Source organism: Lepidochelys kempii, chromosome 17 (genome assembly GCF_965140265.1).
Source record: "Lepidochelys kempii isolate rLepKem1 chromosome 17, rLepKem1.hap2, whole genome shotgun sequence".
Taxonomy (NCBI): domain Eukaryota; kingdom Metazoa; phylum Chordata; order Testudines; family Cheloniidae; genus Lepidochelys; species Lepidochelys kempii.
This window is the reverse complement of record NC_133272.1, coordinates 22,520,595-22,633,476: the sequence shown is the minus strand read 5'-3', so window position 1 is coordinate 22,633,476 and position 112,882 is coordinate 22,520,595. Positions and strand designations below refer to the sequence as shown.

Sequence of the window (112,882 nt, the reverse complement as noted above, 5' to 3'; positions counted from 1 at the left end):
CCCCATGTGAAACTAGGCATGTCTAACATTTTCGTTGGATCCCTCTAGCTCACAAAAAGACTTGTTTGTTATCCTTCAAATTTTCATAGAGTTAAATTTCCTGGAAAACACTTGCCTTGGCTCTGTTGGGAGAAAATAGATGTAATTAAGCAAACTTTATTAATGTTTTTTGCTGGGACCCAGTTCTGTTCCCATTCCTAAGTATGTGATGCATTGGGGTTTGTTTTGTTTGTTTGTTTGTTTTTGGTTATTGACTGCCGTGGGAACAGGACCAGGTACTATAGGTGTGTATGTGAGTAAGTTGATCTCCATTGGTGGGTTACAGTTTAGAAAGGATATAAGGTTCCTTCTAGATCTGAGAGCTAAGCATGGCTTTCTTTTACTTCAAGTTTGGACTGAGTTTAGAGCTTCAAGATCAGGGTTCTGGATCCATCTTCTGCACCCTGTGTGGTTTGTAACTGTGAAGATATAGCCCAGGGGTGGGCAAACTCTTTTTGGGCCACATCTGGGTATGTATGGTAGGCCATGAATGCTCACAAAATTGGGGGTGGGGGTGAGGGCTCTGGCTGGGGGTGTGGGCTCTGGGGTGGGGCTGGGGATGAGGGGTTGGGGGTGCAGGAAGTTGCTCCGGGCTGGGACGGAGGGGTTCGGAGGGCAGGGGGGATCAGGGCTGGGGCAGGGGGTTAGGGTGCAGGAGGGGATGAGGGGTGCAGGCTCCGGGCAGCGCTTACCTCAAGCAGCTCCCAGAAGCAGTGGCATGTTCCTTCTCCGGCTCCTACATGGAGGCACACCCAGGCAGTTCTGTACGCTGCCCTGTCCACAGGCGCCACCCCTGCAGCTCCCATTGTCTGCGTGTCCCATGTGGAGCCCTCTGGCTGCCCCTGCGTGTAGGAGCTGGAGGAGGGACATGCCGCTGCTTCTGGGAGCTGAGCGGGGCAAGCCCTGGACCCCTCTCCCCGGCAGGAACTTGAGGGCTGGATTAAAACGTCTGGAGGGCTGGATACGATCCCTGGGCCGTAGTTTGCCCACCCCTGATACAGCCTCTTCATAGGTAAGGTTACAATGCATTAGAAAGCTGACTTTGATCCCCTTTGTTAGACAAGAAAGAAGGGGGTTAAAAAGACAAACCATCTTGTTTTCACATTTGTAGGGTGGAATGTCAGTGACAATAGAATATTTTCTAAAGTTTTTGAGTAAACTGAGTAAGGGCTTCTTGAGATTTACGTAATTGGAAGTGCCTCCTTTTTGTAATGTGTGGAGGTGTCTGTTGTGTCTGTGTAATCATGCTGGGCCAAGAGAGGGACAATGTACCGCGAGTGTGAAACATAAGTAGATCTTGACAGGGGCTGAAGCAAGAGGCAGTTTTCAACATTAGGAATAGTAAATGTTTACAAAATTGCCATTATTTGAAAACTAGACATTAGTGTCTGTGAGTGAAACCAAGGAGAAAAAACTTGGTGATCGAGAATTTTCACTGTCAACCTCTGAACTAGCCCAGGTTACTCCTCAAAAGCGAGAGGAAACATCAATGGGAAAATACTGGCCCTTTTGAGATCAATAGAGATTTTTCCCTTGATTAAGGTGGGGCCAGGACTGCACCCTAGGGCAACTCTTCCTGCCTTTCTGGCCAAAGTGCCCCCTTCACCTATGGGTAATACATACTGCGGTCCAGCTGGGGTAACTGGCGTAACTTTTTTGGGGGGAGGGATAGATAACTCAGTGGTTTGAGCATTGGCTTGGTAAACTCAGGGTTGTGAGTTCAATCCTTGAGGGGGCCATTTAGGGATCGGGGGCAAAAATTGGGGATTGGTCCTGCTTTGAGCAGGGGGTTGGATTAGATGACCTCCTGAGGTCCCTTCCAACCCTGATATTCTATGAAAATATAAATTCCTTGGAAAAGGTTACATAAGAAGTTTTGGATAAGGCTGGGGACAGAATCCCGCTACAGATTTAAGGCTAGAAAGGAACATTCTGATCATCAAACATAGCACAGGCCAGAGACTTTCACCCAATATTCCTACAGAAAGCTGAATAACTTGCTAGGAGACCCATGTTGTATCCAGTACACCACACTGCCTGTCATTGTTTCAAATCTGTGCACTTAGGTCAACGGTCAATTTCAGCTAATACATCCTCTCCACCCTTTTAAGATGATTTGGGAACTACATGTAATAAAGCAATATAAATGCAAAACATTAAAACACAGGTTCAGTAGCCTAACAGTAATGTGGCCTAGGGAGTTAGACATTAGCTGTGGAACCAGGAGAGCCAAGTTGTAGTCTTGGTCTGATGCTTAATCTGCTAAAACTAATGATTTGTGTTCGGAGTGGTGAAGGCCGGCTGTATGGTGTGTGCATGGCTCACGTAGCTACGTTTGTGTAGCTTGTCAGCTGTGTTTTGAATGTGGCAGGGCTCTGCAGGAACCAAAATTAGTTTAGTGGGCACCACCCACCTCTTTAATTCAATAATTTGTTGACACAACCCATTAATTTAACCCTTTAAAAGCTTTCTTCATTTACTTTACAAAATATAAGAACATTGTGTGTGCTTACATAGGCAGTGTAGGATTTGTTACCCAGACTTAAAAAGTATGATCAGTAAGAAGACTTTGCAATTACATTGGGCCAGAATTTGATGCCTTTCTCAGCCTTAGTGTCTTACACTATATGAAATGCTTTTGGTGTGAATGAGTCTCCTCTGGAGTGAGGTGCTACTCAGAGCAGGTAAGGCTTCAGGGTCTACCCCATAGTGGTTTTCTTCAGTGGTAGAGCTCAAGGTGGTTGTTCATGTTTTCCTGCTGGCCTGGCGACAGAGGTTTGAAATGGCATGCCTAAAATTCTGTGGGCTAGTGGATGAGATGGGGGTCGACCACCTTAAAGGTCCGGGCTGTCACAAGCTGTACCTCAAATCTCCTATGTCGCTTTCAGCAGGTCATTAAAATGTTGGTTTTCTTATTTCCCAACTGATAAATGCCCATTCCTTTGAGACTAGGGCTGTGCTGGCAGGGCATGGAGGAAGAAGAGTCATTTTGCCACATTTTAGCATTTAATTTCACTTTTGAGAAGTAACCCTGGCTGATCTTTGCAGATTAACAAAAAATATTCTCTCACCACTTGTGTCCCCTGCACATCAGTTCCACTGATAGAGACTCATATTTAGTATTCAAATAATAGCAATTTCTTAAACATGTTTATTCTTCTTGCCTTTAAAAATTGCCTTTGTCTTGAACCATATTCAGAATCTGCCTGTGTTTTCGATGTAATGGCACACTATGATTTTATTGGGCAGAGTGAGGGAGACAAATATTTGATACTTTGATACTACATGATTTAGAAGCACGTCTCATTGACTTTCTTTAGGATTTGTGCTCCTAAGTCACTTGGGCACTATGGAAAATTTCATCCAAAAATACTGTTGCACATTTTAGTTGTAAACTCTTCAGGGCAGGGACTTTCAGACTGTGGGTCTGTATAATGCACAGCACAGTGGGGCCCCAATCTCATTGGGCCTTTAGACTTTACTGTAACGACTAATAACACTTTTATCAGAATTTTTCAGAAATTTTTTGAGTGTCAGAGACTTAACTCCTCCTGCTTCCACATGGTGAGGGTTTTCTTTTTAGGGTTGCCAGGGTAGGTCAAAATTGGTCTGATAAAGGGATGGGGGTTGTAATGTAAATAATAACACACAACTGCAGAGTCTGAACCCTGTTCTAGCTCCAAAACACCCAGGCATCCACCACTTAAGAACATAAGAACAGCCATACTGAGTCAGACCAAAGGTCCATCTAACCCAGTATCCTGTCTTCTGACCGTGGCCAATGCCAGGTGCCCCAGAGGGAATGATCCATTCCCTGTTGCCCATTCCTAGCTTCTGGCAAACAGAGGCTAGGCCTAGGAACACCATCCCTGCCAATCCTGGCTAATAGCCATTGATGGACCTATCCTCCATGAATTTATCTAGTTCTTTTTTGAACCCTGTTACAGTCTTGACCTTCACAACATCTTCTGTCAAAGAGTTCCACAGGTTAACTGTGCTGTGTGTGAAGAAATACTTCTTTATGTTTGTTTTAAATCTGTTGCCTATTAATTTCATTTAGTGACCCCCTAGTTCTAGTGTTATGAGAAGGAGTAAATAACACTTCCTTATTTACTTTCTCCACATGAGTCATGATTTTATAGACCTCTATCATATCCCCCCTTAGATGTCTCTTTTCCAAACTAAAAAGGCCCAGTTTTATTAATCTCTTCTCATACGGAAGCTGTTTTGTACCTCTAATAATTTTTGTTGCCCTTTTCTTAATCTTTTCCAATTCCAGTTGAGCTAAAGGAAGATCTCTTTAGCTGTCGCCTATAGAAATATCCTTACATTCAATCTAATCTGAAACCAGCCAATAAAGGGCAACAAATATACAGTGCCCAATCTTGCAATCACATAAACCAATGGCAAAAAAAGCCTCAGCTGATACCAGCAAAAGCAAGATTGAGCTGAAAATTATCCACAACAAAAATCATTAATAACTTTGGTTAATTACAACCTATTTTAATCAAATTTAGCAGCTGAACAAGTTCAAAAGGTGATTTAACAATACATACAATTTAAAGTGCCAAAAAACAACCCATTTCTGAGCTAGAAGGAGACGAGCATTAATTCAGTGATATTTAAAACAATGGAATGGTTTATGTGACTAATTGTTTTCAAAACGTGCAGAAATATTTTCCTTTGCCTTCAGAGTAAGGTTATGTTTACATGAACACTTTTGTCCATCAGGAATGTGAAAAAAGCGCCCCCCAGAGTGACGTAGGTTTCAGTGACAAATGCAGCGGTGTGGACAGTGGTATGTTGGTGGGAGACGCTTTCCCGCCGACACAGCTACCATGGCACAGAGTGGCTACGTGGGGGATGGTTACAGGGGCGCAACTGTGCTGCTGTAAGATCTGTAGTGTAGACATAGCCTAAATGTGGCAATTTTCAAGCCAAATCAGATTTCCAAACAAAAGGAGCCTAGGATCACAACAAAGGGCACAGCAAAAATGACAAGATCATGGAAGAGAGGTGGATGGGGGGGAAGAAGCCCAGATGAAGCACCTGCTGCTCGTGGGGAATGCAGTTTGTCAATGGCGAAGAGATCTGCCTATTGTTTGGCTCAGTTTTTCCTACATCGGAATAGATTTTTTTAGAGTTCTATAGTCATGAGTCCGGCACCAAGAGATTGGTTTAAAAATCATGACTTTAAAAATAGATAAACACAAGTTGCTTTTTTGTTTTGTGTCTTTTTTTTTAATTTGCCTTTGGCTTCTGTACAGGGCGGGGTCACCGTCTCAGGCTTCTGGCTGCAAGCACAAGGGTTAGAAACTTCCTCTTTTCTACGTGAGAGGAGAGTCTCATGGAACCACCTGACTCCAGGCGCTGGGGCTTGGAGAAAATCAGCAGGAGCCTGGCAGTGTCACTCCAGGGCCGCGGGCGGCCAAGGCGTGCGGCGGGGGCACGATGGCTGGGTGGGGGGCGCCCAGGGAGGCAGGGCCGTGGGTACCCCCTCAGGGAGGGGCCAGCCTGGCTCAGCCCCCCAGGGCCAAGCTCCAATGAGCCACCGGGCTGGCCGGGCAGGGGCGGGGGGAGCCGGCTGGGCTGGCGGAGGAGAGGCTGTCCCAGGCCCGGGGGCGGGGCCCTCTACAGCCTCTGCACATCTCAGACCTCCGGGCCAGGCGCTACCCCTTTAAGGGGGGGGAAGGGGCGGGCTCCAATTGTGGAGACAAAGCCGGGCGCGCGGCCTCTGCGTGGTACCCGGATGGATATGAGGGGGATGCGCTCCCATTGGCCGGCGAGGGAAGGAGGCGGGGCTAGTAACGGGGCCACAAAATGGAGACTTGCTTCCCTCCGTTTACATAACGTGACCTTTCACCCTACGCGCTCTGCAGCCTAAATTGTCCACTAAGTGGGCGGGGCTGGCCGAGTAGACAGGCGCGCCACATGGCCACTAGAATGTGCAAGGCCCAGACTGCGACCAATCGGGCTGCGCCGTACGCGGGAAGGGCTGGCCTGGCGGTAATAGCAGGCTAGGGTGCGCGCGCAGCACTTCTGCCGGCCTCTCGCTCGGGAGGGGGGAGGGGAATCTCCCGCCATTTTTCAATCCTTCCGCCCGGGTCGCACCGCTGCCGGGGTCGCTGCGGGGAGCCGCCGGGGCATCTCCCCTTCCCGTCATGGCGCCACTGCTGGGCCGCAAGCCCTTCCCGCTGGTCAAGCCGCTGCCGCCAGGGGAGGCAGGCGAGAGGTTCATCGTCCCTCACACGCAGGAGGCCTTCCGCACCCGCGAGTATCCGCCCAGCCTGTGAGGCCTGAGGGAGGGGGCCGGTGCGGGGCGGGAGAGGCGGTTCCGAGTGGGCAGGGGCCGTGCCGGCTCCGTACGGCTGCTGGCCCCGGTGCCGGCAGGGGGGTGACTGAGCGGCCGCTGCCCGGGCTAGTGTAGGGCTGCTGGCGCTGTCCCGCGGCTGCGAGGGGCTCCCGGCTGGGCTGGGGCGAGGGGCTCCCGGCTGGGCTGGGGCGGGCGGCAAAGCGGCGCAGGCGGGTCGAAAGTGCCCCGAGCGCCGGCCGCTGCCCCCCGTGGCTCGGCGCCCCTCCGGGGGCAGGGGGGCGGCGCCCGCTCCCGCTGACCGGTGCCCGCGGGAGTTCCCGATGGGGGAGTGTCGGAGCCCCCTGGGCCCGCCGTGCTGTTGACAGCGCCCCGAGCCCCGGCGCTGTCAGTCCCCTCGGAGCCCCGGCGTCTCGCACGGCGGCTGGTCGCGAAACAGCGGCAGGTGGTCGGGGGCTCGGGAGGTGGGGTCCTGCCTGGACCTGCCGGCCGGAATTGGCTGCGTCTCCGGCGATTGCTGTCCAGCTTCTGCCCTGGGCGGTGCTTCGCCCGCCAGTCCAGCCTCGCACCGAAAGTCAGCTAGTCAGTTTCCGTTTTGTTTATGGTCCGTTTCTGTTACCCGATGCTGTGTGATGTGTGTGTGGCAGATGCTTTGCAGGAGGGTTTAGCGCCTAGCTTACGCTTCTGTTGAGAAATCCCAAACGTTTCTGTTAGTTGGTCACGACTTCAGAGTTCCACCAAAGTTGCTTTATAATTCTCTGTTTACTGGATTATTGAATGGTTTGTGGTACCGGGCAAGAAATAGGGCTTCAAGCTCCAAAAACTGATCAAGTAACTGAATTCTTAAGTTTATAGCGTTAGCCTGCTAGTAAATGCAGATGGTCTGAGGAAAAGTTGCCTGCGTCTCAGGATATTCTTGTAAAATTCAGTGTGTGTGTTATGATTTTTACTTTTGTAAAATAAAGGGAATGGGGGGAGGGGAGAAAGAACCCAAGTGTAAGGGTTAATTTGACAAAGGATAATATTTTAAGAATCTCTGACATACGTGCTTAGTGCTTAAACACTTGAAATGGTAAATATGTTAGGAAAACTAGTCTTGCTGAAGCTTAGGCCCTAGAACATTGCATATTTTGTTTGTTTTGTAGCCTGCATTGTAGGAGCTTGTGACTATAACTCTTTGAGGACAGATAACTATTAGATTTAACCCATTTTAATTCTTCTTTATTATTATTGGCCTTCCTTTGCATATAAGTGCAGGTCTACACTTAAAACACTGCAGCAGCACTTAAGTGAAGATACATTGAGGGGAGAGCTCCCATCAGCATAGTTAATCCATCTCTGTGAGAAGCAGTAATTATGTCATTGGAAGATGATCTCCCACTGACCTAGTATTGTGTACACCGAGAGTCAGATTGATATAACTACGTTGCTCAGGGGTGTAGATTTTCACAGCCCTGCGTGATGTAGACCTGGCCTAAGTGTTTGTAGGATCAGAGCCAGAGTAGACAGTTAGTGATTCCTGCTTGACAAATTTATACTCCAACTTAAGATGTGGCAAAATAGTTTGCGTAACAAGAGAATGAGGCGGACAACAAGAACACACAAGCTGGGACTGTGTGCAGGTATAAATGTTTGAATGTCTTAGTATGAATATTAATGAGATAAATATCAGAAGGCTCAACTGGCCATCTATGTAGTAGTTGTCAGTAGGCCTCAGTTTACTGTAGTCATTGGAGCAGAATTGGGAAGGGATTTAAAGGATTGATTTATTTAGCAAGTGTATTTCTTGCATAAGTGGTGGTGTGGAAAACATAAGTCTTATGGGAAAAATTTAAGAAATAGACAACAGAAGTTGCTTGCCTGCAGTGGATTCTTTTCTCTGTATATATATTCTTATTCTCCATATGAAAGGTAGGTTATAAATTCATGGTATTATAGCATAATAATCAGTGTTCATCACTTCTTGGAGGGATGAAGAGGGAGAAGTGGGTGTTAGGCAAATCAAACAACAATCATAGGAGATGCACCAGTAATTCTGTGCAGAGGACTTAATGTCTACATAGATAGGTGTGTGTGTGGTGGGGTGTTTTGTTTTTTTTTTTTTTAAATGGGCTGTAACTCTGCAGACTACTGCCCCTGGAGGCTGATCTCGCCTCTGTACAACAAGTGGGATGGAAATCACAAGGAGAACTTAGATTGTGGAGGAAAAGTATAAATGTCTATAATGTGTGAGAGATCTTGGCAGCGTGTGAGACAAAGCGTCTCCACAACTTGTAAAGGCTCTTACGTTAGAAAATGTTCTGTTATTTCACTATGAAGTGCAGCCAGGTAATGCCCATAGGAAGGATTATGTAGCCTTGGAGAAGGAAGTGTACGTCTGAGATTCAGACAGGTATTACTAATGCATTCAATACAATGAAATGGTGCTGGGGTGCCTTAACTCAATGTGAATGTTCATTTTAAATCATTTAAATCTGAATAAACCTACAGTTCATGTGACTGACATCTTAGGTGTGGTGGGATATGACATTGAAAGGAGCTTAGAAGAGCAACAAGAATGGGGCTTGGAGGCTTCAATGAAGATTACAGTTTCAATATATAGCAGGGTGGATTGACTTTAATCATTGGTTTTAATCATGTTTTAAATCAGTAAGCAGTAAACCTTGAGTTAAACCATTTGATTTTAATTGTTATACATTTGTACTTATTTATTTTCCTAAAGAAAAGTTGCTTTTTGTTAGTTGGTAACTATTAAAACATGTTAATTTGCAACTAAATATAGCATTTACACTAAATTTGGGCCTTCCTTTTTGCAAGGAGGATATACTAAATTGATACACATTTATTTAAGCAGTTCTATAACATAAGGTACATTTATTCAGATTCTTTATTCACCATTTTCTAAAAAAAATGTAAAAATGTATTTTACTAGATTAATTTTTTACTTGTGGTTTATATCAAACTCTTATTTGGTTGGGAATTCCAAAGCAATTAAAAATGCTGAAAAACAAAAAAACCATCCCCAACATTTAAAAGCCTTTTTACATTTTTTTAAATAAAACTACCTTAAATGTGCTGTAATACATAAGAAAAAAATTTCTGAAACCATGTTTTGCATTTGAAACTAACTGATTTATTAAGCAAAGAAAGTATTATCTGCAGTTAGTGAATTAAACTTACTGTTTTTTGTCAGCATGCCCTTCAGATTTTAGAACTAGTAGATCTCACTCTCTTACGCCTAGTTTTCATTCATGGTTTGGAAGTGTATATTTTCAGTTTACTATTGGTTTTTAAGAACTAATCATTTAATTGAACTAGCAGTGACAAATATATTCTCTGCTCCTGCAGAACCAGCTACTGCTGTCAAAAGCTGGTTTAGCACTTCAACAAACTTTGGTTACAGTGCTTCTTAGCCAGTGGCCTTCACCAGTTCAGGGGTTTGCTTCCAACAACTTAATGAAAGTCAAACGTACACTTCTTATTGTTTGTTTAAATTATTTTAATAGATTAGAACACATTTACATCCCAACACTAGTTGTCATAATTTCAAATTTAATTTTAAATAGGTTAAATTTTAAAAATAAACCTGTATTAAATTTAAATTAAAAAATCTGATTTAAATAAAATCATTTTAAATCATATTTTTATCTACCTTGATATGTATGTGTTGATTAACTAGTAAGGTGGTGTGAGGTATATGTCTGCAAATGGATGAAGGGTGTAATTGCCAAGGAAAAAGAGGAATTGTTTAGTGTCAAGAGAGGTGAGGGGAGTGGCAGGGTGAAGAGTCTACTAAAGCTGCTTTCAAGGCAATCAGACTCTAAGACATTTAGGCCTTATCTTCCCTAGGAAAAAAGGTGTGTAAGGGCATGTCTTCACTAGCAACCTTAAAGCGTTGCCGTGGCAGCACTTTAATGTGGCTGTGTAGTCGCGGCACCTCCACGAGGGGAAGTAGCTTCCAGGTCTGGGAGCAAGGGCTATATTGCTGCTTTACAGCGCTGACACTTAGTGCTCGGGGGGTGTTTTTTCACACCCCTGAGCGAGAAAGTTGCAGCACTGTAAAGTGGCAGTGTAGACAAGGCCTTAGTTAAGAACAAAGGTGTCAGTTAAGAACACACTGTTTTCCCTAGCTAAGACAGCCTTCAACACTTTCCTCTGTTGTGTAGGTTCTTATACTGAATCCATCAACATGATGGAAAGTGGAATCTGGTGGCACCTTAATTTGGGCATAAGCTTTTGTGGGTAAAAACCCACTTCTTCATGTAAGAAGTGTTGGTTTTTTTACCCACAAAAGCTTATGCTCAAATAAATCTGTTAGTCTTTAAGGTGCCGCCGGACTCCTTGTTGTTTTTGTGGATACAGATAATGACAAAACAGATAATGTTTTGTGGATAACATTGCTACCTCTCTGATGATGGAAAGTGAAATTCTTTGGATTTTGTCTACGGGTTAACTGTAGGTCATACTTACTAAAATATGGAAATTAAGGCTCTCTGCGGGAAAGTATGAAGGGTGGCAGACAGTGGTGAGCTCAACTTCCATCTGGGCAGGGACACAGGAAGTGTCTAGAGAACAGAGTGGGTGGAGGGATGGGCTGGTCAGTGGAGCTTGAATACTTATTTGGGCTTAGTGCTTATTTGCAGCTGTGCATGGCTGCCCTCCGCCAAATCCCCTTAAAGCCTTTTTAAAGGAAAAACACCCTGCAGAGTCTACTGCATGCTAGATGAAACCTTAAGCTTCTGGTCTGTGACTTGGAATGAGCCTTGTTAATTGTGTGGCTCTGGAGAGAGAGGTGGGATGAATCACTTGGCAAAGCCAGAAATACTCTTCTGCACAGGTTGGCTAATGAGTCTACCCAGAATCAGGTAACATTTACTTTACATCTGACTTGGCTTTATGCAGGATACACATGGGAATGGGAGCAGTCTGCGATATGTGTTTTCCTAATTCAGGAATCTGATATCCTGTCAAAAAGACCAACTTTGCCTTCTGTGTGGCCCAAGTGTCTCTTTTCCAGTGTGTAGTGTTGCTAGCTTGTGACTTCTTTAGAGATGTATTTCATTTACACTGATTGTGGTTTGGAAGACTGCAACTGGTATGCACTGTGCAAAATGCACAGTTTGAGACTCCACTTAATTGAGCTGAGAGTGAGGGAGGGAATGCTGAAATCAAAAGTGGCCTGCCCGTAAGCAGTATAATTTGTTTGAAAGCAGTGTTGCTTTTCCCAAAAATAAAGCTTGCTGCTCTCACTTATTTGTCTCCTTTTGTTTAGTAAGTGTTCTAAGGCAATGTGCTGGGTCTGAAAGAGTTCAAGATCTCCTACTTTGGAGTAGCACAGAAAATGATAGAGGGAGAAGTTTCACAAAAGGGAAATGCTTTGCAGATGGGCAAAGCACAAACTTTCAGATCTTTCCATGTGGGTGTCCAGAAAGTTAAAATATGGTTGGAAAATAGTATTATTGGCAGCACCAAAACAGTATCGCATCATACTGAAGTGACTCTTAGTCATAGGAACTTTGTTACCCTTGTGGCAATTATTTTTAAAGCCAAGACATAAAGTAAAAGCATGTTTAATATTAAACACTGTAGTTACTACAAATGTGACAGTGTCATCATCTGACTAAGAATCAGTTTGTTGTAAGTACATTAACCATGTTTATGGTAAGTGATTGCTTTCTCGGTGGTTAATGCAAATGGAAATAATTCATAGATGAATTCTCAAACTGTTGCCTGGTTGATACTACTTGTAGGGATATCAATGGCTTCCCAACAATGAATAAACTGCGTAGTTGCTTTAATCAGTCTTGTAGGCGTTAAATTGGGTTTTGGGTTTTTTTTTAGATTAAGCATTCTTTAAAAAGTTTTTGTTATAGCACAATTTAATCTTCCACTTTTTAACACCTGAATGCTCTTTAGTGTTTTACCTAAATGTGAGATATTGTCTATTGCCAAAGTGCTACTCATCTGTTAAATTGAAATTGCATGTTATCCATTGCTATTTTTGCAAGTCGATCAGTAGCTGATGTCTGGAATTTTTTTTTATTAATACATCCTCAAGGCCTATGGAAATTGCAACTACCAACTCAGTGCTGTTGGTGGAGAAACTAGTTGGTTATAACACAGTGACACAGTCCTGAATCTGACCTGTCAGGTGGCTTGGAATTAGAGAGATTGGATCTCTTTCCAATTTAAATGGAAAGAACTAAATAGAAATTGTACACCGGAATGGTTTACCATATCGTAATCTCTGTGCTAGCATCATCCTGTTTTTCTGGGTTCAGCCCCTGAATCACAAAATGCTATCTAGACTATATGCTTCCTGGCACTGTTTTGTAAGAACTGGGAGACGCAAAAAGCAGGGTAGCCTTTGTGAACGCTGGAATACTAGTTAAAGAATGTGGCCAGAGGTCAGTGTTGATGGGCGCTAACCAGCTGTAGTTGGAGTTGAGTTGCATTTGGGCAACAGAGCTGGACTGGAATGGGGAGGCACCCTCTGGACTGTAGACTAGTGAGTTTTTATACCTGCTGGCTTTAAAATTATACTCTAAAAGCATAGAATTTTTATACACTGGGATTATGCTGCTTTGTCCATGAACACAAAGACAAAATGTGTACAGAAAACCTGGAGGTGTGGGAAATACTGTTAGAAATTTGTTAGTCCCAGCTAAGACAAGGCATTTACTTGCTCTCTTTCAGACTGCCCACAGAAAGAGCTGTCTTTAGGGACAGAGAGAACAAAGGCCCAGCATGTTGTGTGGCAGCAAAGCAGACCCTTAACTATCTTCTCCAGCCACAGATGCAGCACGCAGTCTACCAATTTGGAAATATTTAATCACTTTTAGACATCAAAGATGTATGTTCTGTTAACATTTGTTAAACATTATGTTAAATATTTAACAAATAAGCGCACCCTCTCCCACTCTTTCCTCTGGCAATTATGTGTGCTAGTGTAACTGAACACTCGGTGTTCAAATATTGTCTGTATTTGGTGGGGGTGTGGGGAATGACTCCCAAAAGATGGTTGGGACAACTGCTGCTTGCATGTTTGGGATTCTGTCTACATGGAGAGCTGAGATTGTCCGTGCTTCTCAAGAGAAATGGATTTAGGCACTTTTTGTTCTTGCTAGAAAGTTCTAGGTAGGGATTTAGTTCAGTGGCTGCAGTTTCTCAGTTTATTGCTGAAATGGTTGGTAGTGGCTGTATATACAAGTAGCAATCTTAGTTTCACAATTAGCTCTCTCTGCCTAGCATCTCTAGAGAGCTGGTTGAAATAACATCTTAGCCAACCTGTGTACTTGATGCAGTATCAAGAAAAAACTTCTATCAGGGTTCACTGCAAAAAATAATTTGTAAAGGATATTTCCTATAAGTGAAGGCAAAGATCAATTTCTGGAGTTTGAAAAAAGAAAGAGTACTTGTGGCACCTTAGAGACTAACCAATTTATTTGAGCATAAGCTTTCTTGAGCTATAGCTCACTTCATCGGATTTGAAAGTTAGTGATTCCATCTAGCATACTAAACAGGTATTTAAAATGGAAACAGGGCACAGTGAATGCTTCTGTACACTTAATATTGGTGCAAAGATTGGGAATTCCAGAAGCTTTTTTTTAAACACCATTTTATCATCAAAGCACACTTCTGGGGGAGGGGAATTTTTAACGCTTTGGCTAGTGGCAACCTTCTCTAAAGATGAGCTATTCCCAGTTTAGTCTCTTGCATGACATTGGTTGCTGTGGATACAAATACAATAGCTACTTGCCACATGCATCATATCATTTGTGGCTCAGTTTTCTCCATCTGGAGTAGTGAAGGGGGACCCACAAACACTGGGATTAATAGTTGTATGTCTTTCCTTCTTAACCAGACTCTGTGGAAAAGTGTAATGCTAGTATCAGTAGCCCAAAGCTTAGTTTAACGGGGAGACACTAACTGTAGGCACCATAATATCTAGAAGTAATTTCCAAAACTAAATAGCACTGCCTTCCACAGGAGCATAAGAGTGAGACATCCTTCACAGGAAGGGTTGTAAACTACTCAGTTAGACAAACTGGATTTATTCCTCTGTCACTGCAGTGATACATAGTTATTGTAAGTGTGCTTTACCTTCTATGCTTGGTGTTCTATTGCAACTCTGTTTCCAAGGTAAAGACACTTTTCCTTGCCTCTCCTCTACTTTTTGCCCCCTTAATTCCCAGTGTTTAATGACCAAAAAAACGGCAGCTTGAGGCTGGTGTTGATATATGAAAAAGCTAATATTAACGTTCAGCTGAATGAAAAGGAACCAATTCTGCTAACTTAACAAGTTGCTTGTTTTGGGAATTCAAGGAGACTTGCCGTGCAGTAATTTAAAATCTCTAATAAACTGTCTTTAATTCTGGAATTTACGAGTACAGGATGGAGTTAGAACCTCGTCAATATTAATTTTCTTTTAATCATATTGTTGCGCATTAGTACAGGTGCTTTTTATACTATTTTTCAAACACAAGCTCTCCAATTTAACTTTAAAATTTAGAATAGTGTGTACATACAGAAGCTAAGATTTGGCTCTGCAGAACTGCAGCATAATATTGACTCCTAGCCTAGTCAAATGGAAAGGGCTACATAGTACTTTGGTTTTGCTGTCTGCTCCCTGAATCCTGTTTTCCTGAGCTGATGCTCCTACAGAGAATATGAAGCACGGCTAGAGAGATACAACGAACGAATATGGACGTGCAAAAGCACAGGAAGCAGCCAGCTGACGCACAAAGAAGCTTGGGAGGAGGAGCAGGAAGTTGCCGAGCTGTAAGTAACAGAGCAGAAGTTGGTATGCATCCATCTTTAGAATTTGGGGGCAGGAGAGCTGCCTTTAGAATGATAGGTGGCTGCTAGTTACACAGCAAGGAGTTTTTTTTAAGGTTATGACTAGTTCCTTAGGACTTTGTAAGATGAAAGAAATTTGGCTCCAAATTTGACATACTCACTAATGCAGCTTAATCTGTAATGATACTTGTACAGGACTCTACATCTTGATGTTCTTTTCACAAAATAACGTGGAGTACAACATTTGGTGTATATCTCAAAACTACCTACACAATGAGGGAATTTTTTGTAATTTCTTCTGTTCCACTCATTGTTGAAGGAGGGGAAAAAACAAAAGCACCTAGGTATTGTGACTTTTATTGATTTCCACATAATGATGGTGTGCATACCAGCTAACTTTGCAGCAATTATTTTTCCCCCCAGGTCTGTGCAGGTATCAACCAGTGAACTGGTGCCATTCAATTCAGTGGTATTTTGGAATAAGGTATAGGTGATCTGCTCCACTTGAAACAAACTGCAAAAAAGCAAAATTGCAAGGGTAGTTCTGCCAAGCTCTCTCTCTGTTTCCCTACCAGTTGGCCTACTCCCTTTTGTCAGTCTCACAGAGTGGCCAGACCTTTGGTTTATATCCAACATAAAACTTGCCATGATGAAGGAACCTTTCAAAAGGCAAGTCCTTGATTGAACTGTTTAGGTACCTTATTCCTTAGTTGCTGTACCCAATGAAAGTCAGGGAGCTGAACACCTAACAAAGGGCATATCTTTCTCAATTTTACATACTGGCAACTTTGGCTTTGTCTGTTTCATTCTATAAAGATGACCTGATCCCACCTATTTAGTGTGTGTGTTTGTAGATTAAATCTGTTTTAGATATTGCTTCTACTGTGTTTACTGGAGAGAGAATTCATCATTTTGATTGGAATAAGAGGTGGTAGTCCGTGACCTAGAGAGGAATTGCTGGCAACATTTTTCTTGTGCGATTAAATTACACCCTTTAAAAATCTACTCCCCAACTGTCCAAGGTGCCAGGAGCCTTAGACAGAGATATTGTTGTCTTTGATCTCTCCCCAGCTAATATTCTTCAGTATGAGGGAAATGTATGTTGCCGGTTCTGTAATTGCATAAACTTAAAGTAGCTGAGTCAGTGGATCACTTGCCTAGTTTTGCTGTCTTAATCTGATGCGGTGATACAGGATTAGCTAACTGCTCCTGTTTTTCTGAAAGTTTTCAGTTACATAAATGAGAGAATGTCTCAATTCAGGTTAGATAGAGATTTTATATTCTTAAACCAAATAGACATTCAGTAAAATGTCTCTTAGAGACCAGTCTCCATGTTGAATGAGAATTACAATAAAAATTTCATGAAGCTGTATATTTAACATTTAAAACATTGATCTGAATGTACAAGTTTAGTCAGCCTTTGTCATGAGGAATCCACTGGTGAGTAATCTTAGAATAACTACAAATGAGAACTCAGTCAGCAAGAGCTACCTTAAATCTAAGAAACAGAAAAACTCCACTTCACCCTATCAAAAGTTTTCTTATCACTAAACAAACTTGAATTTGGTGCTGTCATTCATTTTTTTTTAAAAGGGAATATATGGCGAGAATTCAAACTGACAAATTGCTCTCATTTAGAAATTGACCAGGCAAGATTTCCCCCATCCTTCTAATTCAGTGGTTTTCAAACTTTTTTTGTACTGGCGATCCCTTTTACACAGCAAGCCTGTGAATGCCCCCCCCCCCAACATTAAAAACACATTTTTTTATATATTTAACACTTTTTAAAACTGGTATTTTGTTTGTTAATATCACTTTTCACAGCAGACTTGCTGGCTAGCTGGGTGGCACCTACTCGTGACCCCCACATAATAACCTTGTGACCCCCTGAGAGGTTGTGACCCCCCCCCCCCCCAGTTTGAGAACCTCTGTTTTAGTTAATCATCCTTCATGCAACTAATTCAAAATCATCCAACAATATTAGATACATCAGTTAGTGGAACACACATTTGCACAGACTGAAATATTGCACAATAATTTATTTAAGTCCTACTTACTACATTATAAGAAATATAAAATATTTGAACAGTATAAACTTAATATGGGAGAAAATGTGAAACTTCAGTTGGGATTGCAATACTCCTAAAGGGAAAACGTGTCTTAAAATTAAAAGTTGAAAAGTAGGCCTCTCAATTAATCTCAATTAACTCATGCAATTAACTCAAAAAAAATTAATCGCACTGTTAAACAATAGAATACCAATTGAAATTTATTAACCCTTTTTGGATGTTTTTCTACATTTTCAAATATATTGATTTCAATTACAACACAGAATACAAAGTGTACAGTGCTCAGTTTATATTATTTTTTATTACAAGTACTTGTACTGTAAAAATGATAAAACAAAAGAAACAGTATTTTTCAATTAACCTCATACAAGTACTGTAGTGCAATCTCTCTAGCCTGAAAGTGTAACTTACAAATGCAGATTTTTTTTGTTACAGAACTGCTCTCAGAAACAAAACAATGTAAAACTTGTAGAGCCTACAAGTCCACTCAGTCCTATTTCTTGTTCACCAAATTGCTAAGACAAACAAGTTTGTTTACATTTACAGGAGATGCTGCTGCCTGCTTCTTATTTACAGCGTCATCTGAAAGTGAGAACAGGCATTCATGTGGCACTTTTGTAGCCAGCGTTGCAAGGTATTTACGTGCCAGATATGCTAAACATTCGTATGGCCCTTCATGCTTCGGCCACCATTCCAGAGGATGTGCTTCCATGCTGCTGATGCTCATTAAAAAATGAGTTAATAAAATTTGTGACTGAACTCTTTGGGGGAGAACCCTGTGCCTTTGGCTCTGTTTTACCCACATTCTGCCATATAGTTCATGTTCAATTAGTCTCGGATGATGACCCAGCACGTTTGTTTTAAGAACACTTTCACAGCAGATTTGACAAAATACAAAGATACCAATGTGAGATTTCTAAAAATAGCTACCGCACTCGACCCAAGGTTTAAGAATCGGAAGTGCCTTCCAAAATCTGAGAGGGACAAGGTAGGGAGCATGTTTTCCAAAGTCTTAAAAGAGCAACATTCAGATGTGGAAACTATAGAACCCGAACCACCAAAAGAGAAAATCAACCTGCTGGTGGCATCTGATCAGATGATGAAAATGAATACGCATCGGTCTGCTCTGATTTGGATCGTTATCGAGCAGAACACATCAGCATGAACGCATATCCTATGGAATGGTGGTTGACGATGAAGGGACACGTGATTCTTTAGTGCATCTGGCATATAAATATCTTGCAACACCAGCTACAACAGTGCCATGCGAATGTCTGTTCTCACTTTTAGGTGACATTGTAAACAAGAAGTGGGCGGCATTATCTCCTGTAAATTATAACCAAACTTGTTTGAGCAATTGGCTGGACAGGAAGTAGGACTGAGTGGACTTTTTTATTTTTCAGTGCAGTTACTTTTTGTACGTAATTCTACATTTGTAAGTTCAACTTTCTTGATAGAGATTGCACTACAGTACTTGTATGAGGTGATCTGAAAAATACTATTTGGTTTTTACAGTGCAAATATTTGTAATCAAAAATAAAGCAAGCACTATATACTTTGTATTCTGTGTTGTAATTGAAATCAATATATTTGAAAATGTAGAAAACCTCCAAAAATATTTAAATAAATGGTATTCCATTACTGTTTGTTAATGCGATTGAGATGAATTTTTTAATCGTTTGACAGCCCTAATGAAAAGATAGTGTTCATATGTCTCATAACTGAGTTACATAAACTAAATTATACACCTCTCCTGGACAGAATACAAAATAACCTGAAGAAAGATTGGTTCCTCTAGGCACTTCTGCAGTAGAAATGTTTAAGAATAAAAATATGAAACTATTTTTTTGGATAGGAATAATATTAAAAAAAACTCTACTGCCATGTTTTTGGGTCAGTAACACATGTTTGGTGTGCAGGCAACACTTCATAGGGAGATGGCAATCTCCATCAAGATAAGCACTGCCAGCATGGCCCTGTTGCACAGATGTGCTTTGTATTTCTTGTGGGTATGGAAGGGAATTTATATTGGTGACTGTATAAACATTTTTTTTTTCTTGTGCTAAATCCCACTCTGACCACTTGCATTATTATATATTCTAACGTGGTGCCACCTTGAAGTGTTTAATTCACTGTCAAAATGCTCTCAGTGGCATGAATTGGCAGATCATATTGCATTTCGTATTTTGTTCGCTGGATGATGTAAACTTTTCATATCCTTGTTCAGTTTGAAGGAAGAATTTCCCAGCTGGTATGAGAAACTGGTACTGGAAATGGTCCACCACAATACTATCTCCTTGGAGAAGCTTGTAGATGCAGCCTGGCTAGAGATCATGACCAAATATGCAGTGGACGAGGAGTGTGATTTTGAGGTGAGGCTCTAGTTTCAAATACTTGCCATGCTTCTGCTTAATTCTGCTATCCTCAGGAGAGAGGTAAGAGGAAGCCATAAACATTTTCCCCCCTCCAATCTTAATGACTCTCTAAATTTGGTGCAGAATGGTAGGAATCTCACCTCTTTGTGGAATTCCCTTGATAATGCCTATTTCCAAAGCAATAGTATGGAAACCAGTTTCTTAAGCAGAGGCTAACGTGGTGTTTTCAGAAGATAGGAGTGGCTTGGGCAACAGAAACTTATGTCATGCCTAACAGAAGAAGAGGTCCACATCTAACTGCTCCTTCTGCTACAGACACTCTGCTATTCCTCTTGGGAACATGCTGTGTAACTGACACAACTTGCACTAGTTCAGGGATGGGCAAACTTTTTGGCCCAAGGACCACATCTGGGTATGGAAATTGTATGGTGGGCCATGAATGCTCACAAAATTGGGGGTTGGGGTGTGGGAGGGGGTGAGGGCTCCAGCAGTGGGTGCAGGCTCTGGGGTGGGGCTGTGTATGAGGGGTTGGGGGTGCAGGAGGGTGCTCTGGGCTGGGACCAAGGGGTTTGGAGGTTGGGAGAAGGATCAGGGCTGGGGCAGGGGCGCAGGCTCCGGGCAGCGCTTATCTCAAGCAGCTCCCAGAAGCAGCGGCATGTCCCATCCCAGCCCCCTGGCTGCCCCAATGCTTAGAAGCCAGAGAGGGGACATGCTGCTGCTTCTGGGCATGCTCCCCGGCTGGAGCACTGAAGCAAGGCAAGCTTGAGGGCCGGATTAAAAAGTCTGAAGGGCTGTAGTTTGCCCATCCCTGCACTAGCTTCATTCTCCTTCTTCTTGGAAAGGTCTACAGCAGTGGCAGAAGCTCAGGTGTGATTAGAGGAAGCCTTCCCCGCCTCCAATTAAAAAAATTGTGGGTTGGGGGGACTGAGTGGAAAGTCAGGTTTGTCAAAAAGGAAGGGGAAGATGCAGTCCTGGTCCTGTGACTGTATATATTTTGGACTGAGTTGTGTCCTCTGTTTCCTGAGCTGGGACCATTGATATGGCGCACACAACCCCTTGCAACACATCTGGAAGACTGAGGAAGTAGCAATGGTGGACTTAGGAAAAACCGCACACAAGCTTTTCTGTTCATTGGAGTAATAAGCAGGACTTCTGAATAGGGCAGGTAATAGGGAGATCTTTTAAGTCTGACAGAGGAAACTATAGGAGTGTCACACTGAGGTCAAAGATTAAAAAGTGTGTATTTGTCTCATTTTGTTTCTCCTTCCTTCCTTCCTTCCTTCCTTCCCTTCAAGTGTTTAAAAAGCTGATCAGCTAGTATTACCTGCCTAGTTACTGTTTTTTTGATGCATTTTTCTGCTCAGGTTGGAAAAGAGAAAATGCTGCCGGTAAAAATTGTGAAAGTACATCCATTGGAGAAGGTGGATGAGGAGGCTGCTGAGAAGAAATCGGACGGAACATGTGATTCCCCATCCAGTGACAAAGAGAACTCCAGTCAGGTAGCCCAGGACAACCAGAAAGAGTCAGTCCTGAAGGAGGATGACAGCAGAAGAGAGATTATGAGTGAGTAACAAGACAGCCTACTTTTAAGGGGTTGTGGTTTCGGGGCAAAGGGGAAGCACAAACCCAAATGCCCTCAGGCCTGGGTTATGAAATACTGTACATGCTCTCTGAAGAGCACTGTGTCGATCTTCTCACTCAATGTAACCAGATACATCACTAGCTGTCACAGTTTTGGTGTAGTTGTAATGGAATTAAAAAGCACTGAGTCACAGAAATCAACATGTGCTTAGATTTGCCTTTGTCCAGTATAGTCATAGGAACCTTTCTTTAGTAGTCCTGTTAATTACAGCATGTGTGCAGTTTCTTTAGGACCTTTATTGAAGCTAAGAAAAATTGGGCATGTTTGTCACTGGTGGAGCTGCTCTAGTGGTGGTGATGATAGAAGCTGTAGTATAGCCAGGGCTTGTGTCTTTGTCAGTATGTTTAACTTCACTCAGCATAAGGTTAGATCAGATACGGGTAGATACAACTGAACCATGACTATGCTGTAGCTTCCAAAATTGCTGCCGCTGGTTGACAATTGTCAGTCTAGAGGCAGCGTTATTTATTAATCCCAGGCACATGGAGGCATACTCATCGCACTTGAATGACATACACCAAGAATGTCGACTACCCAATGTCCTGTGCACACTGCAGCTGAAATAGTGTCACTGAAACAAAGGCTAAGCTTCGCTCAGTTGATGCTGTGGACAGGACCTAGATGTTGCTGTCACTTTGTTGGTATTTAGAGGGAATCATTGAGAGACTTTTCCACTCTGTTGTGGGAACGCTTCAAGACTCTTCCTGTATTTCAACCCCTTGCTGGTACCAGACACTTCTCTTCTCCACTCGGTCATGAAGATGCATCTCATACTCTCTGAGTTTCCTGCTGGAGCATAACTGATTGCACTGGTACTTGCCACATTGCTGTATTTAGGGTCACTTTCTTCATAGTGACCAGCAGACAGCAAAATGCAGCTAAAACCGAGCATTGTCAACAAAAACATTGAATCAGCAGAACTAGGGAATGGTTTGCACTTCTGAAAGGTCAGTAGTATTTAACAAGGAAGAAAATACCCTCTGAGAACAACTGGGGTGATGCATGCTTCGTGATGGGGCTGGGAGTTAGGCACTAGCTAACATCTAAGTGTGGTAGAATTGCTGAGTTAGATTTAAATTTCTGTCAACCACATTGTGAATTTAGAAGGCGTAGCTTGACACATGAGGTCCAAAAGAATGGCTGATATGAGCAGGAGGCAAATCAAAAGCAAGGAAAATTACAGCTGAGCTTTATGCTCTAGAGCTAATTTTTGTTGTGATTTCCCATCCCCGCTTTCCTTCACAGCCCGAACATAAAATCGACCGACCCTTGACTCTAAAAGTTGTGGCTCTCTACTTTGAGTCAGTATTTAGTGTTTTCTCACCTCCTCAATAGGCCTTAGGAGCCATTTCTTTCTTTCTTTCAGGCTTAGAGCTGATTGGAAAACCAAAATCAACTTTGGAAAAATCTGGAGGTTACTATTTTAAGGTTGGACATAAAACAATTTGTTTAAAAATTGTTTTTCTTCCTCTTTCTCTCCCTCCACCCCTTTTTCCCATTGAACACAACAAAATGAATGTCCAAGGCTTTTTCCATGTTTTCATTTTTGTCTTTTGCTCTTTTATAACGCTTGAAAACTTCCTCAAGTTTGGAAAAGTTAGTGTCAAAAGGAAAAAATGGAACTTAACACTACCCTCTGTAACTCTTAAGAACTTGAACTTTGTTTGCAAAAGTTTGTGGTTAAGAAAAGGCCACTTGAATGAAAAATTTCAGCCATCTCTGACCAGGCTAAATATCAAAGCTTATGTTTAAAGACACTTTACTAATTCTGGTAAGGTGCTTGTTATTTAAACATATGTAACACCTGAGGCGGATGAGCATAGTCCCCATTTTACACATGAGGAAACTAGTAGCACAGGTGAAGTGGCTTATGTACAGTGACTCAGCAAATAACTGGCAGAACTGTAACTGGAACCAGATTTCCCAACTTCCAGTCCTTAGCTGGAAATGGCGCACCTGATGATCACTTTAGATAAGCTATTACCAGCAGGACAGTGGGGTGGGAGGAGGTATTGTTTCATATTCTCTGTGTATATATAAAGTCTGCTGCAGTTTCCACGGCATGCATCTGATGAAGTGAGCTGTAGCTCACGAAAGCTCATGCTCAAATAAATTGGTTAGTCTCTAAGGTGCCACAAGTCCTCCTTTTCTTTTTATGGATTCTCACTCACTGCAGATAAGGAGCTTTTGTCACTACTGCTGTTTATATTCACACTAGCTCCCTGAGATCTAGTGCAGGTATGTGCCCATAGGCAGGGGAATCACACCCCTAGCTCATAATACATACATAGCCAATCAATTTATTAAACAAATTGCTGCATTAGTAATGCTTGGAATGGGGCTAAAGCGCAGTAATTTGGTTACTGAGGAAGGAAGAAATAGCAATGCTTGTCATTGGGCAGTATTTGGCAAGAAATTGTGGAATATATTTGGTTTATTCATAGTATCATTAAACAAAATATTACAGGAGCACAGAAACCCCAAATCAGTTAACTTCTGTATGGGGCTGTTCGAGGAACACAGCCTAGCCCTCTGTGCTTCAATGTGGCTTTGTGGTTGTGTCAGAAGAGTTAAGACTCCTGAGTTTTATTGTGGTTCTGCCACTGATTCTGACTTTGGTAAAGTGACTGGTCTAATCTCTGTTTAAAATTACCCCCTTATAAAATAAGGATGATGCACACTGTAAATAGGAATCAAAGTAACAGCCGTGTTAGTCTGTATTGGCAAAAAGAAAAGGAGTACTTGTGGCGCCTTAGAGACTAACCAATTTATTTGAGCATGAGCTTTCGTGAGCTACAGCTCACTTCATCGGATGCATACCGTGGAAACTGCAGCAGACTTTATATACACACAGAGAATATGAAACAATACCTCCTCCCACCCCACTGTCCTGCTGGTAATAGCTTATCTAAAGTGATCATCAGGTTGGGCCATTTCCAGCATAAATCCAGGTTTTCTCACCCTCCACCCCCCCACACACAAATTCACTCTCCTGCTGGTAATAGCCCATCCAAAGTGACAACTCTCTACACAATGTGCATGATAATCAAGGTGGGCCATGTCCAGCACAAATCCAGGCTTTCTCACCCCCCCTCCTTTTTTTTTTCTCCCCAGGGGGACGGACACACACACAAACTCGCTCTCCTGCTGGCAATAGCTCATCCAAACTGACCACTCTCCAAGTTTAAATCCAGGTTAAACCAGAACGTCGGGGGGGGGGGGGAGGGAGGAAAAAACAAGGGGAAATAGGCTACCTTGCATAATGACTTAGCCACTCCCAGTCTCTATTTAAGCCTAAATTAATAGTATCCAATTTGCAAATGAATTCCAATTCAGCAGTTTCTCGCTGGAGTCTGGATTTGAAGTTTTTTTGTTTTAAGATAGCGACCTTCATGTCTGTGATTGCGTGACCAGAGAGATTGAAGTGTTCTCCGACTGGTTTATGAATGTTATAATTCTTGACATCTGATTTGTGTCCATTTATTCTTTTACGTAGAGACTGTCCAGTTTGACCAATGTACATGGCAGAGGGGCATTGCTGGCACATGATGGCATATATCACATTGGTGGATGTGCAGGTGAACGAGCCTCTGATAGTGTGGCTGATGTTATTAGGCCCTGTGATGGTGTCCCCTGAATAGATATGTGGACACAGTTGGCAACGGGCTTTGTTGCAAGGATAAGTTCCTGGGTTAGTGGTTCTGTTGTGTGGTATGTGGTTGTTGGTGAGTATTTGCTTCAGGTTGCGGGGCTGTCTGTAGGCAAGGACTGGCTTGTCTCCCAAGATTTGTGAGAGTGTTGAGTCATCCTTTAGGATAGATCGTAGATCCTTAATAATGCGTTGGAGGGGTTTTAGTTGGGGGCTGAAGGTGACGGCTAGTGGCGTTCTGTTATTTTCTTTGTTAGGCCTGTCCTGTAGTAGGTAACTTCTGGGAACTCTTCTGGCTCTATCAACCTGTTTCTTTACTTCCGCAGGTGGGTATTGTAGTTGTAAGAAAGCTTGACAGAGATCTTGTAGGTGTTTGTCTCTGTCTGAGGGGTTGGAGCAAATGCGGTTGTATCGCAGAGCTTGGCTGTAGACGATGGATCGTGTGGTGTGGTCAGGATGAAAGCTGGAGGCATGTAGGTAGGAATAGCGGTCAGTAGGTTTCCGGTATAGGGTGGTGTTTGTGACCATTGTTTATTAGCACTGTAGTGTCCAGGAAGTGGATCTCTTGTGTGGACTGGACCAGGCTGAGGTTGATGGTGGGATGGAAGTTGTTGAAATCATGGTGGAATTCCTCAAGGGCTTCTTTTCCATGGGTCCAGATGATGAAGATGTCATCAATATAGCGCACGTAGAGTAGGGGCTTTAGGGGACGAGAGCTGAGGAAGCGTTCTAAATCAGCCATAAAAATATTGGCATACTGTGGGGCCATGCGGGTACCCATAGCAGTGCCGCTGATCTGAAGGTATACATTGTCCCCAAATGTAAAATAGTCTACACCAACATTCCACACAAAGATGGACTACAAGCCGTCAAGAACACTATCCCCGATAATGTCACGGCTAACCTGGTGGCTGAACTTTGTGACTTTGTCCTTACCCATAACTATTTTACATTTGGGGACAATGTATACCTTCAGATCAGCGGCACTGCTATGGGTACCCGCATGGCCCCACAGTATGCCAATATTTTTATGGCTGATTTAGAACAACGCTTCCTCAGCTCTTGTCCCCTAAAGCCCCTACTCTACGTGCGCTATATTGATGACATCTTCATCAATGGGGGGGTGGAGGGTGAGAAAACCTGGATTTATGCTGGAAATGGCCCACCTGATGATGACTTTAGATAAGCTATTACCAGCAGGACAGTGGGGTGGGAGGAGGTATTGTTTCATATTCTCTGTGTGTATATAAAGTCTGCTGCAGTTTCCACGGTATGCATCCGATGAAGTGAGCTGTAGCTCACGAAAGCTCATGCTCAAATAAATTGGTTAGTCTCTAAGGTGCCACAAGTACTCCTTTTCTTTTTGTAAATAGGAAATTTAACATTGTTAAGTGCTTTCAAATTATCAAAAGTGTTGAGCATATAATTCCATACAAAATAATCTCTTAATAGAAACGGTAAGAGTACACCTTTAAATTCCAAATATTAAGCAACTTTAATTCTGCTCTCTTGTGTGAATGCACAATATTCTTTTAATTACATGGCTGATGCATTGTATGAGAAATAGTAACAATGCAATTTTTTTACAATTTTAGATACCCATGTGTATGTTATAATACTTAGCAGAGTTCCAGAGTCCTTGAAAATAAATATGAAATGCTTACTGTACTTATACAACACACTATAGATGTAGTAATGAAAATGTCTGGTATATATGCCAACTTCAGTTAATGGCATATACACAAGGGGTCAGAGTAAACCTTAGCACTTTCTTGGCACTCTTCATGCTTTTTTTCGTAAAAGGAATACATAAAGTAGCTTCCGCTCTTGGGTTTGAAGCCCTGCTGCCTTGCAGAGGTTCATGTATAGTGCATGTTGATTCTATAACCTGGATATATCTAATCTGCAGTAGGCATCCCCTGTCTTACAGACACTAGGACGGGGTGGGCAAACGTTTGGGTATGGAAATTGTATGGCGGGCTATGAATGCTCATGAAATTGGGAGCTGGGGTGTGGGCTCTGGGGTGGGGCCAAAAATGAGGAGTTGAGGGTGCAGGATGGGGCTTTGGGCTGGTGCAGGGGAAGAGGGGTGAGGGCTGGGGGTGCAGGCTATGGGGTGGGGCTTGGGATGAGGTATTGGGGGTTCAGGAGGTTTCTCCAGGCTGAGATAGAGGGATTTGGAGGGCAGGAGGGGAATCAGGGCTGGGGCAGGGGGTTGGGGCATGGGAGGGGGGCAGGATCCAGCAACACTTACCTCAAGCAGCTCCCAGAAGCAGTGGCATGTCTCCCTTCTGGCTCCTCCTGGTCAATGGGAGCTGCAGGGGCAGTGTGCTGAACCCCCTGGCCGCCCCTACATGTAGGAGCCAGAGGAGGGACATGCTGCTGCTTCCAGCAGCCGTGCGGAGCGGGGCAAGCCCCTGACCTCGCTGCCCGGCTGGAGTGCCACAGTGGGGCAAGCTGCGGATCCCGCTCCCTGGTGGGAGCTCGACAGCTGAATTAAAATGTCTGGAGGACAGGATGTGGCCCCTGAGCCATAGTTTGCCCACCCCTGCACTAGAACTTGGGAAGAAACCCCTCCTTTTATATATCATATGAGTAGTGCAGCTGGAAAGGGTTCCTAAGGTGTACAAACATTCCTGCATGCCTTTGGAGGTCCACCAGCATGGAATGGGAATAAGTGGGCTGGCCAGTTTAAATAGTCAGATTAGGAGACTTCAGGAATCTGGGAAGCCATAAATTTAAATCCACTAATGTTGGAAAAACTACTTTCATTAGCATTTAAGCTGTTTTATGATTTCTGTGTCCATGTGCACAAGTCCGTGGGGTACTCTTTGCAAGTTTAGTGAAAAAAAGTACTGTATAGTCATAATGCAGTTAAATCAAAAGCAACTTTCTCTGGAGCAAGGCTGAGTATTGCTCCTCAAAGACTATTTCAAATTGCTTAAAATGAGTGAAACTTCTTAGAAAGTGAGCCAAAAAATCTGAACAGAGGCAAAGTATTAACCTTCCACTTGAAAAGTATTTTCCTAAGACTCACTCTGAGCCACTGGAAACAGTTATATAACCTGAACTGTAGCAGTCACAAAACATTTTTGGAATATCCAAAATATTTAGTAAACAAAAGGAGACCGCTTCATTTGGATGATTTAGGATGTTAACACTGTTTGCAAAAAGAAAAGGAGTACTTGTGGCACCTTAGAGACTAACCAATTTATTAGAGCATAAGCTTTCGTGAGCTACAGCTCACTTCCTCAGATGCATATCGTGGAAACTGCAGCAGGCTTTATATATACACAGAGAATATGAAACAATACCTACTCCCACCCCACTGTCCTGCTGGTAATAGCTTATCTAAAGTGGTCATCAGGTGGGCCATTTCCAGCACAAATCCAGGTTTTCTCACCCTCCACCCCCCCCACACAAATTCACTCTCCTGCTGGTGATAGCCTATCCAAAGTGACAACTCTTTACACAATGTGCATGACAATCAAGTTGGGCTATTTCCTGCACAAATCCAGGCTTTCTCACATCCCCCCCACCCCCATACACACACAAACTCACTCTCCTGCTGGGGGTGTATGGGGGTGGGGGGGATGTGAGAGAACCTGGATTTGTGCAGGAAATAGCCCAACTTGATTGTCATGCACATTGTGTAAAGAGTTGTCACTTTGGATGGGCTATCACCAGCAGGAGAGTGAATTTGTGTGGGGGGGTGGAGGGTGAGAAAACCTGGATTTGTGCTGGAAATGGCCCACCTGATGATCACTTTAGATAAGCTATTACCAGCAGGACAGTGGGGTGGGAGGAGGTATTGTTTCATATTCTCTGTGTATATATAAAGTCTGCTGCAGTTTCCACGGTATGCATCTGAGGAAGTGAGCTGTAGCTCACGAAAGCTTATGCTCTAATAAATTGGTTAGTCTCTAAGGTGCCACAAGTACTCCTTTTCTTTTTGCGAATACAGACTAACACTGCTGTTACTCTGAACACTGTTTGGTTAATATAGGTCTTGCTGGAGAATAACTTGTACCTGTAGAAGACTTTTAAAATCAGATTGTAAATTTCTAAAAATGTGGTCACATTTTTAACTCTAACCTTTATTATATGTAGTCGATGTATGCACAGCCAAAAATGTGTCTTAGCATTCGGACACTGTTCTGCTCATTCAGTTCTTTGCTTTCTTTTTCTAAGACCCAGATCCTCCAAGCTATTTAGGCTCCTAATTTCCACTGAAATCAATGGGAGTTAGCTGCCTGAATAACTATTGAGGATCTGGGATGAAATGTTTTGCACACAACTTTCATTGTGCTCTTGAGCAGTAAAAACATAATATGGTAATGTCCCTTCTATGACTATAGTCAGTAATAGACTATTAATGTTAACAAATATTTGTAGAACAAATGCATAAGACCAACTTGTGACTTATACATCCTGAGCAGCCAAGAGTGCCTCTCTTCTTATCTGATCTTGACAAGAAGAGTGTAGCCTCTTCTTTCAGGCCTCTGCTACTGTGTTTTGGGCCTTTCACTTCAAGACCAAGCTAGTGTAGTGTGCTATGCATGGGGGCACCGCCTTTTAGACTCTGGAAACTAAAGCTAGTGCAGAATGTGGTTGCCCATTTATTAAATGGTACTTCATGCAGAGAACACATTATACCTATGCTCTGTAATCTAATCAACAATGCCTCCTTATTAATTCTGGAAGAAGTTTAGAGTGTTGGCTGTTTAACTTGTAAAGCCTTAATGCTTTAAGACCTGGCTGTTGGAGACTGATTCTCTCACCGTGCAATAGTGCTGTAGGTAGAATCAGCTGAAATATTTGAGCTTATGGTCCCCTGGTTTAAAAAGGAGAGATTTTCCCTCTTGTATAATGTTAGGGGGCTTATTCCTTCACCCACTCACTTCCCTGGTCCTTCTCGCATGAACAGAGAGCAACAATACCCGAAGTCCAAAGGTGCAAACAATTCAATGTGTATTGGGGTGAAGTTCCAGCAAGCATGATTCCAGTTTCCTTCCTTAGTGTCCCCCTTCCCAGCTCTGACACCATAGAGCCTTACACCTGTGTCCGTTCCCATTTCCCCCTTTAGCCAAACATGATTCCAATTTCCCCACCCCCATTCCCTTTTCCCATTCCCCCCACACCCACCCACTTCCTGATTGACTGCAGACTATAGAGTAAAACTTGAGTTCTGCTTAGCTATACCTTAACCAATCATTTTCCTGAAATTTAACTAACCAATCCTAACATATTGTAACATGATTATGTAACCGATTATATCCCAACACCTTAATTAGTTTACACCCAGCAAAATTAATTATACAGTAGACAGAAACAATCACAGAACCAGATAGAGATTGTACAGACAAACAATAGCAAAGTGGGAACTATAATGACAAAACAATACAGAAGTGAAGATTTCACATCCCAGCTATTGATAAGTGAGTTCTTGCCAGACAGGATGCTATCAAACTAAGTTTCCTTTTACATCTTCTAGGCACTTCCCTTTCTCTGGAGGTGACAGGCATTATCAGGACAGGAGTGTATTTTTAACAGCCCAATAGCGCCTTATTTCAATGGGACTAGTTTGGAATGTGAGGATGTGACCGGTCGCTTCCCAGCTTATGGCTGCCTCTGTTGCTTAGCCAAAGGCCTTAACCTAAGAACAGGGCCTCAGACTGTCACAGTAAGAGAAGGACCTTACACTGGCAGACAGTGATTTTGATTCTTTCTTTTATACCTCTAACTAGCCAAGTGATAAGAATACACCTAAATTCTTAAAGTACAGGCCTTTGCAGACAGACCTGAATATATATCCTAACACATAATATTTTTCTGTGAGGGTTTGATGCTTCCCAGGGTTGTGAGGCACCTTGCTACCGCTGGCGCTTAGCATGAGAGAGCCTTATCTATACCTGCCAGGGGTCAGGTCCCTGATAACGCTGGCCACAGGCAACACAAGTATTACCTTCTCTGGCTGTGCTGTCCCTCCGCAGGCAAGCACACACCAACCCACAAGCGCTTCGAGCGTCTCTCTGGAGTGCCCAGCCCCTGTTCTACTCGGTACTCACAAATTCACTACTCCCAAAGGAATAGTACACACCAGCTTACTAGTTTTAACTCAGGATCACCACTCCACTTAACAAACAGTACTAGATGATAAACTTTTTTTCACTATAAATATACATAAGAACTCAGATTCGAATAATAGAAAGTAACAATAGTGGAAACAAATGTTTCCATACACACTATAATGTATGCCATGTGTGTATACCATACACACTGTAATGAGTGATCACTTAAGGTGAGCTATTACCAGCAGGAGGGGGTGAAACCTTTTGTAGTGATGATCAAGGTGGGCCATTTCCAGCAGTTGACAAGAACGTCTGAGGAACAGTGGGGAGTGGGGAATAAACATGGGGAAATAGTTTTACTTTGTGTAATGACCCATCTACTCCCAGTCTTTATTTAAGCCTAAGTTAATTGTATCCAGTTTGCAAATTAATTCCAATTCAGCAGTCTCGTTGGAGTCTGTTTTTGAAGTTTTTTTGTTGAAGAATTGCCACTTTTAGGTCTGTAATCGAGTGACCAAAGAGATTGAAATGTTCTCCGACTGGTTTTTGAATGTTATAATTCTTGACGTCTGATTTGTGTCCATTTATTCTTTTATGTAGAGACTGTTCAGTTTGGCCAGTGTACATGGCAGAGGGGCATTGCTGGCACATGATGGCATATATCACATTGGTAGATGTGCAGGTGAACGAGCCTCTGATAGGGCCTAATCACATCAGCCACACTATGATGGTGTCCCCTGAATAGATATGTGGACACAGATAGTAATGGGCTTTGTTGCTGGGTTAGTGGTTCTGTTGTGTGGTGTGTGGTTGCTGGTGAGTATTTGCTTCAGGTTGGGGAGCTGTCTGTAAGCAAGGACTGGCCTGTCTCCCAAGATCTGTGAGAGTGATGGGGCGTCCTTCAGGATAGGTTGTAGGTCCTTGATGATGCATTGGAGAGGTTTTAGTTGGGGGCTGAAGGTGATGGCTAGTGGTGTTCTGTTATTTTCTTTGTTGGGCCTGTCCTGTAGTAGGTAACTTTTGGGTACTCTGGCTCTGTCAGTCTGTTTCTTCACTTCAGCAGGTGGGTATTGTAGTTGTAAGAATGCAAGTACAGTGGTCTCAACCAGTGGTATTTATACCCCTGGGAGTACGCAGAGTCTTCTGGGGGTACATCAACTCATCTAGATATTTACTTAGTTTTACAACAGTCTACATAAAAAGCACTAGTGAAGTCAGTACAAACTAAAATTTCATAGACAATGACTTTTTATGCTGTTCTCTATACTATACACTGAAATGCAACTACAATATTTATATTTCAATTGATAATTGAAGTATATGGTAAAAATGAGTAGGTAAGCCATTTTTTTAGTAATAATGTGCTGTGACATTTTTGTCTGATTTTTGTAAGCGAGTAGTTTTTAAGTGAGGTGAAACCTAGGGGTACACAAGACAAATCAGATTCCTACAAGGGGTAAAATAGCCTGGAAAGGTGGAGAGCAACTGTGCTAGTAGACTGTTGTTTTAAGATGCACGCAATATGCAATGGTCCAGCAAGGGGATAAGTGTCTCCTGTTTTCTGTCTGGAGAAGTTTGTCTCAAGGCACCTATGAGTGACCTGCCTTTAACTACAAGGCCTAGAGAACATAATTTTCAACATATCTGCATGACTCCTCACACATGTTCCGTACACATATCTCACAATGATTGATGACCAATGTGACACATGCTTTCATTAGAGACCTCACATGACGTTTATTTTGGTGAATCCAGGGATCTGTATACTCCTGTGCCTTCTGCCAGTTGGCATCAGGAGGTCCTTGGGTTACAAAGAAATCCTCAGTTTAGGTACTTGTTCCTCATTGATATTGTCTACCAGATCTCAGCTGCCTTCTGAGCAGACTGCAATGCCATCTTTTTTCCCCTTTACATCCAGATTGTAAGTGGAGTGAGGGATAAAGGTGATTAGATGTGGCAATGTTATGATTTTGTTGACATACTGATGTTTGGATAGTCTGTTGCTAGGGATTTATCTTTGATATTTGTATGACGTGCTTTAATTGTTCGTGTCGAAGTGTTAAGTTTGTTAAAACCATAATGTTTACAAATAGACACAATGGTGTATCGAAGTCTGTTTCTAGCCTAAGTCTAGAATTTGCCTAGGTACACAAACATGATCTCTTTTTTTTAATTCATAGCAATGAGTGTTAAAAATAAAACTTGGGGATGGTCTTCCACAGCAAGTTCTTTTTTAATAAGAGTTTTTTTTAGGAAAGACACACTTATGGCTATTTTCTGGTCAAGAAATACACATTCGAGTAGTTGTCATTGTTCCTTTGAACAACTTAATTGTAGTATGTGTGTTTCAAAAGACTGAACATCTTGTGTTGAAGAGAGCTGACCCACTCAAATTCTCCTGATTATATCTTTTCTCAGAATCTGAGTAACTTTAGAATTCTCACTCACATTTTCATAAGCCATTTAAGACCATTAAAAGGTTAGCTTGTTCTGTACCATTAGTTTGTAGCAAGTCTCCGTGGTGGAATTATTTCCAGAAATAAGTGGTCTGATCAAATTAAGCAGCTCTAGTTGGTTGTTAAAAATAAGCATGAATGTCACACCGAAAACACCACTAAGAAACGAATACTTCAGTCTTGTCCTGTTATGTTTAGTACTACAGCTCTTTTGGGATGTGATCATCTACTTTACGCAGGCCATTGTATTTGCTAGGCACTGCTGGGAGGGATAAAGTGAATGGTGCATCTAAGTACCAGTTTCACAACTAGAGCTTTTGGCAGCAACACTGACCAATTTTATCTGTTGGTGACCAGCTCAAAGGTTCTGAGCAGGTCTAGAGGACTAGATCAGTAGATGGTTATAGGCAAACCACTGTGAAGATGGGCTCAGTGGTGGTCCCTCATGCATGTTAAGTTGTCCTAGGTGCTTTACTGAGGGAACTTTAAAGACTGGGGGGGGCATTAAAGAAACATGTGACAAGTCTAAGCATGATCTTTTAATGGTCTGACTGTAGTCTTTTTAACTCTATAGCCCCTAGGTGGGTCTGTCTCAGCAGTGCATCAATAACTGTCTGTCTTCTGGTTGATCAGGTGACCGGGCACGCAGGTCCCCTCGGAAACTTCCTACTTCTCTGAAGAAGGAAGAGAAGAAGTGGGTGCCACCTAAGTTCCTGCCACACAAATATGATGTCAAGCTGCAAAACGAAGATAAGGTGAGTTGCCTATATGAATCTTCTTCTACGCAGCATGACAGAAAAGGATGAAATGAATAACCCCTATGTGCCATCAAGCAGCAGTGAAGATTCCTTTAACCACATTCGGTATTGTATAGAAAAGTTGTCTGAATGGTGTGACTTATGCCTTGGTGAGTAAGCTGGCTGTTAACTAGCTAGTACCTGATCTGTCTGCCAATTGGTTGATGAAACCTGGCCAGTGATATAAAATTTTTTATTAAAGCTAATGTAAAAAAATATAATACACAGGTTAGGGAAAGTGTGTCTGTACATGTGGGTATAGTGCTTAGGTTGTCCACAAACACAAAGTTTGTTTTAAGTCATAAGATACATATAGCACCTAATCAGCAATAACCTAAATTTAACAATACAGTTTAGATATTAGCATTCAAGTATTTGGATACATCACTGATAAAAAGTTGCACAGAGTTGTTTGTGGAAAGCAAAATATATCCAAGTAAAGATTGTCCCTCAGTAATTGAGAATTTAGGGTGGGTTGTCCATTTAGAATATACAATCCATTAGGAAAATATTTCAGTTACTTTCCCAACTGCGCTTCTCATCGGCAGTCTAGCTCAGCGTTTCCCAAACTTTTTTGGCCATGGAACATCTGGTATATATTTACGGAACACTTCTAATATTATTTTGTAGTCGTTTGGTTTTCAAATAAAAAATTGCTTTATTTATGCTCAAATATATTTTTTATAAAACAAAGCAAAAATGCAAATTTAAAATAACTTGAACTAACAATTTCTAACTGGAAAGCGGGTATAAACTAGTACAAAATTCAAGTGCAAGACCCTTTTTTTAATTACGATTCTTTCACAGAACACCTATTCACATTTAGCGGAACACCAGTGTTCCGCGGAACACAGTTTGGGAAACACTGCTCTAGCTCATCCCTCCTGGTATTGCTTGTAGAAGTGACCAAGAGTAACTGCTTATATGTAACTGCATCTGAAGAAGTGGGTTTTTGCCCATGAAAACTTATGCCCAAATAAATCTGTTAGGCTTTAAGGTGCCACCAGACTCCTCATTGTTTTTTGTGGATACAGACTAACACGGCTACCCCTCTGATGCTTATATTTAATTAACCAGTGATACTTTGAGAGTGACATCATAGCTAATTACACTTCAGGAAGCTCTCTGGTTTGCAGCACTGCTGTATTCTTTCTATCAGCTGTTCACTAGGCTGATCATAATCCTGATAGGAAGGCAGCAAGGACTTCAAACTAATGATTACAGCTTGCAGAGTAACTCTCCTGGTCTCAAAAAGGGTTTGATAAACTAGTCTCTTTAACCAAATATTAGTGATTGGGTGTTGTTGCCAAAGCAAAGTAGTAGACTTTGGCAAGGAATCTGCAACATAAGTTAACATTTCAAATATTTCAGTGACAGTTTTTAGCTAATTGAACATCCCACCAACTTCTTTCAACTCTCAGTGCTACAAGTGCTATTTGTTCTAATCTGAGGTTGCAATAGTCAGGGGTCACACAAAGAAAGGGATGGATGCCTCTTGGCTAAGAGGTGATGTAGTGTACCATACCTGTGCTCTTGTGCTGTGTGGTGTTTGAGAGAATACATAAAAATTGAATGTTACCAATCTGTCTTTGTGTGATGTTTCAAAGATCATCAGCAATGTGCCAGCAGATAGCTTAATCCGTACAGAGCGACCACCCAACAAAGAAATCCTGAGGTATTTCATCCGCCATAATGCACTACGGGCTGGTACAGGCGAGAATTCTCCATGGGTGGTAGAAGATGAATTAGTGAAGAAGTATTCTCTTCCCAGTAAATTTAGTGACTTTCTGCTAGACCCACATAAGGTAAGAACTCTCATTTAAAAATCTGCTTGCAAGGTAGGGCTGGGGGTGTGGAAGAGACACTAGCCAAGATTTTCAAGTGAATAATTTTTTGTGGGGGCTCCAAACTTGAGACATCTTGTTGGGGCTTAGTTTTCAGACTGAAAGCCCTGCAGTTTCTGAAAATCAGCTTCTTTAAGGCAACTTTAGATGAGCACCTAAAAATAGTCCTCTTTGAAAAGACTGGCTGGAATGGGTTTAGTTGGGCTATGGGAGGCCTCAAACCCTCTTAAGGAGTGGAACTAGGAGTGGAGACACTTCATTTGAAGTTAATTCTATTGTAAATTGTGTTTCTCCTTGCCAATCAGTGGCAATTATATAAAGAGCCCCCACTCTTGGACAAGAAGAAGAATAAGTTTAGATAGATACAATATTGTCAGCAACAGATCAATGAAATAAATGTTGCCTTTTTCTAGGTGGTCACTCTTGACCTTCCCCCCCCCCCCCCCCCCAATCCCCTAACCATCCAGAAAACATACGTGTTTGTGAAACACTAAAGTGTAGAAAATTTTGGTAAAGGAGATCTACAAATACTATTGTAAGGCAATGTGTTTATTCAATGAACTTATTTCATTTAGAGGTTTTTGTCCCTGACACAGGGCACTGAAAATCTCATGGCACAATTAGGGTGATTGCATTTTCTTTGCCTTAGACAAGCAATGTAAATCCCAACTGTTGAAGCTAACTTGAGATGTCAGGAGTTTACTATATAGGAGAAAACTATAACCTTTATCCAGTAGTGTGAATTACTGAATCTATCTGTTTATAGTAGTTTAGAGGTTGTAGTTGAGATATTAAATATTTTGGTTTTGTAACTGTTTCCGTGGTCCCTGCAGAATTAATACTTAACTTTCTTATAGTGTGCTGGATTCACAGATCTTAAAATACTTTACAAAGGAAGGTAAAGGTGGGAAATTGAGGTGTAGAGGTGAAGTGATTTGCCCAAGTGCATTAGCACGTCAGTGGCAGAGCTGAAAATAGGACTTGACTCTCCCAGTCATGTACCCTACTTTTGGACCATACTGCCTCTAGAATAGATAATCTATTCTATTATGTTATCCTAGATGCAGGTTTGCCATCCCCTAACTGAGGGAGCTACTTTTGGCAACCCCTTGGCGATTATCACATTTCATACTGAAAAAAGAACAGGAGTACTTGTGGCACCTTAGAGACTAACAAATTTATTAGAGCATAAGCTTTTGTGGGCTACAGCCCACTTCATCGGATGCATAGAATGGAACATATAGTAAGAAGATAGATATATACACACACACACACATTATATATAAGTTAAAGTTGCCATACAAACTGTGAAAGGCTAATTAGTTGAGCTATTCTCAGCAGGCGAAAAAAACTTTCGTAGTGATAATCAAGATGGCCCATTTAGACAGTTGACAAGAAGGTGTGAGGATACTTAACTTAGGGAAATAGATGGAATATGTGTAATGACCCAGCCACTCCCATACTGAATATTCCACTTAGCAGTGATAAAAGGGGCTTTCAGTATTGTGGTTAAACGAGACTCATCCCTCACCCCCAAAAAGGCTAAGTATTGCGCCGTTGCCTCAATATACACCATATTGAAACCCCGCTGGAGCATGGAATTTGCCCTTGAGAGGTGTGCATGTTGGGAAAGTCCTGTTTTTTTTCCTTTATGGAATAATTCTAGCATGGTTCAGACTTAGTAAAACTGCACCCTAGAACAAAAAAGGATTTCCTTACATCTTTCTACTTGCCCTAGTAGGATGGCTCCATGCTCTAGCAGGAATATTTAGGCTCACATAGAAGTCTGGTGTAGGTTCATTTAAAGGAAAGATTAATATAAAATCATTAATTTGCAGACTGCCTCTTAATTTGGTATAGTATTTGGGACATTCAGTTACTAAAAATACACAATTAAAAAGTATTTGACCACCCTTAAATGCTTTGAGTATTCAAAGCACCAAAGGAGGTATGCTATCAATGTAAATAATTTTATTCTATTTGCACTTGCAGTGACTTATCTACACTGCTGCAAGTCTTTGGTAAATAGTACATTTGCTGTCCCTAGAACAAGAGAACTGTTTATGAAACTCTTAGCCCTGGTCAGTTTGAGATGGTATTTGAGCCTGAGACACAAGTGTTGTGCCTATCCCCTGTCAATGGAGGGCCTACAGTACACTCTGTTTAACAAGTGTAGCAAAAAACTTGCAAATCTGTTGCAACCAGTTTTACTTTGGGGTGGGGGGGGGGAGAAGAGCTGCTGTTACTTTCATCCCATTCACTGCCACTTCTAGTTAGTTCCTATGAGGAAACAGTAAAACTGCATCTGTGGGAGAAGCTGAAAATTGTTTTATATTTCACTGTAAATATTTAGGGAGTCCTGTCCATCTGTTGAAATGTTAGAGAATTTTTGTCATAACAGCCAATGTCTGGTTTTTTAGAACTTTTACTGGCAAATTCTAAGGGTATGTCTTCACTACCTCCATAGTGTAGACAAGGGCTAAGAAGGGAAGTGGGGTAGCATACTGTCTGGAGAACTGGCAAGTGAAGACAGGACATAGGAACTAAAGTTAAATAATACCGAGAGCTTGACAGAAAAAAGAAATTGTCAACATTTGACTGTTCTTACTTCCCAGAAATTTCCCCAATATAGATTTGTTTTTTTCTTGTAAAGAAATGCCTAAACCATATGATGATTTGACAGACAACTTGTTGCTAAACGTAGCTACTTAAAAAAAAATCAGTTATCTATAGTTACGCAAGTACAAAAGATCCTGCAGGGACAATGATCTCCTCTGGCTTGACAGTTATATCGAAGTATGGAATAGAAACTTTTTTGATCTCTGGTCCTGGACCAATGCTTGGGGAAAGTTTTTGCTAATCCTAAGCGCATCTGCACTGATACTGCCAAAGTAGAGTTAACCCTGATAGGTTATGAAAGACTTAACTTTCTACTGTGGGTTGTTATAGTTGTTTGTAATCTCGTAAAACATCTTAATCATCACAGAGAATGTAAAGTCAAAATTTTCACCCATGCTGTTTCCCTCTCTGAAGTCTGCAGCTTAAACATACCTTCAGTAAAACACTTGCAGCTGGCCCACATCAGCTGACTCAAGCAGGATCTGTAGGGCTATAAAATTTCAGTGTAGGTGTTTGGACTCTGGCTGGAGCCTTGGTTCTGGGACCCTCCCCTCTGGCAGGGTCCTGAAGCCTGGGCTATAGCTAGAGCCCAAACATATACACTGCAATTTTATTGTCTTGCAGCCCAAGCCCTGCAAGCCTGAATCAGCTGACATAGGCTGGCCATGGGTGCTCTTTTCAGTGTAGATGTCCACATGGCTCTCAGGGTATACCTGAAGGATTTCCTATGTTCAAGAGGCAGAATGTAACCGACTTAAGGGAGAGTAAAAGCAAATGACTCTTCACCCCGTAGCTTGTCTTAAGTGGAAACAAGAGCTGCTTATGTCAGCTGAATGGCACTAAAGTGCCTTCATTGCCCTATGCGGGAGAAAGAATAACTCTGTAAGTGCCTGGGAATTAATGTAGTAGTTAAGATTATTTGAGGACTTTCATAACCACAACTCTGAGAATCTTTAGGGAGGAAGTTTTCCATGCTTGGCCTTAGCTCAGTGGTAAATTCAAACCATTTTAAAATCTGAAATTGTTGGAGGACAAAGCAATCTAGGATTAGTTCCTCAGTTCTGCCAAAATAACGTTGAGTGGTCAGCATGTTCAACTGGTGCACATGCAGTTGTAATATCTAACATAAATGGTTATGATGGTTATCACTAATATGCTGAAAATAACTTTCTCCACAGGTGGTCTCCTGCAGTGTTTATATGCTGTCTTCAGTGGAGCTTTCTGCAATAGGGACACCAAGGGCATTAAAAGAAAACTAAATTTTCATTAAATGGTTAATCTTAATGTAGTAGTAATCATTCAGAAGTAATGAAATAAAAATGCTAACAGTGCTATGAGAAATGTAACTTGATTACAGTGGGCATGTTTACTATATCTATTCTGAAATATCTACCTTATTATAGCAATTTTTAGAATGTTGCACATCCTGTATCTTTTGTTATGCTTGACATGACAGAATTTTTCACTAAAACCTTAACTTTTTCACTCTGACTTCTGATGGTTATAATCTTCATGTTATAAATATTATTGCAAGTATCGTGTGTTATTTTTGAGTTCTTGAAATTAACCCATCCAGTGCTCATAATGCACATATGTGACCTGAATCTCAGAAATGCTGAGCACCCAAATACCATTGAAATCAATAGGAGCTGGAGGTGATCACAGCACCTTAAAAATTAGGCTGCTAAACTACCACTGTGTAGTCCTTTATTGGACCAACTTCTGTTGGTGAAAGAGACAAAGGAACTTTCACCAACAGAAGTTGGTCCAAGAAAAAGGCTTTTTGTCACCCACCTAGTCTCTCTAATATCCTGGGATCAACACAGCTACAGCAATGCTACAAACAATTGTGTAGTCCTGTTCATTAGGTAACAACAGTCCTGAACAATAGAACTGCATTGACAAATGGATCACTCCAAGGGCTAAAAACCCTCCAAATCCACCCCGTATCCTCAGGAAAGCCCTTAGAGCAGGCCTCCGACACTAATCTGAGACTTCTTTTTACCATACAAACTTTCAAGCAAACAAATTCATAAATCTGTAAAAACTAGAAAGCTTTTTCATGTAATGCAGTTGGAAGTGACTTTAAAACATCATTGAGGCAAACCAACTTAAACAAATTTTAAAGCTGAATGTTAAATCCTCCCAAGATGGGCTATTAACTGTATAACCTGAGGAATTCTTTATAGCAAATTGAAAGCCATTGTAGTGGTCTGTGTCCCAACCCCGCCCCCCCCCCCCCTCCTTACCTGTTAAACTGAACAGGGAACTGAACTAAACTTGCATGTTAAAAATAATTATTAGAGAAAGATTCTTCAGACATTGCCCCTGCTTAGATTGGTTTTATTTTAATATCTCTTCTTAAATTCTAGTACATGACTCTCAACCCCTCAACCAAAAGGAAGAGCTCTGGATCACCTGACAGAAAGCCGTCCAAGAAGTCCAAAACTGATGGATCTTCACTGGGCCAGCCACTGAGCCCTACGCTGTGGTGTCATGTGCATTTGAAGAAATCTATTATTGGCTCCCCACTAAAAGTGAAGAACTCTAAGAACCCAAAATCCTCCAAAGAGGAGTTGGAGGAGGTGATGAAAATGGTGTCTCCAGGCAAACTTGGTGCTGACTTCCACATTCCTAAGAGGAGCCGACTAGGGAAGGGCAGCGACAAATCCTTAGACAAGAAACAGAAAGGCAAAAGGGTTCTGAATGGGCAGAAGTCCCCTGGGAAATCAAAATCACCTAGGAAAGGTCTGAAGAATCCCAAGATGAAACTGAAACAAATGACACTACTGGACATGGCAAAAGGCACCCCTAAGGTGTCTAGAACTCCTAAGAACTCAGCAGGGACTCCCAGGTCCTCCAGCAAACCCCAGAAACATCTTCCTCCTGCTGCACTCCACCTCATAGCCTATTACAAGGAAAACAAAGACCGGGAGGATAAAAAAAGTGCCCTTTCCTGCATTATCTCCAAAACAGCCCGGCTACTCTCAAATGAGGACCGTGCCCGCCTTCCTGAAGAGTTGCGAGGGATAGTACAGAAACGCTATGAACTCTTAGAGCACAAAAAGAAATGGGCCTCCATGACAGAGGAACAACGCAAGGAGTATCTGAAGAAGAAACGGGAGAAGCTGAAGGAGAAATTAAAGGAGAGAGCAAAAGAGCGGAAGGAAAAGGAGATGCAGGAAAAACTGGAAAAGCAGAAGAGGTATGAGGACCAAGATCTTAAAGGAAAGAATTTGCCTGCTTTTAAACTAGTGGATACTCCAGAAGGACTTCCCAATACTCTCTTTGGGGATGTGGCCATGGTGGTGGAGTTCCTGAGCTGTTATTCAGGCTTACTGATGCCAGATGCTCAGTATCCCATTACAGCAGTCTCCTTGATGGAGGCTCTGTGTGCAGAGAAAGGGGGCTTTCTCTACTTGAACCGGGTGCTGGTCATTCTTCTGCAGACCCTGCTGCAGGATGAAATTGCCGAAGACTATGCTGAGTTGGGAATGAAACTCTCGGAAATCCCCCTTACCTTGCATTCTGTTTCTGAGCTGGTCCGCCTGTGTCTCCGCAAGTCAGATGTACAGGAGGAAAGTGAGGTTTCTGATGATGTAGATGAGAGCAAGGATTCAGCTACCTTTGAGGATAATGAGGTACAAGATGAGTTTTTGGAGAAGCTGGAGACATCAGAGTTCTTTGAGCTGACATCTGAGGAGAAGCTACAGATAGTTGCAGCGCTCTGCCACCGAATCCTAATGACTTACTCCGTGCAGGACCACGTAGAAGCAAAGCAGCAGATGTCAGCTGAGCTGTGGAAGGAGCGGCTTGCTGTGCTGAAGGAAGAAAATGACAAGAAAAGAGCAGAAAAGCAGAAAAGGAAAGAAATGGAGGCTAAAAACAAAGAGAATGGGAAAGATGAGAATGGGGTGGGAAGGAATGACAAGAAAAAAATGGAGATGGTAAAAACAGAGCAACAGATGGAAATAGAGGCTGAAGATATGATCAGTGCTGTGAAAAGCAGGAGACTTCTTGCCATTCAAGCCAAGAAAGAGAAGGAGCAACAGGAGAGGCAAATGAGAGGTACAATACTGGAGTGTGTGTGAGAGCGGGGGAATGGGATACAAAAGTAATGTAGACAATTCAGTTCTCCATTTTCAATAGTGTTACCTGGCCATGAGGGATTTTATGGCTGGTGTTTAAGGTCTCTAGTTCTGTTGATGGGAGGCATTGTGCAGCCTGCAGGATTTTCAAAACCACAGCTATGTGGTCTTTTAATATTACTCCAGTGGCTCAAAATTTGATGTGCTATGTGTCAGATCCTCTTTCAGTTTTGCCTCTTCAGAAATCCCCCACAAGTACCTTCCAGCAAGTCTGTTTTTGGTGGAGGAAAGTTCTCTTGTGCTTACCGAAATCTGGCTCCTTCCAAGAGATGCAGAAGACCTCTGTCCATGAGCCAATTCCCAGGAATCTGGTCCACTAGCTCCCTGCTGTTGCTAAGTGTACTACTTTACATATTGCCACATTATCACCAGCAGCCCCTGCCTCACATGAGAAACCTGTAAACTTCCATTTTAAAATTGAAGAACTCATTAAAAAATGCTCACTGGGGTGGGATTTGTGTAGATCGGTAATACCAGCACTTTTCATATCTGCCATGTGATATCTTATGTTAACCATGCCATTATTATTTCAGACTTTCATAGAACCATACACTGCAGTTTTAAAGAAGTGTAGATACAGTGCTGTCAAAAGCTGCCAGGTTAACAGCCCTCTGAAAACACCAGCACACTTTTCTTGTTCATTGAGGATTTTTTCCTGAAAATAAAGGATAAAATCATGAGAAACATGCCTCCCTTTCTCCCCAACACTCAATTGTACCTACTTTACTGGAGACTGCTATATGTATACATCTACTGTCTCATCAGCATCCCCCACACACCTGGAATCTGAGAGAGACCATGACTTTGTCTCCAGTTAATGGTTACACAAAGCCTCTATGGTAACCCCTTAGTTCCCTGAATCAAATCACTTACCTTTCCATAGTTTTCCATATTTTATACTAGATCTCCTCTGCTCCTCCGCCATTCCCCCCTCCCCCCCCGAGAACAGTAATACTTCCCCTATAGGCTTCATTGTAGAAGGTGAAAAAGAGGAATGGAGTTTGAGGAATTCACAAGGCCAGGCAGAGAGGCCTGGAAGGGTGACCTTCCTTGGGGCCACTTAGCCCAGGCCACCCCTGTGCCTGGATCATAGAAGGAAATGAGAGAGCAGCGGTTAGTTTTTCTTCTAATGTTTATTTCCTTTTGTTTTATGGCTGAAGTAACAGCAGCTGAACACAGGTGAAAAGAATAAAATTAAGCTCCTGTTCCCTCAAGCACTAATTTCCAAAGGTGTCAGTGATTGTAGTAAAAAGAAAAGGAGTACTTGTGGTACCTTAGAGACTAACCAATTTATTTGAGCATGAGCTTTCGTGAGCTACAGCTCACTTCATCGGATGCATTCAGTGGGGAGATTTATATACACAGAGAACATGAAACAATGGGTATTACCATACACACTGTAATGAGTGATCACTTAAGGTGAGCTATTACCAGCAGGAGGGGGTGAAACCTTTTGTAGTGATGATCAAGGTGGGCCATTTCCAGCAGTTGACAAGAACGTCTGAGGAACAGTGGGGAGTGGGGAATAAACATGGGGAAATAGTTTTACTTTGTGTAATGACCCATCCACTCCCAGTCTTTATTTAAGCCTAAGTTAATTGTATCCAGTTTGCAAATTAATTCCAATTCAGCAGTCTCTCGTTGGAGTCTGTTTTTGAAGTCTTTTTGTTGAAGAATTGCCACTTTTAGGTCTGTAATCAAGTGACCAAAGAGAATGAAGTGTTCTCAGACTGGTTTTTGAATGTTATAATTCTTGACGTCTGATTTGTGTCCATTTATTTTTTTTTACGTAGAGACTGTCCGGTTTGACCAATGTACATGGCAGAGGGGCATTGCTGGCACATATCACATTGGTAGATGTGCAGGTGAACGAGCCTCTGATAATGTGGCTGATGTGATTAGGCCCTATGAAGGTGTCCCCTGAATAGATGTGTGGACATAGTTGGCAACAGGCTTTGTTGCAAGGATAGGTTCCTGGGTTAGTGGTTCTGTTGTGTGGTGTGTGGTTGCTGGTGAGTATTTGCTTCAGGTTGGGGGGCTGTCTGTAAGCAGGGACTGGCCTGTCTCCCAAGATCTGTGAGAGTGATAGGTCGTAGATCCTTGATGATGCGTTGGAGAGGTTTTAGTTGGGGGCTGAAGGTGATGGCTAGTGGCATTCTGTTATTTTCTTTGTTGGGCCTGTCCTGCAGTAGGTGACTTCTGGGTTCTCTTCTGGCTCTGTCAATCTGTTTCTTCACTTCAGCAGGAGGGTATTATAGTTGTAAGAACGCTTGATAGAGATCTTGTAGGCGTTTGTCTCTGTCTGAGGGGTTGGAGCAAATGCGGTTGTATCGTAGAGCTTGGCTGTAGACAATGGATCGTGTGGTGTGGTCTGGATGAAAGCTGGAGGCATGTAGGTAAGTATAGTGGTCAGTAGGTTTTCAGTATATGGTGGTGTTTATGTGACCATCGCTTATGACCACCGTAGTGTCCAGGAAGTGGATTTCTTGTGTGGACTGGTCCAGGCTGAGGTTGATGGTGGGCTGGAAATTGTTGAAATCATGGTGGAATTCCTCAAGGGCTTCTTTTCCATGGGTCTAGATGATGATATCATCAATGTAGCGCAAGTAGAGTAAGGACATTAAGGGATGAGAGCTGAGGAAGCATTGTTCTAAGTCAGCCATAAAAATGTTGGCATACTGTGGGGTCATGCAAGTACCCATAGCAGTGCCGCTGATTTGAAGGTCTACATTGTCCCCAAATGTGAAATAGTTACGGGTGAGGACAAAGTCACAAAGTTCAGCCACCAGGTTTGCCGTGACGTTATCGGGGATAGTATTCCTGACGGCTTGTAGTCCATCTTTGTGTGGAATGTTGGTGTAGAGGGCTTCTACATCCATAGTGGCCAGGATGGTGTTTTCAGGAAGATCACCGATGGATTATAGTTTCCTCAGGAAGTCAGTGGTGTCTCGAAGATAGCTGGGAGTGCTCGTAGCGTAGGGCCTGAGGAGGGAGTCTACATAACCAGACAATCCTGCTGTCAGGGTGCCAATGCCTGAGATGATGGGGCGCCCAGGATTTCCAGGTTTATGGATCTTGGGTAGTAGATAGAATACCCCAGGTCGGGGTTCCAGGGGTGTGTCTGTGTGGATTTGTTCTTGTGCTTTTTCAGGGAGTTTCTTGAGCAAATGCTGGAGTTTCTTTTGGTAACCCTCAGAGGATAATGGCTTGTAGAAAGTGGCGTTGGAGAGCTGCTGAGCAGCCTCTTGTTAATCTTCTGACCTATTCATGATGATGACAGCACCTCCTTTGTCAGCCTTTTTGATTATGATGATTAGACACTGTTTCTGCTCCAGGGAGCTGTGCTAGGGTGGCCGGCGGACCTGACAGGGTTTGGTCAGATCAAAATCTGATTTCTGCAGGCGGGGGAGATGCCAGGTCCTCACCTGTGCCAGCCACTACTTAGCTGCGGTCGCCTCCTATCTGTGACAGGTGGCTGCAGCTCCCAGCCCTGGTTCCATTGGCAAGTCTGATCGGGGAGAGGGGAAAGCAGTGAGCAGTGGGGTGTGGGAGGTTCCCGCGCTCTTCCTGGTGTGTCTGTTTTTTAAATATTACAAAGTTGGCAACCCTAAGCTGTGCAGAGCATTGTAGGATCGGTGCAGGGAGAGCACCCAAAATAGGATTGTCAATGTGGAAACTTGGCACTTTTGCAACTTTCTCTCATTCAGTCACAAATGTGTAATTGTTTAATAGAGATGTAGCTAGGGAAATGCAGCACTGTGTCTCGGGTGGAAATTTCCTTCACCACCATAAAGGCTAGAAACCTATGGAGAGTTTGTTTTAAATTAAGCTGAGATTCAGGAGCAAATCATACAGCCTGTTAAGGCCCTGTCCAGATCTGTTGCCATCCCTTGAGATTCTATGCTGTCCCCATAGGAGACCCCTTCTGGTCCTATGGCTTCTGCTGCTACCTCTGCTAATGCTAAGCCTGCTGCTCCGCTCCCCATTCTTCAACAACCACTTTGATGTCATCTTTTGGTTGTCTCACCACTCTCTGAAACTGTCGCTTGGTAACTGAACTCAACTTTCCTCAGAAGTAGCCTCCTTCTGCATCATCTTTGACAACTTCACTGTCCTTGCTGTCTACTTGCCTTGCAGCCTCTCACCTTTGTGAAGTGCTCTACTCTGCATCCAGCTTTTTGTCAGTCCTGTTGCTGCTGACTTATCACTAAAAATTTGTAAAACAAAAAACAGGGTGGTGGCTTCTGTCACCCCAGTTTTTGCCATGGTTGTCAGTTTTAGTGTCAACATCTATAATTAGAGGAGAGGGCATGAGGCTCCTATTCCTTGCTGACTGGTTCAAAACCTACTTTGTGAGGAAGCTGTCAACCAGGAGCCATCTTTATGCTATGTGGCTTCAAACAGGAAAGAAAACCTGTTTGTTTTGTGGATGTTGCATTTAAAGTGAAAGTTGTCTTCCAGTGTGACTGTTTTTGGTAAGAACAAGTGTTTCTGTTGCTTGGTATATCCATCTGTTTTTGAGTAGGAACATTTTCGCCCCCTATGTAAAATTTCGTGTTCATTATTAGCTCTTAATCTGAAAATCCAGTTATAAACTGAGCAGTGTGTGAGTTATTTGAGCATGAAAAGATATCTTGGATAATCATGCACTTCAGATGAGAAAACTCAGCTTAAAAGGAGGAGGAATGTGGCACATGAATGGAAGTCAATAGATCCAAGTTCTGTTCTTAGCTCTGCCACAAGTAGTAGTCTTTGTTTCTCAATCATTAAAATGGGAATAATATATTCCCTATCTCATAACTGTGTTAAGCTTTACTCTTTTTATCATTTGTAAAGTGCTGAGGTATTGTGAAGGATGCCATAGATGTTACCTACAAATGACTTTGCTGTTTGCATTCTAATTTAAATGGCCCAACTAGGCATTGGAGGTAACATTTTTCAGAGAATAGGGAAATTAAGTACTATTATACAACTTGCATTGCTGTGTTGTGATTGGAGGGAGTTACCAACAGGACAGAATCCTTGCAATCTGATCTGACTTCTTTAAAAATGAGTTTCTATGCTTTGAGGAAAGTGACAGAAATCTTCAAGACCTCAAAGTGCAGAAACTGCTCTTCCCATCATATAGGACATTCCCTGTCCTTTCTAATCAGTCAGACATAAGAAGTGACAGGACTCAAACTTCCCAGGCATGTACAGGCCAGAAGGCAGAACCTACCAGTCATACCTTGATATGGAGAATGAGTTGGATGCCCACCAATTAGCTTCCTGAGCAATACTTTAGTGAGAAGTCCAGCACCCACCAGAGCTGCTGGGATTCTTGGGGACAGCACCCCTGTATGGGCTCCATCTTTTTATTAACATCTGACTGATAGGCACCTCATAAACTTTGCTGCCTTTCCTGTCTTCATCTGACTACTAGAAGGGAGAGAGCTTCATCTCCCCACCAAATCTGTTTCTCCCCCTTACCCCACAGAGCATTCTGGCAGCAGCAATGAGAGATTCTTCCTTCAAAATATGCCTTTCTCAGCTTTCCCAAACAGCAAAAGATTAAATTGATGACTCATTTTGGTGTCACTAAGGCCCATGTGGTTCTGGGTAGCAGCAATGAAACTGATCAGAATGGTCAGTTGCACTGTGTTGGTTGGGAAAGCTCTGAGCAGGGACAGAGGCACTGGAGCTGTCTGCAGGCTCAGGAACAAATTGCATTCATTGTATGTTCAGGTGCCATTTGGAGGTTTTCTTTGGAATCTTAAGGGCTGGAAGTGTAATTTTTTGAGCTTAAATTCAGTAGAAATTGGTGGTGTGGGTTCTGACAAACTAGCCATGACAAACTTCTCGCTTGTCAATGGTGAATGGAGTTTTCAAACCATGGTAGGGGTCAAACCAAATCAGTGCTCCGAATCTGGTATCATATCAGCAGTTAGGAGCCAAAAGTAGTGCTTTAGAAGTATATGCTGACTCAGTACAAAGCTTGTTCAAGTAACTAGTGGGCTCTGGGCGGTATGATGGTAAATGGGATGTAGTGGGGAAGAGGATATGCTGTTAAGAAATTAGCAAGTGTCAAAGCTGACAACCTTTCTAGCCCAGGTGCAAGCCTCCCCAGTGAAGGCTCCCACATTTGAAACTGGAAACTTGCTGGTATGCAGTAGAAACCAGAACCAACAAATTGCTTAGTAGTGTTTTAATCACTCTCTTTAAAAGGCCTTCTTGAGAACTGTCCCTGTAAGAAGGTGCTCTGAGCATGCACTGTTCTTGTAGTCCTCAGCTAGCTGTTGGCTATTCTGTATTCTGTCTGCAGCCCAAATGTAGGTTGTTGATCTTTTAAGTCCTACTCTCCACTGCCTGTAAAAAGGCTGTTGTGAAGTTCTGGCAGCTATACAAGTGGTAAGTATACAGAGAATGAGGCTTCAGTCCTAGGCTTCAAAAGAAGGCATGGGGAACGAGGACTGTAGCCAACATAGTGATGCGAGGAGCACTTCTAGCTGTTAGCAATATATGGGGAAGGTGCCTCCTGTATGTTTTGGAGGAGGGTTGTTGTCCCACATTGTCTTGTTGCCTATCTCCCATTGTGATCAGAATTCCCCAGGTTGGCTTCAGTATTTTGTTGGTTCCATTTTCTCAAGGATTTGAGCTCTAGTATTTAAGTTCTGAATCTACTTACTTAGATTTTTGGTCAAGGATTATAATAAACTTTGTCTTTGGGGTCTGGATTTCAGCCTGACTTTAGACAGATTAATTTTTGTTCACTTCTTCTCAATGCATCTTTTACATAGTGAGGTAGACCTGTTCTTCAGAGGCAGGTAAAGATGCAGGAGACATCTGTAAAGTACCCTGAGCCCCTCAAAAAAGCTTAAAGCCCTCTGATCTCAGTTCTTTGCCTTCTTGGCAGAAGTTGGTTATTTATCCTGATCATGAGATGAAATGTCGAAGTAAAGCTCTTGGGTATGTTTACACTGCAATGGGAGATGTGACTGCAGCTAGGGTAAGCATACCCATGCTAGCCTTAGTGTAGCTAGTATTTCTTAAAAAGCTGTGAAGACACAGCAGCATGTGCCCTGGCATGGGCTAGCAATAGGAGTGTGTGCTCTTGGTTCTGGGTGGGCTTGTGCAGCAACACAGGCTTCAGTGTGGGCTGTATCTTCACTGCTCTTTTTGGCTGTACTAGCTAGATTAAAGATAACATAGGTATGTCTGCCTGAGCTGTAATTGCCCTTCCAGTTGTAGTGTAGACATACCATTCATCTGCAGGAATCCTGCCACCTTTCACTATTTCATTCTGTTTGTGGACATCCCAGGGGATGTGGGAGCTACTAGGATGCCAAGATTTTTGTCCTGACAGGTAACCTAGGCTTGCTCTTTTTGAGTTCTTCTGCTGACATGGCAGAATATGTGGGAATCTGAGTTATTAGAGCATGTGCTTGTCCCTCCTGTAGTCAGAGCAGAACAGCTGCGCTTGGAAACCCATGTGGCTAAGTGTGGCGTGGCTTCCAATCTACAATTGTCCATTTAGTAGGCAGGCTTTAGAAAGGGTCCTTTAAGGTGAGGACCTGAGTTGAAGCAACTAGTCAAAGTGAAGAAGATGCATAAGGCCATGCTGAGGAACAGGAGAACAGAAAATAAAATACCAGTAATATTAAAGTCCTTCTCTTTGCCTTGGGCCAGCTCATCCTCCTGCTTTGGCTTTGTTCTGCATTCTTGTGGGAATCTCTCAAACTGAAATTAGCAGCATTTGAGCTTGAGGTTTGGGATTCTTCAGATGCTGGACCCTTGGGCAGTTGTGTGGTCTGAATTGGGAGAAACTCTAGGGTTTTTTCACATGGGGGGGCGGTGGAGGGAGTCCGTAGTAATTGGTGCATACTAGTTAATGTTCACAAGCTACTCTGCAATAACTCCCCATGTGGACACTCCCATTGCACACTGAGTGCCTTTGTGTGCATTAGTTTAATTTACTTTGGAAATGCATTAACAGAAGTTACCAGTAAATTAATCTTCTTTCTTCACCTGACTAATCAGCAAAATAGAAAATAGCCTATTGCAATATGTGGTGAATCTGGTTACAGTAGTTTTCTTTTAATGTGTCTGGTAATCCCTGCAGTAAAACTGGAGAAAGAAGCAGAGGAGGAGAGAATCCGGAAGCATAAAGCTGCTGCTGAAAAGGCTTTCCAAGATGGGATTGCCAAAGCTAAGCTGGTGATGCGCAGAACGCCAATAGGAACTGACCGTAACCACAACAGGTAGAAGAGCTAACCGTAAAGCTTCCCTGTGCTATCTGTGTCGCTTGTACTGCTAACGGTCCTGTTAGGTGATCACCTCCTTTCTGTTGGAATAGAATGTTACAAATGAATATTTCATGTATTTGAGATCTTTTGTACCAGTATGCAGTGCATTACTGTGCATCGAGAACTTCAGGGGCGGCCTACTGTAAAGCTAAAATAGAGATGAGACCATCTCCAGACTGCTGTAGTCTGGGGGACCTACATCTCTGCAGGAGGGATGCATGACTCTCAGTCTAATCTAGTACTTTTCAGTCTACTCAGGCTGGTACCCTTTATTCTAAATCAAAAACTTTTCTGACGATATCTTGCCCCATGCTTACAATAAACTAAGAGTAAAAAATGTCAGTGATAACCCTATGTAATTGATTTGGGTTTTTGAGATGCTGACAGGAAGTGCTTCACCTTGAAAAGTAAGAGTATGCGGGGGAGTGAGGGAGCAAGAGTTTTCTTTGCTTTAGATTGTAATACAATTTCAATTGCTTCGTCTCCTGATTAGCTTTGTGGCCTGACCCAGTAGTTGAGAAACAGTTGGCTAACATTATCAAACTGCTGGCTATAGTAGTTACCATTATTATCCTTCTCTCATTCAGACTTGGTGTATGGTAGACTTCGAAAGAACTGTAGGATAGTTTCTTCTTCTTGCTCATGCTGCACTTCTGCTGAAGATATAGATGCATGCACATATTTTAAATGCCTGCATACTTGTGTTCTCTCTTCTCGTGTGTATGTATATGTATTTTTTCCATGCAACTCTTGTCCTCCTGTGGTTCCTGCAGTGAAGTCTATGCTCTTTACAGGTACTGGCTGTTTTCAGATGAGGTTCCTGGCTTGTTCATTGAGAAGGGCTGGGTACATGACAGTATAGACTACAGATTCATCCGTCACCGCCAGAAGAAGGAGGAAGTGGTAGATGATGATGATGATTACTACCCAATGGGTAAGATCAGCCAACTTCTCTTGCGTATCCTCTTTTGTCACTAATGTATCCTCTTTGTTACTAGCTGGGGTTGGGGATGGATCGGCAAATGGATGACCATGTAACAGATCAGCCTAGGTGCTGTTCTTCAAGAGGTGTCAGTGTGGATCCCACTGTAGATGTGCATGAGTCTCGTGTGTGAGATTGGAGTCTTTTGAATAGAATTGTCAAGGGTTGTGCTTGTACCTCGTGCTCCTTATTCTCCCATCTAAGGGGGAGCCATGATCTGTCTTCAGTTCCCTCTTAACTCTTGTGGCAGTCAGATGGAATCTGGCATGTGTCCAACCCACTAATTCTTGGCTTTGGTTAAATTTTCTCAAACTCTTCATAAAACCTTCATCACTTTTCTGATCCACTGACGACAGATGCTGAGAATGATAGTGACTAATCTTGACTGAATAGTCATGGTCAGACACTCCCCCGCCCAGGGCTTCTGAGCATGCTGGATTCAAAACCTTCATGCTTCAAGCCTTGCCTATCCTGGAGTGCACTGAATCTGTTGAAAAACAGATGTGGGGGAGTGAGGGAGCAAGAGTCCCAAATACTGAGCAGATGTTTGGTGTGCCTTTAATTTGCCACAAGAACACGTAAGTCGTGAGAAGCGTGGTTGAAGCTTCATTTTCTGGAGCAATTTATGAAGATCTCTTCGGATTCTGAGAAGAGCTCCAGGTTCTTAGTAGCAGACAAGGGACCCCAAAGACCAGTACAGAGAAAATGGCACAGAAAAAAGACTGGCCTCCTCACCAAAGTAGACTCAACCAGCGCCACAGACTTAACCAGCACCACAGACACTATCAGCATCTCTGGTACCAAAGTGCAGCTATGAGAGGGACTGCTGTGAACATACAAGCAGAGACACTAGGAAGAGCTCAGTGTCTTCTCACCAAAAGACATCTCATCTTCATCACCTGGTGAAGTGATATCCTCAACACCGATACTAGAACCTGATTACTTCAAGTTTCAGAGTAGCAGCCGTGTTAGCCTGTATCCGCAAAAAGAAAAGGAGTACTTGTGGCACCTTAGACTAACCAATTTATTTGAGCATAAGCTTTTGTGAGCTACAGCTCACTTCATCGGATGTATGCATCTGTGACCTGCAGCTCATGAAAGCTTATGCTCAAATAAATTTGTTAGTCTAAGGTGAAACAAGCATTCCTTTTCTGATTACTTGAAGTAATTCCAAGAGCTCCTATGAGAATTACTTAGATCCTGGAGAGACAGACGCTGATCATATTGAAAAAGTATAAGCTGATATTTTGACAACTCTCAGTCCAGCCAGTCGCCCTCCTTATTAATGACCAGGCTAAGGCCCTGTGGCAGGTGCCTGCCACAATAACACCCACTGTAAAATGGGTAGAGAAGCAGTACCCAATCCCTCAGACAGGGTTTGAATACTTCTTTGCCCGCCCTAACCAGGGCTCCTTATCTGTCTCAAAGGTAGAGGAAAAATCTATAGCAAAACAGAATGCCCCTAAACACACGGACCCCAAAAAGGCTCTATCTATTTACTACTCTGCTTTTCTGCAACTGCAAGAGGCAAATTACTTTTTGAGCTGTGATAGTGATGCCCTTTCTCTTGAAACTCCTGTGTGACAACAGGAAGGCACCCAGGGAAGTAAAAAAGGTAGGCCAGTTGGTGGCAATTGACACTTCCAACACTATTGTCAGATCTATGGCCATGGCAGTGACAATGCACAGAACATCCTGACTACAAGTATTGGGCATTCTTTGAGAGGTACAGGGTATGATTGGGGACTAGCCCTTTGAAAGCATGGAATTTAGGGAGCAAACAGACAGCTCTTCAGGCTCTTTTGAAGACTCAAAGGCTCCCTGGGGACTGTCACCCCAGCCTCATGCTGTACCATCCTCAGTCCCAGTCAAGACAACAAACACCTTGCTGTCATTCCAAGCAGCCTGAGTGCCATGCCAATAAAAAGCTAAAGTATGACAGGAATCGCCCGACTCCTCCTTCCTTGGCAATGTATCTTGCTCCTCTGTCATGTCAGCAAATTTGACAGGATTGTCAGGAGCCTCACCAGATCTATTTCAGAGAGCATGACTTACAGAAGCCATCTCACCCCATTCCACCACGGGTGATCTGCCATAACATTGTACAAATTGGTGCTAGAGGCAGAAGTGGTCTTGCTGCATCGTCTAGGAGGCTGAGGAGCTGCCACCAGATTTCAGGGGAAGGGGCTTCTGCTCCCAGTATTTCCTTATCCTGAAGAAGAAAAGGGGTCTTTGTTCTGTCCTAGACCTGAGAAGACTCAACGAATACATATGCCATTTCAGGATGACAACTCTTGCCTCTGTCATTCCATATGTTTATGCTCACGGCTGGTTCATGGCTCTCTACTTGCATGATGCATCTGCATACTTCTATACTGCTCTCTATCTGGGCCATGGGAAGTACCCAAGATTCCGAGTGGAACCCAACCATTACCAATCCAGGGTATTGCCCTTTGGACTCTCCACAACAGTGTTCACAAAATCCCTGGTGGAGGTGGCAGAACTCTTAGGGAGCAAGGGAATCCATGTCTACCTATACTGAGATGATTGGCTGATCAGGGATAGGTTGCAGCAGGAGATGTTAATAGCTCTGGAATACATATTTTCCCTGCTCTCCCAATTAGAACTCCTTGTGAACTACAAGAAATAGCCTGTAACAGCCATGCAGATGATTATTGATCAGAGTGCCTATGAACTCTCTCTCAGGGAGAGCTTACTTGTCAGGTGTCTGTCTACAGTGCAGTTAAACACCCGTAGCTGGCCCGTGTCAGCTGACTCAGACTGCAGGGCTGTGAAACTGTGGTGTATGTATTCAGGCTTGGGCTGGAGCTGGACTATGGGACCTTCTCCCTCAGTCTCACAGCCCAGGCTCCAGCCTAAGCCTGAACACCTCCACTGCAGTTTTTTGTAGCCCTGCATCCAGAGCCCTGAAAGCCTGAATCAGCTGACATGGGCCAGCTACAGGTGTTTAATTGCAGTGTCATCATCGGCAATGATCCCGCCATTCGAGGATGATCTCTACCACGGATTTATGTATGGGTCCTGAGATGACTCAGGAGTCCAATCCTGGAACCACAGATCTGCCTGCAGTAGGTACAGACATTTCCTGGCAGGCCCGCTGCCTGCTGGGAGAAAGTTCTCTTTTTCCTTCCTTCTCTCTTTTCAGCTTTTGAGAGCAAGGCGCTTCTCAAAGTGGGCCACTGCCCGATGGAGGATGTAGCCCAATTGGGGTCAGTTGGTGGCTTGCTGCTCCCAGCTTGTGATGTCCACATCAGTTTTCTTGAGAGATGCTTTCATTATGTCTTTGTAGCGTTTCCTCTGACCACCACAGGATCTCTGACCATGGGTGAGCTGAGAGTAGAGGACTTGTTTTGGGAGGCAAGATTTGGCATCTGTACACAATGTCCAGCCCAGCGGAGTTGGTGCATTAGGATCATTGCTTCAATGCTGGTGACATTGAATCATAGAATGTCAGAGTTGGAAGGAACCTCAAGAGGTTATCTAGTCCAACCCCTTGCTCAAAGCAGGACCAATCCCCAATTTTTGCCCCAGACCCTTAAATGGCCCCCTCAAGGATTGAACTGACAACCCTGGTTTTAGCAGGCCAATGCTCAAACCACTGAGCTTTTCCCCCACCCCCACCATTGGCTTCACTGAGGATGCTGGTGTTAGTGCAGCAATCTTTACACTGGACACAAAGGATCTTCCAGAGGCATTGTTGGTGGTACCTCTCCAGACTCTTGAGGTGCGGTCAATAAGGCATCCATAAAGGAGTATAGGAATAACCATTGTCTTATAGACCTGGATCTTAGTGTCCTGCGGTAGGTCACGGTCCATGAAAGCACTTTCGAGCAATTTCCCAACGGGAAACACTTGCACACTGGATCTCTCTGTTGATTTTTTGTGTTTTGAGAAAGTTGGTTACCAAGGTAGCAAAAGTGCTTGACTGTCTCCAAAGTCTGACCTTTGGTGTGCATGAGGATGGCACAGTCATCATCAGCATATGGAAAGTCAGTAATGGATGCCCTGAGGACACACTTCAGAGGCCAGGTCTGGGGCTGCTAGGCATCAAAGCATCACTTGATCAAGAGTCATAGTCCCTCCCAAGGTCCTACAAGAACTTGGCGGCTGGACCTGGAGAACATTTTGAAAGGTTTCTTTCTTGACCCCCTTCCCTACGATGACTCATAGCAGATGCTTCAGGGACAGATTGGGGTGCCCATCTGAACTATCCTTAGATGCAAGGAACCTGGTCCCAGTACGATTTGAAGCTGCACATTCTAGAAGCCCAGTTGTTGCTGGCTTCTTACACAGGCATGCAGGCACTTGAGTGGACACCGCAGATGTCTATCATAAAGCCAATATTTCACCAGTTGAGGGCTCTCAAAATAGACCCATTCGCCAGACAGGACAGCACCAAGTGCCCAAACTTCTGTTCCAGAGAATGCATGAGCCTGGGCTGTTCACCAGATGCCTTCCTGCTCCAGTGGAGTCCAGGCCTCCTATATAGCTTTTCCCCCAATTACCCTGGTCCCCAGGCTATCATCTGGTGGGACAAGACCATGCTGATCATAAATAGCTCTTTATTGGTAGAGGCTATTTTGGCATCAGACCTCATTCACACTTCCATTCTGCCTCCTCTCTGTCTCTGTCTGCCTGGATGTGAGATCCCAGCTCCACTGTCAGATATTCCAAGGACTACAGGTCTGAGTGCACCTGACTGTTTAGTTGTTGGCTGGCTTAGCATGACAGACTTCTCAACAGGTTCAAGAAATCCTCCTACAGAGCAGGAAGCCATCTACTAGGAAGACATACTTTGCCCATATGGACAATTGTTTCCATTTGGAAATCCAATATAATCTAGACCCCGTTGAGGCTCCAGTACCAAAGATCCTCCACGATATGCTGCACTTGAAATAGTCGATTGGCATTTAATTCTCTCCAAGTCCACCTTGCAGCAGTAATGATGTGTCATACCACAATACCTCACCCATCCTGTGTCTCTAATATCCTGGGACTGACACAGCTACAGCAACACTGCATGTAGACTCCGGTATGGTCAGACTTGCTCTTCGTACATCAGACCGTACCGAGACTCCTCACAGGCTTCCTGCGTACTTACCCACCTGTCAGAAACTCTACTCCTATGTGGCATTTCAACATTGTTCTCCTGAAACTTATGGAGCCTCTGTTTGAGTCATTACCAGACTGTTAGATACATCATCTTCCCATTAAGGTGGACTACTTGTTGCCATCACTTCAGCGTGGGTCAATGAGTTCCATGCCCTAATGGCTGGTCCTCCGTAAAATCCTTTCACAGGAACAAGGTGGTTTTAAGACTGCATCTTAAGCTCATCCTTAAGGTGGTATCAAGTGTTTAATCTAAATCAATTGATTAATCTACCAGTCTTCTTCCCAGAGCCCCATGCAACATGCAGAGAGAAGAAGCTATATACTTCGGGTGGTTTTCAGAGCCTTGCTCTATATTACTTTAGCAGGACCAAACCTTTTATGCTTTCTTTTTGTCTTTGTGGCTTTAATGACACATTGAAAGGTCCAATCATCTCCTCACAGAGACCGTGCATGATCCACTTAGATTATCTCCACTTGTAATCAGTGAACCTCTTCGCTCCAAATGTCAACAAATGCTGCCTGTGCTCTCATGGAGTACTTCAGTCTGCTTTAGAGACATACCAGTCTCTGAGATTTGCAAAAATAGCAGCTGAAGTACATAACCCACTGACTTGTTACACATTTCATTCTTGACGTTGCTGGTTGGTCTGATGCCACGGTTGACAGGGCAGTACTGCAATCTTCGTTTTTCTAATGCTGTAGGCATGCCTCATTCCCACCATTGTTCTTCTTGCCAGTCACCTACAGTGGGATTCTCATTAATGTATTATCAAAGAATGATTGGTTATCCTACAATACAACATTTCAAAAAAACAGTTAGTGTGGATCCCACAACCTGACCTCCAGCCACTCTTTTCAGAGTCCACAGGAGCATGGGCTTTGAATTGCAAGGGAACTGAAAAAGGGCCACAGTCACCCTTGCCTCGTACAGGAGTTTGAGGCAGCACAGGGCATATGCGGTGCATGTGCACATACAGTGAGATCCATGCTGACTACAACATATCTCTCAGAACCACATAGACTGTGTGGTAAGTAACCTGCTACATAAAAGCACTCTAACAGAAAAGAAACAAGATAGAAGTGGTCTGCAACTGCCAAGATTCTAAATGAAACCAAAAACAAGTGTTTTGGGCCCTGTAGTCATAGAGCCTTTCCTGCAATTGTCCTAACCGAAGAGAACCTGGGGCTACTGCTTCAGGTCTCCCTACACAATTGCCTGTACCGAGGGTGGCCAAACTTACTGACCCTCCGAGGCGCGTGTGGTAATCTTCAGAAGCTCGAGAGCCAGGCACGCCTGCCGGGGCTCAGGGCTTCAGCCTGGTAGGGCGTGCCTGCTGGGGCTCAGGGCTTCAGCAAGAGTGGGGCTGAAACCGCGAGCCCTGGCAGGTGTCCCACACAGGACTGAATCCCCAAGAACCCCCTCCCGATGGGCAGAAGTTCAAGATCGACCACCCTTCTACAAGGCAGAAGCCCAGAGCTCCCCCCCCCCACCACCACCACCACCAAGCCTGTTGCAGGGGAGACCTCTGCAAGCTGCACTCATGCTGTAAAAGAGCTGCATGTGGCTTTGCTTTGCCACCCCTGGCCTATACCCCTCTCGGCTCCTTTTGATAGCTTGAAGGTAAGTATTTGGGACTCCTTAAAATAGCCACAGTTGGACTGGCCATTGCGTAGTGGCAGCCACTGTACAGAGGTGGCTACTTCAGGGGGTCTGGTTCCCTGACGTGAAGGTGGAGAGAGTGCTGCCATTTGCCTTCAGGCTAATCAGAGATGGTATCATCTACACCAGTGATGGTGTAAAAGGAGATGGGAGGGCAACACTGAAATGAAGGTGCTTCCATTTCACTGGGAATCAAGTATCCTGCCAACTTCAACTGAATTTCAGTCATTCAGCACTTCCTTGTTTATGGGTTGGTAGATGCTGGGTTTGCTGTGGAAGTGGCTTATTCCTCTAACAGCAGTGCTTGGCTGGAGGGGCAGTTGTGCAGAACAATTCTGTCAGTTTCCTCTAGTCCTCCACAAATGAGGATAGCTATTCCATGGACTCTTCCCTCCCTTAAATGTTCACTAATTCATTTCCCTGGGAAACTACTAGAATGCATGTGTTATGTCTTCAAAGAGGTCCTCAATTAATTGGATGGTTTGCTCTTCTTAAAGATTACATGTAACACCTGAAGTCTGCTGTAGAGAATTTGTGCCTGACATTGCTCTCTACCACCTAACACTCTTTGTCTAACAAGTGACATGCAATCCATGCATTGAAGTGGATTTTCTTATAACAGAATAGCCCTGTGGTATATCTACACTGCAGTAAAAGACCTGCGGCATGGCTATGGCTGGCCAGGGTCAGCTGACTTGGGCTCTTGGGGCTTGAGGTGTGGGGCTAAAACACATGTTGTACATGCTTTGGCTGAAAGCCTGCGAGATGGGTGGGTTTCAGAGCCCGGGTTCCAACCTGAGCCTGGAAGTCTGCATGGCAATTTTTAGCCCTGCAGCCCATGCCCTGCAAACCCAAGTCAATAGACCTGGGCTCAGACTCAGTGCTGCAGATTTTTTATTACAGTGTAGATGTACCTTCAGGTATGTCTACATAGCAGCGTAAGCCTAATCTTCTCCTTGCATCCCTTCACCAAGTGTGTTAACCTAGGGCTCAAACCTAGGGTCCCAGGACACTGCAGGGCTGGAGGGTCCAAGCCAGTGTTAAACTGGGACATAAGATCCAAGCCCTATTGCTTTCCTGTGTGCACATGGCCTCAGCTTGTCTCGGGTCTCAGAAGTCTTCTACATGTATTCCAGAGTTCTTTGGGGTGACTTCCTGAGTCCTCTCTGTCTGAACAATCTGTGGAGCAGCCTATTGCAGTGGAAACCATACCTCCCTTTGCAAACTGTAGCAGCTCAGATGAGCATTAACCCATTGTCTGCTGAACACTGGTCTGCAAGCACACTACCAGGGAGCCTGCAGGGTTTTCAATGGAGACCTATCAGAAGAAGCTTTTTGCAAAGAGCTGCTTTCTGGTCATAAGAGCACAGCCAGATTTTGGAGCATGTTGCCCAGGCACCCCTGCACACACAGGCACAGGGAGTTCAGGGGAGGCCAGAGAGCAGAGCGGGGAGGAAGCGGCTGCCCTGCAGGAAGGGGGAGCAGCAGAGCTCAGCACAGCCAGGGGAGGGATGATCCCCAACACTCTGGTCACTCCCCCTCCCTACAGGGCAGCCGTTTGGTCTTTGCTCCATTCTCTTGTGACCCCGTCCTTCCTGGGGCTGCATGTGCATAGGAGCCCGGACAGCGTGCACTCTAAGGGCAGTGAGTGGGAGCCAGCCCCAAAACTTCCCCACAGCCTCCTGGGTTCCCTTATCCCTACCTCCCTGGGTGCGGTAGAGGCAGGGCTAAGGGAACCCCATGGGGTGCTGGAGCACACTGCACCCCTAGTCCTGGGGAAGCCCTTCTCTCTGTAGCTGGCAGCAGCCAGGCTGTGGGGGGAGGGGTGTTTTTCCTTTGAAACCTACATTTTATGTCAAACTTGAAAACAGACACAGATAAATAAAAAGCCAATCAAACAAAAAGAACTTCACTGAACATCCTATTTTAAAAATTAAGAATTGCAACATTTCATTTTAATAGTTTGACAGTCCTGGAGGTTGATGTACTAATTATTCTCAGACAGGTGCACACAGGCTTTTTCCTGCCAATGTGACTCAGCCTAGAGCTGAAGAGCCCAGTTCTCAGGTTAGATGGTAGTTCAGTATAAAGCCTTCTCCACTTGCAGTCATTCTACTGAGACAGCCACCAAAGAAACTAATTATGCCGTTATGTGCTCCTTATGCCACCTGAGTCCCATAAGTAGCGCCTCAGTTAGGAAACAGGGTGGGTAGTAGCATTTTCCCACAGTGAAGTGCATTCAAACACCCTGGGATAGGGGTACTTGGCATCTGTGCATTACAGCGTGGACGCCAGAGCCCTAGGTTTGAGCATGGATCTGAAAATCCTTAACATGGGGTTAAAATGCTGCGTAGACGCTCAAGCCCCGGGTTCCCTGGCACGGGTCAGCTGACTTGAGTCCAACTAACCCTAGGCTTATATTGCTGTGTAGACATACCCTTAGTTACCTCTTCTCACCAAAGTGTAACTCCTTTTTTGGCATATATCCCAATGTGAACAGCATAAATGCTGAATTCTATTGTGAATTCACAACGATAGGAAGAGAGCATTCCCTGAGACACTTGAGGGTTGGGAAGGGAGGGAAATGGCATTAATTGCTTGGCTTATATACTTCACCTATAAAGCATATATGCAAGGATTCTTTGTCTGACTGATGGAATTGGTGAATATATTTTTATAGCATGCACATCCATACATACATACTTGAGATTATTAGCTATTTGGTCATAAACATTCACTGACCTGTTATTTATTTCAAAGGAATTATACACTGGAGTTCAGTTGGAAAGGAAAGACTCAGAGATTTGTACATTGTAAGGAATGTATTTGCACTTCCAAGCACTAGATGGAGTATCTGATCAATATATACTGAGAAGAGCCTTTTGTAAAATTGTAAGAGGTGTTATTTCTCATGTCCATTTCTTGTACTGTGCCTTAATGCCATAGTGATACCTTTGTAAATACCAGGATAGTAACTGACAGAGGCATATTCACTGATTTGGTTTCTTTATGGAAAGCAAATTATGGGTCTCCCTGGCCAAATATGTGATGAGGCTTACTGAGCAATTTTGGCTCCTTTGCTGTCTTACTACCCCACCAGCAGTCTGATATAACCATTTTAACTAGTCAGTATAGCTTTGTGAAGTAAGAAGTTGACAGATGCGACCATGAACGAGATTGCATTTTAATTTTGTGTGAATCTTTTACAGATAAGCGAAAGAACATGGCTACAGGTGGCAGAGTGAACACTCATCATAGATCCATGCATGTTACAGACATTCCGATAGAGACCACTGTACCCAAACAGGGACAGAACTTATGGTAATATGCTTTCTCATAGCTGCACTTTTGTGCTCATAACCAGACAATTGGGTTCAGTAAAATTTGCTGGAATATTTAGTGTGGTCCCAGAAATGAGGTGTCTCAACTTCATAAGAGACATGGGGTTCTGATCCACCTTGGTGTTTTATAAAGACCAGTATCTAGTATAAAAGGGAGCTGTAGATCACTGGAAAAAATTGAAGTGTGGAAAGCTAAATGAACATCTTTAAGGAGGCAACCATTCCATTTTGTTTTACACACCATGTATTCTTATTCTGCAGTGAAGTTAGACACAATAGGAGTATCCAGTAATATTTTTCATAGAATCATAGACTATTAGGGTTGGAAGGGACCTCAGGAGGTCATCTAGTCCAACCCCCTGCTCGAAGCAGGACCAATCCCCAACGAAATCATTCCAGCCAGGGCTTTGTCAAGCCTGACTTTAAAAACCTCTAAGGAAGGAGATTCCATCACCTCCCTAGGAACCCATTCCAGTGCTTCACCACCCTTCTAGTGAAAAAGTTTTTCCTAATATCCAACCTAAACCTCCCCCACTGCAACTTGAGACCATTACTCCTCGTCCTGTCATCTGCTACCATTGAGAACAGTCTAGATCCATCCTCTTTGGAACCCCCGTTCAGGTAGTTGAAAGCAGCTATCAAATCCCCCCTCATTCTTCTCTTCAGACTAAACAATCCCAGTTCCCTCAGCCTCTCCTCATAAGTCATGTGTTCCAGTCCCCTAATCATTTTTGTTGCCCTCCGCTGGACGTTTTCCAATTTTTCCACATCCTTCTTGTAGTGTGGGGCCCAAAACTGGACACAGTACTCCAGATGAGGCCTCACCAGTGTCGAATAGAGGGGAACAATTTTGTTTGAACAAATGCTTTTTATTCTTCTCAATGTATGATGGTCCCTTTGTAATAACCATCTGATTACAGCTATTCCTTTTTCAGTTGCTGAACTAGTTTGGTAGCCTACCAATCCTATACTTTGGAAGTGTAACAAGCGGTACTAGTAATTGTGGGTAATAAAGACAGACGAGCCAAGAGGTGATAAGACTTTGACTTGCTGCTGCTAGAAAGAGTGATTTTTAAATCAGATTAAAAAAGCTGGACTTAAATAGGGTTTTTATATTAATTTTATGTGATTCTCATTCTTTGGTACACCAGCCAAAACACTTATTTATTCTGGTCCATTAAGAACATGTCTGTCTACCTACAATACTAATCCTGTCTTTAATACCATGCACATGACCTTGTTTGAGAAGTGACCTTGCTTAAATTATAATAGCCTGTGTGGCTCCCACTTGTGCTCATCCACCCTCCTGCAGTGATGAGACAGAGCAGAGTGGCCCCAGCTGCCTGTTCATTCCCTGTTGGTGCCGGTGGCAGTGAGATAGAACATTGTGGTCTCTGCCCCCCCACCCCCTGGGCACCCTTTAATTGAAACACTTAATAAATGTTAATTAGTATAAACTAGTTTAGTTACTTAGTTTATGGACACTTTCCTGTCCTGTTGGAAGCCCCTTTATTTTTTTATATTTTCTTTCCCTTGTATGATGATTACTACTTATCACCAAGGTGCTATTCCACCAAATGGCTGAGGCTAACCCCTCTGGCTGCAAGCTGTCCCTGTCGTGTGACAGGCTTATTCCATCAACTGTTGGGTGCCCTTGGCCATTGCCCTGTAGGTTGGTCTTCTCCACCAGAACTGACAGCGTCAAAGTCATTGATGGCTAAAGTTGTACCTACTGGAGCAATCCATGGGGAGAGCATCAGATTCAGAAAGATGCTCCTCTGATTCCATAAAGGGACTCTCCTTCCAGAGTTCCCACTCCTTCCGCACCCCTATTAGTAGGGACTCTACCTAGAAGGCTACCATCACCAACACAGAGAGAGGATCTCAGCTGACTTAGTCCTCCAAACAAAGCTTGGTGCCAAAGCCTGGTATTATTTGCTCCCGTTGAGGTAAGGCAGATCTGAGCTGCTCTTGAAGGGCAACTCAAGCTACTAGTCTCCTTTCCCAGAATGGGTGAGGTGAAAGAAATGAGGAATTATGGACCTCCTGTCTCCTCTGAACCATGAGCACAGAGGCCTGATTGCCCTGGAGAGGTTAGTGGAAGGCTGATTCTTTGTCTCAACTGGCTGCAAGTGGAACTACATACATATAGACATCGAAGCCCAGTACCAGTGCCCCCACCCTCTATACCAGTCCTGTTATACAGAAATCCTGAACAGTACTTGCAAATCTGTTACAAATTAATGACACTTGAGCCCCCTGGCACTGTCCTCTGTACTAATGCCACCAACACCAGGAAGAATTATACTCTCAGTACTGGTATTCTTCTGCACTGCATTGAACAGTCAACATCACTTCTAGAACAGACATACTCCTCACTCTCTCTCTCTTTCTCCAGAATCAAGCAGAGACCCTTTCCAGACATCCGTCCCCGTTTTTCTCTCCCCAAGGATTCCCTGAGTTGAACAACTCCCAGATCATCATCCTCAATCATCAACAGACTTTAGGGCTGCCCAGAGATCTCCAGCAAAACATCCTTACATCTTTTGTCAGACATCACTTTGAGCCATAGCACTTTCTCAGTCTTATCCATTTGACTTTACACCTTGGTCTTATTGGGCAATCTGGTCCCACTTCTGTAGGAGATGCTGCTGTCCCTCTTGCTTCTACAAATGACCTAGGGTCCACTTCACCAGTTAAGTCCATGATTAGACGACTCAGTGAAGTAGACCTCCAAAAAGGGAGTGAGAGAATGTGAGGAAGGAGGCAGAGGCTTAGGAGGAAGATTGGAAGGAAATGACTCCAAGATCACAAGAGACTCCTCTCAACCCTTTCTCCCCCCCTTCCCCACATGAGGAGATGGTGACATCTGCTCCAATAGCACCTCCAAGAAGGACCTGTTGTTGGCAGGAGTTGCTGTGAAGGATAGCAGACAGTCTGGACATTGAATTATTTGTAATGTATATGCTTTCTCTATTCTGACCTCCCAAACACATGGGCAAAGCTCATAAATGGAGTCCTAGGTTTAAAACAAACAAAAGGAAGTATTTCTTCACGCAATGCAGAGTCAAACTGTGGAACTCTTTGCCAGAGATGTTGTGAAGGCCAAGACTATAACAGGGTTCAAAAAAGAAATAGATAAATTCATGGAGGATAGGTCTATCAATAACTATTAGCTGGGATGGGCAAGGATGGTGTACCTAGCCTCTGTTTGCCAGAAGCTGGGAGTGGGCAACAGGGGATGGATCACTTGATTGCCTGTTCTGTTCATTCCCTCTGGAGCACCTGGCGTTGGCCACTGTCAGAGACAGGACACTGGCCTAAATGGACCTTTGGTCTGATCCAGTATGACTGTTCTTATGTTCTAAGGTTGTTTAAAATTGGCATTTGAATTTACAGCCATCTATCCAAAGGGTTAGATTCACTAAGTTATAGCCATTTAAGTAAACTGAAAAATCAGTCGGTGTTGGAAAGGATTGGTATGTAATGCATTGCATAGCACAGCAATTTCATTTTCTGTCCTGTATAGTCCATAACTTATTTTATTACATCCTAGTTTATGGCATAGCCACTGGTGCTCACAAACTCATTACTTCAAGGTTTACTCCCTCTACAAGTGCAGAGATTGCCACGAGTTTTCAAAGCTCTGCAGGAGCTTCCAGAATTACCACCAGCTGCCCATGGATGGCAATCGGGGGAAGTCCTGGACAATTGGAAAAAGGCAAATATATAGTGCCCATCTTTAAAAAAAGGGAGGCGGAGAATCTGGGGAACTACAGATCGGTCAGCCTCACCCCAGTCCCTGGAAAAATCATGGAGCAGGTCCTCAAGGAAACAATTCTGAAGCACTTAGGGGAGAGGAAAGTGATCAGGAACAGTCAGCATGGATTCACCAAGGGCAAGTCATGCCTGACTAACTTAATTGCCTTCTATGATGAGAACTGGCTGTGTGGATGAGGGAAAAGCAGTGGATGTGTTGTTCCTTGACTTTAGCAAAGCTTTTGACATGGTCTCCCACAGTATTCTTGCCAGCAAGTTAAAGAAGTATGGACTGGATGAATGGACTATAAGGTGGATAGAAAGCTTGCTAGATCGTCAGGCTCAATGGGTAGTGATCAATGGCTCAATGCCTAGCTGGCAGCCAGTATCAAGCAGAGTGCCCCAGGGATCTGTCCTGGGGCCGGTTTTGTTCAATATCTTCATTAATGATCTGAATGATGGGATGGATTGCACCCTCAGCAAGTTTGCAGATGACACTAAGCTGGGGGGGGAGAGGTAGATACCCTGGAGGGTAGGGATAGGGTCCAGAAGGACCTAAACAAGTTGGAGGATTGGGCCAAAAGAAATCTGATGACGTTCAACAAGGACAAGTGCAAAGTCCTGCACTTAGAATGGAAGAACACCATGCACTGCTACAGGCTGGGGATCAGCTGGCTAAGCAGCAGTTCTGCAGAAAAGGACCTGGGGATTAAAGTGGATGAGAAGCTGGATATGAGTCAACAATGTGCCCTTGTTGCCAAGAAGGCTAACTGCATATTGGGCTGCATTAGTAGGAGCATTGCCAGCAGATCGAGGGAAGTGATTATTCCCCTCTGTTTGACACTGGGTGAGGCCACATCTGGAGTATTGCTTCCAGTTTTACTACAGAAAGGATGTGGACAAATTGGAGAGAGTCCAGCGGAGGGCAACAAAAAAGTTTAAGGGGCTAGGGCACATAACTTCCGAGAAGAGACTGAAGGAACTGGGCTTATTTAGTCTACACAAGAAGAGAGTAAAGGGGGATTTGATAGCAGCTTTCAACTACCTGAAGGGGAGGTTCCAAAGAGGATGGAGCTAGGCTGTTCTCAGTGCTGGTAAATGACCGAACAAGGATCAGTGGTCTCAAATTGCAGTGGGGGACGTCTAGATTGGATATTAGGAAAAACTATTTCACTAAGGGGGTAGTGAAGCACTGGAATGGGTTACCTAGGGAGGTAGTGGAATCTCCATCCTTACAGGTTTTTAAGACCTGGCTTGACAAAGCCCTGGTTGGGATGATTTAGTTGGGGTTGGTCCTGCTTTGAGCAGGGGGTTGGGCTAGATGACCTCCTGGGGTCTCTTCCAACCCTAATCTTCTTTGATTCTATGAAAGCTCCCATACCTCATGTGCATAATGGAATTGTGCTCCATAAGGGCTCCCTGAACAGAGGATCTCATAGCAGGGCTGGCAGATCTGCAGTAGTATGAATCTGACAACCTCTGCAGGGGTGCTGGGCTATGTGCAAGGGGCTATTGGAGCATTGTAAAATTACAATTTAAAAATAGTTTAAGTGACTGATCTTTAGTGCCAGGCATTACATTTCAACTACATGTAAACTGTTCTCAGTAGCCACATGTTTTTTGTTACCCAGTATTTTTTAGGGTGCCATGGAACCCCTTGTTCAATTCACTTCAAATTTGATAGAAAAGTTCTACCTCTGCTCCAGGAAGCTCCAGGCTTAATCAGGGTACGTCTATACTACCCGTTGGATTGGTGGGTAGTGATTGATCTATCGGATCGATTTATTGCGTCTCGTCTAGACGCGATAAATCGATCCCCGAATCAATGCCTGTACTCCACCTTGGCAGGCGGAGTAAGCAGAGTCGATGGGGGAGGCGCCGCGGTCGACGCGCCGCCATGAGGACCGCCAGGTAAGTGGAACTAAGATACTTGGACTTTAGCTATGCTATTCACGTAGCTGAAGTTGCGTATCTTAGTTCGAATTCCCCCCCTAGTGTAGCCCAGGCCTGACATTCAGGCAGATACTTCTTTATTTGTGTAGTAGAGAGGGAGTGCCAACGTTGGGTTTAAATTGGAAATACAGTTATGCATTGTCGACTGTGGAATGGTTAGTACTGCTCCATAACAGTTCTAGTCAGCCAAACTAAATAGTCCACATAAGTTCCCCTTATGCTGTGTGTAAATGTAAGAGATACAGGTGAACCACTAGAAAGAGACTGTTACAGCTCCTCTTGGGATAAGACAGTATTTGCTGGGGGGTGGGAGTTTTTTGTTTTGTTTTTATTTTTTTATATTTTTAAAAGAATAACCAAAGTTGTTGAATATAAAATCCAGGGGGAAAAAATAAAAACAGTTTTTCAAAATTTGAGCCTGGTGGTTTTAGTGGTTTGACTCATTCTAGCAACACAGCTACAGAATAAGTTAGTCCAATAAAACAAATGTGACTTACTGTGACAAAAATAAGAACTAAAGAGAAGAATGGCTTTGTATCGTACAGTTCAAGATGTTTTGTCTGTGTGGATTCCACTAACTGTGTGCACGAGATGCAAATCTTTTGACCAACACTGTTTGTGGGGCCCATGCCTGTGCCCTGCATGTCCTAATGCTTCCCCCACCAAAACCCAAGGGTATATAGGACTGAGTTAGCCCCAGCTGCCTTTCAGTTCTCACTGCTCCAGACTTCTAGCAGAGATGTACTCTGAAGGAGCAGGACAGAGGGTGGTTAATGGGATCTATGCAAACAAAAATGAAAATTACAGTTACTATAAGGTAAAGTAAGCATTCCTTCGTCTGAGTCTTTCTGTGCAAATACCGCTTATGGTGACAAGCTAGTGGTTTCTGTATTGAACAGGAAGGGTCTAAGGAGTCCTAACTACACCTACAATGATGTGACAATGATTCGCGAAAATGCTGTGGTTTGGACATGTTGTATGAGTGTATAAAAACTGCATTTCTAGACAAGCTCCTGACTGAATACCACCTCATGAAAGACGGAAAAGAAGAGGACAATGAACTACATAAGAAAACTATGGAGAAGTGCCGCAGTCTTGGAAATTGCCTAGAATGGAGCAAAAAATGTGTCGCTAGACATCAGTGGCAATGCTACGTTGCCTCGTGTCACAAGGCATGGGAATGTGTAAACTAAACTATACTGCACCTCGCTAGCTAAGCATTGCTGAACAGCTCTCTGGAATTTGGCATCCGAGCTAGACTCCACATCTAATGTGTAATCATAGAATATCAGAGTTGGAAGGGACCTCAGGAGGTCATCTAGTCCAACCCCCTGCTCAAAGCAGGACCAATCCCAACTAAATCATCCCAGCCAGGGCTTTGTCAAGCCTGACCTTAAAAATCTCTAAGGAAGGAGATTCCACCACCTCCCTAGGTAACCCATTCCAGTGTTCCACCACCCTCCTAGTGAAATAGTTTTTCCTAATATCCAACCTAAACCTCCCCCACTGCAACTTGAGACCATTACTCCTTGTTCTGTCATCAGCTACCACTGAGAACAGTCTAGAGCCATCCTTTTTGGAACCCCCTTTCAAGTAGTTGAAAGCAGCTATCAAATCCCCCCTCATTCTTCTCTTCCGCAGACTAAACAATCCCAGTTCCCTCAGCCTCTCCTCATAAGTCATGTGTTCCAGACCCCTAATCATTTTTGTTGCCCTCCGCTGGACGCTTTCCAATTTTTCCGCATCCTTCTTGTAGTGTGGGGCCCAAAACTGGACACAGTACTCCAGATGAGGCCTCACCAGTGTCGAATAGAGGGGAACGATCACATCCCTCGATCTGCTGGCAATGCTCCTGCTTATACAGTCCAAAATGCCATTAGCCTTCTTGGCAACAAGACTCGTATGTTGACTCGTATCCAGGTTCTCATTCACTGTAACCCAGGTCCTTTTCTGCAGAACTGCTGCCGAGCCATTCGGTCCCTAGTCTGTAGCGTGGTGCGTGTGATTCTTCTGTCCTAAGTGGAGGACTCTGCACTTGTCCTTGTTGAACCTCATCAGATTTCTTTTGGCCCAATCCTCTAATTTGTGTAGGGCCCTTTGTATCCCTCTGGCATATCTACCACTCCTCCCAGTTTAGTGTCATCTGCAAACTTCTGCAGTCCATGCCATCCTCCAGATCATTAATGAAGTTATTAAACAAAACCGGCCCCAGGACTGACCCTTGGGGCACTCCACTTGATACCGGCTGCCAACTAGACATGGAGCCATTGATGGCTACCCTTTGAGCCCGACGAACTAGCCAGCTTTCTATCCACCTTATAGTCCATTCATCCAGCCCATACTTCTTTAACTTGCTGGCAAGAATACTGTGGGAGACCATGTCAAAAGCTTTGCTAAAGTCAAGGAACAACACGTCCACTGCTTTCCCCTCACCCACACAGCCAGTTTTCTCATCATAGAAGGCAATTAGGTTAGTCAGGCATAACTTGCCCTTGGTGAATCCATGCTGGCTGTTCCTGATCACTTTCCTCTCCCCTAAGTGCTTCAGAATTGTTTCCTTGAGGACCTGCTCCATGATTTTTCCAGGGACTGAGGTGAGGCTGACTGGCCTGTAGTTCCCCGGATCCTCCTCCTTCCCTCTTTTAAAGATGGGCACTACATTAGCCTTTTTCCAGGCCTGGTATTATTAATTCATGTATTACGGAAGCGCCTAAGGATCAACCGTGCTGTGGTAAAGGCATGGGCTGAGCTTCAAGTGGCTGGCCTGCAGAGGTCTGATATAGGAATATTTCTCAGTCATGCTGTGGCGGTTGCCTGGGCCCTGATGCCTGAGGGAAGGGGCATACATGCTAATTAGTAACAAGCTGTGATGTACTGAGTAATCCACTTGCATAGTCTCTGGGACAGATCACCTGACTTGTTACTGCCTTCCCCAAGGTCACAAACATCCAAAGTTATTTCCCAAATGGCTTTGTCCTCTTTAAGAAATAAAGGAGGGTTTAGGAACATCCCAAGTATGCAGCTTGGATTCTCCCAGGTTAGAGTAGGGTTTGGGGAAGAAGACAAGGAGGTTGATTTGTTTAAGTGAAAAAAATCAGACAACACTCTCTAGTAAGAGACTTAGGGTGAGGTCTCAGCACTACCTGTGTTTAGGGGACTGTCATTAGTACCGAATCTCACTAACACCTTGCTGAGAAGATAACCACCTTTTCATTGCTTGGAGAGCAAGATGAGGGAGACAGCACTTGGGTGAGGGTTAAGAGAGGGAGTTCCCTAAGGTTTATTAGTTCTACATTCAAATCCCTGGATGGAAGAGGCATGGTAGATGTGTATGAACAGAAACCTGCTGCCTTAAAAATATACATTTATTTTTACTTAAATAAAATGACCCCCACCCACCCATCTTCTGTTTTTTCTCCACCCTAGACTTAGCTGCATCTAAGACATAGCAAATGGGGGCAACTTTAGGCCTCTGTGCCACCATAATACAACTTGAATGATTTGTCACTTTGCCTGGTGGGGATTGGATTGGGTCATAGCTCACAAATACCTGTAAGGCAGGAAGTGGGACTGACCGTCTCAGAGGAGGCTTTTACGCTACCTGTTAAGGCAGCAGAGCTGGTGTTAGTGTTTGTTATGTCTTTCAGGTTTCTCTGTGATAGTCAGAAGGAACTGGATGAGCTGCTGGATTGCCTGCACCCCCAGGGAATAAGAGAGAGCCAGCTGAAGGAGCGGCTGCAGAAAAGGTGAGGCTGCTATTCTTACTTTGCATACACCTTGCCTGTTGCAAGGTGCATTCTGTTCAGGGTAAAGCATCCTGCTACCAGCATGGGCGCACAAAGCGAAGCTATGATCATGTGCGTATAAAGGAAGGGGGTGGGAAGAGTGGCTGCTTTTCTTTTCAGGAACATATTGCGAGTTCTCCATCAGCAAAAGTCTGAGCCACCAAGACACCTTGTCAGCTCTTAAATTGCTGCAGTCACAGCTGAAAATAAGGGCACTGTTCCTCAGCGGCAGGGCTACAGCATGCTGTTGAAAACTGATAGTTCTGTACAGTTGTAGCTGATGGAGTGTGCAGATTAAACTTGGGCTTCTGCTGTTCCCTCCAGCACACTTCAGCCATTACTGACTACGTTCTGTGTAGTAGCCTGCATCTGTTCAAGAGGTGGTCTCTTGTTTTTTTCCAGGTATCAGGACCTCACACATTCCATCCACTTGGCTCGGAAACAAAACCTGGGCCTGAAGTCCTGTGATGGCAATCAGGAGCTGCTCAACTTCCTCCGTAGTGATCTTATTGAGGTGGCGACTCGGCTACAGAAAGGAGGGCTGGGATATGTTGATGAGACGTCCGAGTTTGAAGCCAGGGTGAGGGAACACAGGAATTAAAATTATGCCCCTGTAGTAGCTCTAAAGGTGAAAAACTAGGACAAAGTTTTGGCACACCAGGGCTTGTAGCCATTATGGGTTCCTGCTCTTAAGTATTCCCTTGAGCAAATAGCTCTAGAAATTCAGTTGTGACTTGCCCTTTTGTGTATTGTATTTCCATAGTGGTATTTCTAAATGCATCACCAACATCTAGATAAGAGCTGGTAGCTCACGTTTCTCTGCATAAGTGCCATCTTAAATTTGAGGCTGGAGATCCAGCAGAACTGTTAAATCAATTGATTTCCCACAACTTTGGATGGGTTCTAAAGGGGAGTCTTTTAGGGGAGTTCTCAGAAGTGGTTTTAACTTTTCTATCTGTACCCGCAGGCTTTTGTGGTGAAATGTTACTGCAGGATGGCCAAAACAATTGAAAACTGCTCCAAATCCTAAGGATGACCCTGAATTGTCAGTTTTCAATTCTTTTGGCCTTCCTGTAGCAACATTTCACCACACCTGCCAGTACTGATAGAGAAGCTAAATCAGCTGCTGAGAGCTCCTCTGAAAGTCCATTGACAACTTCTAAAAACATTCACTTCCTTGCCCCTTTTGCCTCTGAATGCTATAGGGTCAGGGGACCTAGGCTGCTGAAGTGCCTAAATGGGTGAACTACTTGAAGTCTACTCTGGTGCTTAATTACCATAGAATCATAGAATATCAGGGTTGGAAGGGACCCCAGAAGGTCATCTAGTCCAACCCCCTGCTCAAAGCAGGACCAATTCCCAGTTAAATCATCCCAGCCAGGGCTTTGTCAAGCCTGACCTTAAAAACCTCTAAGGAAGGAGATTCTACCACCTCCCTAGGTAACTCATTCCAGTGTTTCACCACCCTCTTAGTGAAAAAGTTTTTCCTAATATCCAATCTAAACCTCCCCCACTGCAACTTGAGACCATTACTCCTCGTTCTGTCATCTGCTACCATTGAGAACAGTCTAGAGCCATCCTCTTTGGAACCCCCTTTCAGGTAGTTGAAAGCAGCTATCAAATCCCCCCTCATTCTTCTCTTCTGCAGGCTAAACAATCCCAGCTCCCTCAGCCTCTCCTCATAACTCATGTGTTCCAGTCCCCTAATCATTTTTGTTGCCCTTCGCTGGACTCTCTCCAATTTATCCACATCCTTCTTGAAGTGTGGGGCCCAAAACTGGACACAGTACTCCAGATGAGGCCTCACCAATGTCGAATAGAGGGGAACGATCACGTCACTCGATCTGCTCGCTATGCCCCTACTTATACATCCCAAAATGCCATTGGCCTTCTTGGCAACAAGGGCACACTGCTGACTCATATCCAGCTTCTCGTCCACTGTCACCCCTAGGTTCTTTTCCGCAGAACTGCTGCCTAGCCATTCGGTCCCTAGTCTGTAGCTGTGCATTGGGTTCTTCCGTCCTAAGTGCAGGACCCTGCACTTATCCTTATTGAACCTCATCAGATTTCTTTTGGCCCAATCTTCCAATTGGTCTAGGTCCTTCTGTATCCTATCCCTCCCCTCCAGCGTATCTACCACTCCTCCCAGTTCAGTATCATCCGCAAATTTGCTGAGAGTGCAATCCACACCATCCTCCAGATCATTTATGAAGATATTGAATAAAACCGGCCCCAGGACCGACCCTTGGGGCACTCCACTTGATACCGGCTGCCAACTAGACATGGAGCCATTGATCACTACCCGTTGAGCCCGACAATCTAGCCAGCTTTCTACCCACCTTATAGTGCATTCATCCAGCCCATACTTCCTTAACTTGGTGACAAGAATACTATGGGAGACCGTGTCAAAAGCTTTGCTAAAGTCAAACAATACATCCACTGCTTTCCCTTCATCCACAGAACCAGTAATCTCATCATAAAAGGCGATTAGATTAGTAAGGCATGACCTTCCCTTGGTGAATCCATGCTGGCTGTTCCTGATCACTTTCCTCTCATGCAAGTGCTTCGGGATTGATTCTTTGAGGACCTGCTCCATGATTTTTCCAGGGACTGAGGTGAGGCTGACTGGCCTGTAGTTCCCAGGATCTTCCTTCTTCCCTTTTTTAAAGATTGGCACTACATTAGCCTTTTTCCAGTCATCCGGGACTTCCCCGGTTCGCCACGAGTTTTCAAAGATAATGGCCAGTGGCTCTGCAATCACAGCCGCCAATTCCTTCAGCACTCTCGGATGCAACTCGTCCGGCCCCATGGACTTGTGCACGTCCAGCTTTTCTAAATAGTCCCTATCCACCTCTATCTCCAGAGAGGGCTGGCCATCTCTTCTGCATTTTGTGATGCCCAGCGCAGCAGTCTGGGAGCTGACCTTGTTAGTGAAAACAGAGGCAAAAAAAGCATTGAGTACATTAGCTTTTTCCACATCCTCTGTCACTAGGTTGCCTCCCTCATTCAGTAAGGGGCCCACACATTCCTTGGCTTTCTTCTTGTTGCCAACATACCTGAAGAAACCCTTCTTGTTACTCTTGACATCTCTGGCTAGCTGCAGCTCCAGGTGCGATTTGGCCCTCCTGATAACATTCCTACATGCACGAGCAATATTTTTATACTCTTCCCTGGTCATATGTCCAACCTTCCACTTCTTGTAAGCTTCTTTTTTATGTTTAAGATCCGCTAGGATTTCACCATTAAGCCAAGCTGGTCGCCTGCCATATTTACTATTCTTTCGACTCATCGGGATGGTTTGTCCCTGTAACCTCAACAGGGATTCCTTGAAATACAGCCAGCTCTCCTGGACTCCTTTTCCCCTTCAAGTTAGTCCCCCAGGGGATCCTGGCCATCCGTTCCCTGAGGGAGTCGAAGTCTGCTTTCCTGAAGTCCAGGGTCCGTATCCTGCTGCTTACCTTTCTTCCCTGCGTCAGGATCCTGAACTCAACCAACTCTTGGTCACTGCCTCCCAGATTCCCATCCACTTTTGCTTCCCCCACTAATTCTACCCGATTTGTGAGCAGCAGGTCAAGAAAAGCGCCCCCCCTAGTTGGCTCCTCTAGCACTTGTGCCAGGAAATTGTCCCCTACGCTTTCCAAAAACTTCCTGGATTGTCTATGCACCGCTGTATTGCTCTCCCAGCAGATATCAGGAAAATTAAAGTCACCCATGAGAATCAGGGCATGCGATCTAGTAGCTTCCGTGAGCTGCCGGAAGAAAGCCTCGTCCACCTCATCCCCCTGGTCCGGTGGTCTATAGCAGACTCCCACCACTACATCACTCTTGTTGCACACACTTCTAAACTTAATCCAGAGACACTCAGGTTTTTCTGCAGTTTCGTACCGGAGCTCTGAGCAGTCATACTGCTCCCTTACATACAGTGCTACTCCCCCACCTTTTCTGCCCTGCCTGTCCTTCCTGAACAGTTTATAACCATCCATGACAGTACTCCAGTCATGTGAGTTATCCCACCAAGTCTCTGTTATTCCGATCACGTCATAGTTCCTTGACATCACCAGGACCTCCAGTTCTCCCTGCTTGTTTCCAAGGCTTTGTGCATTTGTATATAAGCACTTGAGATAACCATGGTGAGAGGCATTAAAACATGTGGGTTCTGTTGTTTTTTATAGACTGCTTGTGTTGTCAGGGTTATCCAGGAAGACCACCACATTGAGTTCGGAATCTACAACCTGTTGTCTGGTGGCAACAGAAATATGCTGATGCCATAACTAAGTTGGGGGTAGACTTTGGACTTAAGATATTGTGGTAGTGATCGAGTGTCTACACCAGTGACACTCAGACCTCAATGGTTCAGGTGCCAAATTAGCAATCAGCATTACCCAAAAGAGCCACAGTGGTGTGAATACACTGTTTCATTTACTATACTACTATATATTCATATTTAAACAGTATGATGCGGAAATATTTAGTTTATATATTCTCATAGCAAAATGACTGACCAGGTATTATTTTATCAACTACAATTGGTTAACGAAGTAAAAGCATCCTGACTGGTTAATAATCTAGACTGGTTTAATGATGCAATCAGTGTTTTAATGTCATATGCTGCTGACAGACACATTAAAGAGCTACTTGTGGCTCTGGAATCTGAGTATCACTGGTCTACACTTGCAGGATTAGCCTACTTGGGATGTTGGTTAGGGTAGGTTGTCCTATTATTACATGTTTTTGTGGTGTTCCCAACAGGTGTTCTCGCTGGAGAGCCTAAAGGATTTTGGGGAATGTGTGATTGCCCTCCAGGCCAGTGTCATTAAGAAGTTCCTACAAGGTTTCATGGCCCCTAAGCAGAAGAGAAGGAAGCATCAAGGAGAGGACTCCGTTGCCAAGGTGGAAGAGGTAGATGAAGAGAAGAAAATGGCAGAGGAAGCCAAGGTAGTATTGGTTACTGTAGGATCCATTTCTTCATTTAAATAGCTCTTTTTTGGGCTTACTCCATCTGGTATGAAGCCCAGTGCCGCCGCCTCATCCTGCCCCATTTCAGGTTCTGTGTGCAATCAAATCAGTATTGTGGGGTGGGTGACTTGCCTCATACGTTCTAAAATGGGTGCTGTCACAATAAAAATCATGTTTCAGAATCCATAGTTTATTCCCTCCCTAAAAGCATTAAACTGATTAGTGCATTTAGCTTTCTGGTTTCTATGCCCCTACTACACTGCTGGTAGGGGTCGCAGGTTCCCTGCTCTGTGGGTGGATCTTCAAATAAGAGCTTCTCAGGGAGTATTTTTTAAAAACTTAATGAAAATGTTATATCCATTTGGAAAGGGCTAGTAGAGAAGGTGCCAAGTGTTCTTAATCCCTTCACCTATAGAGAGGGACCTGTGGGGTGCTGAAGTTTCCTGGGGAGTGGGGGTGCAGTAGGATAGGTGCTATGCAAGGGGGACAAGGGCAGGGGTACTGGTAGGTTGGGAGATCCAGAGTTTCCTGAATTTGAGAGAGTTTGACTGGGCAGCTGGGAAGATGAGCTGCATCTGCCTGCAACAGAGAAGCTACATTAGCAGAAGTGAAGAGGTGTACTTAAGATGCAGGAGGCCAAGAAGACCTAGAGAGATGCTGCAGCACCATCTCTCTCTCTCTCTACTCCGCCCAATCCCTCCAGGGCAGTGTGGTGGGAGCACTGCAACTATCTAATCAAAGGAGCTGTTCTGGTGTCTAAAAAGGTCCACCGTGGTGCAGATGTGGAACAGAGGAGCATTGTAGTTTAGTGCACTGCATTATGTGGGGATATGTTTCCTATGACTTATTTATTTCAAAAGCACTCCATATTGGCCAAGTCTGCTCCCATTGACGTTTCAGAGGCTTCCAGCACTATGAAAGAGCAGGAGTCTCTTGATGCTTCCTGTGATGCATTCATTTCTGCATGTTTTGAGCTCTTATCACTACTGCTGAGCTGCTGTTAGAAGGGAGGGGAGAGCCTTTGTCTGTTACACTGTGACCTTTAGAGAGGTTTCGGAGTTGTCAGGTGTGACCAGACCCTGTGGGAATTGATGCATCCCTCAGTTTTTCTTCAATACTCAGTTGATTTTGTTTTGTATAGAAAAGTCCAATTAATTAATTCTTGATGAATCCTCCAGCACAACAGAGCAACTCGCACAAAGGGAAGGTCTAGTTATCCTACTAAAACTCTAGACTTAATAAATCTCTGATGATCCAGATCTTTTCTATTCCAATCTTCCCATATTTACAGGAATATTCACAAGAATAAGCTATTCTTTCATACCTGTAGAACTGGGTCCATACTAGGGGTAGTACCGATTTAAGAACATTGGTTTGTGAATGGATATAGTTATAGCAGTACAAAATCTGTAGATAAGTCTTTCGCTCCTTCCATACTAGTACTAGATCCGAACTAGTTTTCAAAACTATGTGGCTGTTTATGTATCTACCCCAAACTCAGCCATTTTTGACAATGGGTGTCAAGTCGGCCACTGTAGCAGACCTTGGATTGCTCTCTCCACTCCTTCAAGCACTGTCAAACAGTACCCCTATTACCATGAACAGGGTTATGGAGTTCAACACTCATCATAGCAAAGCCAGGTGTCATAGAATCATAGAATATCAGGGTTGGAAGGGACCTCAGGAGGTCATCTAGTCCAACCCCCTGCTCAAAGCAGGACCAATTCCCAGTTAAATCATCCCAGCCAGGGCTTTGTCAAGCCTGACCTTAAAAACCTCTAAGGAAGGAGATTCTACCACCTCCTTAGGTAACGCATTCCAGTGTTTCACCACCCTCTTAGTGAAAAAGTTTTTCCTAATATCCAATCTAAACCTCCCCCACTGCAACTTGAGACCATTACTCCTCGTTCTGTCATCTGCTACCATTGAGAACAGTCTAGAGCCATCCTCTTTGGAACCCCCTTTCAGGTAGTTGAAAGCAGCTATCAAATCCCCCCTCATTCTTCTCTTCTGCAGGTTAAACAAGCCCAGCTCCCTCAGCCTCTCCTCATAACTCATGTGTTCCAGTCCCCTAATCATTTTTGTTGCCCACCGCTGGACTCTTTCCAATTTTTCCACATCCTTCTTGTCGTGTCGGGCCCAAAACTGGACACAGTACTCCAGATGAGGCCTCACCAATGTTGAATAGAGGGGAACGATCATGTCCCTCGATCTGCTGGCAATGCCCCTACTTATACATCCCAGAATGCCATTGGCCTTCTTGGCAACAAGGGCACACTGCTGACTCATATCCAGCTTCTCATCCACTGTCACCCCTAGGTCCTTTTCCGCAGAACTGCTGCCTAGCCATTCGGTCCCTAGTCTGTAGCGGTGCATTGGATTCTTCCGTCCTAAGTGCAGGACCCTGCACTTATCCTTATTGAACCTCATCAGATTTCTTTTGGCCCAATCCTCCAATTTGTCTAGGTCCTTCTGTATCCTATCCCTCCCCTCCAGCATATCTACCACTCCTCCCAGTTTAGTATCATCCGCAAATTTGCTGAGAGTGCAATCCACACCATCCTCCAGATCATTTATGAAGATATTGAACAAAACTGGCCCCAGGACCGACCCTTGGGGTACTCCACTTGATACCGGCTGCCAACTAGACATGGAGCCATTGATCACTACCCGTTGAGCCCGACAATCTAGCCAGCTTTCTACCCACCTTGTAGTGCATTCATCCAGCCCATACTTCCTTAACTTGCTGACAAGAATACTGTGGGAGACCGTGTCAAAAGCTTTGCTAAAGTCAAGAAACAATACATCCACTGCTTTCCCTTCATCCACAGAACCAGTAATCTCGTCATAAAAGGCGATTAGATTAGTCAGGCATGACCTTCCCTTGGTGAATCCATGCTGGCTGTTCCTGATCACTTTCCTCTCATGCATGTGCTTCAGGATTGATTCTTTGAGGACCTGCTCCATGATTTTTCCAGGGACTGAAGTGAGGCTGACTGGCCTGTAGTTCCCAGGATCATCCTCCTTCCCTTTTTTAAAGATTGGCACTACATTAGCCTTTTTCCAGTCATCCGGGACTTCCCCAGTTCGCCACGAGTTTTCAAAGATAATGGCCAATGGCTCTGCAATCACAGCCGCCAATTTCTTCAGCACTCTCGGATGCAACTCGTCCGGCCCCATGGACTTGTGCATGTCCAGCTTTTCTAAATAGTCCCTAACCACCTCTATCTCCACAGAGGGCTGGCCATCTCTTCCCCATACTGGGCTGCCCAGTGCAGTAGTCTGGGAGCTGACCTTGTTAGTGAAAACAGAGGCAAAAAAAGCATTGAGTACATTAGCTTTTTCCACATCCTCTGTCACTAGGTTGCCTCCCTCATTCAGTAAGGGGCCCACACATTCCTTGGCTTTCTTCTTGTTGCCAACATACCTGAAGAAACCCTTCTTGTTACTCTTGACAATACTGGCTAGCTGCAGCTCCAGGTGCGATTTGGCCCTCCTGATAACATTCCTACATGCACGAGCAATATTTTTATACTCTTCCCTGGTCATATGTCCAACCTTCCACTTCTTGTAAGCTTCTTTTTTATGTTTCAGATCCGCTAGGATTTCACCATTAAGCCAAGCTGGTCGCCTGCCATATTTACTATTCTTTCGACTCATTGGGATGGTTTGTCCCTGTAACCTCAACAGGGATTCCTTGAAATACAGCCAGCTCTCCTGGACTCCTTTCCCCTTCAAGTTAGTCCCCCAGGGGATCCTGGCCATCCGTTCCCTGAGGGAGTCGAAGTCTGCTTTCCTGAAGTCCAGGGTCCGTATCCTGCTGCTTACCTTTCTTCCCTGTGTCAGGATCCTGAACTCAACCAACTCATGGTCACTGCCTCCCAGATTCCCATCCACTTTTGCTTCCCCCACTAATTCTACCCGGTTTGTGAGCAGCAGGTCAAGAAAAGCGCCCCCCCTAGTTGGCTCCTCTAGCACTTGCGCCAGGAAATTGTCCCCTATGCTTTCCAAAAACTTCCTGGATTGTCTATGCACCGCTGTATTGCTCTCCCAGCAGATATCAGGAAAATTAGTCACCCATGAGAATGAGCATGCTTTGCTCCGATGGGTGTTGAACTTGATTGACCCGGTTCACACCAGAGCTGGGAATAGAGAATTTTGCCACCCATTGTCAACACAGGCTTATTTTCCTAGTGTCGCTGAATTTCCTTCAGTGTTGTTAAGACTGCTTCGAACATTCAGACTCCCACTCTGTAAATAAAAAACAGGAGTGGTGGTATTCTAAACACAGTTTGGGAATGCATGCCCAACAGAGTTCAGGTGTCGTTCTTTAACTCTTCTAGCACCACCTAATTTGTCTAGTGACTTTGAGCAGGGCGTCGGACTAGATGAGGTCCCTTCCAATCCTGATATTCTATGACTTCTGTTCATATTATCCAGTTGAGCTTAAAGGTGACTGTGTAGATTTCAGTACTACCAGAGTGTGGCAGTCTAAACCACTCCCTGGAGTCACAGATCTCTTACAAATAATTTTCTTTACTCTTACTGTCATGCCTGTGTCTTGGCAGCAGATTGGTAGGACAGCCAGTAAAGTACCAGTTATATCTGGCTATGCTGGTGGGAGTTTCCTGGCATAACCTGGTATGTTTAGCATTAAAGTACATTGTCTTTTCACCTCAATATATCTAGAATTTGCTTTTTGCCAAACTAGGAAATGCTTTTTAAGGTGACCTTGTAAGGACTGTTTGGATCTCAGATGTAATTATCTGACAAGAAAATGTGATTACTGCAGCTTTGAAATGCAAATGAATGTTACAATTGTTGTAGCTCACCTTCCCTCTAAGAGAGCTCCTGCATGGACCTGAACTTAAATACTGAGTACATTGACAGACTGACCTAAGGCAGTATGTGAAAACGAACCTTGGTTTCCATGCAAATGGCCCTGACTAGCAGATGTACCCCATACTGTACATTAGGGAGAGCATGCAGAATTAGCCATGTGCCTTTTGCCTACAGTACAATATGGGTCACAACTGACTGACCAGAGTGAGAGGGATGGGCAGATCACTAGCCCTTCTGCTGGTCAATGGTATTTGCATGGGATCAGGCAGCAGGCCAGTACTTGCTTTTTAGCCATAAGTTTGGATGCATTGGTCACTAACAGTATGTCTGCACTGCAGTTAGACACCCATGGCTTCGGCTGCAGGACTGTTTAATTACAGTGTAGACATTTGGACTCAGGCTGCCTGAGCTTTGCGATCCTCCCATCTTGCAGGATCCTAGAGCCCTGGCTCCAACCTGAGCCCAAATGTCTACACCACAATTAAACAGCCCCATGAGCCCAAGTCAGCTGGCATGGGCTAGTTGCAGGTTTGTAATTGCAGTGTAGACATACCCTCAATGCAGCCAGGATTTTTTTTAGTGAAGGTCAGTAACAAGCAATTAAATCTCTTATTCAGATGGAATTTTTTTCATTCTCAGGTTGCCAGACAATAGGCTTTCTAGCCTGCTCTTTGTCCTTCTCACAGCAGGCTTTTCCTGTCATGCTCTTTTTGTTCTTGACATTTTTCTGTGTTTGTTCATTTGTTGCAGTGGCAGAGTTCTCTCTCCTCTAGCCAGGAGATTGCAAGTAACTTCACTGAATCTCATGCTATGCCTGACAGGTTAAGGTGCAACAATAAACAGAGTTCCCCTGGAGACTGGTAATGCTGAAATGCCCCAGCCTCATACAGCTTATGAGGAAACAGTGTTACAGATCTGGTAAATTCCACGGACTTGGGTAGAAAAATCTGAGCAGAATCTGCCAACAGCTTTTGCAAATTTATCTTGGCCCAGTGATCCAGTATGTTAACTGCAAAAGCCATGGAACAGTTACTTGGAAAATCAATTACACAATATGTGAGGCACCCCAACAATGTTCTGCAAAAAATGGCAGGATGCCCTGCAATCTGCACAACTTTCTGTGCAGTTTTCTACTGGCCCTGGCAGTGTCTCCTGCTCTAGGTACCACACCAGCAAGCGACAGTGAGGATATTAGGATGTTAAAACAGTTTGTGTGTGTGTGTTTTTTTTTTTTTTCAAACATCCAGTATACACTGCACTTCCTCGAAGTCAGTGGGAGGGAAATGTGCAACTCTGCAAAAATCCTGGGTTTTGTTTGGCTCCCAAATTGCTGTCAGCTGCAGAGTTTAGTTTTCTCCCATCTGACACTTCACTGTTTGTTTGTTTTTTTTTCATTTTCCTGGGGTAGAAGAACATTAACTTGAGTCCTATTATGTCCCTGTCAGGACTAGGCCATCACCTCATAGCTGTAAAGCAGAGGATTAGCCTTTTAGTTGAACATGCAGTGGCTGGGGATTGCTTCTGTTCTAGTGCATTTCCAATTCACTGCAGCTTTGTTTTTAAACCTCCGGTGCTGAAATGTAGATTTCACGGGTGGCTTACTATGTGCAGATTCCAGCAGTCATGTTGGTGCAAATCCCCGGTTTTAATACTGTGGTCTCATTTGCAGCTAATGGGAGGACCTCAAATGTGCTGAAGTTATCGCAACTCAGTGAAAATAACTGTTCTTGTATTTGGGGCCTGGAATGCTTTGCTTGTCAAAGCTGACAGTGACATCAGCCAGTCACCCACCTGTCAACTAAACAGCTCTTAGGGCAAACTGTTTAATGGATCTTTGCTGACAGACATGAATGCTCTTCAAGTGTCCACTGGAGGGCAGCACAGGCTGTTCTCGGCAGTCATGACCTGAACAATGCCTGCCAGCTGCCTTTTAACTTTCATCCTACTTTTAATGGGGCTAAAATTCTGCCGTTTATTTTCTTTGACTGACAAGTATTTGGGTTAGACTTTCAAAGTAAAGAATGTAGTGCAGTTTGTGTAGGTTGTTTCAGGCTGGTCATGAAGCACAAAAGGTCCGTAGTGTTATGAACAAGATGTCTGGCCCAGTGAGGCTGGTGAGAGGGTAAGCCTCAAAGAGGACTGAGGCGCTCTGTAGAAGGTAGAAAATACAATAGCTGAATTATGGCTGACAAGTGCCCCAACTAAAAGATGGAAGAAGTCTTCAAGTTATAGTGAGCTGTGTTCCTGTGCTTTGGTATAATCTTAGTTCTGTCTGCAGGTTGCTTCAGCGGTGGAGAAGTGGAAGACAGCAATCCGGGAGGCCCAGACCTTCTCTCGCATGCACGTGCTGCTTGGGATGCTGGATGCCTGTATCAAATGGGATATGTCGGCAGAGAATGCCAGGTGCAAAGTGTGTCGCAAGAAAGGTATGGATTCCAGCCCCAAGCTTGCTTAACAGTGGGGAGCGCTGGTGCCTGTCATGTGCCACCTGGGCAGCACGCTCCTCTAGTGAGTCACCACACCCTGCTCTTGGCTGCGCTTTCGTTCTGAACATCAGGATTCACTCATTCAGAAGCAGAAACGCACATGTCCAGGAGCCCTAAGACCGAAAGTCAAATTAAATATCTTTATATAACTTACAAACTTACGGAACGCTGCAGGACTGTGATTTCCATAGCCTCTCCTGCACGCCAAGATATTATCATTGGTTCTCTCTGCAGTACACTAGGTCAGTCTTAGCTTTGCACATCATCAGAGGGCTGTTCCCTGTGTCTTTCTGTGTTTATGAAAGTTCTGTGTTCTAAATATTGGATCCCTGGATACAAGTCCCTATCGTATGAAAGTGCCTCTTCAGAATAACAAACCCTTCTGGGAACAGTCATGCCTTCATTTCATATCCAGAGTGCATGCCATCCTACACAAACCTGGGGCTTACTCTGAGTTCAGCATTTCTGACGGAAATAACTCTCACAAGTGTTTGTGGTTAAATGAAACTGTCATATTTCTAATATGCACTGTAACTTGGCTCTGTGATGATAGGTGAAGCTGCTGCATGCTAAGAGCTATTTATATATGCCCTCTGTTAGTGCTCTTCCATTTGGTCAAAGCAGACTGCCTGAAAACAATTATTGTCTTGTCTGTATTCACATCACACACTTTCAGTCTTGGATTTTTAGGGGCCTTCTGAGTTGCACCTATCTCTTGGTTGCTCCCCACAACTGAAGAGGGGAGAACAAGGTGGGATTAGGCTGAGTGAGGCTATCCACCATCAACCTATGCTCTGCTCTAGGAAGCGGTTGATGGGGGTGGAAGAGAAGGAGCTGGGAGAGAGCAACTCCTGGCTGTTGCGCTTCATGTGAGGGTAGGCAGAGCGGTGAGGTCCCATGTCCTGAACTATTATTACTTGGGCAAGTGGAGGAGGAAAGTGACCTGGGCCAGAGGAGTCCACCTTTATACCATGTCTTGCATACAGGGGAAAATCTGCAAAGGGGAGCTACGTAAATGGAGGGTTATGGGGGAGGGAATGTAGGGAGAGAGTCACCAGCAGTCACCCTGCCACGATGTGCTCTGAATGGGAGGTGTGCACAGGCAACAGCCATTTCTCTACCCTTAGAGAAGAGCCTGGCAGCACAGAGCACCTCATTGTAACTTTGTCTTGTTTTCAATTTGTGCACTGGAAGATGCTGATCTCTCTTGAAATGCTCATGGGAGGTGGGGGCAGCAAAGGTTCTATTTCCACACAGACTTTCTCTCCTAGTTTGCCAGGGGCTCATGCTAATTACCTTTGCACTTTTAGGTTAGCCTTTGGGAACTAAGCATCAGTAGAAAGAGGAAGCTGGGAGGACTGAGTGAGATGTCCTCTTGAACAGCTGAAGTGCATCCCTTCTGCGGGCAATCTTCTGAAGCATTGCAAAAACTGTTTGTCCATTGCTGGCAGAGGGTGCCCTAGTTGAGTCCAAAGGCACCCACCTAGGTCCAATTGGCTTGATTTGACAGAACTAGAATTTCAGGTGTAGGGAGGAGAGTCACATTGTGAAGTTCTTGTTTTTACTAAGCAGCTGGCTCAAAATAGGTTTTCGCTCAAGTTAGTGAGGAGCACAGAGGCAGCATTCCTACTGGGTAATTGCGCTGTGCTGTTCAAAGCCAGACTCAACAGGGCCGGGAAACTCCCATAGGTTTTAAAAGGCTGCAATACCGTTTGAGGAGTTTTTGTGGCCCTCCACCTCTGTCCCTTTCTCCATTGTATTGGTAGCTGCTTCTGCACAGGGTGAGCAGAGCTGTGCTACTAAACTTCATGCAAGTTCTCCCCTCTCGTAGGTGAGGATGACAAGCTGATCCTGTGTGATGAGTGTAACAAAGCCTTCCACCTGTTTTGTCTGAGACCAGCACTCTACGAGATACCAGATGGCGAGTGGCAATGCCCAGCTTGCCAGCCCTCTACCGCCAGGCGCAGCTCCCGGGGAAGGTGAGACCCTCCTTTCTCCTGCTGCTTTCGCTGGGGAGGAATTCTAATCAGGCTTTGAGAACTAAGGAGTCTTTCACAAAGAGACCAAAGCATTCGTCCTTAATCAGTAACTGCTTTTAGAGGAGGGAAATACCTAGATTACTTGATGGCACTTGAACAATAGCAGAGCGATCTTTTCAGGCTGCTCTTACATTAGAGCACCTGTGTTGTAGTGACCCATGACATTTTGAGGGGAGTAAATAACTTCACTGTAGCAGTGGAAAAAAGTCTCTGCAGTAATAAAGGGCTGCTATTAGTGCTGAAACTCACTTGGTGCTTCAGCTCCTTTGAGCAGTGAGTCTGGCTGCTTGCTCATAGGAACATGCTTCCTAGCACTGCAGTCCTTTCTGACTTCCAGCTGAGGTGAGCTCTCAGAAGTGGCCTGAACTTCCTGTCCATCCAAAAGAGAGAGGCATTGAGCCCATAGTCTGCTACTTAGCAGAGAACAATGTTGAGCATAAATGTTTGTTTGTTTACACCATGATAGCCAGATGTCACTCACCTTTGAACTCAAGACTTGATACCTACTTTCTCTCCTCTTTTAATCATAACTGTCTGTGGTTTGCATTTTCACTTATGCCAGAGGGATGAGACTACCAACTACCACCTGAAGAATAGGTTTCTAGCCAGCCTTCCCTCCAGACCAGTGATACAAAGTATATTAGACTGTCATATGCAGGTGGTATATGGGCCTAACAGTATTAATTACTCTCTGGGCACGGTTTGAAAGGAGTTTATCAGGCTTGTTCTGAAATGGCAAGGCTTTAACACAGCTGTTCTAGCATGAGATCACAGTTGCTTTGATGTGTCAGAGTCATCTGCAAGCTGCTTTGCTCCTGGATGTGAGCCATCAGGTGGAGTAACACCTGTCTTATCTATTTACTACTTTATTCTTCCCAGCTAGAATAGAATGGGAGAGAATGTTGGCCTTGGAACACCCTCCAGCTCTTAGTGTTGCATGAACTTAGTCTTTTTCCATTTAATTAATGATGGACACTTGACTCATGCAAGGCAGAAAATTCAAAATTGTAGCTCCACAGCAAGCATACCTCTGTCTCTTCCTGCACGTGCATATTGTTCTCTGTTCCTGTTTTTTGTTATAATTGTTACCCCGAATTAGATGTATGTAAAGGGTCAGACTCACTGTGCGAACCAGAACTTGTCATTTTATGACATCTGTGCATGTGTACCCTCAGTGCTTTGCTCGGTAAAGGTGGGAACGTAACTGTGATGTCTGCCTGATTGTTAGCGCATTAAATCAGCTCTGCTCCACGGAGGGCATGCAAAGTGGCACTGCTGTGAGATGGAGTAGGGAAGGAGACACTCTTCTCTCCCTGTCTCCTCCCAAACACTTCTTGAGCAGCCCTTTAATGGGGCTTCTCCGATATGACCATGTTTGCTGGCCGCCACCTTTCTTTCTTTGCTCCACTACCACTTGTGCACTCATGTTACATCTCCTGTTCGAACAAACTTAGTATGGGTTTGGAGGGAGGAGAGTTGAGGAAGAACTGGCTGACCACATGTGTGGAGAGTCTGGTAGGGCCACCTTGGCTGCATTGCACTTGCACAGTGTAAGCTGGTAGTGACTGCATGTTTCAGATGCTTCCCATGCATCAGTAGCATTGTACCTCATGAGCAAGCGGACTGCATACAATCAGTGTGGTATCCTGACATTCTTCCTCCAACCCCAGAGCACTTGTCCTTACTGAGGAATAACTACACTGCAAACAGCGTTAAATGTAGTTATCGGTAACATATTGCCGAGATGTGTGGAACAGCAGCAGAGCGGTTTCTCTCTGCACATGTATTCAGCTGTTGAAAGTTTTTAGCATTTGGGCTGAAATCTGTCAGCCCCAAAGTGATAGCCTGGAAAGTAGCAAGAGACTGAAAGTGCCATCTAAGCCATAACTCTAACATGATATCTTGGCTGAAAAAGAACAGATTGCTATAGTGTGAAGCAATTTGAAGCAAATGTTTGTTTTAGATTGAGGTGGTCAGCAAGTTTGTGTGTATGAACAAACATGCAGTGAAACTCCCAGGGTCAAGGCTAGCCAGGCTCTGCTAGTTTATTCAGAGAGTCTGACATCTAACTAATTTTCTTGCCTTTAGAAACTATACCGAAGATTCTGCTGAAGAGGAGGCTGAAGAGGGCGAGGTAGGCCCAGATGAGGAAGATGCTGAGGAGGATGAAGAAGAGGAAGAAGATTATGAGGTTGCTGGACTGAAATGTAAGTCTTTAGCTACAAGTTATCATGTGGGCTCAGCTGTAGTCTGTTCCATCTTTGTCATGTATCCTATCAGAGGCTTTGTGTCCTATCTGAGGAAGAGGTTGGGTTCTCACATGGATGTGTAAGGAGGCCCTTTTCAGAGAAGGCTGCAGACATGATACATTTGTGGAGAACTGGGAATCGACTGCCTTCGGTCCCCTTGCTACTTCAGGACTGAGACTGTCCTTGCAGCAGTTTAAATACTACGTCAACTCAAAGGAGTGGGAGCATGCTCGCATTCCAGTGTAAGGATCCACACTTCTTGATACACAGCTGATGCCATAAAAACTGCTGCTAAGCTGTCAGCAGGGGCCTGCAGCAGTGAAGGGTTAGCAAGCAGCATGATTGATTATTTGTTAATAGCCTTTTTACTCTTCAACATTTGCTGTCCCTGGGCAGTAGAATGCTGTCTCTCTTCCTCCACCACCCCAAAACTTACTTTTTTAAATGCAAAACTAAAAGTTATCTTGTTTTGGGATTAGGGGTGGGGAGTTAAATTCTTGCCTGTTGTCATGAGGTTCCCTTTGTACGCTATTAAAATTCACCTTCACTTGACACTGGCTGTTCTACAGGAAGTGACTATTGTCCAGGCTGTAGTATGAGTCAGGTTCTCTCCGAACTGAACAGACATTGACAGGGAAGCTTCTAATAGGGCTGTAGTAACTGTCTTCAGAGATTGATCTTTCTCAGGACGCTGAGGCCTGGTCTACACTGGGGGAGGGAAGGAATCGATCTAAGTTACGCAACTTCAGCTATGTGAATAACATAACTGAAGTAAACGTACTTAGAACTACTTACCACAGTGTCTTCACTGTGGTAAGTCGACAGCTGATGCTCTTCCGTCGACTCCGCCTGCGCCTCTAGCCCTGGTGGAGTACCGGAGTCGACAGGAGAATGCTCGGCTGTCGATTTATCACGTCTAGACTAAGCACGATAAATCAACGCCCGCTGGATCGATCGCTGCCCGTTGATCCAGCCACTAATGTAGACAAGCCCCGAGTGAAATAAAGTCACAGGATTCAAAACGTGTACAGTGTTGTAGCTGTGGGTCCCAAGATAATAGAGAGACAAGGTGGGTGAGGTAATGTCTTCTATTGGACCAACTTCTGTTGGTGAGACAAGCTTTCGAGGACCTGAAGAAGGGTTCTGTTTTAAGCTCAAAAGCTTCTCTCTCTCTCCAACAGAAGTTGGTCCAGTAAAATATATTACTTCACCCACCAGGGTTCAGAACGGCATTCCAGACTAAGTGAAACAAATGCTTCTCCACCCCAAATCCAAAAGTTTTTCCTGCCACGCTCCACCTCCTTTTTGTTTTTGGGGACTTTGACGCTGCCCTGCTGGAATAGATCAGGAAGCATGAACTGGAAAGATCCCTGAAATGCACATGCACACCATTTGCTTTCAGCTGAACCGTCATTGACTGAAAGTTGTAGCTTCAGACCAAACCCTTCAGCTAAAGCTGGTGATGGAATTAAGTGACCGAGACCTAGGGGATTTGTATATGTTCTCCCAACTGTCTCTAGCCTGGGAGTGTTTTGTATTACTGAGCTCCAGCTGGCTGGTTCAGGCCTTACACATTTTTCCATTTTGTTTAATTTTTGGGGTGTTCCTTGATCTTCTGATATAGATTGCTCTTTGTTCTTTGGAGTATCCATGTCCACACTTGAAGTATGTTCAGCCCTTGATGCATTCCAGTTCCAGGACCAAAGCGAGGGTTTTCAGACAATAGCAAAAGAGGGTTACTGTCTCTAAAAATAAAGCATTAAACTCAACCCCCAGCTTTACAGGGCATTAGCATGGAAAGGTCATAGTGGAAAACTTTTGTTTTAGTGGAGAAGTTCCAGTTAATCCTTGTGCAGCGTTTATCCTGAGGATAGAATATAGAATGTTGGATTGTCAGACATTTAACACATGCTGTGAACTTGACACACAAGCAGGAGCAACAGTATACAGACGTCCCACTGCCCTGACACACGCTGCTCCTGCAGGGAGCCTGACAAGATGATTTATTGGACAGGGACGGATTAGAGGCCACAAGTGAAGGACTGCTGCATTTTGGACATGGCTTTCGTATGCATTTATGACCAGGTGGAAGGCGCTTGCTCGGGAAGAAAGGCCAACGTACACTCAATGTACAGGGGTCGCAGGAGAAATTTAAGACCGGAGACAGTTCGTCACCACACTTGCATTCCCTCCATTTAAAATGGTGACAGGCAGGCTGACAAATGGGCAAAAACATTTATCTGGAACATAATGCAGCAGCCCCAATGTTTGGAATAAAATTCCATTGTTTACCAATTGGAGCAGCTCCCTGCCAGAGTAACTCGACACCCACTGTGAACACAGTTAGCTTTTCAGGGGGACTTAGCAACTGGCTTATCCCATTGTGTGGGCCACTTGTAAATGCCTGTAAAGGCACCCATTCAGCCATCCACACTCTCTGGCAGTGAGCAAGTGGACAACAGGAAACCAAGGGATTCCCACACATTTCTGGTCTGAACAGCAAAGGAAGGTGTAAGTTATCTCCAAGGCTTAACTCACCCCCCACTCGCCCCCGGCATCCTTCGAGAGCTTGGGGGTATAAGGATTTTAGTACTAGGACATTTCTGCTTCAACACTGCCACAGCTGAACCTTGCTCACAAAGACCTCAGAAATCCAAATCCCCTCCCAGCTAGAGGGCCTGCTAGCTCTGTGTGTGTGTGTGTGTGTGTGTGGTCACCCATGAGTAGGAGTAACATCCTTGCCAACCATCAGTGTCCATTCTGGAAAGGGGACATTTGCTTCACCTGGAGAAGGCCTATGATTGCTTGGCTTACTCAGTGTACGAGAAGTGAGTAAAGACTGGTGAAAAGCAGCACCTGTCCAGCCACAGTGTGACCGTCCCTGCTTTGGTACGACTGGGCAGGGATGGTGCAACTCTGTTTTAACCCTCTGGGGCCACTCCTCAGGGCACCAGATTCTTCTTTGAATGGTTGCACTATTGCTGTTATATGTGACTGTCTCTGCAGAGATTAGATTTTTTTGCTATTGTGTTTGTGATGGCGACAATCTCAGTGACTTGGCTTCTGCTCCTAATGTTATCACCTCTCCAAGAGGCTGAAGGGCTCTTGTCCATTGTCATCCTCTCTCCTTGGTTTGAGGCTCTCTCAGATTTCTCTCCAAAAGTGAACCTGTTCTTAAAACTGGCTGATTGTTTCAGTGAGACCCAGGAAGGCAGCCAAGGGCAAGCAGAGTACAATGATGTACCCTTCCAGGCAAGGCAGGCACCAAGGGAAGAAACAGTCAGTGCATGCCACCAGAGGACCCCGGCAGCGGGCCACACCTGTCAACGGAGCAGACATTGATGAGCTGGTAAGAGCCAAATTGCCCCCAGGAGATTGCTCACTTCATGAGTTATAAACTCAACAGGTGTCACACTTCCTTCCCCTCCCCTTCTCAAAGAAATGCCCTGAATTGTATTGTGAAATCCATACGGGACTGAGGTCTGCCTAACAAAGGCCATGTATCCTTAAGGGCCCAGCACAAACGGAGCACAGATATGCCAGGCATCCTTCCCCAGCCGCTTTCACACATTGTCCCCCTTGATTAGCAGGCGGCCTGCAGCTTGTTAAAGGGTTTTTAATAGTATCCATATGTCTGTGCAGAGAGGTGGGGGAAGGGGGGGAGGGGGTCCGGGATGGTGATAGAATGCCAGCAATGCCGGACCCTCGCTCCCCGAGCTTGGCCTATTTTCTGACAGTTGTTGTCCGGACGGTCACTCCCCAACCTTCAGGACATAATTTAGCTGGTTTAGGTTTCACTTGACATTTAATGAATAAAACCTTGTGTTTGAATAGAGCCAATCCTGGGAAGGGCGGAGCTGGGGATTCTGTGCTGACTGTCCTGGGGATGTAGCCATTAGGGTTACGTGGGGATATTGGCATTCTAGCACCATGGTGCGGTGTGGCAGGAGCTTCCCACAGATCTGCTGTACATCTAGTGACCAGTGTTAACAGTACTGCTGTTATAGCCTGTCATAGGAGCTCCTCCCAAAGTGCCCAGCATCAACAGCTGTTGCGTCTTGGGCTGGAGTGCAAGGCTTGGGGCTCAGGCTCCTGCTGCATTAGGGTGCCTGGGGTTGGGTAAAAGAATGGCTAGTGGTTCTGTAGTTGCCTTGTGCTAACGTATACAGGAGACCCCTTTTCTGCTGGCCTTTTCTTGTTGCTTGCTCGCATACTCTCCAAATCAGGGGAGGGGCACCATAGCCAACTAGAGGTACCTTTGAGTGAGGAATGGTCTCATCTAAACAACATGGTTGGCTGCTGGGAATTGTGGACCTTGGTAAAATATTGTCACTCTCTCTAACCCTCTGGGCTGAGGAGACAGGTCCTGTTAGCTCCCTGCCCCTCTTCCCAGCACAAATCTGATTTGTTGACAGTTGTAGCCTAGGTCCAGGTTGGGAACTGCAGTTCCCTCCATATCAATGTATCTGTATGCAGTGATCCCTGCAGAGCTCAGAGCTGAGCGGGATGCCAGTACGGTAGTGGCTGACCACCTACAAATCCCTAGGCAAATGGCTGGCCTTGTGCACTGCTTGTTTCTCGAGTACAGCAAAGCTTGGGGCCATCAGCTGCTGTTTGGTATTTAAAATGGCATGGTAGCCTCTGCTGCAGGCCTGTTAACAGGGCACCACAACTGCTTTCTTCCTCTCCTTTGCCTGTCTTATGCTGTCTACCCAGGGGGTAAGGAGGGGGATTTGCATACTCCATTTGTTATTTATTCTTTGGCCACTTGCTTTGACCATGCTGTCTTTGAACCTCTTTGAAAAAGCTTCCTGCCCCTGGAAAAAGGACAGGCCTGCCTGTAAACTATTCCTGTGAGAGCTTTTGGACAGGGTTCCCATTTTGTAACTCAAGCTGCCATGGCATTTCTTGGCTGCTAGCATCAAAGCTCCCGCAGCCAAGCAGTTTGCTTCTTGATTATTGCAGAGATGATGGTGGGGTTTGAACGCCTTAAGCGTCAGTTTTCACAGAAGTATCACTTCTCCCCTACCCACTGATGCACCTGCTTGTGATAGGATTGAAAAGGAAAACTCTACTCCCACTTTCCTCTGCTTGGGGCTTGTCCATGCAGTGAGCGAGCTAGGGTGTGAGTGAATGTTCAGCGCACTAGCCTGCCACACACAGTTACTGTGACGACCCTGCTGATGTGCATTAGAGAACTTTTAGTGCATGGTAGCAGGGTCCTCATGGCGACTTAGTGCATGGTACAGTCACACCCTGACTTGCTGCTCACCAAGCCTCAGTGTGGGCAAGTCCTTGGGAACTGTTTTGGCTACAGTTAAATCATATGCCAGTTCCTCTCCTTTTAATGGTTTGCTCCACTTTGTGTGGTTAGGTGCTTCAAACGAAGAAGACTTCACGTCGCCAGAACCTGGAGCTGCAGAAGTGTGAGGAAATCCTCAATAAGCTCATCAAGTACCGCTTCAGCTGGCCCTTCAGGTGAGGCACTTAGAGCTTCCTTCCTTGTGTAAACTATCCTTGGATCTCTGCTCGTGCAGTGGGACTGGCTAAGCCTCAGGGCTGCACGTAGCCATGGTTGCAGGCTGCTGCTGGCCTGGAGGCCTGGGTGTGTTAGAAGCAGAATAAGTACAGAGAAAGAGAAGTGGGTCTGTCTGTTACATTAGGGACCCCTGTGCTCAGTGTCTCTGGAGACTAGTTTCTATGGAGGGAGCCAAGATTGATTAAAGCTAGGGAGTGACGTGCTCCCATTCCCTTCTCTGCACAGTAATGGAAGCGGCCAAGCATTGAGGTAAGAGAGCAGTGTATTCTCCACCGCCTCCCCTGAAAACCACTCAGAGTTCCCTCCAGAGGAAGCATGTTCTAGTGGATATAGTCATCTCCAGCGTTCAAATTCAGCCTTGCCAGCAATTCCCTTCAGTGAAAGGCAAGGCACTTTAACTGCCTGAGTTTCCCTGTCTGTAAGCAGGCCACCTCTCAGGGGATGTTGGGTGTTTGGTTGGCTTGTAAAGGGCTCTAGGCATCAAGGTTTATTGTGGTGGTGCTGGGAGCTGCAGGTCCGTGTCAGTGGATATGGCCAGTTTCTGTGAGTGTCCTGCTAGTATCTAGGTAATACCAGTGTCTGACGCTAATTATTCTCCTGTCTTTGTGACTCCTTCCTCGGCAGGGAGCCAGTGACCACAGAGGAAGCTGAAGATTACTTTGAGGTCATCAGCAACCCCATGGACTTCCAGACTATGCAGAGCAAGTGCTCATGTGGCAGCTATCGCTCTGTGCTAGAGTTCCTCTCTGACATCAAACAGGTGTTCTCCAATGCTGAGCACTACAATCAGAATGGGAGCCACGTACTGTCCTGCCTGGAGAAGACAGAACAGTGTTTGATTGACATGCTGCACAAACACTTGCCTGGCCATACGTACTCACGCAGAAAACGCAAGAAGCCCTCTGCCAGGCGCCAGGGACTAGAGGAGCAGGAAGGGGACAGTGAGTCAGAGGCCACTGAACATTCCAGGGGGCGAAAGAGAAAGAAATGAGGAGCAGGGAGACTGGGGGGAGACAGAGTTGGAGCAGGCCTTCTGGTGCTGCTGGGCGGCAGGCTTGGCTGTCTGAAGGGATTTAGGAAGCAGCAGACACTTCTTGATTAATCCAGCCTTTCCCATGACCAGTTCTAGTTTGTAATTTCTCTGTATCTTCCTGAAGTATTTGGCCATCCATCAAGTGAGCAGAGGTGACTTACTGCTTCCAGCAAAATACATAAAGCTCTTATGGGATTGTCCTGCTAGAAGAAGAAGGTGGGAGGGCAAGCGGAAGAACTGGCTTAAGCCTCATTGGACAGGGGAGTGTGAAGTCTCCTCCAGTTTGGAGCACTATCCGCTTTCTCGGAATGGAGCTGCTTCCTTCCCCTTTAGCTGAGCAGCCAACACTGGAGCGCTGTGGGATCTGCTGCCTGTGATGTGAAACCAGCCCTCCTCTAGTATGGGGAGGGATCATGTTGCTTCACAGAAGGACTGAGTGTGATCAGGCCAATGGCCCTTAGTTCTTGTATGTGTATATTTATATGGTGTTAATTTTGAGCCCCCAATGAAGGGACACGTAGAGTGAGCAAGCACATACATTTATGGAGATATGGCTTTCACCAGCATCATAATACAAATGGCTTTGAGGTGCTCTTGCTTCTCTCCTCTGTTTCTTCTGGGGGAGCGGTCTCCTGAGGTCGTGCTCTGAGGAGCTTGTCCTTTCTTCTGACTGCAGCGGTCCACTTGGACATGGCAAAGAATAGACTGTTGGTTCCCCTGCTCACCTTTAACAGCACATAATCATGTAGCCCTTCGAGTGGACAAACCAAATGCCAGAGGCATATCAGAGACATGGCATTCCCACACATCCCGTAGAAAACCCCGGGAGGGGAAGCAGCAGAAACTTGTTCCATGTAACTTTTTAAATTAATTTTCTAGTTTAAGTCACTTGTTTCTAGCAGTGAGCTTGTATAAAGAACACCTTGTAAGATACCTTTGTCTTGCTTTGGCACATGTACAGTACAGTTTATATGAAAACGTGTTTGCTTTATATTTTTCCCTCTAAAACTCCTGTTTTCCTCTCAGTAGCTGGAGTTAAGCTGGGGGATTTGTTTGGGGAGGGGGGAGAGGTCTCACTGATCCCTTTCTAATTTGCTGTCTACTTTTATAGTAATACCTCCCCTAACTCAGCCTCCCTTCCCCCCAACCCACCTGCCATGCCCTGTAATGCAGCAGAAGGGCAGACTCTGACTTATACAGCGGTTGACTAGTGGGAAAGATAGGTTGTGCTGGGGGGAGAGACATTGCTCTGTCATGAATCCCCAACACCTTGTGCCACTTGAGTTATTGATTTCTGTTTAAGCAAAACTTTTTTTTGCCACTCCCTCCGTATGACAGATTTTGGTCTAACAAAATCAGGGTTTGAACCTCTTATTATGTCTTTAAATTGGAACAAAATAGCTGTGTGGCTATTCTGTACTGATCATTAAATTAAAAAAGAACCTGGTGCAACTCCTATGATTTGAGAATAAAAAGGTTAATGAAGATGGCAGCCCAGTGTTGTGTATTTGTTTTTGTTTTTTTTAAACCAAGCACTTGGTTCAGTCCTGGGCTGTTAGTCACTGTTGTGAGCCTAGAACAGAAGTCCAGCCTCCTTCTCTCCTCCCCACAGCCCCGCCGTCCTATCCCACTGGACTAGCATTGACACTTGTGTTTGGCACCCCCATGTCTTGTGTAGCTCCTACACAGCGAACCCTTTGGAACTGTACATTATTTTAAAAAATAATTGTCATTCGGGGGGGGAGGGGGTTCTGCTAAGGGCTGTACTTGTAATAAATTGGAAATTTAAAAATAAACATTATGTACTTGTGTTTGTAAAACTGCTTCTAGAGAGTCCTTTCCTGCTGCCAGTCCATGCATAGCCGAGTGGTGCTCGCTGCAGGGCTCTCCCCCCATCGCAGCCCATTTCTGAATGGTTGGCATCTTGAGGAGAAATGGGGCTGCTTTCACAAAGCAACTGCCCGTGTTCCATGAATGAGCTGGGGAAAAGGGGGAGACTGGATGAGTGGAACTAATATGTAGGAGGAAATATACCTCATGTGCAACTGTTCAAGGTCTGTACAAGAGTCTGATACTGTCACTTTCAAAACTTTAAATAGTGCGGTCTCTTATTGCTGGGGGTGTGTAACAGCCCAGAAGTTGAGACTGAGAAGGCTCCCACCAAGGCTACTTCTCAGGCACCTAGAATTCTGAAGAAAACTGCCTTTTAGGCTAGAGAGGAAGGCATGGCTTGGTTATTAAGGTACTGTTGTGAGACTAGATTCATAGGGTGCAGTTATCCCAAAGTAATTCCTGGAGCAAAGCTTTTAGGGAAAAACCCAGTCTTGATTTTAAAAACTGCCAGTGATGAAGACTCCACCATGATCCTGGTAAACTGTTCCAGTAGTTAATTACCTTTACTGTTAATGTAAGCCTTATTTCCAGTCTGAATTTGTCTAGCTTCTGCTTCCAGCCATTGGACTTGTAACTGGGTCTTGGGCAAATCACTCTGGTCCTCAATCCCCATCAGTGAAATGGGGATAATAGCACTTCCCTACCTCAGTGGTATTGATACATGAAAGAATGTGAGTTGCTCAGATACTCCCATGACTGTACAAGTGCAGTAGGCTGCAACGCTTTGCTTCCCCACCCCCAAAGTGAAATTTCTGGGGAGTTTACAGTATCATTTGGCTGGTACTTTGAACAAAACTTCCTCGCTAGTTTCATTGAATGCTTGTCTGGCTCTCACGATCCCAACAGCTTCATTTTCAATGTTATTGAGGACACGTCCCTTTGGCATGTCTGAAGAAACGTGACTTCCAGATAATGAAGTTAGCCACTGAGGACATTTCACACTGCTTAACACACAGAGGAGTCATGCTGCAGATCTACACAGAAGCCATGCGGATTGGGACACGATGGCTTATCTCCGTGATTAATTGCCCATTCGAATAAACAGAAGAAACTAAAATCTTGGGCCAGATTGGAAACTTTTGCTGGTGTTTATACTATCAGTTCAGGGTGTGATTATTTTTGTGGGGAGGCACCATTTTTATACTGGCAAAAGTCCTCATGTAGACCCAGACCAGCATGAAGGTGCTTTTGCCAGTACAGCTTCTTTTACTTGGGACCAGGTATAGGCTGTAGCCATATAAACTTCTTTTTATGGACAGTATAAAAGCTGCATCTGTGCTTGGAAGATATGCCAGTACAGCTACACTTGCAAATCTTTCCTAGCAAAAACTAGGTTTCTCCTGATGCCTTCTTGCATTTAAAGGCAAAATGCTAAATAAATGCAAACCTAGTTTTTGTAGCAACTGTCTTGGAACTTACCAACTTGGAACCATGCACCGCTACAGACTAGGGACCGAATGGCTCGGCAGCAGTTCTGCAGAAAAGGACCTAGGGGTTACAGTGGACGAGAAGCTGGGTATGAGTCAGCAGTGTGCCCTTGTTGCCAAGAAGGCCAATGGCATTTTGGGATGTATAAGTAGGGGCATTGCCAGCAGATCGAGGGACGTGATCGTTCCCCTCTGTTCGACATTGGTGAGGCCTCATCTGGAGTACTGTGTCCAGTTTTGGGCCCCACACTACAAGAAGGATGTGGATAAATTGGAGAGAGTCCAGCGAAGGGCAACAAAAATGATTAGGGGGCTGGAGCACATGAGTTATGAGGAGAGGCTGAGGGAACTGGGATTGTTTAGTCTGCAGAAGAGAAGAGTGAGGGGGGATTTGATAGCTGCTTTCAACTACCTGAGAGGTAGTTCCAGGGAGGATGGTTCTAGACTATTCTCGGTGGAAGAGGACAGGACAAGGAGTAATGGTCTCAAGTTGCAGGGGGGGAGGTTTAGGATGGATATTAGGAAAAACTTTTTCACTAGGAGGGTGGTGAAACACTGGAATGCGTTGCCTAGGGAGGTGGTGGAATCTCCTTCCTTAGAAGCTTTTAAGGTCAGGCTTGACAAAGCCCTGGCTGGGATGATTTAATTGGGTATAGGTCCTGCTTTTGAACAGGGGGTTGGACTAGATGACCTCCTGAGGTCCCTTCCAACCCTGATATTCTATGATTTGATAGCTGTTTTCAACTACCTGAAGGGAGGTTCCGAAGAGGATGGCTCTAGACTGTTCTCAGTGGTAGCTGATGACAGAACAAGGAGTAATGGTCTCAAGTTGCAGTGGGGGAGGTTTAGATTGGATGTTAAGAAAAACTTTTTCACTAGGAGGGTGGTGAAGCACTGGAATGGGTTACCTAGGGCAGTGGTGGAATCTCCTTCCTTTTGAGGTTTTTTAAGATCAGGCTTGACAAAGCCCTGGCTGGGATGATTTAGTTGGGGATTGGTCCTGCTTTGAGCAGGGGGTTGGACTAGATGACCTCCTGAGGTCCCTTCCAACCCTGATATTCTATGATTACAATGATATGTACTGAGACCAAACATGACATATTTACAAGAAGTCTGAGTTGCTCTGTTGTGAAAGAACTGAATTTCCTGGCTTGCTGTAGTTTAAAATCTCAGTGAGTGGGGCTCTGGCTTGTGCTGTATGGTAGAAGCCTGCCAGTCTGTTCCAGTGGATCTCAGGGTGGAATGGGGAGGTGTGAATGCTTTCTCCAGCAAAGATGCTGGACTTATCTGAGGCTCCTCTGGAACCTAATTTTTAGCTCCTGGAAAGTACAGAAGAACCTGAGTGCATTAAAATGTGAGACTCAAACTGGTCTCTCTCTAGCCTTTAGTATGGAGACCTCACTCTAGGACTTGCTCTGAAATCTAAGACTTTTACAGCATATCCTTGCTCGTGCTGTTGCTAGTGTCCTCTGTGGTGTCTACCCCCAAACTGGCTACAACTCAAAAGAACAGTATGGTTTGTGGTGCGTGGAACACATTTAATAATTGCAGTGTGGGTTGGGATACGGGGAGGGGGCTCTGGCGTGGGGATGAGGGGTTTCGGGTGCAGGAGGGGGTTCTGAGCAGGGGCTTGGGGCGTGGGAGGAGGTGTGGGGTCCCGGCAGCGCTTAGGCACCTGGGCGGCCAGGGAGGCTCTATATGCTGCCTCCACACCTGCAGGCGCTGCCCTCACAGCTCCCGTTGGTCACCGTTTCCAGCCAATGGGAGCTGCAGAACCAGCACTCGGGCGCGGGCAGTGCACAGAGGCTGCCCATGCACCTAGAGGCCATAAGGACCTGATGGCCGCTTCCGGGAGCTGGGCAGAGCCAGGGCAGGCAGGGAGCCTGTCTTAGCCCCGGGCCTCCTGCTGTGCTGCTGACCGGACTTTTAACGGCTCGGTCAGCAGTGCCCCTTGGAGCTGTCAAGGTCCATTTTTGACTGGGCGTTCCAGTCAAAAACTGGACACCCTGGCAACCCGGCTGAGCCCAAATGTCTACATTGCAATTTCATAGCCCTGGAGCCGAAGTCAGCTGATCCAGCCCAGATGCAGAGGTTTTATTTAGTGTAGACGCACCCTCGGGCTCCATCAGGAGCTCTGTAATGAGCTGGAAATCAAAAAGGATTCCACCAAAAACTGGAAACATGGATGCATTAATAAGAAGTACAAAAGAACCTGATTTCCTGCTTTGATTGCGTTACTGGCCTAGTGGATAAGGACACAAGCAGTAGATGTGATATCTTGTTTTTAGGAAGACTTTTGACACACCCCCACATGACTTTCTCAAAGCAAAGAGGGAAAGGTGGGTGTGCAACTGGCTGAAAGACTGTACTCCAAGAGTGGTTATCAATGGCTCACTGTCAAGCTGCAGGTGGGGTGGAGTTCCCACATGGGTCAGTCCTGGGTCCGGTGCTGTTCAATGTTTTCATTAATGCCTTGGACTCGGGAAGTAATTATCCTGCTATGCTCGGTGCTGGGGACTGTGTCCAGTTTTGGGTGCCACACTTTAGGAAAGATGTGGACAAACTAGAGAGAGTCAAGAGGGGAGCAACAAAAATGATCAGCGTTTTAGAAAACTTGACCTACGAAAACTAGGCATGTTGTCTTGAACAAAGACTGAAGGAGGTTTGATTGCAGTCTTCAAATATATGAAGGGCTGTTATAGAGGACAGTGATCAGTTGTTCTCCATGTCCACTGAAGGTAGGACAAGAAGTAATGGGCTTAATCTGCAGCAAGGGAGCGCTGGGAAATGCCCTATGCAAGCGCTTTGCTCACTTTCCTTTTGTGGGAACAGAAGGTGGGGCTTCTGTACAACTGTGGGCATGGATTTCTGCATGCAAGGTGTTACTTGCAGGGGCAGGGATTTCAGCCACTGGGTCTTCTGCCTAAGTCAAGCTTGGTTTCCCTTTTCCCTTTCCAATGAATTGATTGTCAGAAGTTTGGAATAAATTGACTGATCAATGGAGGAGGGTGTAAGCAAGAGGAACAGACAGTTTGGGTAGTTGGGAAACTTTCTGGAAGGTGTAATTCACAGCAGCTGCCTCCCCTCCCGCACGCCTGTGCACACACCCTTCTGCTGCTGGTAAATAGTTTATGCCACTGCTTCTGAAAAATGTTACCACTTCCTCATCTCTCCTTGCCCCCAGCCTAGCAGACCGGGTCTAAACTCTCCGTTGCCGTACTGTCCCTGGGGAAACGCCTGCTTGGCTCCTGGTTGGCAGTAAGGAGGTGTACTAGAGCGAGTTGTATGAACTCCCATGAAAGGGGCGAGAAGCCATTGCTGGGGCCAGCGGTGTTCACCTGTTTCTCGAAGGATGCCGAGGCAAGGGCAAATAACTCAGTGGTGCACGCGGCTGGGCAGTAAGCACCACGCTTTCCTCTGAGCTGTGGAGGGGTGGCCCAGACTAGTGAGGCGCGGAGGGGGTTGGATGGCGTATACAAGCTGGAGTGGATTTCTGGGGCTGGACCAGCTTTGCTGTCTGTAATCACTAGGGCGTAGGAGGGGAACGAGGCCCCTCGGGGAATGTGACTTTGTTGCACCAGAGGAGTCACCGGGAAGCCCAGCGTGCGCAGCCAGTGTCCGCACCAGAGCGGGAGCCGTCCCTCGGCCTTAGTGCGTGCCCAAAGAGGGAGAGTCAAACATAGGTTCTAGACCTAGGGCTGCTTGGGGTGAAGCAGCACCCCCCGGCTTGAAGTGGCTTCCATCATACACAGGATTTATAGTTTGGTTCAATGGCTCTCAGCACCCCTGCTATAAAAAAAATTTCACCACATTTGCAAGGGGACCCAATGGGTGAGAGTAAAGGGGAAAGCCTGCTTCTTCTAGCAGTCCCTGCCTCCCTCACGGCCTGTTCCCTCCCTTCTGGTCTGTGAAGACAATGGAGTTTGGCAGCTCTGGTTTTCTCCCCAAAGTCAGGTTGGTAGGGGGTGCTATAGGGAACGGTGTAGGAGGGCTGGGTGTGGGGGGCGGTCCCAGCAGGGGGGGCGCTATGGGGAACGGTGCGGGAGGGCTGGGTGTGGGGGGCGGTCCCAGCAGGGGGGGCGCTATGGGGAACGGTGCGGGAGGGCTGGGTGTGGGGGGCGGTCCCAGCAGGGGGGGCGCTATGGGGAACGGTGCGGGAGGGCTGGGTGTGGGGGGGCGCTATGGGGAACGTTGCGGGAGGGCTGGGTGTGGGGGGCGCTATGGGGAACGTTGCGGGAGGGCTGGGTGTGGGGGGCAGTCCCAGCAGGGGGGGCTATGGGGAACGGTGCGGGGGGGGCGGTCCCAGCAGGGGGGGCGCTATGGGGAACGGTGCGGGGGGGCGGTCCCAGCCGGGGGGGCGGTTCCAGCAGGGGGGGTGCTATAGGGAACGGTGCGGGAGGGCTGGCTGTGGGGGGCAGTCCCAGCAGGGGGCGCTATAGGGAACGTTGCAGGAGGGCTGGCTGTGGGGGGCGCTGGAGGAAACGTGAAGGAACGGTTACCACAGCCGGACCCTGCTGACATAGGTGCTGGAACTGGGGGTGCTGGTGAGGTAAGGTCGAGTCTCTCTCCGGATCACACCAGGAGCCACGCACGTGGGGGCTCTGGAAGAGGGGGGCATTGACACCTCAGCCCTGCACAGCTGCTCCAAAATTGGAAAGTCTGAACCATGGGAAATTCTGCCATTGGGAATTGGGTCATTCTGAACCAGACTGAAACGCGGATGTTTCCTGCAGAACAAAATTTCAATTCAGGCCCATAGAAAGGTCGTCCTGCAATACGGTGGAGTTGTTTCATTTTGATAAGGTCCAAACGCTTTGCAGTGATGTCAAAAGATCCTATAGAATTAAATGTTTTATCATATATAATCAGGCTTAGAAGGAGCTAAGTGACGTTGAATTCACTGTACACAGACAAACCAAGAAAAAACATTTCCCTCGGTAACTGAAATTTACAGGTAGGAAAAGTAAAAAAGAAAAATCTGCTCAAGAACTTACGGGCGTTTAAATAAAGCTCCTGATTGGATATATTTTCACATGTGGTGGTGACAATTTGTGTTTTAACGGTTCTAGAGCTTTAACTTTGAATCTCAGCATCTGTCATTAAATAATTAGTGTGTGACCCTCCCCCCCCCCCGTTGCCCGACGCTGCCTCCCCACATAATTTTCTGTGCCTATTAACATTTAATGCTATAAACATAAAAAATGCTTTAAAATCCATATTCTCCCTTGAAATTATGAAAAAATAAAAATCTAATTCTGTCAACCCTAAATCTGTTACTGGTAATATTGAAATAGACCAGTCGAAATGAAACAATAATGTAGAAATGAAAGGGTTTTATCTGTTTTGTTGAACCAAAACATGAGAGATGAGACTTTTCCCTGTCAAAGATTTCGCTGAAATTGACACAAACCCTTTGGATTTCCAAAACCTGCCTTTTCTGAGCACAACTGGCCGCATTGGAAGGGCTCTGCCCATCCCTGATCTCTGTATTCAGGGGGATGGTGCCGAGGGGCTCCCGTCACAGAATGGGACCCATGCTGCAAGGCGCTGTACAAGCAGAATGGCACTAAAGTGCTCTCTAAGGCATAGGCTCCTCATTCCCTTTCTAGCTGAGCTCTCAGGTGCAGCGGGGAAGGGCCTGCCCCAGGTCCCAGGCAGTGAGAGGCAGAGCGGGGAGCAGGCCCCACCTCTGCTGTTCCCACTAGGCTGTGCTGCTCCTGGCCTGGATGCTAGCCCACTGGCTCTCAACCTTTTGGGGCTCAGGGCCCATCTGTAAATCTTGGGGGCCTGCTGTGAGCTAGTGACAACCCCCCTGGCTTACTACCCATGTCCTAGCCACGCTATATCAGACACACCTTAACGTGCTCCAAACTGAATAAGCGTCCATGCGTCCCATAGCTGCCGCTCCTGTGGCTCCTATCCCGCAGGGCTGGCTGGGCTCACCGCTCCACGCCGGGCATTGGGATCTCCATTGCAGCGCTGCTCAGGTTTGGCCCAGCACCCTGAGGGCAGGCCCTCAGCTCCCTTATCCCCCGCATGACCCTGTGGCACACTCCAGTGACCCAATGCTGGGTTGTGACCCACAGGTTGGGGAGTGCCCCCCAAGTGCCAGAGCTATCCCAGTGCATGCTGGGGCAGGACACTGTGAGCCATTGCAGGGCTGCTTATCATTGCAGGGCCCAGTTTATCATGCCCAGCTCCAGACACGATGTCTTTGGAGATGGATTTCTAGATCTTCTGCTCAGCGATAAGAGCTGTAATCCCAGCCTCTCCCAGCAGGGGGTGCTGTGGGGAGCGGGACAGGAGCGCTGGCTGTTTGGGTGCTCCCAGCTACGCCAGCCCAGCCTCTCCCAGCAGGGGGCGCCGTGGGTCACCGCGCGTGCTGGTAACGGACCGCGCACAGCTGCCTCCTAATTCCCTGAGTGCGGGTTAGGAAGAAACCGCTCCCCACGCGCCAGCCCCAAGGCAGTGCCCCCTGCTGGCAGGCCCGGGGTGGCAGCCGGGCGACGTCTCTGCTCACGCGGCAGCAAGACGAACCGGAGTCCAGGACAGTGAAATGAATCACAGCCCCCTGCCCTGCCACAGCTGCCTCCCCCAGGCCCTACCCGCCTCCTTTCCCCTCCCCTGCTTCCTGTGTCCCATCACCCCCTCCTGTAGCCCTCCCCCACACCCCATCACCCCCCTCCTGCAACCTCTCCCCCCCATGTCCTACACCCCATCTCCTCCTGCAGCCTGTCCCCCCAACCCCTCGCCTCCTGCACCCTCAGTGCCCACTCGCCTCCTGCACCCTCTTACACTGTCACTCCACTGACGCACCTTGCCTGTTTCCCTGGCTCCCTCCCACACATGCCAGCCCCTGCCCCCAAGTCCCTCTCTGTTCTAGCAATGCCCTGCCCCGGCCCTGGATCGCTCACCTGCCTGCCTAGCAGCACTGGCCCACTGCCCACAAGCTGTAGGTGCTCACCCCCACCCCATCAGCACCCGCCTCGCACCCCTCTTGCAGCCATGTGCCTTGCCAGATCCACCTGCCCCAATGCCCCTTGTCCCCTCTCGGCCTCATCTCCACGTCCCTATCCCCGTCCCTGCGTTCCCAGCTCTGCCCGGTCCCCGTGTCCCCCTCTCGGCCTCATCTCTACGTCCCTATCCCCATCCCTGCGTTCCCAGCTCTGCCCGGTCCCCGTGTTCCCCTCTCGGCCTCATCCCTGCGTCCCTATCCCCATCCCTGCGTTCCCAGCTCTGCCTGGTTCCCGTGTCCCCCTCTCGGCCTCATCTCTACGTCCCTATCCCCATCCCTGCGTTCCCAGCTCTGCCTGGTTCCCGTGTTCCCCTCTCGGCCTCATCCCTGCATCCCTATCCCCATCCCTGCGTTCCCAGCTCTGCCTGGTTCCCGTGTTCCCCTCTCGGCCTCATCCCTGCGTCCCTATCCCCATCCCTGCGTTCCCAGCTCTGCCTGGTTCCCGTGTTCCCCTCTCGGCCTCATCCCTGCGTCCCTATCCCCATCCCTGCGTTCCCAGCTCTGCCTGGTTCCCGTGTTCCCCTCTCGGCCTCATCCCTGCGTCCCTATCTCCGTCCCTACGTTCCCTGTGTCCCCCTCTTGGCCTCATCTCTATGTCCCTATCCCCATCCCTGCATTCCCAACTCTGCGTTCCCCATGTCCACATCCCCACATCCAGCCCTGCCCCATCCCCATGCTCCTCTCATCCCTACATCCCAATCCCCGGGCCGGCATCCCCATCCCCAGCTCTGCCCTGTTCCCGGCCCTGGCTCTGTGCTGTCCTGGGCACGTTTCCATGTGGGCCCAGCCTGGCGCCTTTGGGAGGCAGCCGTGAGGGGTGGAGGTGTCACGGGGCCCAGCGCTGTGCTGAAATCTCCTAAAAAGGCAGCAAAGCCAGAGGGGCAAGCGCAGTGCAGGGGCTGGGGGGGGCGGGGAACCCGGTCATAGGGGCATTACCCAAAACAGCCATGGCCGGAATCCCATTGGAGCAGCCAAGCTGCCTATTAATGAGTTATAAATATGGCTTGGCGGATGCCTTCGGTCCCCCCGCCCCACAGCACTGTCCTCTGGGGTGACCTTCCCTCTGGCCCAGCACAAACCCCGGCCTCTGGGTGACCTGCCCCCCATGTCCCCCAGAACAGCCCCCTGAGCCGCGCTCTCTGGGCGACCTTCCCGGGTTCTGAACTTTGGATTCTTTCCCCGGAGCCAATATTGACTTTTGCTGCCCAGGAGTCGGGGCTGCTGCTTTCATCTTCCCCAAACAAACAGCCGAGCGCAACAGCTGCTGGGAATCCCATCCAGGGAGCCAGCCTGGGCCGCCTCCCGCTGAGCCCCACCTGAGCAGGGGCAGGCTGGCAGCACGCTGGGGGGCCCTGCCTCCCCGACCCCGAGCCGCGGGAAGCTTCCTGAGCAGTGGGGCAGGGCAGGGAGTACCCCACTCGCTGCTGAGTCCCCCAGGAAGAGCAGGCCCTGCCCTGGAGCGTGAGCTGCTAGACCTTGCTCTCCCCAGCCCCAGGAGGACCAGGCACAGCGGGAGGGAATGCCACTTGCCAGAGACAAGAGCTAGCCAGAGAACTCCTTGGCCCCCATCTCGTGTTTTCCGCCTGGCCTCTCAGGCGTCCCCAGCCAGAGGAGGCAGCAGAAGTGACCCAGCCCCAGCGCCTGGGAGAGGCCCCGGCTCCTGGCCTGTCCTCGAGTGCTGGCCTCGCTGGGAGCCTCCCGGGGCCCGGCTGCAGTTCTTCCCCCTGGGCCTGCAAACCTCTGCAAAGCCAGCGAGGCCTGAGCAAACACCATGCAGCTTGGCCGACAGGAGCAGGCTGCGAGCTTCCCACAGAGACACCCCTCCCCCTGGGGCTTCAGCCCATTGTGACCCACAGAGCGGCTGCACCGTGGCAAAGCCTCCACCAGCCAGCTGGGTTCGAGGCCCTGCTCCAACTGAGGCCAGGACGTGAACCCAGGGCTGCCCTTGCCACGGGCTCTCACACGAGAAAGGTCTGGGTTTTGGGTCCCCACGCAGCGGCCCTGGCTGCCAGGAGACGGGTCACAGCTGAGACTCTGGTGCCAGGGTGCCTAGCAAGCCAGGTCAATGGGAGTTAGGTGCCCAAATATCCCGGAGGGGACGGGGCTAGGCCCCACACATGTTCTCTGTGGTGCCCTCCAGGGCTGTGTGGCTCCCTTCCCTGACACACACAGCTGTACCCAGGGCAGCTCATGGAGCCCGGCGAGCACCCCCCCCTGCCCCCCCCGGCTGGTGGCTCTGCCGCACGGCCTTGCTCTGAGGGTGGGGACAGCAGGGCTGGGAGGCTGACGCCAGCTGGAGGACTTACCTTGGCCTTGGCCTTCACATGCTGCTGCCTCTGGGCCTCTCAGCGGGCAGCGGGGAAGGTGGCTGCCTGGGGAGGAGGACAGGGGCTGGGCGGGGACCATTTGGAGCCCTGCGCCCCGCTGGAGAGCGGAGACAGGGGGAGACAGGCAGGAGTGGGGCCCCAATGCACTCAGCCCACTGGCCCGTGAGCTGCAAACTCCTGCCCCCCAGCTGTGGCTAATACCAGATACTGCATCCAGGCTGGGGGAGAAAAGCCCCTAACACTGCTATTTGGGGGCGGGGAGGTCTGTTCCTGGCCTCGAGGCAACCAGCTCATGCCTGCGTTCACACGGAAGCCGGATCCCCTGGGCATGCCAGCTGCATGAGCACCAGGGGGCATCCGCCACGGGCAGCATTGCCTTGGGGCACAGCTGTGGGAGGCAGGACAGGAGGAGCGCAGCAGGCAGCAGCCCCAGAACAAAGGGCCCCATGGGCGGGGGGCAGGTTCGGGGGTCAGGGCGTGGACCAGTCTGGCACTCAGAGCAGGTCTCGGGTCAGAGCTGGCTTGGGGGCTGCAATCCAGGCCCAATGCTTGGCTAAGCAGGCTCCATCTGCTGCCAGTTCTGCCCTCACCCAGCGGCTGGCCTGAGAGCCTCATGCCCCACTGGTTAGCGCCAGGGGTTCCTTCCCGCAGCCAGGCTCTGCCACAGGGAGCAGGGCCAGCAGGAGCCGCAAAGGGGCTTGTGGGGGGAGGGGAGGGGAGCACACTTGTGCTGAAACCACAAACGGGCCATTCATGAGCACAGCAGATGTTTTCTGTAGGAAGGTCGTTAAACCAGGACACTGCTCCTATTGAAGGGCCCACCCCCACTCAGCCTGGGCACCGGCCCCAGAACCCACCCCCTGCCCAGCCCGGGCACCGGCCCCAGAACCCACCCCCTGCCCGGCTCGGGCACCGGCCCCAGAACCCACCCCCTGCCCGGCTCGGGCACCGGCCCCAGAACCCGCCCCCTGCCCGGCCCGGGCACCGGCCCCAGAACCCGCCCCCTGCCCGGCCCGGGCACCGGCCCCAGAAACCGCCCCCTGCCCGGCCCGGGCACCGGCCCCAGAACCCGCCCCCTGCCCGGCTCGGGCACCGGCCCCACAACCCGCCCCCTGCCCGGCCCGGGCACCGGCCCCAGAACCCGCCCCCTGCCCGGCCCGGGCACCGGCCCCAGAACCCGCCCCCTGCCCGGCCCGGGCACCGGCCCCAGAAACCGCCCCCTGCCCGGCCCGGGCACCGGCCCCAGAACCCGCCCCCTGCCCGGCTCGGGCACCGGCCCCACAACCCGCCCCCTGCCCGGCCCGGGCAACGGCCCCAGAACCCGCCCCCTGCCCGGCTCGGGCACCGGCCCCAGAAACCGCCCCCTGCCCGGCCCGGGCACCGGCCCCACAACACGCCCCCTGCCCGGCTCGGGCACCGGCCCCAGAACCCACCCCCTGCCCGGCCCGGGCACCGGCCCCAGAACCCGCCCCCTGCCCGGCTCGGGCAACGGCCCCAGAACCCGCCCCCTGCCCGGCTCGGGCACCGGCCCCAGAACCCGCCCCCTGCCCGGCCCGGGCACCGGCCCCAGAACCCACCCCCTGCCCGGCCCGGGCACCGGCCCCAGAAACCGCCCCCTGCCCGGCTCGGGCACCGGCCCCACAACACACCCCCTGCCCGGCCCGGGCACCGGCCCCAGAAACCCACCCCCTGCCCGGCCCGGGCACCGGCCCCAGAACCCACCCCCTGCCCGGCCCGGGCACCGGCCCCAGAAACCGCCCCCTGCCCGGCTCGGGCACCGGCCCCAGAACCCACCCCCTGCCCGGCTCGGGCACCGGCCCCAGAACCCACCCCCTGCCCGGCTCGGGCACCGGCCCCACAACCCACCCCCTGCCCGGCTCGGGCACCGGCCCCAGAACCCACCCCCTGCCCGGCCCGGGCACCGGCCCCAGAAACCACCCCGTGCCCGGCCCGGGCACCGGCCCCAGAACCCACCCCCTGCCCGGCCCGGGCACCGGCCCCACAACCCACCCCGTGCCCGGCCCGGGCACCGGCCCCAGAACCCACCCCCTGCCCGGCTCGGGCACCGGCCCCAGAAACCACCCCCTGCCCGGCCCGGGCACCGGCCCCAGAACCCACCCCCTGCCCGGCCCGGGCAACGGCCCCAGAACCCACCCCATGCCCGGCCCGGGCACCGGCCCCAGAGCCCGCCCCCTGCCCGGCCCGAGTACTGGCCCCAGAAACCGCCCCCTGCCCAGCCTGGGCACCGGCCCCAGAACCCACCCCCTGCCCGGCCCGGGCACCGGCCCCACAACCCACCCCCTGCCCGGCTCGGGCACCGGCCCCAGAAACCACCCCTTGCCCGGCCTGGGCACCGGCCTCAAAACCCACCCCCTGCCCGGCCCGTGCACCGGCCCCAGAAACCGCCCCCTGCCCGGCCCGTGCACCGGCCCCAGAAACCACCCCCTGCCCGGCTCGGGCACCGGCCCCACAACCCACCCCCTGCCCGGCTCGGGCACCGGCCCCACAACCCACCCCCTGCCCGGCTCGGGCACCGGCCCCAGAACCCACCCCCTGCCCGGCCCGGGCACCGGCCCCACAACCCACCCCCTGCCCGGCCCGGGCACCGGCCCCAGAACCCACCCCTTGCCCGGCTCGGGCACCGGCCCCAGAAACCACCCCCTGCCCGGCCCGGGCACCGGCCCCAGAAACCACCCCCTGCCCGGCCCGGGCACCGGCCCCAGAAACCACCCCCTGCCCGGCCCGGGCAACGGCCCCAGAACCCACCCCCTGCCCGGCCCGGGCACCGGCCCCAGAGCCCGCCCCCTGCCTGGCCCGAGTACTGGCCCCAGAAACCGCCCCCTGCCCGGCCTGGGCACCGGCCCCAGAACCCACCCCCTGCCCGGCCCGGGCACCGGCCCCAGAACCCACCCCCTGCCTGGCCCGGGCACCGGCCCCAGAAACCACCCCCTGCCCGGCCCCAGAACTCACCCTCTGCCCGGCCCGGGCACCGGCCCCAGAAACCACCCCCTGCCCGGCCCGGGCACCGGCCCCAGAACCCACCCCTGCCCGGCCCCAGAACTCACCCTCTGCCCAGTCTGGGCACCGGCCCCGCAGGGTAGGGAAGGCTGGGCTCTGCCCCTCACCTGGCAGCCAGCAACCCCCTGCCCTGAGCTGGCTGAGGCTGAAAGCTGCTGTAGTTCTGAACCCTGCTGTCCCGCAGCCCAAGGAGCTGGGGGTTGGGGAGTTACCTGGCCTCCTCTGGGACCCTCCGCGCAGTGACCCACTCCTCCTGCCCAGGGCTGGGTGTGGGACTCAGCTCCACTGCCAGTGTTTCCGCCCAGCGGCCGTCAGGGTCTGCCCCCGACCTCCCGCGCTGTGAGCAGCCTTGGAGATGCAGCCGGCGAGACCCCTCCTCACTCCCTTTGGTGGCCGGCAGCAACGTCCTGCTGCGGGGGGGAGAGGACCCAGTACAGCAGCTCCCACCACGGCTGCAGGGGACACTGTAGGGAAAGGCACAGGTGCTGTGGGGCTCCCATCCCGTGTGCTTTCACCCATCGTCTATGGCAGTTAGCACAGGAGCTGAATGGCAGCGATTAAATGCCCTGCGGATCAGGATCGCTCCTGGCTGCCTGCTCGCCAGTGCCTCAGGGGTTATTATTACAGCAGCTCCTAGAGGTCCCAGCTGAGATCTGGGGCACATTGTGCTGGGTGCTTGGCATGTACAGAGCGAGAGACAGCCCCTGCCCCAAGGACCTCACAGTCTACATAGACCAGACAGGGTGGAAGGGGAAACTGAGGCACAGAGAGGGGAAATGACTTGCCCAAGACCTCACAGCAATTTAGTGATAGAGCCAGGAATAGAACTCAGATTCCCCCTGACTCCCTAGCCAGTGCTTTAGCCCAGCATTCCCTGTGATATAGATCTGCTAATTGGGCTATTTCCCAGGATATTCCACTTCACTCCATAATTCCTAGTTATGTGACCTTGGAGCCGCTCCCAGAAATGATCCGTCCTCCTGCACAGAGTGTTGACCTTCCAGGTACCTGTCACTTGCCCTCCCGTCATTGGTGTTTAGCGCTTTATATTTCACAAGTTGAATTTCTCCAGACTCTTAAACATGAATGCTGCTCTTCTCTGTGTTTCTTTCTGTTTTCTGGCATCTGTGGCATAGAGAGAGCCTGGTACCCAGCTCTCAGCTGCTTGCTGAAGACAAAGGAGTATTTCCTTCTGGGAAGACTAGCTGCATGATTCCAGACTGACATTGTTGATGTAATCACAGTCTATCTTAACCAGGAAACATTTACTAAAGAAAATGGCGACAAACCATAGACGCAAACACAGCTTGAGTTCCAGCTCTGTTTTCCTTGTTTACCAGGGATCACAAGCTGTCTGGAATGCCTGAATACTATACTGCAAGGAAACACATTACAGCCTCCTGCTTTGGAGCTGAACTAACTCAAGGGAACCTCAGGGACTAGCCTGCTCTGCTTGGGGGGGTATCAATCACAGCTGTACTATTCAAGCTGCCTTACAATCCTCGCATGGGGAGCTTTCACAGCTGGATCAGACACTGCAGAAAGTTGGGCGCTGGGACTCCTCTGTGCTGGATGTGGGTACTGGACTGACAAGCTCCCGTGCTCTAATACCCCAGGACCCACAAGGCTCCAACATGACAGCACAAGGCTCACTTGCTGCCTGTTACAGGCTCAGTATGTGAACTCTGAGCACCGTGTCTCCTGGAGGAAGGAACCTCAGATGTCTGATTTCTCTAGGCAGGTGCATCGTGTTCTCTATCAGCACTGCTGAGCTCCCATCCTGTCTCTCCACCTGACACGACGCTGAGCATCTCCCAGCGGGAGCTCCAGCACTGAACTGGCCTTGTCCAGGTGACCTTCTGGTTCCCCTGCCTGTCTCCCCAGCGCATGGAACCTGGCTATGCAGGACACAAATGTGTGTCCGAGGGGGCCCTCTCCTTTGGCTCCGGAGCATCAGTGGAGCGTGGCTGAATGGAGTGGCCGTCTTTGGCTAGGAACACTGAGACTGGGTGGAGGTGGCCCTTGGCCAGCTGCACAGGTCCACCCACACTGGGCCCGAGACAAGGGAAACTGTGTTGTTAGAAAGTCTTGTCCTGGCTGCTGTGGATTGTCATGTGTAGCTGGTTCGTGTGAAAGTAACAGATTCTCTAGCTTCCCAGTGACACAGCCCTGGGGACATGCAGTGAATGCACTAGTTTGTGTCCCAGTGTGGCTCTCTGCACCTATCCAGCTCACATAGGGCAGCACCTGGCCCTGCCAGGGCAAGGGCGTTGGCTGGCATCAAAGGCTCTGTCCTTGTCATTGGCTTGTGAGGCGGATTCAGAGCTTCCTAGCGTTTACGGCCA

The 112,882-nt window shown here is 46.5% G+C and overlaps 1 protein-coding gene across 2 annotated transcripts; it reads left to right on the top strand.

Moving 5' to 3' along the window:
* The first annotated feature begins 6,055 nt into the window (after positions 1-6,055).
* On the top strand, positions 6,056-96,349 carry BAZ1B (bromodomain adjacent to zinc finger domain 1B). Of its 2 annotated transcripts, XM_073315626.1 has the most exons (19): positions 6,056-6,313; positions 15,014-15,130; positions 19,445-19,589; positions 20,957-21,155; positions 34,044-34,165; positions 35,815-36,012; positions 41,043-42,738; positions 50,917-51,055; positions 51,895-52,034; positions 62,085-62,196; positions 71,576-71,674; positions 72,116-72,293; positions 76,463-76,648; positions 83,790-83,937; positions 85,829-85,976; positions 88,125-88,243; positions 91,483-91,634; positions 93,660-93,763; positions 94,449-96,349. In XM_073315626.1, the coding sequence occupies exons 1-19, from the start codon at positions 6,201-6,203 to the stop codon at positions 94,813-94,815; spliced, it is 4,482 nt and encodes a 1,493-aa protein (XP_073171727.1). In that variant the 5' UTR covers positions 6,056-6,200; the 3' UTR covers positions 94,816-96,349. The 2 variants fall into 2 exon arrangements, with proteins under 2 accessions (XP_073171727.1, XP_073171728.1); XM_073315627.1 differs by lacking the exon at positions 35,815-36,012 and having other exon boundaries at positions 6,057-6,313.
* Positions 96,350-112,882: the final 16,533 nt, after the last annotated feature.

Bases quoted from the DNA above. Each gene is read 5' to 3' on its own strand.
- BAZ1B (XM_073315626.1), top strand. From the start codon at position 6,201: ATGGCGCCACTGCTGGGCCGCAAGCCCTTCCCGCTGGTCAAGCCGCTG. The intron at 34,166-35,814 runs GTGAGTTGCCTA...GATGTTTCAAAG, and splicing joins AGCTGCAAAACGAAGATAAG to ATCATCAGCAATGTGCCAGC. The intron at 88,244-91,482 runs GTAAGTCTTTAG...TGATTGTTTCAG, and splicing joins TGAGGTTGCTGGACTGAAAT to TGAGACCCAGGAAGGCAGCC.